Below are 144,179 nucleotides of genomic sequence, written 5' to 3' on the forward strand. Positions count from 1 at the left end.
CCGAGATCGCGCCACTGCACTCCAGCCTGGTCGACAGAGGGAGACTTGGTCTCAAAAAAAAAAAAAAAAAAAAAAAAAAAAGAAAAAGTATAAACAAGTATGAACTTGAACTAAAAGTAAAAATGTCGATTATGTCATCTAGAGATGATACAACCGTCTACCTTATCTGCATCCGTATCTGTATCTTTTGTATCTATGTGTATCTCTCTCTATTTATCTCTTCATCAATATCAATATTGAGATCTTAGTAAATATTCTGTTTATTAGCTTGAATTTTTACTTGAGAAACTGTCCCTATATTTTTAAATATTCTTCAAAAACAATATTTTAATACATACACAGTATCCTAGAATATGAATGTATTGTGAAGGTCTTTGCATTAAAATTAGTATAAATAACTTTTCTAATAATCGTTTTGAGAAAATTATAATTTTCTTTATTTTGATGAATCATATATTCACCCACTATAATTTTGATTATTATATACTATGCTAAGCAATTACTTCTGGTAATAGCTCACCAATAAACTAAGCTGCTTTTTAAGACTGCTGGTATTCAAAGACAATAATAGTACCCATTCATTCTATGTTTGTGCTAATTATGTAGAAGAAACCCAAATACTTATCATGTAAAACCAAATTACATACACACACATATAAGCCTATACATTAAATAACTCTCTGTAGAGTTCCCATTCTCTGGAGGAAAACTAATTCTCCTTTTAGTTGATTTTTAAGAAACTGATGAATAAATTCTTTGGAGAATCTAGAAAGCTTCTGATATCTGCTCATAATTTTAGATTTACAGTCATCTCTTGAAAGCATCAGTCACTGTACTACAAGGGAGAGGCAGAAGTGGACTTTCTGACAGAATGTCACTGAAGTAAGCCAGTGGCTGATGCTTCAATGGCCTATGTGATGGTATTATTTTCTTGAAAAAGAAAACACTTTAGATTCAGGGATGGTGACCATATTATGTCAAATTATAAGAAATGAAAAATTCTGAAAGATAGTTCACATTTCAAAATTAAAATGAGAAATAAAACTTTATAGCTGACCACTCCATTTATTCCTCTTAGGAAAACATCTGGGGAAATAGGTCTATTACTTGGGTAGCTTGTCATATGTCATGTCCTGATTTATAATACTTTCAATATATGATTTCATTTCTTTTATTTCTAGATTATTAGAGGACAACAATCTTAACTATCATCCTTAGATGGCACCCAGTTATTTCCCTTTACAGATGCTCACCTCCTGCTGTGCAACCTGGTTCCTAAAAGGCCATGGACTGGTCTCTGCACATTCACCCTCAGACTCCAATCACTATATTTGGGAATGAATCATTATAGAACATCGATTTTGCCTTCTTTAGCATGACTACAACGAAACAAATTTTATTCCTACTCTTTTATTCTGCGTGTACAAAATAAGAAAGCAGAACTAAATGGGAGATTTAGCCCCCCAAATAAATTATTTCACTAAGTAACTGAAAAGACTTCTAGTCTTCACATGTTCTGTATTACAGAATTACTTAGAGAGTTGTGTGACTCACAGAACATGAGTTATAAAGGTGTGTTCTCATTAAATCAGTGTAAAATTCTCATGGTAAATTAAGTTGTGATTATTAGTAGCTAAGGATTTGACGAAAAAGATATTCTTGTTTATTCCTACAAATACATTTGCTAATTGTACTAATTTCTGAGTTCAAATATTTTCCCCAAATGGTTGTATTTTGTCTGTAGAAGAAAAGTCTTTACAGTTAAAGGCTTTTATGTAAATTTCAGATAAAGCATATGTCTATATGTTAGTCACAAAACAATGTAAAACAAGATAATATTGCATTGATACTTGGTAAAATAGTGTGGTGCCTTTGAAGAACTTGCAAAAAAAAAAAAAAAAAGGTTTCTTTAGTAGGTTATCCTATATAGTACATGTTAGTATACATGAAGTTGTACTCAATTCTGGCAGAGATATGTAAAATCATCTTAACAGATCCAAAATAATCACAACCAAATGCTGCCATACATTCAAATCATTCAACTAGTGCCTCCCTGTGATTGAAGGCCACAAATACCTTTCTGGTAATTGACATTCCATGTAATTAATATATCGGGATAAAATGTGCTAGTCAAATAGAGGAAAGTATCTGGTACCCTTAACAACTTAAATTAGTCATTGTAAATTATTAAGTTCATGCTTTGGCTTTATACATCAGTGTTTATGAACTCTGGCAGTGTGTGACAATATTGGATTCTTATTAATTTTGGTAAACTGACATATTAAGGTTCCTGGCCTGTGAATATGAAGGGTTAGGACCCATCTACTATATTGGCAAGAGCCTGGGCACAAAATACATAATACAGTTTTTTAACAAAAATTATAACAGCAACAAAAACTCAGTTTACAAATATTAGTAAAAAGCATGCTTCGGTCAAGTTTACCAGAGGTTTTATGACAACTTGGCCTGGTGAAACCTTGAAGGATTTAAGACATGTCAGCCATGTACAAACAAAAAGCGTATGAGATTATTAGACTTTGTCATCCTGCAGCAGATGGCAACTGAAAATACAGTGAAGCAAAATCTCCTCTGATGTCTCTACAGTAAGCTGTCCCCCAATTTTTTGTACCAGGAATAGATATGTTCATTAATTTCACCTACACCATAGTATATGATGGTAGTTACTAAGAAATCAAAAAGTAGAAGAAACAGTGGGTGGAATCCAGGAGCTAGGAGGGATGGAGCTCATAAGGAATGGAGAAGTTTTCATAGCCACTAACTAAATAATGAGCAATAATTTTACAGACATTCCCTCTCTTGTCTCTCTCTCTCTCTCTTGCGCATGTGCACGCACACACACACACACACACACACACACACAGAAAATCTCACATATAAGCCAAAAAAACTATGTGTTCAAGAAATGGTCTCAAACTTTGAAGCATGATAGGGTCATTTAAAATCAATCACAGTGTCATTTGACTTTGAAACAAAGAAAACAAATGAAACAAACGTATAATAGTTTCAGATTTTAGTCTGGGAAAAAATTAGGAAAATAAGTTTATTAGCTTTAGAAACATAAAAGGCTAAGATAAAGTTTTCATGAAAATTGCAAGAATAAGGAACTTATTCTTAAATTTATCTCAGAAATAACAAGTCCTGCATTACACATAACAGTTGAGTATTCTTTTTTGTGGTTTCCAGATATTATGGAATATAAAAACACACAAAATGTCTATACAGTCAAGATCACTTGTTGAAAAATAATGAAGACAGTAGAGGAGAAGTCAAAATGGAAAAGAAGAGAGAGAGAAACAAAATAATCATTTTCCAGCCTACCTAAAATTGTAACTTGGACTTTCATAAAACTGGCATATCTTCTGCTTTACATGGAAAATTATTTTATCTTAAGTTTCCATTTAGATGATTAAAAACAGGGTTACAAATGTTAAATAAGTGATGATTTATTGCAAAGAAAATAAGTTTTGAAAGGTCAAAAAATGTCTGTAAGAATAAAAGGCAAACTAAATGATTTTCTCTTTTCAATCCTTTAATGAATAATTAGATTAAGTAAGACCTATATTATGCTTTCTTTTTTATTCTCATATCTAAATAATGCTTATGACAAACTGAATTCACACTTTTCAGACCCCTGCCCAACTTGACCTCTAGAAACACTTTATTCCCCTTGCCATAATCTGAATCTTTGCCTTTCAAATCCTTGGCTCATGTGTAATGGTAGGATCTGGTCCACTGTGATGACTTCATACTGTTTTTATATCATAACCTATTTGGACTCTGTCAGTGTAAGAAAGTGTTAAATAAACATAGATTCCAGCTGTATAACACATGTGAAATTCAAATATATGCCTGACATTTAAGCAGCATTATTTGCACAGGGATGCTCATCGACTTGATGAAGACAGGGCACAATGGTAATGGAATGCCAAGTCAGTATTATAGTATATTTTCAACCATCTTTCATTAGTAAAAATAATGCCTCATGCTTCCTAATTTATAAATACAACTTCATGTATTATCTCAATTTAGCATTCCATTTCCTGGATTTATATATAAACATTTTTCAGGTAACTGAAACTTTGAGAGGTCGGAGTGACTTGACCAAATTTACAAAGAGTTAGGCATAGGAATACAGCACTGAACTAAAACCTGTTGAGCTGAACTGACTAGCAAATCCTAAACCATTCTCATGTTTATTTTTCAGTTTAAGCAATAATTGTATGTTTATTCTGAAGACCATAAGAAAAGAGTGTGAAAAAACTTAAGTGAGGAAATTGAAAAGTTCAGTGGACTCACGCCCCTTATCCTGGCACCTGATCAAACCACATCTGTGGCAGAAACGACACTAAGTGTTTATCAATTTCCTTCCACCTTAAACACACAGGTTACATCTGCAAGCCTCCCAGTAAGGGAGAAGATGTGACTGAGTTCTGGCCAATGCAATATGAGAAATTCAGAAATTATACATACTGCTTGTTCTATGGTCCCTAAAATACACCCATGTGATTCTTTATTCTTACTTTCTTTTACTTCTTGCTTGCCAGATGTAATAAATTAACCTGCGATCTTCAAGACACTAGGAATAATGAAGCCTCTGGGTTAAGGAAGACCGACTCCATGAATTACTGCATGGAGCAGAGGTTTCACTGCCTCCCCATTCCACTGAGGAGTCAGCAGGAAACAAATCTTTACTATGTTAAACCACTGAAATTTGACTGTTGTTTCTTATAGCAGTTAATCTACTTTGTGTATAAGAACAGTCACGAAATCTTTTGTTTTGACTTGAATTGAGATTTTTCTCTCTTCTGTCTGCCTGTGCCTTGTGTCTTCTGTGACATTATTTCTATCTTAGCAGTCTGACAAAACTAGTAGTGTCCCAGAGCACGGGTAGCAACCCTGCTTTCTCCTTAGTCTGGCACTTCTAGAGTAAATAAAAATAATTGAGAATCAGTTTTAATTTTTAAATATATACAATTTCTACCATGGCTTCATTGTATTTGTAACTTTCAAAACATTATGTTATTTGTTTTTACAGCAGCCGTATGAACTGGATATTGTTATCCTAATTTCATAAATGAGAACTTTAAGGCACAAAGACATTAAATAATCTACCCAACTTATAGATTGGATAGACCTAGCATTTACATTCAATTCAGTAAGGACCCGACATTCATCAAAATGGATTGCAGTGGGTCCAGCTTTCTTTAAGCACCACCCTCCCTTACCTAGGAGGAGGAAGAAGTCTTAGTATCAGGTTACAATTTCATCCTACTTCTGGAGTTGTAAAGTGACCATTTTTGGAATGCATAAAAGCAGAAGTTGGCTGCATATAAGAAGAATATGATGGCTCCCATTGATACTTGCAGCATCTGACTCTATGGGAACACTTAAAAGACCAATGTATTCTTAATCTATTCAACCATTTAACAATAGCAAAATATTTTCTGATTTTTGCATGACATCTGGCCTATGTTCCAGGACAAGAAAATTAGAAAGCAGTCAGTCATAACCTCTCCTTCATCCTAGACATTCTACCACTAAACAAGATAGAGTTAATTCAGTAAATGTCAAGTTACTGAAGAAATGTTGTCTTGTTCTGTACATATACATTTTGTTGACTGACAAAATACTTTATTGAGTTTTCAGAGTACAGTTATATTTTAATATGCCATAAGAAATACATAATACATAAATCTTTATTGAAATTCAAGGAATATACACTACTAAAATTAGTGGTAAGCCAATTGTTTAGTTTTCCCTTCTTTAACTGAATCACCAAATTATATATTCCACAGAAAAATATCCAGGTGATGTAGTATTGAAAATTATGCAACTGCTAATTTATCAGATTTCAAATAAGAAAATGCTCAGTAGATGTCCAATTTACAAAATTAATAATGTTTTTTCAATAATTATTGATAATTTTAAATATTTTTCTAAGGAAAAATAAAACATTTTTAAACTTATTTTTAGATATCTTGAAAATAAGGCTTCACTGAATTGTTCATAATATATAATAAAAGTTATTTTCATATAAAAAATTAATACCCTTGAGATGTTTTAGTAAGCTGTAAGTCTAAAAATGCTACAATGGCACACTAGGTAAATGCTCCACCCTCTCTATTTCAATTTCCTGGAGTTGATAGTTAAAATATTTTAAAAATATACATGATTACACTTGAAAATGAGAAGGATATCTCTTTTTAGCATGGCAACTATGAGAAAATTTAGAAGACTCAAATCAGACTGCATTTGTTGGCAATAGAAAAGCTAATTCAAAACAAAATGACACAGAAATATTGGAGTAATAAAAAAAGAAATGAAAACAAATAAGCCAATAAATTGTTAACAAGTATAGTAATGTTAATATTAGACCATTTAGAATTTACAGTAAACAGCCTTAAATGGACAGAAATAGATATTTTATACTGACTTAAAATAACATAGGAATGTTAACAGTATATTGCAGTAATGGTTCCTTATGTACCAATCAACATAGTTACAAGATACATAAGGTGAAACTAAAAAATATAAAAAAGAAGGATAAATCCACAATCATAGTGAGAAACTTTAAAACTTACTATTAGAAACTATTGATTTTTTGAGTTTGAAATAGAAACATATAATAAATGATATACAATATTTGTGTAACACAATAAGCTTGATCTAATGGATACACATAGAATTTTTTTAGAAGTTTATATTCAATAGAGGATTTAGCACAAAGGAGAGACCAAAGGAAATGAGAAACAAATGACCATGTACTAATACACTACAAAGAGACCTCAAAAAAGCCACCAAAAAACACACCTAATAAACAGGCTACATTCACTGAAGGTATTGCAAGAAAACAAGAAATTAATCACAAAAAATAGCTCTGCTTTAGGTTCCATTCAAACCTATATACCTATCAAGTAAAGAAGATACTTCTAAATAATAATTTATTAAGAAGAAAAGATACATTAATTATAAGCTATTTTCAAAGGATATTTATCAAAATGTATACTCCATGTTCATAGTAGAACTCAGAGAAAAATTTATGCACCTAAAGGCGTTATTATAAAATAATAAAGATAAAATTAAGTTAAAACATAGAACTTAGAAACACCAGAAATTAATAAAAATGAAACATATATTAACAAAATGAAAATGAAACAACAAAAAATATTTCTAAAGTTATTTAACAGAAAACTAAGCTAACTTTTTAGAGATATTAATAATAAAAAAACTGGAAAATACACTCATGAAAAAAAGTAAAGGAGAAACACATTATGAATCCCAAAATTGGCAATGGAACTGAGTAACATTTAAAATGTAAGAGAATGAGTAATTACATGCCATCAATTTTAAAACCGACATAAAACCTACATAAAATGTATACACTTCTAGGAAAGTATGCATTTCTAAATCTGTTCATGTGAGAGTAGAATAACTGAATTTAACATTTAACCCTAGAAGAAATTGAAGCAGTACCAGGTCCAGATACTTTTTACCCAGATAATGAGTCTTTACAAAATAAACAATTTCCCATCTTGTACAAAGATTTTCATAACAACTAAAATGAGGTGAAGCTACCTAACTGATTTTATGAAGCTAGTCTATTCAACAGACACCAAAACACACACACATGCCCGCACATGCACACACACACACACACTCACCAATATGCCAATTATAAAATAGATGTAAAAACATAAAGTATTAACAAGTCAAATTTGAGTAGCATATTTTAAAATGGAATAATCAAATAGTATTTCTCTGGATAAAGTAAATTCCCATATTAGAATATGTATTAATATCTACTAACAATGAAACATTATTTGTTCATTTCAATGAGTAGTGACAACATTTACTGGAAATAAATACTCATCAGTAATAAAGACATTTAGTAAAAGAAGTCCAGAATAGAGTGTTCTTAACTTAATAAAGTACCAGAAATTTAAGTAAACATCAGATCTAATGGTAAGACATAAATTTTTCTAACTTGAGTTGATATTGAGATGAAGATACTCTCTATTGTTGCTATTCTTCAACATTATACTAGAAGTCCGACTAATGAAATAATGAAAATAAAATCTTATATACAGTTAAAGGGAATAAGTAACTCTATCTTTCATATATAATTTCAAGACAGTCTACCATTATTGCTACATGATTTCAAATTTTATGACAATCAGCAAACAAACTTTTAAACAACTAAGAAATTAAAGTAAGTTGAATGGGAAGATACAAGATGAATATGCAAGCTTTTTCACAAATGATGGACCATTAGTAACCAATTAAAAATTATAGTAGGATGTAGTAGTTGCCATTAATAAAACTACAAAACTATAATACTTAAGTAATAAACAGAAACACATGACCTGAATGTAGAAAACCGTGAAACTTTCATAAGATATAAAAAATATGTCAGTTCAAGAATAAGGACAATTGTGATTGCAAAAAAAAAAAAAAAAAAAAAAAAAAAAAAAAAAAAATTCAAAAGTTAATAGAAAAGTCTTTGCAATACCCATCCATTTCCATTAAGATTTTTTGTGGAACCTGAAAAATTGATTCAAAAATATATATGAAAGTTGAGAGTTCCATATTTGGTGATATGCTTAGGCTTAAATGTTCAGATTGACCTCTGGCATTCTGGAATTTTTCACAGTGAAAACAACTAAAAGCACTAGATATATATGAAAAAATCTGAGAGGATATTGCAAATTGCATCTTCCAAGAGAGTGACAACAGTATCTTTCATCCTACAGATCTTCTGTAACATGACCTGACATTGCTGTGAGAATTCCAAACCACTCTGAGAGGTTATACACAGGTCCTCCTGTCAACAGTTCCACCTAAATACAACTAAGCTTTCATCTTATCATAACCCAGGTAGCAGACAATTGTGAAGAAAAGCTTGAAGGTGATTCCAACTGCCAGCCATTTCAGTCATTCCCCAGCATTTAGGGTGTTCCAGTTGAGACCCCAGATATTGTGGAACAAACACTTTCTGCTGAATACTGTCCAAATTCTTGACCCACAAGATTTTTGACATGAGAAAATTATTGTTGTTTTATACCACTGGTTTATGGTGGTGTGTTATGTAATAAGTGTTCACTGGATCAGCTGTATTTCCACTAGCAGCAGGAACAATAAAATTGCTTATGTCCTGAGAGTGTATATCACAGCTGAAAACTTCAGTGATTTTCACAGCCTTCAGTGCTTTTCATAACCAGAGCTCACTCAAGTTGGAAAATATAGTAAGAATCTCTCAAACATTGAGTTGGAAACCTTAATAAAAGGAGGAAACAAAAATACAAAAATAAATATGTTCATTCCAGTCATCAAAGGACTATGGTTGCCCTGACTCTGAGGAGAGAAAGGAAAAAAAAAATCCCTGAGAAATTGTACCCATAAGCAAGTTTTTAAATGTTTGCAGTTCAAAACTTGAGGTCCTTACACTTCAATTAAGTTTAAAGTGGTCTTTATTCTTACTGCTGTCACATGCTTGTAGTGACAATACAAATCCTCTGGTTACAAATGAAACTTCCTCCTAGACTCCAGAATTTATGATAAATAATTTTCAAATACAAATCGAGCAGTTCAAAACTTCTGCTCCCAGCCATGATGAACTAACAGAAATTGGATTTAACCTTCAGCTGAAATCACTAAAAATTTGGACAACATGTATTAAACAATGGTTTTCAGGCACTGGGCATCAAGTAGCACAGGACAAAAATCCTGAAGGGAGAGTTAACAAACGCATAAGGACTATGAATGCCTGTGATTAGAGCCAAAGTTTCCAGGCCACAGCACGTGGAGAGGAGACCCAGGTAGAGCTTGGTGGTGTGCCTGAGTTAAGAAGATGTAGTTGGGAGTCTGGCAAAGTCAAAGCAGCTACAATTCACAGGGAAATGTGTCAGACAGGAGACAACTACAGAGTAAGAGCTCTGGATAGATACAGTGTATTCCTCTTGAAAATTCAACTGAGTTCTGATTGGTGAATGAATGTGAGGAAATAATCTGCATTTGAGAAATGAATCACCTGGACAAAGCAGAGAGAAAAATCCGTAAGAGTAACACATGGTCAGAAATAGTTTGTATTTATTCCAGCCAAACTGGAAATACAACATGACTAGAACAACCATAAGTATATTAGGTCAATAGTAAGCCAAAATTCAGAGACTACATGCTGCTCAGTTTCTGCCTAACAAAACTTAAATCTCAAAAGGATTAGATTGTTTCTACATGACAATTGTACTTCAAAAGAAAGATTTGTAGGAACACACAAAAATATCTAGAACCCAACAAGGTAAAATTAAAAATGTCTAGCATTCAATAAAATTTCCAGGTATGAAAACAAATAGGAAAATATGCTCCACATAATGAAAATAAAGTTCAATCAATGGTAATAGACTAAGAAGTAATACAGATAATATAGTTAGTAGAAAAGGATGATAAGCAGTTATAACTATCTTCCCAATGATCAGGAGGGTAGAGAAAAGGATAAGTTTGTTAAGGAAAGATATAGACGGTATTAAAAAGTACCAATATTAACTTCTAAACATAGGGGAAAAGGTCTGATTAAAAATGTACTAGATGGAATTAATATTGGAAAATTTGAGTGAACTTGAATATATAGCTATGAAGCAATAAAATCTTTTTGAAATTATATACGGAGAAAAAAAAAAAGAAAAATATGAACATACCAAGTAGCCTAATGCATATGCATTTAAAGTCCCTTTAAAGTAGTGAGCATCATTAAAGTATTGAAATGAAAACTGTTAACTTAGAATTCTATAACCAGCAACAATATCATTCAAAAATAAATGAAACATAAAGACTTATTTAGACATACAAAAGGTGAAAGACTTCATCACCAGAAAGCACACATCATATGAAATGCTCAAGAGAGTCTTTTAAGTAAAGAGAAAATAATACCAGATGGCAACATGGATCTACACAAAGGAATAAGGAGCACTGGAAATGGTAAATATGTGGGTAAATACACATTTCTTCATATTTTAAAAATCTCTTTAAGAGAATGTTGAATTGTTACAGCAAAAATAATCACATGTATTGTTGGGTTTATAATATATATAGAGATAAAATGCATGACAATAGCACAAAGACTGTAGAAACAGAAATATACTGCATCAAGTTTCTTTAACTGCATGTGAAATAATATAATATTTCTTAAAGATAGATGGTGGTAAGTTAAACAGTTATATTATAAGCCACAAAAAACATTAAAAAGTTACAGTTATGATGTCAGCAAACGAAATTAAATAGAATCATAAAAGCATTCTATAATTCCAAAATAGGCAGCAAAAGAAAAGAGAACAAAGAAGGGATTGAATGTGTAGAAAATAAACAGCAAGATGGTGCATTTAAACCCAATTATATCAGCAATCACATTAACATAAATGGTCTAACACCTCAATTACAAGTCAGATGTTGTCAAATTAGATTTTAAAAAACAAGACTCAACTACATGTTGTCTACAAAACAGAGAACACTTAAAAATATAAAGACACAAATTGGTTAAAAGATTGGAAAACAAAACCATGTTAACACTGACCAAAAGAAAGCTGACATGATTATATTAATATCACACAAAGTAGATTTCAGAGCAAAGAACATTACCAGGGATGAAAAATGTCATTTCATAATGATAAAGGAGTCAGTTAATCTTAGAGGACATAACATATGCACATACTAACAAAGCTTTAAAATACATGAAAACTGATAAAACTTCAAGAAGAAATGCACAAATTCAAAATTATAGGAGGAGAGTTAAATGCCTTTCTCAAGTAATTATTAAAACAAGTAGACATAATCAGTAGAGATATACAAAATATGGACAACTTTATTAACCAACTAGACATAACTGAAATTTACAGAATGCTATTGAAGTAAAGCAGAATGTGCATTCTTTTCAAGTGTTCATGGAATATTTACCAAGAAAACCTATATAATAAAATAAGTTTCTATACATCTTAAGTAATGAAAGTCATAGAAAGTATATTCTCTAACCGCAACAGAATTAAATAGTAAATTACTAACAGGAAATTATCCAGATAATCTCCAAATATTGGGAAAGCAAATAACATATTCTAAGTAACCCATTAGTGATATCAGAAATCAAAATGAAATGAGAAGTTTTTTTTAAATAAATGAAAATTTAAAAATGTTAAAATTCATGGGATGAAGCTTAAGTATGGATTAGAGAGGAATTTATATCATTTTTCTCCTATATTAGAAAAGATAGAAAATTTTCTAATAAATGGCTTCAATCTCTACCTAAAGTAATTAAAACAAGAAGAGCAAATTAAATCCAAAGTTAGCAGAAAAGGGAAATGAAGATAAAAATAGAAATCAATGAAATAAAAATCTGAAAAACAATAGAAAAAATAAAAATAAAAACTGGTTCTTTAAGAAAGGTAATAAAATTAAAGCTCTAGCCAAGGAGATCAGAAAAATAAGACAAATTGCTAGTACCAGGAATATGAGAAGTGAGGTCGCCACAGTTCTACAGAAATAAAAATGAATATAAGCAATATTATGAGCAAGTTTATCTCAATAAATTTGCCAATGTATATAATGTGTTCAAATTCTTTGCAGTATACAAACTACTAATGGTCACTAAAGAAGTAGAGAGTCTGAATAGTCCCACATCTGCTTTAAAAATTGGATTTGTATTAAAGATCCTCCCACAAAAAGTCTAGGCTTTGGTGGCTTCCTTGGATATTTTCACACAAAAATTAAGAAAGTAACACTGGCAATTCACACAACTTCTTCTAGACAACGAAGAGAAGTGAATACTTTCCATCTCGTTCTATGAGGCCAGCGTATCTCTGGGACTAAAATCAAACCCTGGCTCCTCCTGCCTGTGGAAACTGGGGAGGCCATGAGAGCAGGCCCCCTGAGGGCAATACACCTTAAGCAACCAGGTATCCTTGATTGTGGGAGTTCCTTGGAACATGAGCAGAAGGTGAGCATCCCTGAGAGCCAGGCCTGCCAGAAATAGGACAGTAGAAGCAGATTCAGAGGAGAATAGAACCCTGAAACCAAAGTTGTATTTCGGCTCTCTCCTCAACTTCTGTGGAAAAAAATAACTAATGATTTCTGTCTTCTTTCTCCTTTTGATTCAAATCCAATTCTTGGTCCCAGGCAAGGCCCTGCAGAAGACATAAGGCTAAAACTGGTAAGGTGCCCATGATTACCATGGAAACTCCACATCCATTTACAAAGCCCTCTAGGGAGACTGGGCTAGTTGCTTTCTTCAGCTTCAGTATTTGTGTGTCAAGTGTGTGAATGAGTCAGGGCCACTGACCAGCAGCAAGGCTGGGCTCAGGAAAGCCTGCATTACAGCCTGCAATTGATAAGATTGCAGGATGTGATGGAGCGCCTTCAACTTTTCCACCTCATGATTCAGTCTTTGAGATCTATATCTAGATACTATCAGTCAATTAAGAACCTCTCCTGAGAAGAACTTCAGCAACAACCAAGCTTGAGTCTCCATACACCATCTATAGAATAATGAATTTCTTTTTTCAGGACTTACAGTCAAGATACCCCTCCTGAAAAAAGGGAGTCACAAATCGTGGATCGGTGTTGGTGTGGCCCTTTTGGAATGAGATGAACTCATTGAAAAAGATTTAGACTGAAGAGCTTGGACTTCATTTTCTGTTGGATTGGTTGGAGGTGGGAGTTGTTGGATAAGGTACAAGACCCATTCCTGAAGACATCGTGCTGTCACAATTGGATGGTATACAATTCCTGGCCCTGCAGCTGGAAGCTGAGCCCATAGTTGAGGATGTCCAGCAGCTGGTACATGTAGAAGTGCTGTTTGTTACTGGGTACATCCTTGCTGTCAGGGAAGTACGCCTGTTTAAGGCTTTCCTAGCCAAAGAGCTCCACTTCTCTGATGTGGCCTCCAGCTGACTGTTGACAAGGTGACAACCATGTAGGTTGCTGCTGTTGATGGCACAGGGGTGCCAGCCTGAAATGTAACTTGACCTTCAAGCACTTGATCTGGAGCTATTGAGCAGATCAGACAGAAGAAACTGGTTGTCTGCACAGGGCAGGTTTGCAGCCAGCAGCTGGATACGGAGGAAGCATTTACACAAAGCTAGTGATGTCACAAGGTAAATCTACCAAAGTGGTGCGGTTTCAGATAAGGGATCCCAGACTCACATACAGTGGTGGTCATTTGAACTCCTCTTTGAGTAAAGAACAGAGTGCTATAGGGGACCAGAATGTACTGGATCGGAATGACTGTGCGGCTCAAAGTTGGTGGCATCCTCCTGAGCTATTCCTCCTCCTTCTCCCACTTTGCACTAAAAATGTTATCCTTACTCCCACTTTGCACCAAAAATTTTATCCTTACTAATCTTGACTGTGCAGAAGCTGGATCACCAAAGTCAGACTTGTATATCTTTTAGTAGTGAAATGATATCAGCGCAAGCTAAATAATTTGTGCAGCCCAGGACAAAATGAAAGTGTGTGACCCATTGTTTAAAAAAATTTTTTAAAAAAGTAAAACGTGCCATCAAAGGCATAAGATAGAAAATGTTGTATTGCTTTCTTCCAAAGTCTCTCTCAACTTATCATTGTGTTTTATATTTGCTATTTAACGCTGCTCTAAGTAGAGAAATTAAAATTTTTCATCATAAGTGTGATTGTTACTATTCACCTTCATTTTGTGCAATTGCAGTTCTAAATGAAAATGTAAGAACATTTACTGATATCCAGAATTACTGAAATTGCATAGTTCATATTTCATGGCTCATATATGCATATATATATTGTTGTTACCAAACCAGTAGAAACTGCAAAAAATACCAACTCAAAATTGTTCTTACTTCACTTCTTGATATGCACACATTCTACCAATACTCAATGGAAGTGAATGACTTTGATAACAGGCTTACCTTGCATTTGCTTTGAGTCTTGCTGAACTCCCACCTATGACGGGTCCATCAGAATTCTGTGCTCATGAGGCATCATGAACTCCATGTGCAAGTGACATCACAAGAAATGGTAGAGAACTTACTGTGAATATCTCTTCTGCTCATGCACATGCTTCATTATCCCATTAGACTGAATTTACGAAAAATAAGTTCAAAGATAAAATTATTAAAAATTTCAGGACAGCAATAGTAGATCATTAAACAAACAGGGGAACCTTCTGACCACAGGTGCTGTGGGCCAGTACAGTTCTCATACCATGAAGTCGGCGCTGAGTGATAGATCTTGAAACACAGTAAAACTCAGCTGGAAGGTGTGGCTTTTGTTAAGGGCTCAGCATTGCTTTGCCTTCTACTTAGTGGGATTGGCCTTATTCACTCTTCTACTTCACTTTCCTGTGTTCTTGACCCACGTGTGAAGGATAGTGTTGTTCCCCTCCTGGATGGGGCCATGCCAAATGGCATAATGCCAAAGCAAGTAGAAAGTTGGAGCTGGGGAGAAAACTGGGGGTGGTGTGAAGGCGGAGCATAGGGCATTACTCTTAGAATGTAATATTAAATGGATACAACATTGATGATTCTCAGCATAAGAATACAAATTGTTAACTCTAGAATAACCACAAATAAAATAATAAAACAAATATAGCTAAAGAACCATTAGAAGCACAAACTGGAAGTCTAAACATTTTTGACTAAAGTAAATAAAAACAGGAAAGTATAAATGGAGGAGAAAAGTAAAAATGAAAAATAAAAAATATATAGAAAAATGATGGACTTATACCCTCCATATTAATACCTATATTACATGGAAATTGAATAAATATTTTTTATAGTAAATCAAAGATTGTCAGACTGGGAAAAATGCAAATTCAACAATATTTTGTATACAAGAGATAGAAATATAAAAGCACAGATAGCTTAAATGTAAAGGTACGGAAATGGATCTAGTAGAAACAATAGAAATAATACATCTAATCTAAGATTACTAATATCAGGCAAATAGACTTCACGACGAAGTATAACCAGAGATAAAAAGATCAACATTTCATAATGATGAAAGAGTTGAGTCATCAATAAATCATAATAATTCTAGATGTGTATAAGCCTAATAACAGAACTTCAAAATATATAATGAAAGAATTAACACAACTAAAGAAAATATAGTTTGAAGTTGGATAGCCTGATGCCTCTAGCTCTGTTCTTTTTGTTTAGGATTGTCTTGACTATATGAGCTCTTTTTTGGTTGGTATAAACTTTACAAGAGTTTTTTCTAATTCTGTGAAGAATGTCAATGGTAGTTTAATGGGAATAGCATTGAATCTATAAATTACTTTGAGCAATATGGCCATTTTCAGGATACTGATTTTTACTATTCATGAACATGGAATGTTTTTCCATTTGTTTGTGTCCTCTCTGATTTCCTTGAGCAGTGGTTTGTAGTTCTCCTTGAAGAGGTCCTTCACATTCCTTGTTAGCTGTATGTCTAGGTATTTTATTCTCTTTGTAGCAATTGGCAATTGTGAATGGAACTTCATTCATGATTTAGCTTTCTGCTTGTCTATTGTTGGTATAAAAACTGTGATTTTTGCACATTGATGTTGTAGCCTGAGACTTTGCTGAAGTTGTTTATCAGCTTAAGAAGCTTTTGGGTTGAGACAATGGGGTTTTCTAGCTATAGGATCATGTCATCTGCAAACACAGACAGTTTGATTTCTCTCTTCCTATTTGAATACCCTTTATTTCTTTCTTTTGCTTGATTGTCCAGGCCATATCTTCCAATACCATGTTGAACAGGAGTGATGAGAGAGGGCATCCTTGTCTTGTTCCCTTGCGTATGTAACTTTAAACTATACTACAAGGCTACAGTAACCAAAGCAGCATGGTGCTGGTACAAAAATAGACACATAGACCAATGGAACAGATAGAGAACTCAGAAATAAGACCACACATCTACAACCATCTGACTTTTGACAAACATGAAAAAAACAAGTAATGGGGAAAGGATTCCCTATTTAATAAACAGTGCTGGAAAAACTGACTAACCATATGCAGAAAACTGAAACTGGACCCCGACCTTATACCTCATACAAAAAATAATTCAAGATGGATTAAAGACTTAAATGTAAAACCCAAAACTATAAAAACCCTAGAAGAAAATCTAGGCAGTACCATTCAGGACATAGTCATGGGCCAAGATTTCATGACAAAACATCAAAAGGAATTGCAACAAAAGCAAAAATTGAAAAATGAGACCTAATTAAACTAAAGAGCTTCTACATAGCAAAAGAAACTATCATGAGTAAAAAGACAGCCTACAGAATGGGAGATAATTTTTGCAGTCTATCCATCTGACAAAGGTCTAATATCTAGAATCTATAGGGAACTTAAACAAATTTACAAGAGAAAAACAACCCCATTGAAAAATGGGCAAAAGACATGAACAGGGACATCTCAAAAGGAGATAACTGTGTGGCCAATAAACATATGAAAAAAAGTTCAACATCACTGATCATTAGATAAATGCAAATAAAAAACATAATGAGATATAATCTCTCAGTCAGAATGGCGATTATTAAAAAGTCAAGAAACAACAGATGCTGGTGAGGCTGTGGAGAAATAGGAACATTTGTACACTGTTGGTGGAAATGTAAATTAGTTCAACCATTGTGGAAGACAGGTGGCAATTCCTTAAAGACCTAGAAGCAGAACTACCACTCTACTCAGCAATTCCATTTCTTGGTATACACCCAAAGGGATATAAATCATTCTATTGTAAAGATACGTGCATGCACATGTTCATTGCAGCACTATGCACCATAGCAAAGACATGGAATCAACACAAATGCCCATCAATGATAGACTGGATAAAGAAAATGTGGTACATATACACCATGGAATACTATGCAGGCATAAAAAGGAATGAGATCATGTCCTTTCCAGGAACGTGAATGGAGCTGGAAGCCATTACCCTAAGCAAACTAATTCAAGAACAGAAAACCAAACAGCGAATATTCTCACTTATAAGTGGGAGCTGAACAATGAGAATACATGGACACGGGGAGGGGAACAACATAAACAGGGACCAGCTAGGGGAGGATTTGGAGAGGGAGAGCATCAGGATAAATAACTAATGCATGCTGGGCTTAATATCTAAGGGATGAGTTGATAGGTCAGCAAACCACCATGGCACATGTTTACCTGTGTAACAAACCCACACATCCTGCATATGTATTCTGGAATCTAAAATTAAAAAAAATTTTTTTTTAAAAAAAGAAAATATAAAGAAATGAACAAGCATAGTTGGAGATTTAACACTTTTCTTTCAGTAAGTTATAGAATATACTTAAAAACACTGGTATGGATCACCATGGCATGTGTACACCTAAGTAACAAATATGCACATTCTGCACATGTATCCCAGAACTTAAAGTAAAATAAATAAATAAAATAAATAAATAAAATGTTTTTAAAAGCAAGAAAAAAAAAAAACACTGTCGTAAGGATATAGACTATAATAGACATTTAGAGAATACTGCCTTCCACAATTTCAGAATACACATATTTTTTTTCCAAATACACTGAGAACAGTCATAAAGATAAACCATATGCTGGGCTATAATATAAGTGTCAATAATTTTCAAAAGTTTGAAATCTTACAATGTATATTTTCTAACTACAATGGATTTAAAAGTCAATAACCATAAGATGTTAGACAGCTGTCAAATACTTGGAAACACAAAAACACAATTCTAAATATGCAACTAAAAAAGAGCCCATATAGCCAAGACAATTCTAAGCAAAAAGAACAAAGAGGGGGCATTGTGTTACCTGACTTCAATCTATACTACAGTAACCAAAAGGGCATGATACTGCTACCAAAACTGATATATAGACCAGTGGAACAGAACAGAGGCCTCACAAATAACACTACACATCTACAACCACCTGATCTTTGACAAACCTGGCAAAAACAAGCAATGGGAAAATGATTCCCTATTTAATAAATGGTGTTGGGAAAACTGGCTAGCTACATGCAGAAAACTGAAACTGGACCCCTTCCTTACACCTGATACAAATATTAACTCAAGATGAATGAAAAACTTAAACATGAGACCTAAAACCATAAAATCCCTAGAAGAAAACCTAGGTAGTATCATTTAGGACATAAACATGGGAAAAGCCTTACAACTAAAATTCCAAAAGCAGTTGCAACAAAAGTCAAAATTGACAAATGGGATCTACTTAAACTAAAGAGCTTCCATATAGCTAAAGAAATTGTCATCACAGTAAACAGGCAACATACAGAATGGGAGAAAACTTTTTCAATCTATCCATCTGACAAAGGGCTAATATCCAGAATCTACAAGGAACTTAAACAAATTTACAAGAAAAAAACAACCCCATCAAAAAGTGGGTGAAGGATATGAGCAGACACTTTTCAAAAGAAGACACTTTTCAAAAGGAACACTTTTACACGGTTGGTGGGAGTATAAATTAGTTCAGCCATTGTGGAAGACAGTGTGGTGATTCCTCAAGGATCTAGAACCAGAAATACCATTTGACCCGCAATCCCATTACTGGGTATATGCCCAAAGGATTATAAATCATGCTACTATAAAGACACATGCCCACGTATGTTTATTGCGGCACTATTCACAATAGCAAAGACTTGGAACCAACCCAAGTGCCCATCAATAATAGACTGGATAAAGAAAATGTGGCACATATACACCATGGAATACTATGCAGCCATAATAAAGGATGAGTTCATGTTCCTTACAGGGACATGGATGAAGCTGGAAACAAGCATTCTCAGCAAACTAACACAGGAACAGAAAACCAAACATCACATGTTCTCCCTCATAAGTGGGAGTTGAACAATGAGAACACATGGACACAGGCAGGGGAACATCACACATCAGGGCCTGTCGGTGGGGTGGGAGGCCAGGGGAGGGGTAGCATTAAGAGAAATACCTGATGTAGATGACGGGCTGATGGGTGCAGCAAACCATCATGGCATGTGTATACCTATGTAACAAATCTGCACTTTCTGCACATATATCCCAGAACTTAAAGTGTAATTTTTTAAAAAATGAGAGAAATGGCTGCCGGTTACACATTTGAAATTATATCAATATGTTTGCATATGTGACTCCATCTTTCTTTCACTTATGAAATAATTATCTATATAAGTTCTTATATCTGAAGAATATTTTGAGATAATATTTTTCTAGATTTCAGAAACAATTTTGAATTCAAATCTTCAAAAGGCAAACAAGCATTGAACTATGCATTTTCTAATGTAGGTCCATGCTTTCTGAGGTAGGAGGCTGCACTAAACTCTGTAGGTGCGGTACTTGGAAAGCGGACCAATCTGAGGACTAGCTAAAATAGTTTCGGGGGGAAGCACCTCCCCACAAGGCATGCACACCCGTGTGCCATGTGAGTTTACCATTGCCATGGCAACACCCAGAAGTTACTGCCCCTTTCCATGGCAATGACCCTACAACCTGGAAGTTATCATCCTCATCCTAGAAATTTCTGCATAAACCACCACTTAATTTGCATATATAAAAGTGAGTGTACATATGAGTGCAGAACTGCCTCTGAGCTGCTACTCCAAGCACACTGCCAAGCAGTACCTATACTGCTGATGTATACTCTTAGTTTAATAAGAATTGCTATCACCATCAGCTAGCCTTTGAATTCTTTCCTGTCAAAGCCAAGAACACACCCAGCCTAAGCCTCAATTTTGAACTTGCTTGTCCTGCATCCTTTCCATGGAGTTCATTCTACATAAGTGCTATGTAACTCTAAATTCAAATAATATACAAGTCAGTGAAAATATTTTTATGTTTTATTACTTTTTCTGAGTTTTCAAACGGAATTTTTTCTGTAAGAAAAGCAAACCCATTTTCCAGTTTTTATTAAGTGGTTTAAAATACAGTACTATAAGTTAAAACCAAACCTTTCAAGCATAGACTTTGGGGATCACAGGGCTTTCTTAAATGAACTTACACAAGAAATCATTGCTTTAAGTGTTTTAAACAAAATTCGCCCTAACTGCCTCCCTGATATTGTCCTAGGATGATTGAAAGGAAATAGCAATATGTGTATTTGATCTATTAAGCGATCCAAGCTACTCAGAGTCATGTCGGGTAATTATTTTGTCTTACAATTTAGGGCAAAGGACTGCTGAATGAGATTAAGTAATATGCATCATTCACTTTTGATAGAATCATAATTTTGTTAAGATATTTGAGCTTCATGTTTCTAAAACAAATTTTTGCAAATGATTCAAATAGATTTTTTTTTTCAAATTTCAAGCAAGATGTATATTCATCTAGGACAAAGGTTTTAGCACACACAATTATTAGATTCTAGTTTATATTTCAACTTGCTAGAAATGTAAGTCAATAGTATATGTCTTTATATGGTAAAGAAATAAGCATATAACATACATCTGGAGGTTTTAATTTTACATTAAGCTATTTACTTCTTGTTCAGTGTTCCTAAGATAAAATTATTTATTGTATAAATTATGTTTGTTCTTCATAAATTCTTGTAATATACATTTGGGCCTAGGGAAGGATTTCAAATTATACATGTTCCAAGGTTTATAGTAGGACATGAGGTAAAAAATAAATAATTGAGGTTTGAATGGCATGAGACTCTTCTACTCCAAAATTTACAATATATCTCTTTTATCTACATATCATTTGTAAAAGAAATAGCTGGCACTACACCCTTGAAATTATGTTCTACTTGGGAGTATTAATTAGAAATATTTAGGATTTTAATTATTTTGAAAAACACTTGAAAGACAACTTTACAATAGTTAAATTCATACAGAGTAAGTTGGCTGGTGCCCATTTTGTAGATTAGCAAACTGTTTGTAGAACAATTAGCTGGGACTAGCTCATCTCATAAAAATAGGTTCACAAAAGAAATGCAGTGGTGGAGACTCATTATTTGCTGTTCCATTCTTATTTTGAAACAATAGATACAGTTATAAAATGTATTCCTATGCATTTAGAACATATTTTCTACTGGATGTTTAACTAGACACCAAGGTGTAAAGTTCCAGAAATTTGAGTGCATGCTTCAAACATCTGGAGCTCTACATATGGGTAGTATACAGCTGTGTTTATTTCAATGATTACACATGTACATGCATATAATACATTTATTTAAATTATAATATCTTATATATGTGAGAATATTCAAACAAATGCACTTCCTGTACATCTTTAAATATGTAATGAAAATGGACTCAAGTACATTCACCACTTTTATTTAAATCTTACAGCCTTTATTTATATACTTATTAATATATAATCATAACACTTTCTTTTTAGTCTAAAACCAATTTTTTTTTTCTTTTTTTCTTTTTCTTTTTTTTGAGACGGAGTCCCACTCAGTCGCCCAGGTTGGAGTGCAATGATGCAATCTCGGCTCACTGCAACTTCTGCCTCCCAGGCTCAAGCCATTCTCCTGCCTCAGCCTCCTGAGTAGCTGGGATTACAGGTGCCCGTCATCATGCCTGACTAATTTTTGTATTTTTACTAGAGATGGGTTTTCACCATGTTGTCCAGGCTGGTCTGGAACTCCTGACCTCAGGCAATCCGTCCACCTCGGCCTCCCAAAGTGCTGGGATTATAGGCATGAGACACAGTGCCTGACCAAAAGAAATATTTTTAAAAGGTTAAAAAAAAATGGGGACTCTGAGTCATACAAATCAGGAAAGTTTTATAGAGAGTTATTCACATTTAGCAAGCTTTCAGAAGAATTTGGAAATTCAGGAGGTCAAGAGTGTAAAATTATTTGTAATTGGAATGGGTTTCTTTTATTCCAACAAATGCATCACAGTATGATGAACATTTTAATTGAATCTCAAGGCCCTTGTCCAGAGGTACTCTTTTTTTTTTTTTCTTTTTTCTTACTACAACCGTATCAGACAAGATAAACTCTTCTGGGTTTTGGTTTAATATGGAAGGAAAAAGAGTTTCACTATTTTAAAGCCACACACATAAGTAATCTGGTTAAGTGTATTAATATAATCTCATTTAACTCTACCTTTATTTCTGGGAGAGGAACTGGAGACCAGAAAATGATTTAGGAGGACAGAAAATAAAATTACATTTTGGATTCAATTCCTGGCCATAATATCCTGTGAGATTTCAGAAAGCCTTCTGGTTAGTCTATTTATACTTGTCTCAGTTTTTTTTTTTTTTTGTATGCTACTTTCTTTCTCAAGGGCTTTTGAAAAAAGATATGATGGGGCTGGCCTAGAGGAAGGTGACTTTTATGTGAGCAAGATAAAAATTAAACTAGAGGTTGCATAATTTTTTGAAGGAATTTTAGATTTAGTTTACCACAATATTAAAAATGATGACTGCAGGCACTTAGATTGAATAAATCTAGTCTTTCTTAGCCTGTGTTTCATTGTTCATAGGCTGTGGATACTTTTAGTGGGTTTTGTAAGGATTACATGAGTATAATGTATAAAGCATTCAATATTCGAATACTTTTCAAATAACTAACATCTTAATATTTCATTCCCATTTTGTAGATGTGAAGATTGAGTACCTGAACAGAGGTTCCTAAATCTTAATTGTAGGTCATGTTTTGCAGTCTTTCCTAAATTTATTAATCTCTGGTTAATGTTAATATAAAACGATTCTTTTCTTTTTTGCTGTTTGAATGTGCAACGAATTCATTGTTTACACAGACAGTGCACCCTTCCACTTAGGGATGCTTCTTACGGATGATCCTGTGAATTGGAGAGTGTGTGTGTGTGAGATGGGAGGGTTCAGTAATCAAAATAACATAGTTTTCCGTTTTATATTTACAAAACAAGCCACAGCCTTTGTTTTTAATTTCTACAGTCACCTCGTGAGATAGGTATTAGCACTCCAGCGTGGCATCAAAATGAGGGAAAGGCCTCAGGTCCAGCGCCTTTGCGTCCTGGACCGGCGTAGAGGCGGGAGAAAGGCCGACCAATCCGAGAGCAGGCTGAGGCCTGGTCCCGCCCCTGCAGGCATAGCCCCGCCTCTTTTCCGCCTCACCATTTCAGTGTAGGGGTGTGCGGCTGGCTCGTCCCGCCCCTGCCCCTGAGTGACAGGACCGTGGACAGCAACATTTCCCACCGGACACGAAGTTTGTCGGCCCTTGCCTTGGCAGAGCTGAGGTGTGTGTCCGGCGAATGCGAGGGGATTGGGGAGACCCTGCCCAGGAAGCTCGGGGTCCGGGAATGAAAACGGGCGCACCTCCTTAGCGAGCCCTAAAGCGTTTAGGAGACGATCGTTCCGTCCCTGGGAGCGGCACTTGGGCGGGCTGGGCGGAGGGAGGCTCTGCAAGAGAAACCCGGAGTCCAGGAAACCCAGTAGGTACGATGATCACTGAAGGACCCGTTCCCGAGGAGCAGGGCGCTGGCTGCGGGGTGGGGGATGGAGGGTGCTAGGTTCGGTGGGCGTGGCCGTTGCGGTTGCTAAGGAACGCGCGGTTCCCGCCCTGCCAGCTTGTCTGGCGCCAGCCGCTGGGCCCTGGACATGTTAGGCCCGCCCATCTTCCAAGGTCTTCCACGCGGCTCGGGATTGGCTCCTTTGTGATGTCCGATAACTCGCGGCCGCTTATTTCTCTGTGCAGCTCTCTGGGTTCTGCAGTTCCCTTATGGGGCCCCCTTTCCCGTGGTACTCCTCTCCACTCTTTCTCCCGCTTCCTCTTATTAATGAACGAGTATTTGCATACCAAAACATTTGCAGAGAAGAGACTCAGACAGGACTAGGTGGCTTTATTGGTAGTGGTGAGGTTGGGGGGCGGGGGTATTTTTCTTGGAGCTTGGTGAATTCCTGAATCCATCAGATGTTGGTGTCCACGTGGATGTCTAGGAAAAGGGGATTGGAGATCAGGTTTCTCCTACTTGGAGTTCTCTGCTGCTTGTTTGAGCTTAATAAGCCTCCTGAAGAAGTTGAAGCAATTTATTGCTGGAGGAGCCCCAATGTATAATCTCCCTTTCATTCTCTACTGTGGAGAGGTGTGCTAAACCTGTAGAGCTGTTTTTGCTTCACTCGGCTCATACTTAATGATCAACAAGTATGGTATGAGATGGTAACCTTAGATAACCATTTCAAATCTCCCTTTGTTTGCTCATATACTCTGTCTGCCAATGATTCAGAGACAGAGTACATTCCAGAAAGAAAACACAGAAGAGGTAAAAATCTTTTACTTCCCTCTGCCAGGTTTACCGTGTAAACCCCCAGGAAGGAAGCTTGTACTGCTTGTTAACATTGGAAAGAGCATGGGCCTACAAGTCCGGAAACTGGCAGGGTTAAGAAATGTTTGTCCTTGGGCAATAACTCTCGTAATTGTTTTATTATCTGTAAATTGGAGCCTCTAGGATATGCCCTAAAAAATGAGGAATAATTGATTGTGAAAGTATCATTTATGATCTACACAAATGTAAAGCATTATTGATTACACTCAATGTTTTTGTCTATATGATCTGAATTTATAAACACGTATAAGTATTGCCATTCAGCTTTAAGTATTTTCAAATTTCCTTTGTGATTTTTTTTTAATCTTTGGATTATTTAGAAATGGGGAAGAAATTCGCTCGTCTGTTCATTATTGATTCTGTGTTGGCTCTGGTTAGGTAGCACCTGTAATGTCTTGAACGATACTTTTTCCGCTTTAATATCACTAGGTATATATATATATATATATATACACCTGACAAGATTGGGAAACATTACCTTTTAATGCAAGGATGACTAACCTTTTTGGTGTCATTTACCACTTTGAGAAACCAAGGAAAGCTATTGACTTGCTCCTCAGAAAAACGCACAATTTTAAGCCTAAATGGACCCTGTTTTTGTTCAACTTCTTTAGGGATAAGGAAATTATTCTCTCCCACTTGCCTCATCCTACAGAGAGACTAAGTAACTTTTACCCAGGGCTACATAGCTGGGAGTAGAGTGGGGCTTTTGCCTTTCTTCCACAGTGCCTCTTACCATAGCATACCTTAGTTCAGGGCCTTCAGTCATCTGCAGTTCCCTTTTGGGACCCCCTTTCCTATGGTACTTTTTTTTTGAGCGCTAACAAACAGAAACTACCAATGTTCAGTTAATTGTTGCTATCTTACAAAGCCATGTAATCTATGTTTTATCCCAAATGCCCTTTGATCATAACCTCTTAAAGCATATTCTGGTATTTAAACAAGTGAAAAGAACATTGTCAAATATTTTGAGAAAAATGTGAAATTGTGTGTGTTTTTTTTTTTTTGAGACGGAGTTTCACTCTTGTTGCCCAGGCTGGAGTGCAGTGGGGCGATCTCAGCTCACCACAACCTCTGCCTCCCTGGTTCAAGCGAATTTCCTGCCTCAGCCTCCCGAGTAGCTGGGATTACAGGAATGCACCACCACACCCGGCTAATTTTGTATTTTTAGTAGAGACAGGGTTGTTCCATGTTGGTCAGGCTGGTCTCGAACTCCCAACCTGAGGTGATCCGCCCACCTCAGCCTCCCAAAGTGTTGGGATTACAGGCGTGAGCCACCGCGCCTGGCCAAAATTGTACTTTTGACTTACCCCAGCATCTCTTTGGTCTAATATGGGTTAATGTTAACCTCAGGAATCTCTTATTGTTTGCATTTTGTAATCCACATCTTCTCTTTTCCATCTCTATTCCATAAAGAAAACAAAATTCATGTACATATTTTACAGTTTTATTTCCAAAGATGAAATAAAATATTTCAATATTATAATAAGAAATAATGGATATCATTATATGCCAAAATTCTAGATGTTTATAGAGATAAGTATCTACAATATTTAATAAGTGAGTTACATATCAATCAGATAACCAAAGATTTGTCCAGCAGGTATAGGTGAATTGTACAGAGAAAGTATGTAATTGATTGAAATGGGGTCATGAAGGGTGCCTATGAATTCAAGTTAGACATGGCTAGGGCTGAGCAACATTGAAATAAGTATAACAAGATTTGGAAAGCTATTAAGCTGTCAATGGGTTCTTGTGGTGGAAAATCAAAAGAAGTTTAGTGATTGGGGCCTAATCTAGAGAAAAGTGGCTAGAGTTGAGGCAATATGAACCTGCTGGCAAAGGCTGAGAAGCCTCTTATATGACACGCAAAACTATTTGCATCTTGTAGGCAATGAGGATCCATTTCAGGTTTTCAAATGGAGAGCAACATGATCGAATTGGTATTTTAAAATGGTTCTGAAGCTTTTTCAAATACTGTACCACACCTTCTAAAATCCTTTAATTCTATGATTATACTTTCATGGAATAAAAGTTGTATAGAGGTATACATAGGTTTTCCTTTTAGGGGGAATATATAAACAATCCCCTAGTTACTCTAGGAACTTACGTGGTAGGTAAACTTATGTGAGTAGGCTGTTAAATAAACGTAAATCATTAACATTTTTAGAATATTAAGAAGTTACTTATAAAGTAAACACATAATCTGTTTTTGTTTCTCAGTAGATAGAACTGCTTTAAGACAAAACATAATGTATATGCTTGCATACTGCATCACTTTTACATATGGCTTATAAAAACTTTATGAAAGCTTGAGATGATAGTTTAGTTATAGACCACTTGAATATATTTAGATTTTCTTTGCTTAGATATTTAAAAACAATGTTTAAATTAATGCTTAGCATTTCTTCTAATAAAATTAATACATTTGTTTGGAATGCCTTTGTAGAATTTGACTGAATACATATCCCCTTTGAACCTTGATTTAGATATATAATGAAAATAGTTATTCAGATGATGTTGTCTCATAGTTATGTAGACCTTTATATTTGACACATTTTCATAAAAATACTTTGTTTCATTCTTACTTCACATATATATGTGTATGTATATATGTGTATATGTGTATGTACACATAAACATACATATATGTATATTTATATACCTACATACATATGTATATTTATATACCTACTTACATATATGTATATATGCTTATGTATACTTGTATGTATATGTAAAAAGGCCCTTACTCCGTTTTACAGAGGTAGAGTCTGTAGTTCTGGCGAATGGTCTGAACATATTCTAATACATAGAGGAAAGAGAAGTAAGCTCTATGATCAGATAGATTTGAGTTCAAATCTCTGCTCCTTTCCCTGTCAACTTTGCATGTTTGGGCAAGTCAGTTAATCATTAGGAAACTCAGTTTCCTCAGTTGGGAAATTGTACCTATCACACAGAAATGTTATGAAAATTTATGATATGTGATATGCTTACCAAAGTGTTTGCCACATTAGTTGCTAGTCAACAAATGGGTAGCTGCTATTATTACTAACATTAACAATCATCATTAATAAGGCTCCTAACACCCATCACTTGCATTTTCAAAATCCACAAATTGCAGAATTAAACTTTGTCAAGTTTTCTACAAACTTAATTGAGACAAAAACCAGACTTGAAATGACATGGGACTATTTACGTAATTAGTAGGCGTAAGATTTTTCTATGAAGTATTAATGTGCTTCCCCCACATCCTTTCAGGAGTGTTACGTAATTATAGTAGATGGGATTTATTACATTTTTATAATCTAAAATCATTCAAGACATATCTGGCCCAAACATTTTAGATAAGGACTGTAGACTTGTATTTTTATGGCACTTGTAATAACAGCTTTATTGAGCTATATTTCACAATCATAAGGTTTACCATTTTAAAGTGTACAATTCAGGGGTTTTTAGAATACTCCCAATATTGTGCAACTATCTAATTTCAGAATATTTTCATTATCTCAACTAGAAATTCTGTACCCATTATGTCAGTTCCCATCCCTTCTGCCTCCGCCCCCTTAAGCAACCACTGATCAATTTTCTTTCTCTATTGACCTTCCCATTCTGGACATTTCATATAAAGGGAACAATAGAAGTTATGTATTAAGTGGACTTTTGTGACTGACTTCTTTCACTTAGACACATGTTTACAAGGTTCATCCATGTTGCAGCATTATCAGTATTTCATTCTTTTTAATATTCCATCATATCGATATATACCACATTTATATACCTGTTCATCATGAGTTGTTTCTACTTTTCGGCTATTAGAATAATGCTGCTATGGCCGGAGGCAGTGGCTCATGCCTGTAATCCCAGCATTTTGGGAGGCCGGGGAGGGCAGATCACGTGGTCAGGAGATCTAGACCATCCTGGCTAACACGGTGAAACCCCGTCTCTACTGAAAATACAAAAAATTAGACAGGCGTGGTGGCGGGCCCCTGTAGTCCCAGCTACTTGGGAGGTTGAGGCAGGAGAATGGCATGAACCCGGGAGGAGGAACTTGCAGTGAGCTGAGATCCGGCCACTGCACTCCAGCCTGGGCGACGGACTGAGACTCTGTCTCAAAAAAAAAAAAAAAAAAAAAAAAGAATAACGCTGGTATGAACATTTGTATATAAGTTTTTGTGCAGAAATGTTTTCATTTTTCTTGGATATATATATCTAAGAGTAAAATTGCTGGTAACGCAGTAACTCTGTATTTGGATTTTTGAGGAGCTGCCAAATTTTTCCAAGTGTGGCTGTATCATTTTACATTTCTACCAGCAATGTATGAAGGTTCCAGTTTCTCCACATCCTCATCTCCTCTTGCATTTTTTTTAAAAATAGCCTTCCTACTAGGAGTAAAGTGGTATCTCATCATGGTTTTTATTTGGATATTCCTAACGACTACTGATGTTGAGCATCTTTTCATGTGCTTTTTGGCAATTTGTATGTCTTCTCTGGAAAATTGTTCAAATATTTTGCCCATTTAAAAATTGTACTATTTGATCTTTTATGTTGAGCTGTGAGAATTCTTTCTATATTCTGGGCATAAGACCTTTATCATATATATGGTGTGCAAGTATTTTCTTCTATTCTGTGGACTGTCTTTGCACTTTTTTGGTCATGTTCTTTAAAGCACAAAATTTTTATTTTAATGCACTTCAATTTGTTTTTTATTTTGTTGCTTGTGCTTTTGGTGCTGTGTCTAAGAGACTATTTTCTAACTCAAAGTAATAAAGTTTTATTCCCATGTTTTCCTTTAAATGTTTTATAGTTTTAGTCTTTGCATTTAGTTCTGTGATTCATCTTGAATAAAGTTTTGTGTTTGCTGTGAGGTAAGGGTCCCACTTTATTATTTTGTAGCACCTTTGTTAAAAAAGATTATTCTTTCATATTATTACTCTTGACTTGTATTGTTAACACTATTTAAAAGCAACCCCAAAATTGCTATTATTAATTATCTCATTAGAATTAGTAAAGTAAAGCTTGTGTTCCCGAATAGTTGGGGTTAAATTTTGATTTGGTATTATTATTAGACAGCAGTTTGGAAATATTTAAATTTTATATTCTTATCCACATGAGAGCAATTGCAGTGTAAAACTAGATATAAGTTCATTGCCTGGCATTTAATAGGTATTCGGTAAATATTCACTGTACAAAAATGAATAAATCATGCATTACCTGCTTGTTATTCCATGTTGCTTTTAAAATGGGCATTTAGAAAGTAACATATACTTAAACATTTAAGACTGAATAAATATAATTGTTTTTTAAGTCAGCCTTGTGCAAATTAAAATAACAAAATAATTTTATATCAGTCTCTTTACATTAATGCTTGACTTTAGAAAACAGTAGAAGCATCTTCTGCTACTTTTCAGATAATTGTTTAAGACACACTGGGTCACATAAATTTAAACAGATTTTTCTGTTACAGTACTTCTCAGAGCCTTCATAATAATATGAGAATGTGCCTTGTTAAAATGGGGCATAATATGCAACAATTTCCAATTATATTTCGCATAGAAACATATTCAGATTGAATAAATAATAGTTAGCAAACCAAGAAACACCTTTTGGAAATGTTTTCCCTGTGATTTAAATTTGTGGACAATTAGGGAACTAGAGATCATCCATTTACTATTTCTATATACTTTGTTTTGAATTTCAGTAAGAAAAATCACCAAGAATATTATTTTTGGTATTTGGAATTGAATTTGCCAGGAATGCAAGCACAGCTACCTAACTAAAGACCTTGGCTTTGGAAACATCTTACCCCTTGGCAGCTCTCCAGAGTTTAGACTTGGCAGCATCAAAGACACAACGCAAGGTGTGTTTATTTGAACATTTTGCAAAAGGTGTTTTGATTTGTGGTTTGTTTTCTTTCACTTTGTACTTATTGCTTTGGGTTGTTTTCTTCTGGCAATGAACCTGGGTTCCAAGCATAGTTTTTTCTTATGGAAGGCAGTATCACAATAAGGAAATGTTTTTACTTGTATTTATTTTGTGATATTTCAGCAAATCCAAATAAATGAAGTAACATTTATAAAGCCATACATTTATAACTGATTTATTTGTTAAATGTTTAATATTATCAATTGTCTATTAAGATTTGTTGCTACATTAAATTCTTGGTCTGTCTTGATGTTTAGTGCATCATTATACTTTGGTATATTGCAATATTTTGGTAATTATTTATTGGTTTTAATCACTGTCCTGCATATTAAGTAATGAACAGATTAATATCATCATAAAATATCATTTACTCAGCAATATTTCTTAGTAAGTTGATACATCCATTTTTCTCGTGTATTGTGGAGAGAGGAAATATGACATAAAATGGAAGAATATCGGCCTCTGTTTATCTCTGACCTAATCGCTTACTGTTCTTTCCCACTCCTCACTCTACTCAAAGCCTTTAAATAGCTCTTCATTTTACTCAACATCAAATCTAAATAAAGCTTTTAAACTGGCCTAAATGTCTCTACAATACTTGAACCATTGTTACTCCTCTAATTTCATCTTTAACTGTTCTCATCATCATCCTCTTGGCCTGGGCATACTGCCTTCCTTTTTGCTCTCTAACATGCCAGGCATTTTCTCATCTCAGAATTTTTACACTTGCTATTCTTTCTACTGAATTGTTCTTCATCCATATATAGCAATTGCTTGACCAATTTCCTTCCTTTTCTTTTGGTCTTTATTAAAAGTTCACCTTCTAAATGGAGTCTTACCTGATGACCATCCAACGCTTTATATTTTTTCTTTGCTCTATGATTTTTGTCACTATCTGTTAAACTATGTATTTACACTTATTTGTCTTGCTTATTATCATTATTCCTCATAAGAATATAAGGCATATGAAGGCAGGAATTTTCGTTTGCTCTGTTTTCACTCTATCTCTAGTAACCAGAGTGGCCCCTGGCCCTTGACGAGTGAATGCATGAATGATCAGTGAATCCAGTAAATGTGTTTTAACTACTTACTAAGAGCTAGGCATTAACAGTTCCTACCTTCAGGAGTATAGTTTAACAAAGGAAATGGATAATTCCAGCAGCCATATTACTATAGTATTGTTTTATAATAAGAGTATGAATAGAATGCTGTCATCACTTGGAGAAGCAGCATTTAAATCAGACTATGTCGTACTTATGAAAGGCTTTTGGAGAAAAGTAATCCTTTGTATCAGTCAGAGGAGCTCAGGTTATACTGTAGAAAAAGCAAGCCCAAATTTCAATATCTTAACACGACACACAAACTACATATCCAAAATGAGTTGATAGGACAGTTCTGGACCCAAGATATTGAAGGTTTTATCCAAATATACTTCCATGATCACTGCAGCAGTGGGAAGGGAGTGTGGCTCATTACGTACTGGCATTTAGAGTTTCACTGGTCAAAGCAAATTGCTAAATTTTGAATGAGGAACTATGAAGTGCAGTATTGCCTTCTATCCAGAGGGAAAGGGGAATTGTAAGATTAATGAGTTGCATTAATGACTGTCATACCTTTGTACTGATTTAAAGGAGTATAAGATATCCAGGTAAAAGGTATTTAAAAGCATTTTCAGATGATATATGTAGGTGCCATTTTTTTTGACATTTATCGTTTTTGATGTTCTCTGAGCTTCTTGGATTTATGGTTTGGTGTCTGACATTTATTCTCAGTCATTATTGTTTCAAATATTTCTTCTGTTCTTATCTTTTTCTTCATCTTCTGATATTTTCTGGTATTTTCTTCATCTTCTGCTATTCCCATTATGCATATGGGAACCTTTTAGAGTTGTACCACAATCTTTGAGTATTCTGTTCTCTCTCTCTCTGTGTGTGTGTGTGTGTGTGTGTGTGTGTGTGTGTGTTTTATCTTTGTTTTCCGGTTTTGAAGGTTTCTATTGATTTACCTCAAGCTTAGAGATCTTTCCTCAGCTAGTGTTCAATCTATGAATAAGCTCATCAAAGGCACTCTTCATTTCTGCTATTGTGTTTTTGATCACGAGCATTTTTTTTGGTTCCTTCTTAAGATTTCCATCGCTTTGCTTACATTCTCCATCTGTTATTGCATGGTGTCTACTTTATCCATTAGAGCCCTTGGCATATTAATCATATTTAAGTTTCCAGTTTGATAATTTCGACATCCCTGCCATGTCTGGTTCTGATGCTTGTGTATCTCTTCAAATTGTGGGTTTTTTTTGTTTTGTTTTTTTGTTTTTTTGTTTTGTTTTGCCTTTTATTATGCCTTGTAATTTTTTTCTTGATAGCTGGATATGATGTACTGGATAAAAGGAACTGCTGTAAATAGGCCTCTAGTAACACGGTGGTAACGTATGGGGCTAGGTGGTGTTCTCTGTAGTCCTGTTATTAGGTCTTAGTCATTTAGTGAGAATTGGCTTTTAGACTGTGAGCTTCACAAGTGTTTCTCCCTTTTCCCCCCACTTTAGTGAAGACAGGATGGCAAGAGTGGCCTGGAGTTGAGTATTTCTCTTCTTCCACATGGAAAGCTAGAGTGGGCTAGAGTTAGGGGTTTACCGTTCCTCAGGTCAGTTAGGCTCTGACAGTACCCAGCAAGTTCACCTTTGATTAACTGGTTTCTCCTGAGGAAGGATCTTGTTAAGAATAACAAAGTGTTGTAGCATATTTCAAAATGGTTCCTTTTCCCCTCCCACTGGGATATTTCTCAGATATTTACTGTGAGAAGCTAGTCGAGCTCCTGGTGGTGAAACTCACAGAGTGTGGGAGTCCTTCTTTGTCTTGGTTCCCCTAGAGTTTTTAATTCAGACTTTTTCATCCTGAGCTTCTAGCAATTTGTCAATTACAGTTCATATTTTTCTAGCAGACCACTGGTTCCTTTGACACTTTCCACTCACGGGTTTCTGGCTGGTAAGCTGTGACTTCTGCATTTGCCTATTTCTCCAATCTTGAGGGTCAGAATTGTGCTCTGTGTCCTCATTTTTCTTAAGAATCCAAAAGGCATGCTGATTTTTCAGTCTGTTTAATTTTTTACTTGGAAAAGGGATGGAGTGGTGACTTCTAAGCTCCTTACATACAGAAATGGAAACTGGAAGCCTATGATATATTTTTTAGATGACAGATTTTTTAGTAAAAAATTTTCAGTTGGCCCTCCATATCAAGGGGTTTTGCATCCATGTATTCAGGCAATTGCAGATCAAAACCACTAAGGATAAAAAAAAAAAAAAACAATAAAAATAGCCATACAACAATAAAAAATAACAAAAAAATACAGTAAACAATTGTTTATGTAGCTTTTACATTGTATTAAATGTTATACATAATCTAAAGATGATTTAAAGAATACAGGGGAATGTACAACATAGGTTAATGCAAATGCTACACCATTTTATGTAAGGGATTCCAGCACCTGTGGATTTTGGTTTCCACAGGAGTCCTGGAACCAATCCCCGATGGTTATGGAGGGAGATCTGTATAATGTTTTACTAAAGTTTAATATTCAAAAAGAAAATAGAAAAGTAGAATATTTGTGGACATTTTCTTAAAGGTTTTGGAAGATATTGGTTGGAATGTACTATAAGGGCTTTTCTAAAATTGTATTTCTTATTTGCCATTATGTATTAGACCTAGGGTTATTTTAAATATTTGAGTTGCTAAACTTATCATTGGAAATTAAAAGTTTGAGGCTTTTATGGCAGAACCAGTTTTATCTAAAGTCAGGCTATTGCTCTAGTAAGGGGAACAGTATTGACCTGCACAATGCATGTAGTGGGTATGTAAGAGGAATTGTGACTTACAAACTTAGTAGAAAAAACATCAAGAAGTTTACAACTCCTGAAGAGAATACAGAATAAAGAATTGTAGAAGTGTTTACCTGAGAAATTTTTTCTTAGACTGGAGGATAATTTGCAAATTCCCACAATGATTAGAGATTAAGTTTGCAGCTTTAAAAATGGGGACTAGTGTGTAAGCCTTTGTATGTACATACGTACGTGTATTAAGTATGTAAATACATACATATTGTGAGACTAGGTTCTCACAGTAAATATCTGACAAAAATTCCTGGGGGAGGGGAAAAGGAACCATTTTGAAATACACCACAGCACTCTGTTCTTAAAAAGGTCTGTCCTCAGGATAAACCAGTGTATATAAAAAGATTTACTTTCTAAATGTAATTGTTGCTCTACTAATCCAGAGTTTCAAACATGTATGAACAATAAGATAGCATACATAATTTGGCATTTTAAAAATCATCCAAAGATACTTTTGTGGAAGCCACTTAGCTGATGATAGAAGATATTTAAATGATCAAATACTAGCAGAAATTGTACATTGTATATGTAATTAAGTTGTTATAGGTTTAGTGTATTCTGAGACCATTCTTATATCCTAAGAACCTTAAATACATGGAGCTCAAAAATGAGTGTGAGATCATCAACTTTCCTTCCTTCCTTCCTTCCTTCCTTCCTTCCTTCCTTCCTTCCTTCCTTCCTTGACTGCATACTGCCTCAATAGTAATCAATTAAATCAGCATGATATAATGATGATTATAACATTTATTGAGCACCTACTGTGTGAGAAGCACTTAATATAAATTATTTAATTTAACCATTACAACATAGCCATATGAGATAGGTATTCTTACTGTACCTAAATACGCCTATCTTAGTTAACCACCAAAAAGGACCAAAATCAGAAGGGAAACAAGTAGGGAAGAGTTAACCTACCCTTTATCAGGCTCAGATTCTCATAAAATATAACATTAAAAGAAAACACTTAGACAAATTAAATTTAACGAGTTTAATTGAGCAAAGAATAATTCTCTAATCAGGAAGCCTCCCAAGCCAGAATAAGCTGAGAGAGAGATTAGCACAACCACGTGGTGGAAGATTTATGGACAGAAAAAGGAAAGTTATGTACAGAAAACGGAAATTAGGTACAGAAACAGTCAGATTGGTTCCAGCTTGGTGTTTACCTCATTTGAGCCTGGTTTGAACAGTTGGCCACCTTTGGCCAAAACTCAGTGATTGGCACAAAAGTCTGTTGCAGTCTGTTTACACATGGAAAGGTTACAGTTTACTGTGCACAGAGAGACCTGGTTACAGTTTACTGTGCACAGAGAAACCATTAGGTCAAATTTAGAATATATAAGGAGGCAGCACTGGGCTAAACTTAGTAATTGCTTATATTTGAAAACTCAAAGCATTTGCAATTAAGCTTACAATAATTAAACATCAAATATGTATGTTTCAAGTTAATGTAATTGTCTTTTGGATAATTTTTTACTCAAAAATGTCTGTTGAGTATATACTATGTGCAGACATTGTCCTTATTGTTTGAGATTCTTCAGTGTAAAAACAAAGATCCCTGCATTCTTGTTCACGGAAGTGAGGAAATAAACAGTGGACTAAATTTAATATGAAAAGAGCTTTTAAATATTTTAAACTAGCTGATAGGTATAAGGTAAAACAACTTTTCTGTTGCAACACTGATAATCTCATTGTTCACTTCATTTCATAATATCTACATTAATCATGAGAAGGAGGAAATATTGATTGCCATAAAATGATCATTTGTTTTAAATACTTAGAGATTAAATGTTGTTGACCATTACTGTGGCGAAATTTCTCTCTCTCCTTCCTCCTTACTCAAGATGCAGCATTCCAAGTAAGCAATTAAATGTCATTTGCCATTTGTAGAGCAACTTTGTTTTCTATAATTAAAGACCTAGGTGGTCCATAGCTAAAACAGAATAAAAGTGAATTAAAAAATAAGAAATGGTCCTATGAAGGACCATTTATCCTTCCTATGAAGGATAAATGTAAGCATAATCTTTGTGCCTTTACCACAAATGCTCCTGATTAAAAATTCAGTTTTGTTCTTTTTGTTTGCAGTATATGGGTGTGTTTTTATGTGTATGAGAAAAAGAATAAGGGAGAGAATGAATATGAAAAGGAGAATTAATTATGTCAGGGCTCCCTATGTGCGTTTGTTTCAGTAGCCTTTCAGAATCCTATCACTGTAATTCAGGGAATTGACTAAACACATATATTGTTAAAATAGAAGATGACATGTTTTTCCTGTCTTATTTTTCTTCTACTATCCCTCAAGTGATCTCAGTGTTACTACACTTAATATTCCTTTACGTTAGATGTAACCAGTAAAACCCTCTGGACTGCTCTATTTGGTAAACCATCTTGTATTAATTATTTCTCGTGAATATTTTAAAGAATTAAGTAATGGATGTAGTTTATGGGTTTCATTATTGAAATAGTAATGATATGGTACAGTGAAAAATTTAAATGTTCAATCACAAGGCCATTAACAAAGAATGAAAAATAATGAAGGGCAAAAGAAAAAAGAAGCCTTTTTTTTTTTTTTTTTTTTTTCCTGAGGCAGGGTTTCACTCTTATTGCCCAGGCTAGAATGAAGTGGTGCAATCTCGGCTCACTGCAACCTCTGCCTCACGTGTTCAAGCGATTCTCCTGCCTCAGCCTCCCAAGTAACTGGGATTACAGGCGTCCACCACCATGCCCAGCTAATTTTTTGTATTTTTAGTAGACACAGAGTTTCACTGTATTAGCCAGGTTGGTCTCAAACTCCTGACCCCAGGTGATCCACTCACCTCGGCCTCCCAAAGTGCTGGGATTACAGGCATGAGCCACCGTGCCCAGCCACGAAAGAAGGCTTTAAGATTAAGTCCAAACTTAAGTATATAAGCAAACAAACAAAAAAAAAAAACACTGTTGAGAGAGGCATAGGAAGGATTTTTGCAGAGGATAGAATCTGTATTAAAAGTCCAGTCTGTTAATAATTAAATTTTTGTACTGGAAGAGGTAACATGGAGGTCTTTAGGCTCTAAAAAACTTTTAGAAAAAGTAGAGGTGACACTTGTGGTTAAAAAAATAAATGAGCCGGGTGCGGTGGCTCACGCCTATAATCCTAGCACTTTGGGGGGCCGAGGCGGATGGATCGTGAGGTCAGGAAATCGAGACCATCCTGGCTAAAACGGTGAAACTCCGTCTCTACTACAAATACAAAAACAAAAAAATTAGCCGGGCGTGGTGGCAGGCGCCTGTGGTCCCAGCTACCCAGAGGCTGAAGCAGGAGAATGGCGTGAACCCGGGAAGCGGAGCTTGCAGTGAACCGAGATCTCGCCACCGCACTCCAGCCTGGGCAACAGAGCAAGACTCCGTCTCAAAAATAAATAAATAAAAAAACAAACAAACAAATAAATAAAATAAAAAATGAAAAGTAAAAGGTAGGGAGTATGACACATAAAGGAGAAATATGGTTCAATCAAAGATTATTATTATGGCCAGTAATGTGAAAAAATTAGAAAACAACACTTAAAAATATTAATTGCTTTAGGCAGTTTATTCATTGAATAAAAGTTGTTTGCTTTCAAAAAATCCCATTTTCTGATATGAGCTAAATAGGGCAATTTTAAAGAGAGGAGTTCAGAGTAGTTCATAGCCTTTTTACTACATTCATTTTTAAGTGCTTTATTTGAAAGGGAATGTCCTGGTTTGTGATTTTCATACTTTTTCCCTTTTAGAAAGAGGCAGATGGTATGAAAACTGGACTCCCTTATTTAAAGGGAATGTTGATATTTATAACCAAGCTTATCTCCAGAAAGATTTGTTTTTTGCAGCTGTTCCAGGTTGGAAAAAAAATATTATATTAAAGCTCTGACTTGTTTTTCTTTCCATATTTAGGGGGGGAAATCTTCAAAATGTGAAAAAGTGATGTTTGATTTTAAACATGAATGCAATGTAAACTGTGATTTTTTCTGTCTATATGTGAATTTTCTGTTTGTATGCTGTGATATTACTCTTTTTGTTTCACTGATCTATTTCCTAGATATATCACACTTGAGAAATAATTTACTCATTATTTTCTGTATATCATCAAATTATCCCAGGAAATGTAGTAGACTTTCATTAAGACTTAGCCTTTGTTATTAAGTAGACCACTTTCTAATTTTCCATTTTGATATTTTAGTCATTTTTTTTCTGCCCAGAGCATATTTTCACTGGGAAAGTAACTTTATTTTTAGTTCTTAGTTATATTATTTAAGTTAAGACATATTTTTTCTTTTTATTTTCTATTCTTTGCTTCTATTTTTAATTAGAAATGCTGCTTTTTTCTGGACATATTTTAGTACTTTTTAAAATAATTGACAACTATATTTTATATACTAAATTTAATATATATAGCTACCTCTTGGAGCACATGCTAATACTGGAATGAATATCCATGCCTGCATATGCATATAATCTTTGAACAAATATGTATCTATATACATACCTGTATGGTACATAAGGAGGAAAAAACAACTGTAAGTTGGTCACTAAGCTGTCCACAGCTGCATGAGCAAACACAGACTCTTGCTTAGTCATGTGAAGCATCTCCAGACAGGCTGTACAGGACGAGTCAGTTAGATTGAAGAAGCAAAATAATTTATCTGCCAACATCTTCCTATCTCTCGTTTCACATTGGTCAAAGCTCACCTTATGGTATGTTGCTGTCGCTATACTTTCAGATTGTGTCCCCTGACCCCAGTAGGCGATTGTTGGGGAAGTTAGATCCTACACTATATGCTTTGTGGCTTCACTGGAATCTGGAGGTGGCAGGAGGAACTGAGCTTCCATGGGTCATGGTGTAGATATTGCTGTAGCTGTGAAAGTGGTGACAGGGCTGTGCCTTCATCTTCACTATAGAGGAAGCCACATCAATCAGTGGTATTGGAAAATGAGTTGAAGATAATGGCTGGTGCTGTCCATGGGGCAAGTGACTGAGAGTGCAGTAGGTAGTGAATCAGGTGACATACATAAATTGGGCCCAACATAGGATAATGGGTAATGATTGCTGCTGGCCAACTTCTTTAAAAATTATTTATCATATGTAAATATGCCTTTGACAGTACCTACACCACAGTTAGCACTCATTAGCTATTTAATTTTTTTATTTATTAACTTTGTTTTATTAAGATATAATACATATACATATTTACAGGGTATAGTAAGATGTTTTAATACATGTATACATTGTGCAGAATCAAATCAGGGCATTTAGCCAGCATATCCATCACCTTATATATTTATCATTTCTTTGTGGTGAGAACATTCAAAATTCTCTTGTCTAGCTAGTTTTAAATATACAATATGATATTGTTAACCTTAGTTATCCTAATCTACAATGGAACACCAGAATTTATTCCTTCTAACTGTAACTTTGTACTGTTAACCAAAATTTACCTGTACCCTCCTCCTTTTCCGTTGCTAGCCTCTGTTGACCACCGTTCTGCCTTCTACTTTTATGAGATCAACTTCTTTAGATTCCACATGTAAGCGAAATCATGCTGTAGCTGTCTTCCTGTGCCTGGCTTATTTCTCATAACATAGTGTCCTCAAGATTTATCTATGTTGCCATGAGTGCCAGGATTTCATTCTTTTTTATGGCTGGATAGTATTTTGTTCCATATATATTCTTCATTTTATTTATCCACTCATTCGTTTATAGACACTTAGGTTGATTTCATCTCTTGGCTATTGTGAATAGTGCTGTTGTAAACATTGGAGTGCTGATACCTCTTTGACAAACTGATGTTATTTATTTTTGAATATATACCCACCAGTAGGATTGCTGGATCATATGGTAGTTCTATTTTTTTTTTTTTTTTTTTTTTTTTTTTTTTTTGAGACGGAGTCTCGCTCTGCCGCCCAGGCTGGAGTGCAGTGGCCGGATCTCAGCTCCCTGCAAGCTCCGCCTCCCGGGTTCACGCCATTCTCCTGCCTCAGCCTCCCGAGTAGCTGGGACTACAGGCGCCGCCACCTCGCCCGGCTAGTTTTTTGTATTTTTTTTAAAGTAGAGACGGGGTTTCACCGTGTCAGCCAGGATGGTCTCGATCTCCTGACCTCGTGATCCGCCCGTTTTTGAGGAACCTTCATACTCTTTTCCATAATGGCTGTACTAATTTACATTCCCACGACAGTGTGTAGGAGTTCTCCTTTTCTCCACATCCACACCATTTGTTACTTTTTAATTATCTTTTTGATAATAGCCATTTTAACAGGTGTAAGGTGCTGTCTTGTTGTTTTGATTTGCATTTTCCTAATGATTAATGATATTTTCATGTAACTGTTGGCCATTTGTATGTTTTCCTTTGAGAAATGTCTCTTCAGGTGTTTTGCACATTTTCAGAATGGGATTATTTGGGGTATTTTTTTGTATCGCATTGTTTGACTTCCTCCTATAGTCTGGATATTAACACTTTGTCAGATGCATAGTTTACAAATATTTTCTTCCATTCTGTAGGTTCTCTCTTTACTGTATTGATTATTTCCTCTGCTTTTTCCTCTTCTAAAAAGCTTCTAGCAGAATCCCGTTTGTCTATTTTTTGCTTTTGTTCCTGTGCTTTTGGGGTCTTACCCAAAAAATCCTTGCTCAATCCAATGTGTGTCCAGTATGATGTTTTCCCTGTTTTCTCCTAGCAGTTTTATTGTTTCAGGTCTTACATTTAAGTCTTTAATTCATTTTGATGTAATTTTTGTATGTGGCAAGAGATAGGAATCTAGCTTCATTCTTCCGCATGTGGATGTCCACTTTTCCCAGCACCATTTATTGAAGAGACCGCTTTTTTTTATTGTGTGTTCTTGGCACCTTTGTTGAGCGTCAGTTGGCTGTAAGTGTATGGATTTATTTTTGGATTCGCTATTCTGTTTCATTGTCTCTGTGTCTGTTTTTATGCCAATGCCATGCTGTTTTGGTTACTGTAGCTTCATAGTATATTTGGAAGTCAGGTAACATGATGCCTCTAGCTTTGTTCTTTTTTGCTGAAAACTGCTTTGGCTATTCAGGGTGTTTTCTGGGTCCATATGAATTTTAAAATAGTTGTTTTCCACTTTTATGAAGTATGTGATTGATATTTTGACAGGAATTGCATTGAATCTGTAGATTGAGTAATATGGACATTTTAACAATATTAATTCTTCCAATTCATGAACATGGAATACATTTCCATTTACTTATGTCTTCAATTTTTTAATCAGTTTTTTAAAATAGTTTTCACTGCAGAGAGTTTTCACCTCCTTGGTTTAATTTATTACTAAGTGTTCCTTTTTTTTTAAGCTATTGTAAATAGGATTGTTGTCCTCATTTCATTTGTAGATAGTTTGCTTTTAGTATATATAAATAATACTGATTTTTGTTGGCCAAGCGTAGAAGCTTGTGCTTGTAATCGTAGCACTTTGGGAGGCTGAGGCAGGCGGATTGCCTAACCTCAGGAGTTCAACCAGCCTGGGCACCATGGTGAAACCTGGTCTTTACTAAAATACAAAAAATTAGTCAGGTATGGTGGCACGCACCTCTAGACCCAGCTACTTGAGAGGCTGAGGCAGGAGAACTGCTCAAACCCCGGAGGCAGAGGTTGTAGTGAGCCAAGATTGTGCCACTGAACTCCAGCATGGGCAACAGAGTGAGACTCTGTCTAAAAAAAAAGAAGAAATACTATTGATTTTTGTGTGTTGAATTCAAATCCTGCAGCTTTAGTGGAGTCTTTAGTATTTTCTCCATATAAGATAATGTCATCTGCAAATGGGCACAATTTAAATTCTTCCTTTCTAACTTGGAGGCCTTTTAATTCTTTCTCTTGCCTAATTGCTCTGGCTAGGACTTCCATTACTATGTTGAATAGAAGTGGTAAAAGTGAGCATCCTTGTCTTGTTCCAGATCTTAGAGGAAAGGTTTCAACTTTTCCACATTCAGTATATTGGCTGTGGGTTTGCCACATACGGCCTTCATTGTGTTGAGGTGCGTACCTTTTATACCTAATTTGTTGAGGGTTTTTATCCTGAAGGGATGTTGAATTTTGTCCAATGCTTTTTCTGCACCTGTTGAAAAGATCATACGGATTTTGTCATTAATTCTGTTAATGTGATGTATAATATTTATTGATTGGCATATGTTGAACCATCCTTGCATCATGGGGTGAATCTCACTTGATCATAATTAATGGTATTTTTAATGTGCTCTTGCTAGTATTTTGTTGAGGATTTTTGCATCTATAATCATCAGAGTAGTTATCTTTTTTTTTGTTCCATCCTTGTCTGATTTCATTATCAGAGTAATTATCGTCTCAGAATGAGTATGGAAGTATTCCCTCCTCTTCAATTATTTGGAATAATTTTAATAAAATTAGTATTAGTTCTTTATTAAATGTTTGGTAGAATTCAACAGGGAAGGTATCATGCCCTGGGATTTTCATTGATGAGAGACTCTATTACTAATTTAAGCTGGTTAGTTATTATCGTTCTGTTCAGATTTTCTGTTTCTTCATGATTCAGTCTTGGTAGGTTGTATGTTTCCAGGAGTTTATCCATTTCTTCTATATTATCCAATTTGTTGTCATATAATTGTTCATAATTATCTCTTGTGACCTTTTGCATTTTTGTGATTTCAGTGTAATGCCTTCTTTTCCATCATTAATTTATTTAAGTCATTTATCTCTTTTTAAAATGTAGTTTGGCTAAGAGTTTGTTAATTTTGTTTATCTTTTCAAAAAACAACCAACTCTTCATTTGTTGACTTTCTGAATTTTAGTTTTTTAAAGTTTCTATTTTATTTATTTCTGCTCTGATCTTTATTTCCTTCTTTCTATTGATTATATGTTTAATTTGTTCATTTTTCTAGTTCCTTGAGGTGCAATGTTACATTGTTTGTTTGAGATCTTCTTTTTTGATGCTGGCATTTATTGCTCTATACTTACCTCTTAGAAATGCTTTTGCTGTATCCCATAGGTTTTGAGGTGTTGTGTTTTTATTTGTCTCAAGAAATCTTTAAATTTCCCTTTTGGCCGGGTGCAGTGGCTCATGCCTGTAATCCCAGAGTTTTGAGAGGCGAAGGTGGGCAGATCACCTGAGGTCAGAAGTTCAAGACCAGCCTGGCCAACATGGAGAAACCCTGTCTCCACTAAAATACAAAAATTAGCTGGTTATGGTGGCAGGCACCTGTCATCTCAGCTACTCAGGAGGCTGAGGCAGGAGAATCGCTTGAACCCAGGAGGCGGAGGTTGCAGTGAGCTGAGATCACGCCACTGGACTTTGGCCTGGGTGACAGAATGAGACTCTGTGTCAGAATAAATAAATAAGAAATAAATAAATAAATAAATAAATAAATAAATAAATAAATTTCCCTTTTGATTTCTTCATTGACCCATTCATTTTTCAGAAGGATGTTGTTCAATTTCTATGTATTTGTAAAGTTTCTAAAGTTGTTCTTGTTATTGATTTCTAGTTTTATACCATTGTGGTCAGAAAGATACTTGATATTATTGTAGTTTTCTTAAATGTATTAAGACTAGTTTTGTGGTCTAACATGTGATCTATCCTGGGAAATGTTCCATGTGCGGTTGAGTAGGATGTTTATTTTTCCGCAGTTGGTTGGAATATTCTGTAAACATCTGTTAGGTTCTTTGGGCCTAGAGTACAGCTTAAATTCAATGTTTCCTTGTTAGTTTTCTGTCTGTATGATCTGTCCGTTACTGTAAGTGTTATATTGAAGTCCTGTGCTATTATTGTGTTGGAGTCAATTTCTGTCTTTATGTCTACTAATATTTGCTTTATTTATTTTGGTGTACCAATGTTGGGTGCATATATATTTACAAACATTACATCCTTTTGCTGGAAAAACCCATTTATCATTATATGATGACCTTCTTTGTCTCTTTTATGGTTTTAAAATTTAAAGTCTGTTTTATTTGACATAAGTATAGCTACTGCACTCTCATTTGCTTTCCATCTACATGCAATATCTTTTTCTGTTACTTTACTATCAGTCTGTTTGTGTCCCTGACAGTGAAGTGACTCTCTTGCAGACAGTATACAGTCGGGTCTTTTTTTTTTTTTTTTTTAAATCTGTTGAGCAACTCTAAGTCTTTTAATTGGAAAATTTAATCCATTTACATTTAAGGTGATTCTTGATAGGTCTGTACATTTGAGAAGACAGCCCTCTCTTCTCGCATTTATAGGAGTTCTTCGACACAGATAGAATTTCATTATTTTGTCTAGCCTGTGATTCATGAAGGGCCACCTGGTGATGACCCTGAAGAGAATTTGTGTATTCTTTAGTTGGCTGGGCCACTACCTTTGCTCTGATATCAGATAATGCTACTCTCTGGGCTCTGCTGACTGGTGAGACCACTGACCAGGCTTTCTTATTAGGTGGAGCTGCTGGCTGGGTACTGCAATGGCTTCTGGTCAGCCCAGATATAAGACATATTCCTCGTCTGGGTAATTCTGCTATTTGGGATCTGCGGTTGGGTAAGGGTGCAGGCTGCAAGGTTAGGTGGAGTTACTGTTCTGGACAGGTGGGACCTGAGGCTATGCTCCTTAGGAATGCATGATGAGGGCTTGCTTCCCTCTGGGTGTGGTACCCTGGGATGGGCATTAGGCTGAACTGAGTGGCTGTTTGACCTCTCGGATCAAGCAGGACTAGTGCCTACATTTCTCCCAAATGCATAGAGGCAGGAATCTCTCTGCCTGAGTAGGGTTGTAGGGTGGATTTGTTGGCTGTGTTGAGCCACTACTTGCCTTCCCAGGTGAAGTAGGTATAGCCCCTTTGCTTCTCTGAGATCTCTGGAGGAGGGCATCTCTTCACCTGGGCAGGGTTATAGGGTGAGCTTTTTGGTTGTGTGGAGCCATTGCTTACCTACCTGGGCAAAGCCAGTGTGGCTTCTTTCCTTCTCTGATATCCCTTCATGTCTCTGACATCCATGAAGCTGGGAGTCCTCCTGCCTTATGGAGTCATTGGGTAGGCATTTTGGCTGTGTGGAGCTGCTGTTTACCCTGCTGGGTCAAGCCATTCTAGCCCCTTTGCTTCTCTCAAATTCACCAATAAAACAATTCTGTGAGCTCACACAAAGTGGGGAAATATTAAGGTTTTGACCACTCAGAATGGCATGTCTTCATAATCAACTAGGTCATTTAGTTGAGGCCCCATTGGGGATAATGTTTTGAAGTAGGCTGATCTATCCCTAGGTTAAAGGTTGCTTAGATGCAACCTAGAAAAAACTTAAGTAAAACCTGACCATACTGATTTTAACTCTCTTTCTGCTCTCAACAAAAAGCCCCAAATGTTTTAAAAGAATAAAATAACATTAGACATTAAACAATGTAACAATTACAGTTCCCTCATCTAGTAAAAATTACTAGTCATGCCACAGAGCAGGAAAGTGTGATTCATAACCAAGAGAAAAACAGTCAATAGAAATAGATCTATAAATGATAGATTTGGCAGAACTACCAGCAAAAAATGTAATCAGTTATTGTATTTTTAAATATTTAAAGAAAAACTTAACGTAAGAGGAAAATAGAAGTTATTAGAATCAAAGGAACTTCTAGTGGTAAAAAGCATACTTTTTGAATTAAAAATTTCACTTTATGGTATTAACAGCAGATTGGATACTGCGGAAGACAAGTTCAGTGTGCTTGAAAATATTGCAGTAACACTGATCCAAAATGAAAGGCAGAGTGAATAATTGCCCCCCCAACAAAAATTAACAGTGCCTCGGTTACTTATGAGACAATACATGGTGTCATATATGTGTAGATGTAGTGTCAGAATAGTGGCAAGTGCAGGGGAAGAAAGAAAAAGTTATTTCAAGAAATCATGTCAGAAATTTTTCCAAATTTGATGAAAACTACAAAACGATACATATAAGAAGCTCAGAGAAGCCTGATCATTATAAAAATAGACAAACAGACACCAAAGCACATCAAAATTAAATTGGTGAAAACAATGATGCAAAAATCATTAAAAGCAGCCAGTATGGGTGAGGAATATAAACTAAAGATAAATTTAAAATGGTTGGTAATGGATGTGTTAGTTAATTTGATTGTAATAATAATTACAAATTGTATGCATATATCCAATCATGTTGTACACCTCAAATATATACACATATCAATTAAATATTTTAAAATATAAAAAGATAAACTTAAAGATAAGTTTGAAGACTGTTCCATAAAGCTATCCCAGTCGGTAGACAAAGGAGTGTTAGCTTTCAAGTACTCTAAGAATAGTTGTGACCCTAGAACCCTAGAATTCTATTTGAAGAAAAATATTCTTCAAAAATTAAAGATGAAATAAAAGTTTCTGTCTCTAAACAAAAGCTGAGAGAATTTGTTGCCCAAAGACTTGTAGTGCAAGTAATGTTAAAGGTGTTCTTCAGAAAAAAGGAAAATGAAACATTAATCTACCACAAGGAACAAAGAATACTGGAAATGGTAAATATGTAGGCAAATAGAAAAGGCATTTTTATCATTGTTAAGGTTTTGAAAAAGATATGTTGACTCTTTACTGCAAAAATATGGTGTATGTTGATAAAAACATAGATGTGAAATATATGACAATAATATCCCAAAAGATAGAGGGTTGAGTTGGAAGTTTACTATTGCAGGGTCTTATATAATATGTAGAGTAGCATAATATTATTTGAAGATAGATTATGAAAGGTTACATAATATATATTATAAATTCTAGAGTAAGTGCTAAAAATGTAAAACAGAGGAATCACTAATACATTAAAAGTGAAGATGAATAAAATACTAAAAAATGCTCAATTAATTCCAAAGAAGCAAGTAAAAAGAACAAAGAAGATGAGATAAGAGCAGATGGGACAAATAGAAAATAAATTGTAGGATGGTGGATATAAATGCAAACATGTCGATAATTACATTAAATAAAATTACCTTAACTGTACATTCAAAACACATATTTTCAACTGGGTTAAAAAAGCAAGACCCAACAATATATTGTCAACAAATCTGAATAAATAAATAACCATGTGCAAGCTATCTTAATTGTATCTGCCTCATTCCTGCTATATAACCACAGAATTTGGCATTTATCATTTGGGTGTGCATGTGTGTGTTGGTATATGTATGTATATTTTTCCCTAAATAATATTGACTATTGATTTGTATTTTTTAAATTGTTTTGTAAGTATATGAATGCATGTGTCTTTGTTCACACATTTTAACTGCTTTATATTTGACTTACGAATAAATTATGTAGACATATAGAGTATATTTTTCTTTTTTGCTGTTATTAAAAACATTTTCAGTGAGTGTACTTACTAGTATTTTTGTGCACTATAGAATTGTTTTTCTAGTTCATATAACTAGCAGTTGAATTAATGGTTCTTGTATGTACATAATCTTTAATTTTACTGGGTATTGCCACATTGCTCCCTCAAATATTTTATTAATTATTGTTCTTACCTTATTGTAATAATCTGAGCTCCTATAACAGTTCAATAAGTGGTCATGCATATATTTTTTAAAGGTATTCATAGTATTTATAGCTACTTTATAGATTTTGTTGCTATAGTAAATTAAAATTTTATGTATAAACTTTATATATCATAACCTGGCTGAGCTCTTATGAATAATTATACACAGATTCAAATATTTGTCTGTAGTTTCTCTCCACTTTGCCACCTGGGAGTCATATTATTTGTGAATCATAATGTTTTCTTTTTCCTTTCCAATGCCCTATGCTCTTTCCCCTTTTGTCTCACTGTGCTATCTGGATCTCTCACTACAATGTCTTTGTCTTGCTTATGATTTTTAAAAGAGGACTTTTAATTCTTCTCTGTTAAGGATAATCTTTGCTTTGTCTGTTTGCCTATGTATCAACAGGGTAAAAAGTACTTCTCTATTTCTATTTAGTAAATTCCTTGCTCTTTCCCTTCCTGCCTCCCTCTGTTCATCCTCTATCTTTCTTCCTTCTCTCTCCCTGTAATAGTGAATGGGTATTGAATGTAACTTTTATTTTTCTGTATTGATTGAGGTCTGTCAGTATTTTCCCCCTTTAATCAGTTAACAAGAAGTGTATTATTAAGATAATATCTAATGTTAAATTGTCCTTGCATTTTTGTGATTAGCTCAGCTTCATCATGGAAAATTTTACCATTATGATTATACATACTGGATTTGGTTTTTCAATACTATGTTCAGGATTTTTATATCTTTGTTCATAAGTAAGATTGGCTTGTAATTTTTCATTCTTGTAATGACCTTGCCTTGTTTTCATTTCAAGATTCGATTAGCCTTATGAAATGAGTTGAGAAGTGTGCCAATTTTTAGGCTTCAGAATAGTTTATTATTTTATATACCTGATAAAGCTTGTTGTAGGGATTATGTGTTCCTTGAATGGTTAATAAAACTTCCCTGTTGGCCATTTAGTCTTAGCTGTTTTGTGTGTGTATGTGTATGTATCTTATTTTTTAAAGGTAGATTTTTTAAACATTGATTGACTTAAAAAATAATGATAGTTTCATTCAATTTTATTATATTTGATCTGTACGTTCTTCAGCTGCTATTGGTAAGTCTGTTTCTTAAGAAATGTGTTTTTATTTTACTTTTTAAATTCATTGATATGGCATTTTTAATAGAATCCTCTTGTTATATAATGTTAATCTGCTGAATATTGAGTCATATATATATTTTTACTTCTAATACTGTTTATGTATTTTTCTTATTTAATTATTTATCACTTTTAGTTTATGACTTTTTATAATTTGAAGGACTTTATTCTTTTTTTAATAGAAAAATATTTGGTTCTTTATTTTTCAATATTTTGTCTTTTCTAATTTATGCTTACCCTAAGCATTACTTTAGCTACATTACTAATTTTTCAAAACTTTGTTAATGCGTAATACTGTACATAAAGCAACATGCACAAAACAGAATATGTAGGTGGTGAATTTTCACAGAATGAACACGCTTTTAACCAAAACCCTGATTATTTTATTTTAGCAATAATTTCTAAACATTTTGCAGTCGAAGTGTTTTAATATTTGTAGTTCACAACATTGATGAAATTGGAATCTTTTATTACTCTTGAACAGTTTATTTCAAATTGTATTTTTCATATTTTATTTGCTAGCTTTTCTGTTTATTATTTTTTGTGAGACTGAATGCTCTTAAAAAGGCCAACAATTAACTATCAAGCAGAACTTTGACATCTTTTTAAATGAAATACCTTATGAAAGGCATTATAGGTTTGATAGAGTAGGAATTAGGGAATAGGAGATGAAAGATGAAAGATAAAAAGCTGGCACAAAGTAGAACTTCTGGTTTTTTGTTTGTATTTCAGTCTATACTTCGGAAATTCTTTTCTCCATCAGTCCATTGTAACAGGAAATCTATTTATGCTTTTTAGTATTGTACTGTTCCGTCTATTTTTGCTTATTTATTTGTTTCTACATAGTGGAGTTACATTAGTTAATAGCCCAGTGCTTATTTCCATTAACCTTTTTCCATGTTGTTTTCTCAATTTTTTAAGCTTAAAATTCTTTATTGTATTTCTCTAGTAGAATAATTTGGTGGTATTTTAAAAGCATAATTTGCATCATAGTTGATAAATATATGTTATAATACCACAATCTGTTTGAAAACTACCAGTCTGCAAATACTAGCAAAGTGCTAATGCTATATTCACCTGGGACTGCAATATAATGAATGCATTTAGTACAACTTCTATGAAATTGGATATATATCAGTTGTTTTTATACTTTTGACATTTAATTACTAATAAAACTTTTTAAAATAAGTCATACAGCATTTTGAAACTATTATGCTAGAAGCAAAATTTCCATAAAGGGCATTCTTATTGTTGTCTTGAGCTCTTTGTTTCCTCTTATATACTTAAGCTTATTTCAGTGTACATAATTTCCATTAGTTTTAAGATATATATGCTTAAAAATTATGTACTTATTGTTAGTTCTGTCTTAATATACAAGGATGTGTTTCTAGGCATGAAAATAATTACCCTTAGCTTGATACATATGCTTATGTATTCTATTTTTTTTAAATTGGAAGATAATTTAGCAATTGTGTAAGAAGGCAAAGTGATTGACTTTGTCAATGGCATCTAGTCTTTCATTGAAAAGACATGGCTAAGGTTTTATGCCTTCTTGTCTGGTACATTTCCCTACTACTCTTTATTTTGTCAAAGGATAAACATTGAATATCTTTCAGAAACTATTCATGTACCAAACTAGAACTTGCTTTTTCAGTTCACCATTGAAATAACCACCATTACAAAAATAATACGCAAATAATAGAGGTTTTTATTTCTTTCACACTTTCTCTCCTGTTCTCTCTTTGTGGACCTAAGTGACTTTTCCTAGTCACTTAAGGATGTTTTTGTTGAATTTGGAAACCTAATTACTTGAAATTGATAATACATATAGAAATGACTAAAAATTAGCATGAGTGATGCTTGTCACTAAAATAGATCAAGGAGGTTCAGTGAGTGATATGTTATCTGTGTATTTTATAGTCAGAAGTGTGAGAATCATTGTGTTTGAACCTTAGATTAAGTGATGAATCAATATACAGAAACATGATTTCACAATATATGTCTTGAATGTTAGCAATCTGATGTAGACAAGCTATGTTTTTAAATGTATAAATACTTATGTAAACATAAGTATGTGGCTACACATAGGAATGACGCTTTTAGTTTTCTATCTAGAATCTTTATGCCTTATCTTCAAAGAACACTGGTTTTATTCTTTTATCTACCCCTTTTGCAGACAGTCAGATGTTTAGGAGAAACAGACCCCATGGCCAGCTTCAGTAGTAGGTTTAAGCACAGTCTCATTTTCCTTGCCATAGTTTGGAGTATACATCTGTAAGGTATAAAATAAGGTGATAGATCTCTATGGGGTATTTAATATTTGATATGACTATTATCACCAAGTTGGTCTGTATGAGCACAGGTTAATTATTCTGTAGATTTAATTCAAATAGGTTATTATCCTTTGTTTCATAGGTGATTCACAAATTTTAAAAATCTTAGGTATTAATTATTTTACAAAATATTATACGAAAAATTAAATATGAAAACTTTATATTGATAATAATATCTGACAGGTTTCCTAATGTTCGAGAGGAAAGCTACAAATATAAATGTGGAAAGGGCAAAGTAGAATGAGAGCCGTGTGATGTTGGATTGGAAATTGGAAGTACTGAGCTCGTACCAATACATATATTTTCTAGCTCTCTCTACTTAGAAGGCCTGTGAACAGTGTCAGTTTTTTAGAAATGAGCATATCTTGTCCCCAGATCTTGCTTTCTAAAAACCATTCTCCACTAAAGGGGAACTGGGCCCCTTAGCGAAATGGCAGGTTCCAGAGCAGGAGCAGGGAAAACACATGCTGAACGGTGAATATCGAATGTGTCAGAAAATAAAGAGGTTCTTAAATAATGACGGTGATATGCCAAAAGGACACAAACCACCTTGAAGGAACTTCCACTGGCCAAATCCAGGACAATTTGGGAATCAAAATTTTAAAAATGATATACATTAATTCTAACTAATTAAATAAAAAACTATGAGTACATGCTGCTATAAACACATATATGAATAAATAAATGGAGAGAAATGTTTTTTAATACAGTAGGATGCTAACTAATAAATATGGAAGAAATGAGGAAATTATAAAATCATCACATGGCACCTGTCAGAATATAATTAATTCAACCAAGAAACATCAATAAATGCTAACCAAGTAGTTGCAAATTTGATGAATAGGATATTTACATAGTTTCAACGCACCTCCGCACCAAATACTTATTAATTATAAAGGGGAAGAGACTAAATTCTCTCTCAGTGGAGAAATTAGGCAGGTACCACCTTAATCAAGTGATCCAAGTTAACACCATCAGAAGAGGATAGCTTGCAATGAGAACACTGTATTGGTCAGTTTAGTTAAAACAAACAAAAAAATAAGTTAGAAAACAGGAGAAACTTGCTAGTTAAAGGAAAAAATGAGAAATTCACGTTGATTATGCTCTGTTAGAATAATGCTAGATGTATGATTGAAGAAGTTAGGGGTAGATATATAGGCTCTTGGAATATATTTGAGGGAATGAGGTATCCAAGGAGGGCATAATATATAAAGTGAATGAATTATGGGGAACATGGGAACACAAACGCCATAGTTTCATAGGCAGCTAGAGGAAGAATGCTAATGAAAGAGGTCAAGAAGAAATTGAAATGTAGAAGGAGAATCAAGAAAGTGCTGACTTGGAAGCCTACGGCTTGAAGTTTGACGACAGAGTATTCAGTAGTGCCACGTGCCACAGGATGATTTTGTAAATAAGGACAATCTATCTCAGCATAACCTACTATTGTGATATTCTCATATCTGTTTCAGGTATTGCCTAAAATACTAATCTGTTTTCTGAAATGCAGTATTTTAAAAGAAGGCTTGCCATTCTTTCCTTGTATTGCAACACCTTATGGGTGAGAAAACTAACTGAGCTATGGCGTGTGGTAAACTGTCCTTGTGTGCTTCATAGCAGGGGCAAGGGCTGTCCTGGATGGTCCTGGTTTAAGTTTATCTTGATGTAATGAATGGAGTCCTCTTTCAGTCTCAAAAGTGTTCTGGCTTGGATGGTAAATTATATGGTCATCCTATTACAGGTCTCTGATGACAGGATATTCCTTTATCACAAGCTGGGGAAATGATTGATAAGCATGTCTCTTAGCCAGTTCTTGATATCTTTTATTCATTAACCAAAATGCTTATTTCCTTCTGTTATAATCCACTTTAATTAGCTTTCCAATAATCTAGGCTTCTATTTCCCAAACTTTACATGAAACATAGGCTTCATGGGATGATAATGTGCATTGCTTGAGAAATCGGACAAACAACATTGGGCAATGTGACTTATGTAAGCCCCCTCTTAGATTGACAGAGCACATGTAGAGACTCAGGAAAGTTTTTCAGTAGACTTCCCAAACTTACTAATAGCAGTTTTATCCTGAAACTACCAAATTTTGGGAACTTGGTTCACATTTTGTTTCAATGTAAAATGCATGTAAATTAAGAAAAATAAAAATTTTAACATTGGATAAAACAAACTTGGTTATCAGTAGTGATTTTGATAAGATTTAGAGTGTATCAGAACATTTCATTTACACCGAACACAGATATATTACTCAGAAATTCTTAGTCAAATGCAATTAACATTTGGACTAAACATAAAGGCAGTGTCCTTTTTGCTAGTAAATCTTTGTTTCAGAAAAAGTTATTGAAAAATCTGAATCATAAGAATTCACTAATATTCCATTAGAGCCAAGAAAAGGCAGTTCATATAGAGGAATTATGATAAAAGAAATTACGCCCGTTTAGTCAGGAATTACAGAGATAAAAGTAGATGCCATCTTAGATGTTTACGTCTAGAGCTTATTGTTTTCCTTCATTTTTTAGCCCAGTTTTTGGTACCAGCTGGATGAAATAAAGTTTTTTATTCATGTGATAATTCAAACGATCTGAGTTTTATTTAATTTTCTTAAAATAATCCAATTTAGAGGGATTGTAAGCATTGAAAACTCAAGGTTTGTGATCTTTAGATCAATAACCCTGTTTTCAATTACTCTTTGTCTCATCAGGAAAAGCAGTCTGAAGGTTTGTTGGGTAATAGTCAAGTGGATATGAAACTGCCCTTTGTGAACCTCAAAATCCCTGAAGCTAATGGCACCCTTGCTTCTTCTCATTCCTTTTGTCTGATTAAGCTCTTAGTATGCAGTGGTACAGCTGCCTGCCTTACTGGCTTTACATCAGAATTGTAGATGTTTGTTCTTTTTACATGTTTGGATATGTGTCTCTTCTTGTATCAGAACTTTGTAATCCTGAAAACAGGGTCTTCAGTTTCATTTGTTTGGTACCATATTATTGTGACTTTTTCTTTCTTTTTTTTTTTTTTTTGGAGACCGAGTCTCGCTCTGTCACCTAGGCTGGAGCACAGTGGCTCAATCCTGTCTCACCGCAACCTCCACCTCCTGGGTTCAAGTGATTCTCCTGCCTCAGCCTCCTGGGTAGCTGGAATTACAAGCGTGCACCACCACGCCCAGTTAATATTTTGTATATTTAGTAGAGATGGCAGAGAAGGGGGTGTTTCACCATGTTAGCCAGGCTGATATCAAACTCCCGACCTCTGGTGATCCGCCCGCCTCAGCCTCCCAAAGTGGTGGGATTACAGACGGAAGCCACTGTGCCCGGCCTATTGTAACCTTTTTGTTTGTTTGTTTGTTTGTTTTTATTATACTTTAAGTTCTAGGGTACATGTGCACAACATTTAGTAATCTTTTAAAACTTTTAGAAAGAACAGTTTACATAAAAAATAATCTTTATTTAAAGGATAGTGTAATTGTGTGATTACTTTTTAGTTTGACTACTAAAAGTTACATCATAGACCAATCCTAGCTTAACTAACCTATCTTCTTTTGCAAATATAATCCAGAAGATTAACTCAAGTACATTTCCCATACTGTTGAAATCAAACCCTAGTGAATCAAAACAATCATTTTCGTACTCGAAAAAATTTCTGTTTAATAGAAGTTCTCTCCCTCCTGTGGCCTTTCAGATTTGAAGTGCCTATCGCTTTTATATTTGTGAAAAGTGTAGAATTTAAAAATATAATTCCATGGGACCCAGCTAATGCAGCACACCCCTCCCCCAATGATGAGCATTGCTGATGATGCTTACAAAGCAGCTTTTTGTCTATTCTGGGCAGTATAAATTTAATGTGTTGTTTTCAAGTGTGTCATGTGTCCAGATGCCACAACAATCTGTGCATTAAAAAAGCATTAAAATAAAAGTAAGTGAAATATTTATGGGTATTTTTTGGTGGGGGCTGGGTTACTTGTGACATAATTATGTTTAGTTTAATTAATTCTATTAGGTTTTGGGAAAAACAAGTGCTTTGTTTTCTTATTTCTTGTTTTAAACATTTTATAACGTACATTTCTAATGCTCTTCCACCCTCGTCAGCCACCCCATACCTACTTCTAGATTACCTGTTTTTGTTGATGACATTATCATCTCTCTAACCCAATATTTGCCAAGTACGGTCCACTAGCCACTTGAATTTGAAAACTGGCAGGGAATAAGTGCTTGTTCAAAATGCTGCTTCCTTGGCCACTCCCCAACATTACTGACTGGGTATTTTTGAAGGGTGAAGCCTGGACTTTGTATTTTAACCATCACTAAAATTTAAAAACATTGTCATCTTCAGTTTTTCTTCTGCCTCATTGCCCCCATCCAAGCTGTTCCTATATTCTAAAAAGTAAAACACCAAATGGAACTTCCTTTCTACTTGTTGCCTTGATTTATCACTTAGTAGATTACTTTTGGAACTTAGCTGGATTTTTTTTTTTTTCTAGCCTATTTAGTTAACTTCAAACCTCCTTGTCTTTCTAATCTTATTAAAAAGTATCTGATTTGGTTACCTCACTGCACTAAATCCTTTTATATTTTCCTGTTGAATTCAGAAAAAGTCTAAAGTTTCAGGGAATCATTAGAAACTTCCACAATTTGATCATGGCACCCTACCCAGGCCTTGCTGGTCCACCAGAGAGGCTGACAGGCTTCACAGTCCCTGCTCAGGCCTCCCATCTACTTCCAGCTGTGTTTCTCAAATGCTAATATGCAAAAGAATTGCCTGTGACCTTGTTAAAAAGATAATCAATGGTTCTCAAACTTTAATGGTGACAGTAATCACATGGGAAATTTAAAAACAAAACAAAACTAGAGATCCATATACCTTAGCCCCTAAGATTCTGATTCAGTAGGACTGTGATGGGGCCCAGGAATATGCATTTTCAAGAGTATCCCAGACAACTCTAATGGTGATTATGGACCATACTTTGACAAATGCTGATCTGGACTCTCAACTGTTCCCAATGAATAGGTGATACTAACTAGACTCAAGATCTGAGACTTTCTTCTGTGGTGCTGAACTCTAGCCAGCTGAGTTTTCCTGGAGGGATTGGGACTCCTCCATTTACCAAGGCTACAGCTGACTCCTGGAGAGGCCTGAGTACTCACTGCAGTTTTGAGATAAAGCTGGTTCAAGATACTACACATTCCTGTTAGCTTTTCTCACTGCCCTACCTGACCCATTTGGTTATAGGGTCCTCCACTAAATACTTATGCCCATATTATTCTGTATTATCTTTGGTTTTTCATGGACTAATCTCCTGCTATTTCCTTTCCTCTCTATTTTTTTATATCCCCCTTGAACCCAGTTCATCCCAAACGCTTTATTACTTTTAGCTCTTGATGTTAATTGAAACTTGATTCTTCTTATAAACACCACTTTCCTGAAGCCATCTTAAATGGAAACTATTCTTCTTTTGTTCATATACCAGTGGATCAAGAGGTTGGTTTTTATCATTTTATTTTTTATTGCCACTTCCAGAACATTTACATTTCCTGCATATAAAAGCAAACAAGACAAATCAAACAAAAAACCCAGCTCCTTTGTGATTTATTCCATTTGACGGTAGTGTCCTCTACCTCTCTCTTTTGCTGTTTATCTATGGATATCTGGGTCCCTTCTCAGTCTTCCTACCTCTGAGTCTTTCTTTGCATCCTCACCCAAATCCTGCTACCATCTTGGGTACCCATAATGCATATGTATGACATATGCATTTTCCTGGTCTTTCAGTTCCTTAACACATCTGCCATAATGTTTTCCTACCATGTCAGTCTTTCTGGACCAAAACTTACTCCATCTCAATAATAATATTAATTGCCTCACACTCACACTGACTAGTGACCTTGTTAATAACCTTTCTTCTCTAGTAAAATAACTAATTTTCTCTCCTAGTATTTGGTTTTTGGTTATTTTTTTACTCCCAAATTTTGTTATTTGGTTATTTTTTACTTTCAAATTTGGTTATTTAACTTTATCAAGTTCGAAGATTGGTCCACTTTCTGCTTAACTCTAAACCACTACTACCTTCACTTCCTTTTCTACCTTTAGATGCCATAAAATATCATGTCACCCACTTTTTATAGTATCCTAAAGTTTTCTGTCATGCCTACCTGGGAAAACTTAAATTCTGCTTACTCTAGTAGACTACCCTTCCCTATGTCAGCACTAAGTAGTTAAGTACTCAGAAAGGAAAATATTATTTGCAATCCGATAGTCCAATGCTATAATAGATTCATGGTTACCAAATTTTTTTGCTCTCTTAGTGATGCCCATGAAGCCTGTTTTTATTTTTTATTTTTCTATTTTTTAGAGATGGGGCCTCAACTCTGTTGCCCAAGCTGGAGTGCAGTGGCATGATCAGAGCTCACAGCAGTCTCAAACTCCTGGGCTCAAGAGATCTTCCCACTTCAGCTTCCAGAGTAGCTGGTATTACAGGCACAAGTGACTGCACCCAGTTAGTCCTGTTTTCTTTAGACAACTCTTTCCATTCCTCCACAGCATTAATTCCAACTCTGCACTTGCAAACCTTCAAACTTCCCACCTTTCCTTTCTCTCATAAGGAGATAATCTTGCCTGCTACTTCATAGTGAAAACAGAGCTACTACATAGATATCCCTCTACTTTTGGTTACCAGACCTCAAGTCTTATGTGTAATTTTGCCCGTTATTTTCTCTCTTTCTTGATAAAGTGATGGACATAGTGTGCTATGATTATTACTTGAAATGAATGCTGGATTCTACTCTACTTGGAAACCTCATTGTTACTTTTTTTTTTCTGTATTTTCACCCTCTCACTTTCTGGTTGTTCCTCCCAATTATTATTTAGACCAACTCAAACTTTCATCTTTAATCAGAAAAAAGCCCTAAAGAGTAAAAACAAAGCATAACAACAACAACAAATCTCTTCCTCAACCTCAGTTCCTTTCTACTTACTATGCTATCTGTCTCCTTCCTTGTATTTATTTTATAATGGATTGGTCTGCAATTTTCATCTCTGCTCTCTCACCTCTCACTTATTCTTTAGCCCATAGGAAGTATTTGACCATTTAAGTACAGAGACATCATTGCTTCTTTTTCTCAGCATAATATTGTTGAGATTTATCTCTACTGCCTATGTTCAGTATTTTATTTTTCTGGGTAGTATTATACTATATGAATAAACCACAGTTTCTCAACTTCCTGGACTCATGCCATTCTCCTGCCTCAGCCTCCCGCGTAGCTGGGACTACAGGCGCCCGCCACCATGCCCCCAATTTTTAACTATTACGAACAAAGCTGCCATGACCATTTTTGTAGAAAGTATTTTTGTAACCATATACATTTATCTCTCTTACATAAATATCTAGGAGTAGAAGTGCAGAAATTGCTGGTAGTTAACTTTGTAGGAACTGCCAATTTTATAAAGAAGTTGTACCAGAAATTTCAGTTGCTCCACATTCTCTTCATTATTTTGTATATGAATTATTTTTTATTTGAACCATTCTAGTAGATATGTAGTAGTATCTCAGTTCTAATTTTAATTTGCACTTTGCTAATTACTACTGGTATTAAGAACTTTTTCATGTGCTTGTCATTTGTATATCTTATTTGCTGAAGTTTCTGGTTCCTGTTCAAGTTTTTGACCCCTCTTTAAATTATTAGGTTGTATACCTTATACTATTAAATTTTAAATGCTTTCTGGATGCAAATTATTTTGTCAGATACATGCATTATGAATACTATCTATCTGTAATAACCTATTTTCTTACTGGTGTCTTTTGATAAGCAAATATTAATTTTGATGTAATCCAGTTCATTCTTTTTTTCTCTTTTATGATACATCCTACTATGTTTTCTTCAATAAATATTTGCCTCTACAAAGTCATGAATATAATATTTTCCCTAGTAACTTTGTTGTCTTAGCTACTTTGTTCAGTTGTATGATCTATCTTCAATTAATTTTTGTGTATAATATGAGATGGGGTTAAATATTTTTGGTTGTTTTGTTTTTCACAAGGAAATATATTTGTTCTAGCACTATTTCCTAATACTGTGTTTTAGTTCCCTAGTTTGGCTGAAAGATGAGTCCCATCAACTAAGATTTCTTTCCTGGAACATGACTTTTAAGGTTTACACAGATAAGTGTCCTGTACTTAGTTTTCGTATAAATTTTCATATCAATGTTGGCAAGTGATCAGGATTTTAGCAATCATCTTTTCACATATTTCAGTTTTTAGATACTTTACCTGCAGCTGTAAAGGAAATTAGTTTGTCAAAGTGTAGGTGAACTGGGCACTTCTATCTCTGAAAACTTTAGAATAACAACTGTTTAACTCCAGTTTTATACAGTAAGAATTTGTTCCTCATTGTAATAACTTGTCTCAATGATAATATAATACTATTAATATGAGTAATACATAAAATTAATTGAAATAATTAATATGACTGTTAATATTAAAATGATTAATATTACTTATAAAATTGCATTTTAATGTTATAATTGTGTATACCTTGTCCACTTCACACTTGATAGTCTTTCAAATGATCTTTTTTTTTTTTTCATTTCCTTAAGTGTGGAGAACTGTCTTTGAAGATCTGAATCATGAATGATGCCTCTTAGGCAAGATCTGAATGATTACTCAGAGATGACTCTTGTGTGCAATATGAAAATATATAGGTTCCACAAGTGGGGATGTATTGAAAGGACATTTAAAGCAAATTGCAGAACATAGTAAATTCCTGGAAACGTGAACGAGCTTGTCAAAGTCATGTAACTAAAAGCTGAATTTCATAGTGCACTGGAACATAAGAAAGGAACAAATGACAAATTCAGATCATTAATGGTTCTTTATACTAAGGATTTTTGCTTTAGGAAATGTGTCATCATTTCAATGACTTAAGTATGTTAAGTGAAGAAACAACTTTAAATTTGTAATACTCTGGAAACGGTTAATGTGCAATAAGATCAGGGACAAATACATTCTGTGTTTGTTATATCTTCAGCATCTAGCATGGGGTTGTATTTTCATGATTGGTTCTCAACTTTGATCCAGCCATAACCAAATACCTCTTCTGTCTCACTACAGCTTCATGTTTAACGAAGAGTTTTCTTAGGTAAATGTATTTCTTTTAGCCTTAAAAACTAAGATAATTATTTTTTCTGTGGTCATGGGTTGAACTTTTTTTTTAATAACCTGTGTTTTGATATGTATTTAAATGTCACAGTCTGGATTTAATGCTTTTTCTGGAATCAGAGACATATGTGAAGGTTTCAGATTTCTTATTTCTTTACTTGTTCTCTCTGGATTTCATAAAAAAGGTATAAATGAGCAATAAAATAACTTGGTCGGAAGGTGATTGAATATAATACTACCTTTGTTTTTAAAGGTCACGTATTAATGCTTAAAAATACTGTTGGCAAAATTGCTCTGGAAAATTCAGGTTAAGAAAGCATACTAAAAACAAAAATGCTATGTGTAATCTTAAAAGTCCTAATGAGTGTAAAGTTTAATTAGATAAAAATTAACTGAATTATTTTAATATCCAATTTAGGTATTAAATAAAATTAGCATTTTTCTTCTTTAAATATGTGTTATCAAGTCTCAAGAATGTCGGAAACTTCTGTGATGATTTCATCTGAAATAATTCCTACAGCAAAATTCATAAATAATAAATATTATCTTATTAATCCATATTTTAGTTTAGCTGGGTCTCAGAGCAAGTTAGTTCCTCAGGGAATGCAGTGTTCTTTACAAAAGAAGGTGATGAGACATAATCTCCAAGGAATTAAATTGTGAAAACAATCTTGGTATTGTACATGCTAATATAAATCTGTTATTCCCTTTCCACATCTATCACAACACATTTTAAATTGTGGCTGATCTTGTATGCAAATAGCTGTCTTATTAGAAATTGCGGCTGTATGTGTTAATGTCTCCCTGGATTTCTTGGGAGTTTGCTATCTAACCATCAAAGCAATAGAAATGAATGATGATTACCGCAAGGCTTTGAAGAACAAAGAAAAGTCAGAACATTTTAAAGGTTCTACATGTCTGAGTCATTGACAGTTTGCACCATACAGATGAATAGGTGTCTCTCTAGGTCATTTAAAATAGCCTCAGTGTGTTTATTAGTAAGGCAAAATGCTTTCTTTTTTTTGTGTATGTTTCTTGCAACTAATAAAATGTAAATAATTTGTGTAAGAATATGTTCTATGAGCATGTTTTGTTTTATCATTTGGTAAAACGTCATTTTACTTACTGAACAGAATATAATAATTTCAAAGACAATTAGAAAGTTTAAATTTTGATTAAATATTACCAAACCACTAAAAATAACTAAGAATAAAAATTTTAAATCAGTTTTTCTCTAATGTATCTTGGTTGAAATTCTTTTGAAGGCTTTTATGTTCAGTGATTATTATACATATAAAATGTCTGTTCATAGAGCATAGACCCCTCTAAAAATTTAGATTCTTTAGATTTTTCCCTGGTATAATTTTTAATGTAGCATATATTAACATATAAGTAAAATTCAGCTACTTTGGTGAAAATATATTTTTGATAAACCTCTTACTTTTTTACTTACTGTTGGTAGTGAATGAATAAAGTATTGACCTCTGAAGTGTTATCTCTGCTGGGATGTTGGTTTAAATGACCAGAAAGGAATCGGAGGAAGCACAATGAGTAACCATTTTGGTAGATAGCCTTAGTGATTTGCTTAAAAAAATAATTAAGCATAGTGTGTAAAGGCAAAGAACAAAACTCAATTGAAAAGGGAATAATATATTGAGTGTTTACTCATTTAATCCAACTTCTCTCCTAAAATGGAGTGGTATCTTCCCTACCCACACAAAATTAAGACTAAAATAACTTGATTCCTATTTATAATTAATAAATGCAAAATACTATGCAAATATGATTGCTATATGAATTAATTATAATATATCTATTGACTATTTTTATGGTGCTTGTCTTCACAGAATTATTTTTAATGGTTTGAATGATAAGAACTAAGACTATAGAATTAGGTGCCGTCTTGTTTTTATTGCTAGAATTTTAAAATGTTTTCTTAGATGTAATAACTACATGGTTTATTAGAGATGAAAATTTAACTTATTTGACTTTGTCATAATTTGAATATTCCTAGATATTGCAATAATACCATAAATATGAGGATTATTATGATTAGAAAAATAAGTTTTTAGCTGAACTTATAATTTTATTACATATGAATAAAAATTATTACATTGGAGATGCCTCTCACTGTATTGGGTGGGATCATTGTTAACTGTCTGTGTGACAATATATATAGATAAACAATACAATTTTGTCTGAACAGATTTCAAATGCATTTAGTGTTTTAGAACCTTGATAAACTCTTTAGAAAAATTACAGTTTGATAATTGCATCAGTTTATATGGAAACATCTATACTTGTTTGTTTTAGTTTCAGTGATGACAACTACTGTAACAAATAGATGCAAAAAAATGTATAGTACTGCAAATGCTGCCCATTTATTTTTTGTTATCACAGCAGTATGAAAGAGAAAAACAAGTTAGTTGGATAGCTCTCCTCCATGCAGTCATTCATGATCCAGGCTGTCATCATCGTCACATCGTGTTCAGAGTTACCCTGGAGGTCATCTCCATTTCATCCAGATAAATGAGTATGCAAGGAAAGTTTTTATAAGTCAGTTCTAGAAGCAGCAAACATTAACTTACTCACATTCTGTTGGCTGAAAATAAGTGATGTGCCCACAACTAACATCAAAGGAGGCTGGGACATTAGTCAAGTGTACCCAGAGGGAAAAAAAGAACATGTATTTTAGTGAGTAGCCAACAGTTTTTGTAATAATTTATCTTTCTGGCATAGAAATAGCTATGCACATTTATTTTTTTCTGTCTCCTCAATAGAGAGAACCTAAACATCTAGCATTTATTGCATCTAGCTCCAAGCCAAGGATCTCAAGCTAACACATAGGCCCTCTCTCTCAATTTGCCTGTGACATTTTCCTACTCCTCCCCAGCATCACAGAACCCCTAAGAAATAATGATCAAGCAGTGGATAACTGCTTTATACCTGCAATAATCATCCCCATTTATAAAGGGAAGAATGGAAAACAGCCACAGGAGTCATTGGTCCATTGGGATGATGAAACCTGCTGCTCACGAGACCACTGAGATGATCCATTGTACTGAAGTAGAAGTTTCAGCGTATGGTCTTTTTGTCCATTCTTCATGGCTCTTCCCTCTGGATGGTTCTTCCTTTCTAGTCATGTGTGAAGTAGATGTTACAAACTCTATAGAGTTTGCCTTCCTTGAGTACTGCTGTATACTGGTTTAAATGTAGAGGCCTCAAAGTTGGCTTTCATTCAAAGACATTTTTAGATTATGTTTCTGGTTTCTTTGTAAATATAGTTCCCTCACATTTTAGTAACTTTCTTACCATTTCTACTCAGTTGCATGTGCCAGTAAACACTGTGCAATTTCTTTCCTAGACCTAATTCTCATGTCCACTTTCTGTGCTTCAGAACTCCTAGGCTTCTCTTTTTCTACTCAATAGTGTCTACTTTGAAGTAGTCTGAAATAATAGGCTCAGGTGAGACAGTAAAAACCCCTAATCTGCTATTTGTCTCTCTCTCTCTTTTCTTTTTTATAAGCTGATATGTTTTAATGGGTCTTTGTTCTTCAAAGCCTATTTTCATTTTTTTTTTCCTGTTGGTTCTCAGAAGAATGTGGCTTTTCCAACATTTTTAGCCCCAAATTACTGGACTTTCTATTCTCTCTATTTTTGCTTGTGACATGACCAGTTCTTGTCTGACTTCATCTTCATCTTGTAATGCCGTACTAGAAGGAATGAGGAACAACTTCCAGGCACCAGTTTGAAGAATACTTATGACTGTAACATTCATATTCTATAAATAATGACATATTATAATTGAGGCTAGGAAGTATAGTCTGTGCTAGGAAGAAAAGGAGGATATGAGTGATCAGGTTGTACTCTCTGCTGCAATATTTAAATTCAATAAAAATCATAAAACTTACAGAGCAGAAATAAATTTTAATTCTGACAAAAATACAAAAAAAAAAACCCCAACAAAACAAAAAGTTGTTTTTTTGAAAAGATGAGTAGAATTAACAAACCTTTGCTTGCCCGAGGAAGAAAAGGAGAAAACTCAAATAAAATGGGAAACAAAAAGAAACATTACAACTGATACCACAGAAATGCAAAAGATCATTAGCGACTACTATGAACAACTATATACCAACAAATTGCAAAATCTAGAAGAAAAGAATACATTCCTTGGCATATAAAACCTACCAAAATAAAACATGACAGGACAGAATAGTTGAACAGACCAATAATGAATCATGAGTTTGAAGCAGTAATAAAACATCTTCCATCAGTGAAAAGCCCAGGACCTCATAGATTCATTGCTGACTTCTACCAAACAGTTAAAGAAGAACTAATGTTGTTTCTACTGAAACTATTCCAAAAAATTGAAGAGGAGGGAATACTTCCAAACTCATTTTACAAGACTGGCATTACTCTGATACCAAACCAGACAAGAATACAATTTGAAAAAGGGGAATACTACAAGGTAATATCCCTGATGGACATAGATGTAAAAATCTCAACAAAATACTAGAAACCAAATTCAGCAACATGTTAAAAAGATAATGCATTATGATCAAGTGAGACCACCGCAGTGATGCAGGGATGGTTCAACATTCACATATCAATAAACATGATGTATCACAACAACAGAATTAAGAATAAACACCATATGATCATTTCAGTAGATGCTGAAAAAGTATTCAATGAAATTTAACATTCCTTCATGATAAATTAATATTTTAAAAATTTCTCTACTACCCAAAGTGATCTACCGATTTAATGCAATCTCTATCAAAATACCAATGACATTCTCCACAAAAATCCTAAAGAACAATCCTAAAATTCACATGGAACCGTGGAAGATCTCCAATAGCTAAAGCATTTCTGAGCAAAAAGAACAAAGCCAGAGCATCACACTATCTGATTTCAAATTATACTACAAATTTATAGTAATGAAACAATTGGGTACTGGCCTAAAAACAGACACATAGACCAATGGAACAGAACTGAGAACCCAGAACTAAATTAACACACTTAGAGTCTACTCATTTTTTGTAAGAGTATGAAGAAGTTACAATGGGGGAAAGGAGGATTGTCTCTTTAATAAATTATCCTGGGAAAACTGGATATCTATATGCAGAAGAATGAAAGTAGATTCTCTAACTTTCATCATATACAAAAATCAACTCAGATGGATTAAAGACTTAAATGTAAGACATAAAACTATGAAACAACTAGAAAAAAGCATTGAGAAAATACTTCAGGACATTGGTCTGGCAAAAATTTGGGGGGTAAGATCTGAAAAGCCCAGACAACAAAATAAAAAGTAGACACATAGGATTACATCAAGCTAGAAAGCTTCACAGCAAAGAAAACAATCGATAAAGTGAAGAGACAGCTTTCAAAATGTGAGAAAGTTTTTGTAAAATATTCATCGGACAAAGGATTAATACCCAAAATATATAACAAGCTCAAACAACTCAATGGCAAAACACAATTCAATTAAAAATGGGCAAAAGATCTGAATAGACATTTCTCAAAAGAAGATACAAATGGCCAACAAGTGTATGAAAAACATTCTCAACATCACTAATCATTAGGGAAATCCAAATTGAAAGCACAGAGAGATATCATCTCATCCTAGTTACGTGGCTACTATCAGAAAGACAAAAAATAACAAGTGTTGGTGGGGATGTGAAGAAAAAAGGGAATGGTCATACACTGTGGGTGAAGATGTAAATTGGTACACCATTATAGAAAACAATATGGAGGTTCCTCAATAAACTAAAATAAACTACCATATGATCCAGGTATCTTACTCCTGAGTATATATCCAAAAGAAAGGAAATCAGTATGTGAAAGACATATCTGAACTCTCACGTTTATTGCAGCATTATTCACAATAACCAAGATATGGAAGCAAACTTGGCATCCATCAATAGATGAATGGATAGCAAAAATGTGGTCTCTGTACACAATGGAATATTATTCAGCCATAAAAATGAAACTCTGCCATTTGCAGCAACATGGATGGAACTGAAGGTCATTATGTTAAGAGAAATAAGCCACGCACAGAAAGACAAATATTGGGTGTTCTCACTCATTTGTGAGAGCTGAAAAAGTAGATCTCATGGAGGTAGACAGTAGAATAGTGGCTACCAGAGGCAGGGATGGGAAGTGGGTAGAAGGGTAGAGAAGTTGGTTAAGGGATACAAAAATACAGTTAGATAGAAGGAATAATTTCTAGTATTCAGTAGTACAGTAGGAAAATTATGATTAACAATAATTTATTATATATTTCTGAATACCTAGAATAGAAGATTTGTTTTGCTCCCAACACAAAGAACATGTAAATGAGGTGATGGATATCCCAATTTTTCTGAATTGGTAATTACTCATTGTATACAGGTATCAAAATATTACGTATATCCCCCCAAAATATGTACAACTATTGTATATCAATAAAAACATGTTGAAGATTAAATCGAACAGTGCATATAATGTAATAAGCATGAAAATGTTAAGAAATGATAGTAGTTTTTATTGTTTACATTAAGAGGGGCAGAACTAGAACTGAAATTCATTTACTTTGGTTGTATATGTCATGCTTTTAAAAATAAAATACAAAATACTTGAGATTCAAACTTTAGCCTTAGTTTTAATGTAACATAGTAAGTATATATATCCAAAATATATATACTTGGAAATAAACATGTTGCCAAAAGCATGCCAAAATCCCCAACCTATCTAAGTAAATGCTACATGATTTTCATATTTACAGATATGTTATCTAACAATGTGGTTTAATTGAGCACTGATAGTACTTGATAAGATGAATGTTACCAAAAACAAACGATTGAGAAATTTAATTGCCAGCAATTGTATCGTTGATGATTTATAGAAAAGAATTTTATTTTATTTATGAATATTTAAAGGAAATAAGTCAAAGGTATTTGTACCCATTGCTTTAAAAATGAATTTTATAGAATAAACTTTTAAAGAATTTTTTTATAAAATAAATTTATTTATAAAATAAATTTTATAGAATTTTATAGATACTCTTTTTCAAAAAAATTTCATTATAATTATTTTCTTTTCAGCAGGCATTTTGGAGATCAAAGATGGGTAGAAAAGATGCTTCTACTATAAAACTTCCTGTTGATCAGTACAGAAAACAAATTGGTAAGCAATGAATTATCTTTGATACACTCCTATGAATTAAGATAAAAACACAATTATGCATGTTAAGAAAATACATTTTCTCTAATACATATGATACACAGAAATATATGAGTGAAGAAGGACTTTATAGAGTTTTATGGAAGCAAAATTAAATGCAGTCCTGCTTGCCAGTAAAGATATGAACTTCATGTATTTATGATTTTTCAGTGCTCTTATAATTTTAATTTAATAAAACAAAAAATAAATATTCTTTAGGCTGAATGCTTTTATATAATTAGCATTTTTGATTTTATAGTCCATTAAATCATTCCTTTGTATATATATTATAACTTTTAATTCTGTTGACTCTTATTGGCAATAATTTGATAACTTCAAAATTCTGTAAAATGTGCTAAATAAGGTAGAACAAATGTCCTTTTATATGGAAACCTGAATTCAGAAAAAAAGAAAGAGAATTCTCCAGAGGTCATATGTGAAAGAAGGATGAAGGAAGACTGGAAATAAGGATTTGTAGATGGAACTGAGACTCCCAAATATACTTGGACCCTCAAAGAGATACTACTTTAGTAGAATGGTGGACTAGTAAAGCTCACTTAGCACAGGAAGATCACAGGAAGCTTACCTATTTTAAATTAGGCTCTAGGTGCAGGATTTTCTTTTCAAGGATACATGGAGTATTTCTAAAAAATTACCTACCTGCATACTAAGTCACAAAGAAAGTATCCAAGTTATAAAGAATCAATATCCTATAACTCATTTTTTAATCAAATGTAGTAAATTAGAAATTAGTTAGAAGCAAAAAGGTAACTTCCCCTTCTTCACCTAACCCTCTCCTTTAGTGCACTTTTTTTCCATCTCTACCATTGCTTCGGAAATACAAAATAAATAAATAAAAATAACTCTTCTAAATAACTAAAGGATAAACAAAGAAGTTACAATCGAAGTCAGAAAATAGAGATAATTGGTATCAAAATATAGTATATATCTATTTCATAAATAAGACATAAAAAGTATACTCCATAAAGAAAAATATATTTCTGAAGAACAAAAGACATGCAAACAAATAAAAAATATTTGGAATACATATAGCCAATTAAGAATTTTTATAGCACATATTTAAGGTGTACAACATGAACTTTTGCTGTATACACACACATACACATACACATACATACACATACACACACACAGTAGATGATTACTACAGTCAAACCAATTAAAATATGCATCATCTCACATAGTACCTTTTCTGTGTGTGGTGAGTCCTAAAATCTACTCTCAGCAATTATCAGTGTACAATACAATATTATTAACTGTAGTTTTCATGTGATATATCAGATCTATAGTTTATGCATCCTACATAATTGCAACTTTATACCCTTGACCTATATCTCTGCTATTCCCCTTCCCTCAAACTCTGGTAACCACTATTCCACTTTCTTTTTCTAGATATTTGACATCTGTTTTTTAAGATTGAAAAGATAAAAGAGATCATGCAGTAATTTTCTTTCTTTGTCTGGCCTACTTCACTTATGAAGTTTCTGTTTAGAGTTCTTTTTGTTTTATATTAATATTGGTAAAATACCTTTATTTTGTTAAATATTCTGGTATTTTTCTTACGCCTTAATTTTAATCTATAAATTAATTATATAATTGATTTTTAAATATAGCTGGAGAATCTTTGTTTTCAAGCAAGCAAATTTCATTCTATATAATTTAATATGAATGAAAAATATTGATATATTTTCACTTTTTTATTTATATTTTTCATTTGTAGTGATTTTTCCTTTGCTAATCTCCACTCTAACCTTTTTTCTTGAAACTTTTTGACTGTGTTTTCTTTTTCACTCTTTAAATTTTCAACATTTTCCATTCCTTTTTTTCTTTTCTTTCCCTTTTTTGGGAAAGGGAGAGGAGAGTCTAAAGTTTTCATAGTTGACTTAATAAAGTATATTAAAATCCTTATTTAACCTAGACAATAAGGATTTTTAAACTTCTAAATGTGATTACTTTCTCCTATCTTTCACATATGATTTTTTTATTACACTTACTAGAATTTAAATATTCTTGAAGACAGAAGCTCCATCTGATTTTTTTTGGCATCTCTAATGATGTTCAGAGAAGGTACTTAATAAATATTTAAATAATCAATAAAGCAACTGTCCTAATTCTTAGTTGATTACAATTTTATATGCCCTTTGTTTAACCTAAACTGTTTACATTAATTTAAGTATTTTATCATTTTTCTTGAAATAGTAAGCAGTATGTTTAACCAAATTGAATATTTACTGGAATATGTTGTTCAATTTCTCTTAATTTTGCATTTTAGATTCCTGTTATTCTTTTTGTTGTTTGTCTTTCTTTTACTTCTCTACATCCCCATGGGTACCTTGCATATAACCACTTCTTAAATGTTTGTGGACTTTTTTTGTGTACTAATTGCAAACTCAAGATTGATATTATTTGTAACATCTTCTATTTAACTATAATTCCCCTCCATGTATAACTTGTTGCTTGGTTAGCATTTTTAATATGAATTTTTTTGGAAATTAATTTATATTTTATGAGCAACTTGGTTTATCTTTAGCAGCTCTAAGCTTAGTGCTTGTTTCTTAGTACTTAATGTGGTGTTAAATGATGATATGTTTTCTGTAATGGTAATGTATGACAAGCTGTTATGTCCAAGCATTGAAAAATTATCATTGGTTTGAACTGTTTCTATAACGAAATTAAAATGAAAATTTTGCACGAGATTTTTATTTTCAATGATGAATTTACCAGCCTGCTCTCTATATTCTGGATATCTCCAAATGATTTTGAGAAAAGTTTTACTTTTTGCGTTGGTTTGCTTTTGTAGATAATACTTGCTTTTTTTCTTTAAGAAAATTGTCATCCTTTGCATGATTTATGAAATGTAAAGGTACATTATGCTGATGGTAATCTACTGGATTATTTCTGGCTTTGTAGTTATTTTCATTTTATCAATTGGATTGGTTAATGTTTTACTTAGTTATTTTCCTGTGAGCATTTGTAATTTTATTCATCTTGAAGGTATTAAAATGCAGGCCATTTGTTTACTGACATAATTACTAAAGTTTTTTAACAAGATTCCATACAAAAGACTATTGACTCCCAGTTTTGTAATGAGTCTTCTTTAGATATTTGTAGTTTGCAATACAGTAACTAAAAATTGTGTTCATATGGCAGTTGCAAATTTACTTTATATAACAAATTGTATTACTTTTATATGTAATTTAGGTAATACAAGAAAAGTAAGATTCCAAGTAGTGTATTGCTTTTTGACGAAGGGAGGAGGGATTTGAAGCACTTGATGAGATTTTTTCTAAAAATGTTGAAGGAAATATAAAAGTCTTCATTGCTGATTACCAAATATTATTTGCCAGTATTTTTGGCATGCTGTAAATAACTCATCTTCCAATAATTCATTTGAGTAATTAAATTTAGATTGCAAATTTTTCTTTTCAAATATTTTGACTCTTATCTCTCCGCTTTTCTATTGTATCTTAATTGGTGTGGTCTACATAAATGGACAATAAATTATATATCTTTGTTATAGAGATCAGACAGTGAATAGAACTTGGTATTCATCCCAGACAGAATTATGATTGAATGTATTTGCAAGATTAAAGCACTGAATTTACTTTTTTCTAATTAAAGGCAATTAAAGATTTCTAGACACAAATAAAAGACAATGAATTGAGGAATAAGTGCAGGAGCAAGTCCATTTGCAGGTGAAAAGATGTGCCTTTGAAGCAGAACCAGCTGTATTTTCATTGAAAGAATAACAGTTTAGGAAGCTTTTCTGCATGTGCTTGCTTGATAGCATAATGTACTCATAAGCAGCTTATGCAGTATTCAGAAAATAACAGTGCATTAATTTTTAAAGCAGCAAAGGCAGAGGAAGAGCAGTACTGCCACATGATGATAATGAGTGTGGCTAGTGTAAAGTCGACTGTTGAGAAAGAAACAAACAGTGAGCTTCTAGAAAATGAACATTTATAAAACAATAACCAGATATTCACGTGATAATGAGCTTGAGCAGCAATATCAACAAAGGGCAAAGATATAGTCTTGTTTCTGGGCAAGGGTAAGGAATTGAACAGCAAAAAGCCAAAAGCAGTAAAGTAATCTATTTTTTTTTTTTTAATTAAACTAAGGACGCTCCCATGAAAAACCATGTCATAGTTAAAATGATTGCTTTAAATATGAAATAATGTCTGGCATAGATAACTTTTTAGAACATATGAATGACTGTATCCATCCCTAAAATAGTATAATATGAGGAATGGTAAATGATAACTATAAGGTATTTAAACAGTTATTATTTTTATTAAATATGTTTTTACATCTATCAATATTAATATATGTTTTCGTAGATCTCTTTGTATGCACTTAAATATGTGTGTGTGTGTGTTTTTTTACAGGGACAGCACTAATGCCAGAGTTAAACATGTTTTATTCTTAGTGAATATATAAGCAAAGGAACTTTTAACACAGATGATATTTACTAATTAGAAATTATAACTTAAAATGGCTTTTAAAGTATTTTGTTTAAACTGCTGACACTACAGATTGTCTGCATAGTATATGCAAGTAAAAATTGTGAATTTCTGTGCTACCATCTTTGCTATCAAAAACTCCAGAAATAATTTGAAAATTCTTTTATATTAATGTTTATTTTTTAATGACGACTTTCCTTTTAGTTAATACTCATAATCCCTGTTTAAGACTTGAAGCAGGAAATTCTGTTGATTATGTACCTTGAGTTTTCAAGTATATATTTTTAAACCATATTTAACAGGAGGACACAGAGAAGCACTAGTTTGGTTTGTTAAATTTGCTTGAATTGGTGGCTATACACACGTTGTTAAGTGAATGTTAGTCTTATGTAATTGGAAGAAACCATTCACAAAGGTAATCTTTTAGGGCCTGAGAACGATGTTTAAAATGATCCCAGGCTGAAGTATCTATTCCACTTTCGTCTTAGTTTTATAGGATGTGAGCCACAGATGGAAATAGCCATGATTCCAGAGAAAAACAAGAAATAGAAATGATGGTAGAAAGAGAAAGTCCTTCAGTGTCAAAATTTCAACTTATGGCAATCCCTACACAAATTTTCCTTTTCCCTTGTCTTTTGGAATCAATCAATCAATCTCAATCTCTTTCTCTCCCATTTTCAAGTTATTTCTAGATGGATTTCTGTCATTTACAATGAAAATAATTCTGAAAATGATCTAAGAATGTCTCCAGCATCCTCCACAGCTACCCAAACATACATCCCAAACAAGCTTGAGCTGCTGTTCACTAAGTCTAGGATTTTTTTTGCTGCTGTTGTTCTTTTTGAGGCGGAGTCTCGCTCTGTCTCCCAAGCTGGAGTGCAGTGGCGCCATCTCGGCACCCGCCACCACGCTCGGCTAATTCTTTTTTTTTTTTTAATTTTTAGTAGAGATGGGGTTTCACCGTGTTAGTAGTCTTCCTTTTATTATGTTGTGATTTGGCCTAAAGGAAGAGGAAGAAGTGTTTTTAAAATTTTGATAATGGTGACTTTACAGGGGAATTGGTTGTATGGGGAAGATGAGTGTTACATTCTAGGAGCAAGCAAAGAAATACAGGTTCAGGCTATCATTCTCAATTCTCTAGTTGGTCATAATAGTTGTAACTCATGACTTCCCTTCAGTATTCATTTTAGATATTCTTAGTTTGAATCTCAGTTCAAGAATCTTAGTTTGCTGAGGGTCTTTGCCTTTAAAAATTTTTAAATGGTATTAAATTTTATGATTGGTTGAAGTCATACTTGAGTTGTCCCAGGAATTTCCTTACCTCTTCCCATATTCCTTTTGGCATATGCTATGTATTAACAAACCATTTCAACGGATCTTGATAATCAGCACAAATTACCTCAGCCAACACTATGATTGCGCATTTTACTAGTTTGCGCACAGGTATGTAGAATTCAGACTGCCTAGGTGGCTGGCTCAGCTTTCAATTCAGGAGAACTAGCATTGTATCTTTTCTTAGGTTACCTCTGTTTCCAGATAAACCGAACAAAATACACTACTCAAACTTTGGCCACTGGGACAATTTCCCTTTTTTGTTGTCCTTTGGGTCCATCTTCAATGATTGCTCTAATACCATAGCAGTCTATTTCTAGCTGGTGTGAGAATATGATAAAGGTCTATCTACAAACATTTTTAATGTTAAAATTGTGTACCTAATCTTGTAGTTTATTGAACTAGATAACCTCCAGTTCATGACTGGTAGCTCAGGCCAGATGATTCCTGAGTCTCATGACAAGGTAGTCAGTTCTCCATCCTTTTGGTAGCAATCCAGGAGTTGTTTCTTAGCAGCTGCTACTTGCCGAAGGGGGTATGGCACTGTTCCAAAAGCCTGGAGACTGACACTTTTCTTTTATTCAGACCTGCTGAAGGGTAGCTTCTGTGTCTCAGTTAGCTAACAGTACTTCAGATTCCACTGATTCTACTATGTCATAGACTCCAAGAGATAGAGTATCTGTCACAGCAATCAACTGGAGAGCCTTTTATTGTTCCATGCTCTACTCAACTCTAGGAGCTTTTCAGGTCCCCTACATAGATAAAATAGGTACTATAGGTTTAAAAAACAAGAACATGAACAACCATGTATCCATCATCCAAGTTAAACATTGAAAATACACCAATAGCTGAGAAGCCTTTTATGTACTCCATCGTAATTGCAATGCCCTCCATCTTTCCGAGAGATAACCACAATATTAATTTTGTATTAATTATATTTAAGTACTTGCCACTTAAATTTGTGCCAGAAATCTATCACTTAGTTTTGTCAGTTTATATAGTTGATCTTTATATAAATGAAATCATGTTGTGTATATTGTTACAAAATTTGCTTTTACTGAATATCATGTTTTAGAGTTTTATTCTTGTTGATGGCTATTGATATAGTTCATTCATTTTCTATGCTTTATGGCATTTCATTGTTTCTATATACTGGTATTTTTCTTCCAGTCTCCGAGTTTTGGACAGTTATCGATTATTCTTGGTTTTTTTTCTATGAATGCTGTTATGAACAATGCTTCTATGAATATTTTTAGACATGTCTGTTCATCGGTTTACAAGTTTCCCTGCAACATATACCTAGTAGAAGAGTGTTGTATCATAAGTATGGATGTGTGACATAATCAAGTAATGTGAGTGTTGTTTTTGTTTTTTTAAGAAGTTGAGCCTATGCACCGTGCTTGCTGGTGATGGTAATGGTAAATAGGGTGTGGCAAGTTAATCTTTAATTCTGGGAGACAATTCCAACATGCAGACCTCCATAAATTAGATTTAGGTAGCAAACCTCTTTTAAAAGAATGTTTATTATTGTCTCTCTTATGTATATATCTGAATGAGGTGTCTCAGACACCTTCCAAGGCTTCTCCAAGACTTATATCATATCATTGTCATTGTGATATACTGTGTGGTTGTGAAGCAGTTAAAATCTCTGTGAATCATGTTTTTAACACTGAGATGTGGAGTTTACCTACTCCTGCAGTAGGACTGTAAGTATACTGCTGTCCTTTCCAGTAAGGACAGACAGCCTCTTGCAGTATCTGTGATCAGGTCTGAGAAAAATGCATTGGCTTGGTTAGTTAATTAACTAGTTATTGCCATGTGCTAGGGACTTTGTCATTCTGGTACAGTAAGAAAATTCTACTATAATTTTACATTTTCAGTAGTACTCAGTTGGTTTCCATGATATAATGAATCACAGTGAGGAAATAAACAGGCAAGGGAAAATAATCAGTGTGACTGCATATATAAAGTTTTTCATCATATAGTCAACCTCTGAAATTTCCCCAGGAGTATACATTTCCTTTTCTTTTTTAGTAAAGAAAGGGAGTAATAGTTCTACCTCACACTCACTAACAAAATAGCTGTTAGATCACATATTGGGGAGCCAAGCTGGAGATCCTATTTCCATTATCATTTGAGCCCATGTATTCAAAAATTGGGAAATGAACACAGGGTCTGTTCTGGATCACTGAGTCTGCCATTAGGAATTTATTTTTTTAAGTAAACTTATCTGTTAAACTCCTTCTGGGAATTAGTGGTCTTTGGATCTTTGCACTTTGATATTTCCAATATTGAAATTGTTTCTATCATCTACCCACATGGCTTCTTTCCTAACTCCATTCGAGTATAAGCTCAAATGAAATCTTATTAAGGAGTACTTCTTTGACTGCCATATCTAAAACAATACATATCTTGCTATCATTGTCTGCCCGTTGACAAGTGTATTCCTTTTAGTGCTTTTTATCACCTGATAAATTGAACAATTTTTGTTTGTTTATTATTTGTCTTTTACGCAAAGGTTGGATTAACAGGCACTTGACCTGTTTCATTTACACATTAGTTATCAACCTGAATGTAATACTCATTTCTGTGCTTTGTTTTGGTCACACACTATTGGGAAAAAATTATTGATAGAAATAAATAGTTAAGTATGATAGGTATCTTATTATAGATCAAGCAATTTCAGGATACTCTTCAATTAAACTGATCACAACATGAGAAGAGCAATAGGAAATTTTATTCTGCAACAGAATCACAGGCACATAGAGCCTGCAGTTTTTATTATTAATATAAAATGTCAGCAACCAGGGTATAATAATCCTCCTAACTATGCATGTACCTTTCACTTTTTATAGCAAAACTATTAGGCTATAATAAGAATATGCATCAAGCAGAGACACCAATATCTTGCCTGGCATTTAATTATCAAAAACACCTATGCTACAATAGTATATTCACTTATATAATTCTTTATATGTAGACATTTAAGTGCTTGAATTATTTTAAAAAATCTACTGTCTGGATAAAACTTCCATAACAATGACAAATGTTGAAGCTGCTCTTAAATGAGCACAGCAAAGTCAAATGATATAAATAATAATTAGGAAAACCAACACTAAAAATGAATGCACTTCTTATTTCCATTACATTAAAATGTGAAATGTATTGGATTACTAAAGTTTTTAAAATGTTAAAATTTTGAACATAATTTAGAATATATTTAAAAATAGGAAATTGAATAAAAATTGATTTGAGTTAGTCTGGAAAGTTAGGTATATATTTTATAATTTCTAGGGCAACCATTAAAACATTGATCTAGAGTCAAAATCACAATACATAATTTAAATGGAATGCTAAAAAGTGTTCAAGTAATCCAGAAAGAAGGAAAATGAAAGAGCAACAAAATCAAGGGAACAAAGAAAAACAAACAATAAAATGTTAGACCTTAATGAAAACATATCAATAGTTTTATTAAATGTGAACACCTAAATACACTAATTGAAGGACAGATTTTCACACTGAAATTGTATAAAATTACTTACATATAGGCTGTATATAAGAAATTAGCCTCATGAGCAAAATGGCTGAACAGAATCCTCTAGTGATCATTCCCCCCCAGGAAGACCAAACTGAACAACTATCCATACAAAAAAGCACCTTCATAAGAAGCAAAAAACAGGTGAACCGGTACCTGGCTTTAACATCATATTAAGGAAAGAGGCACTGAAGAGAATTTGAAAGACAATCTTGAGTCACCTACACCACCCCTTTCCCATACTTCACCATTGGCCATGTGGTGTTGAGAGAGAATCTGTGCATTTGCAGGAGGGAGAGTGCAGTGATTGTGGGAATTTGCATTGGAACTCCGTGCTGCCCTGTCACAGTGGAAAGCCACACAGGGAAGAACTTAGCTAGTGCCCACAGAGGGAGCATTTAGACTAGTCCTAGCCAGAGGCAAGTCTTCTATCCTGGTGGTACGAACCTGAGTTTTAGCAAGCCCCATCACCATGGACTAAAAGTCTCTGGGATCCTAGATAAATGTGAAAGGCAGTCTAGGCCACAAGGACTGCAATTCCTTGGCAAGTCCTCGTGTTGTGCTGGACTCAGAACCAGTGGACTTGGGGCACATGTCATCAGAGATGAAAAAGGAGGCATCACAAGTGATATTTCAGAGAAAAAAAAAAGTAGAAGCTACTTTGGGTAACTGAATGCCAATAAATTAGTTAACCTAGAGGAAATGGATAAATTCCTAGACTCATACAACTCACTAAGATAGAACCATGAAGAAATCCAAAACCTGAATAGAACAATAACAAGTAATGAGATCAAAGCCATAATACATCTTTCAACAAGGAAAAGCCCAGAACCCGATGGCTTCATTGCTGGATTCTACCAAACATTTGAAGAGGAAATAATACCAATCCTACTCAAACTTCCAAACAATAGAGGAGAAAGGAATACTTTCAAACTGATTTTACAAGGCCAGTATTACTGTAATACCAAAAGCAGACAAGAACACATTTAAAAAAGAAAACTACAGGCCAGTATCCCTGATGAACATTGATGCAAAAATCCTCAACCAAATTTTGGTAAACCAAAGTCCAACAACACATTAAAATATTATTCACCATGAGCAAGTGGGATTTATCCCAGGGGTGCAAGGATGATTGAACATACACAAATCAAACAATGTGATACATCATATCAACAGAATGAAGGACAAAAACTGTATAAACATTTCATTAATGGTGAAAAAGCATTTGATAAAAATTTAACATCTCTTCATGATAAAAAACCCCTCAAAAAAACTGGGTATAGAAAGAACATACCTCAACATAATAAAAACTGTATATGATAGACCCACAGCTAGTATCATACGAATGGGGATGATAAAACTGAAAGCCCTTTCTCTAAGATCTGGAACAAGACAAGACTGCTCACTTTCCACTACTGTTATTCAACGTAGTACTGGAAGTCATAAATAGAGCAATCAGATAAAAGAAAGAAATAAAGGACATCCAAAATGGAAAGGAAGAAATCAAATTACCCTTGTTTGCATATGATATGGTCTTCTATTTGGAAAAAACAAAAGACTTTATGAGAAACTATTAAAACTAATAAGCAATTTAAGTATAGTTGCAAGAGTTAATTTTTGTACAAAATCAACATACAAAAATCAGCAGGATTTCCATATGCCAACAGCAAAGAGTCCGAAAAAAAAAATCGAGAAAGTAATCCCATTTGCAATAACTGCAAATAAAACAAAATACCTAGGAATAAACTTAAGCAAAGAAGCTAAATATTTCTATAATGAAAGCTATAAAACTATGATAAAAATTTGAAGAGAACACACACAAAAAAAGGAAAAATATTCCATGTTTTTTTATTGGAAAAATCAGTATTGCTAAATTGTTTATATTACCCAAAGCAAACTACAAATTCAATGCAATCTCTATCAAAATGCCAATGAAATTCTTTACAGAAATGGAAAAAGTAATCCTAACATTTATATTAAACCAAAAAAGCCTCAGAATTGCCTAAGTCATCCTGAGCAAAAAGAACAAATCTGGAAGAATCATACTAACTGACTCCAGATTATACTGCGGAACTGTAGCAACCAAAACAGCATACTACTCTCATAAAACCAGACACATACACCAATGAAACAGAATAGAGAACCCAGAAACAAATTATTTCATCAAAGTGAGCTCATTTTTGACAAAGGTACTAGGAACATATATTAAGGAATGAACAGTCCTTTCAAACAATGGTGCTGTGGAAACTGGATATCTATATTCAGAACACAGAAACTAGAACTCTATCTTTTACCATATACAAAAATCAAATCAAAATGGATTAAAGACTGAAACCTCAAACTATGAAACTAGTAAAGGAAAACTCTCCAGGAAATTGGACTGGGTAAAGATTTCTTGAATCGTAGTTCACAAGCACAGACAACCAAACCAAAAATGGAGAAGTGGGATTACATCACATTAAACAGCTTCTGCACAGCAAAGGAAACTGCCAGTAAAGTGAAAGGGACAACCCACAGAATGGGAGAAAGTATTTGCAAACTATCTAACAAAGGATTAATAACTGGCATACTTAAGGAGCTCAAACAACCCAATAGGACAAAGTTTAATAATCTGAGTTTTGAATGAGCAAAAGATCTGAATAGGCATTTCTCAAAAGGAGCATACAAATTGCAAACAGGTATATGAAAAGGTTCTCAAAATCGTTAATCATCAGAGAAATGCAAATCAAAAATACAATGAAATATCATCTCACCCCAGTTAAAATGGCTTTTATCCAAAAGGTGCAAGAACGAATGCTGGTGAGGATGTGGAGGAAAGGAAAACCTCATACACTGTTGGTGGGAATGTAAATTAGTGCAAGCACTATGGAAAACAGTTTGGAGGTTCCCCAAAAACCTAAAAACGGAGCTACCAGATGATTCAGCAACGCTATTGCTAGGTATATACCCAAAAGAAAGGAAATCCGGATACCAAAAAGTTCAAGACCAGCCTGGACAATATGGCAAAACGCCATCTCTACTAAAAATACAAAAATTAGCCAGGCGTGGTGGTGCATGCCTGTAATCCCAGCTACTTGGAGTCTGAGGCAGGAGAATTGCTTGAACCTGGGAGGCGGAGGTTGCAGTGAGCCAGGATCGTGCCATTGCACTCCAACCTGGGAGACAAGAGTGAAACAACATTTAAAAAAGAAAAAAGAAAAAAAAATGCAATGTTGGCACAAGCATACCACAGATATTCCCATTCCAAAAGGGAGAAATAGTCAAGAAAAAAGGAGTAACAGATTCCAAGCAAGTCCAAAACCCAACAGGGAAAACGACATTAAATCTTAAAGCTGGACAATAATATCCTTTGATTCCATGTCCCACATCCTGGTCACACTGGGGCAGGCATTGGGCCCCCAAGGCCTCAGGCAACCCTCCCCATATGGCTTTACTGGGCTCAAAGACCTAGCAGCTCTCTGAGGTTGGAGTCTTTTGCCTGGTTCTTTCCAAGGCTGCAACTGCACACTGGTAGCTCTATAATACTTGAGTCTCTGAGGTGGCTTTTCTCCTGTGGCTTCACTAGGCATTGCCCTATTCAGGGCTCTCTCCCGTGGCTTCATCCCTGTGACAAGTTTCTGCCTGGGCCCCCAGTCTGTCCAGAACATGTTTTGAAATCTAGTTGGAGGCCTCCATGGCCTCACAGCTCATGAAATCAGCAGGTCTGCAGAATCGGCACTACATGAACCCTGCTAAGACTTACCCCTTGTGCCTCCTGGAGCTGCAGCACAAGCTTCACCTGGGCCTGCTGAAGCCACAGCTGGCATGGCTGAGGGGTGCTGTGATGGAATGTGAGAAACAGAGTCCCCAGGCAACTCCAAGTAGCGAATACAGAGGTAGCCTGGAGGCCTCTCTGGAGACCTTGCCCTTAAGATCTTCTGGACTCAGAGATCTCTGAAATGCCTTTGGGGGTCTTTCATTCTCCTGATGAATAGCACCTGGTCCTCTTCTCTCCCTAGTAATCTCTTTAGCAAAGGGTTGCTTGGTCATGCCTTTAGTATTCTCTCCTCAACACACTTTTAAAAAATTCTTTACATGGCCAGGCTGAGAGTTTTATATATCTTTCCCTTCTGTTTCTCTTTTAATTGTAAATTTTACCTCTTAATCATTTCTTTTTTTTTGCACTGCTCACTATATGAGGTCAAAGGCAGTCATGCAACTCCTTCAGTATTTTGCTTAGAAATTTATTCTAGCAGATACTTTAGTCCATTGCTCATAAATTCTGTCTTCCATATAAAGTCTTTGACAGGGAAGCAATTCAGCTCTGTTCTTTGCCAATTTATAACAAGGATGGCCTTTACTCCACGTCCCAATATGATGTCCCCCATTTCCATCTGAGACCTCATCGAAATGGCCTTTACTTTTCATGTTTCTATGAATATTCTGATTATGACCACTTAAATAACCCCTAAGAAGATTCAGACTTTCCTTACAGCTCACCATTTCTTCTGAGCACCCCCAGAATCACATTTAATGCTTCCTTCATAGCAATACAGGGTTTTTCTAGCCTGCTCGTTCAAAGTCATCCAGCCCCCTCCCCGTTGCACATTTCCAAAGCCACTTCCACATTTCCAGGTGTTTGTTGTAGCAGCACCCCTACTTCTTGGTACCAGTTTTCTGTCTTAGTCCATTTGGTGCTGCTATAACAAAACCTCTGAAATTGGAAAATATATAAAGAACAGAGATTTATTTCTTACAATTGTGGAGACTGGGAAGTCTAAGCTTAAGGGGCCTGCATCTGGCAAGGGCCTTGTGAATGCACTACCCCATGGTGGAAGGCAGAAGGGCAAATGAGCATGCACAAGAGAGAATGAGGAAGTAAGCCGAATTTATCTTCCTATTATGAACTAACTTCCGTGATAATTAACCCACTCTCACAATAATGGCATTAATTTATTCATGAGAGCAGAGTCCTCCTGATCCACTCTCCTCTTAAAGATCCCACCTCTCAAAACTGTTGCACTGGAAATTAGGTTTCCAACATGAATTGTGTGGAAAACATTCAAACCACAGCAGATGACCACTAAGGTAACTGTGCAGAGACTCCAGTGACCATATACTATTGAATACAGTCTTTATAGAATTAGTTCGGAAAAGTTACTAAACAAAGGTATTCTAACAACAACAACAACAAAGAGCAAATAACAGTAACAACAAACCTCAGGAGTGATCTAATTTGCAGAGTTTCCACGTTACGTTATCAAATATGTTTGATTTTCAATTTAAAATTATGAAACGCATAAAGAACTAAAAGGGTAGTTCATACTCAGAAAAATGCAGTAGACCTGTTCCTAGGGAAGCTCAGGCACTGGACTTGATTGAGGCCCCAGATTGGCTTCAGAGGCTTGAATTATCAAGTTTTTCTCTCCACATACGATTTATCCACATACGATTTAATGAGCAGCTGTCAAATAGCTACTTTGGTTATTGCATCACTGATACAACCAAAATCAGAATCAGTTGTTCAAGAAACAGTCTACATATAAAATTTAGGTTATATAAGTGTGTGTGTGTGTGTGTTTTTCCCTGGGTGTAAGTACTCAGAAGGCAGGGACTTCTGTATTTTATATTTTTTACCATCATGTGGGCATAGGTATCTTTCTTGAAGCCATAAATAATGTTGAAAACCTCTTTGGGTACAATGGAACGATCTGGTTTTAGTTATAAAGAACTTAGCAGACACTCCTGTAAATGTTTTCACTTAGTAAACTAAAACCACATTTTACAATATACATTTTTGGATATCATAGTCGACAAGGAGAATACTAAATTTATGACAGATGCACTGCTTGGAAAAGTACCAGGTGTACAATAACTTTTAATACTGTCTTTTTATTATCAGTACAGTTTCAAATGTTAATATCAACTTGAATACAAATCTGGAAGTATTATTCTCTAAGAATATAAGAGTTGAATTGAAATAGAATATTAGAATAGAATATTTAACCAATGGTTTTATGGCAGTTGAAGTAGAGTGATAAGTTCTCATTTTAGTATTAACTCTTAGATATTTGAGTGTGTTTTATGACAGATACATTATCCAAAATATTTCATATCTGTATAAAAAGTATGAGTTAAGATAATCCTCTTGCATCTGTTTATTCCCTCCTAACCCCAACATCACATCAAGAGATTATTATAGGGCATATACGGATAAAATAAGAAATTGCTTTGTGATAAGTCCGCAATCTTCAAATATCTTTTAGAATTCTCGTTAGAAACTTGCTTTCTAACCCTGACTGGAGGCCTTTGATGTGTCACCATTTTCATCATTCTGAACTGTTTATATCTCAGCAGGAATAATGACACGAATAGTTTGACTGTGGAGATGTGAAATTAGAGTGAACACTTGTCAAGATTTTTTCATCAAAATTAAATATTGCTCATTTAAAATGGGTCAGAGTAACATTTTTCTGTATTTTGTTCATTCCATTATTTAAATTTAGATCATTTGATACATATTATGACAATTGGCTCATTTTTAGATCATCAAACCCCATCATCAAGTAATATTTATTATTCTTCTGCATGCTTATTGATTCAGAGTTATTACTATACAATAGCAGTTAAGGAAAGAGCATACAATCATTTAAAAACAAAATACCTTGCTTTCCAGCCAAACAAACACTTTTATGTGTCTAATGGACACAAATACAGTGTTTCTTCACTACGCCCATCCATTTCACTCTCATTTGACTACCATTTCTAGTTCTAAAACTCTATATGAAACTTTAAAGATACTTTTGAATCATTAGCAGACACATTAAGATGTATTGCACATTAAATTTTTTATGATATACTTGAGTTTAGACCAACTGCTTTTAAATTTGTTTCAATGTGAAGAAGGTGTGGAAATTAAAGTTAGAATTTGTATTATTTAGATGAAGGGAATGTAGCGATGAGTTTTGTAAAGGAACTGGTCGTCGAAAGGAAAGGGAAAGGATAAAAATAAAACAAAATAAGAATCTAAAATAGCCAGAGAGATTATCCAATCATGTATTAACTCCTCCTGAGAATAACGTATTATACTTATGTTTGAGGCTCATTTTGCCTCAGTTCCTAGTTAAGAGTTGGCTAACAAAAGATATATCATTTTAATGAATGCTTTCACTGCTCGGGTTCTTGTTGTTAAACCTATATTCTCCCCAGGCTGTGTAATCCACTTTATTACTCTTTGCTGGAGTCACTAGATGATACACAAAGGAAATTTTGTGGCACCAACTCAGTTTCGCATATTTTTGGCTGTGAAATGTGGAAGAGATTATTCAAACTAATATCTAAATGTAGCTATCCTATAACTTCTATCTAGCCATGTTAATTTTGTTCTCTATTAAGAGGAGGTAAAAGTTAAATACATATTGTTCTAATGAATTCAGGTGAGGCTAAAAGTTAAGTATTTATAGGTTTCTTCTTTAGTCTTTTACTCAGTATATATAATTACATAATATAATTATATAGAAAACTTGGGGATATTTCTCACTTATGTTTTGAATGCTTAATATATCCATAATAAAATGCATTTATAATGAGCTGTTACTTTTAGGAAGACAAAGTTAACTTTACCTATTGATGGGATCTTATATATACTCATTTACTTATGCATTTGTTTCCAAATGCTTCCAAAAGGTTTTTCTTTACTTTAAATTTTGTGTTCTCTAAAACAAGTTTTTATCTTTTTTGACATTCACTATACAGCAAATCGAAGATGTCCGTCAGTATCTTCTTCCTGAAAAAGTAAGAGAGAAGGAAAAGTTGACCTTTTGGTGACAAGTTTACGGTTACCACAACTGGAAACTACTTTGCAACTCTGTGTCCCTGTTTCACTGTATTTAAACATTCTTTGACATTTCAAATGATTGTTAAACTTAATTATATATAAGCATAACTCATTGTCTGAAACTATTTCTTTTTAGGTAAACAGGATTATAAAAAAACTAAACCTATTTTACGAGCAACCAAATTAAAAGCAGAAGCAAAGAAAACAGCAATAGGCATAAAGGTAAACCTCTATTTGATAACTTTAAAATTTGATATGTGCATGCTATTTCATTTTCTAAAACTGGATTGCATAAATGTTGAATTCTAAATGTTTTATGACATTTCACAATCTAAATAGAATGCCAGACTTGAAGGTTTTTGTAAAGAATTTACTTAATGGAAAACATCCTTCCTATTCTGAGATTTTGGAGGGTCTTAAAACAGTGTCACTTAAGAGAATCAGTTATACTTAAAGGTGCAATTTATTTTCTCTCTAGCTACTGTGTGTGTTATTCAGACATTTCAGTGATGTATGTGGTGGTCGTCAGAAATTTCTTCCGTTTTTCAATAAATTTCATTTTATAGTTGTTTAAATTGCAGTTATAATTATATATACTGAGATCATTAATATATGTAATTTTACTCTACTTATTTTATTGTTGTCAGTACTCTCTGATGAAATTATAATGGCATTCCTAAACTTGTTCTTTCAGAATACCAGTGTTTTATCTGCTTAAGAGGGATAAATACAACTGAGAATGATGTTAGCAGATATTAATTTAATGTGCTAACACAATGAAGCTCAACAAATTGCATTTAAATTATTGACCATGTCAATCTTTTGCCAGGTATTTAGAGTTGAATTAAACTATTAATAGAAGAGTTAATTTGGCAACTCTACTATTAAAGGTGTAAAACAAAAATGACCAGTACATATATTTTATTTAAATATTAACATGTTAAAAGGAGATTTTGGGTTTTATCTGGCAGATGAAAAATCAATTTTTCTGAGTTATAGCTTACAGCAAATGCCAAGGTATTACTACCAAGCTGTAACAGCTGTTGAACTGCCAGATGATATATTTGGTTGTCTTCCAGAATTTGCTATTATGATCACGAAACACTGCCTTCTTTTCGCTCCTGATTGCTGATTTTGATCAAGCATTGCCGTGTGATGCAGTATGTTTGCACAACACCATTTCTTCAGTGCTGTGTGTCAGTTTTTATTGAAAAGAAAAGTAAATTGCCTTTTTGTTCAAACGAGAGAAGATTCATCTTTTGAAGTATTTTTCTAATTTCATGTGAAATTTCCTTCATTAAAAAAATTCTTTATGACGTGACTTTTTTAAAAAGCAGTGTTGAGTTTTTTAAACTTTTACATTTGGTTATTTGATGACTATTTCTTGAAGCGAGAACATTGTCATTGCCCTCAAAGGCAGTATGTCACTTACTTTTATCTTTCACAGTACAGCGGGATATTTGTTTTTTTAGTTTGTTTGTTTCTTAGAAAAATATGGAGTAACAAAAACCACTTGTGGCACAATATGATGAGAATTTAGATATTAGGATTTGAGAAATAGTGCAGCTATTTATTTATTTATATACCACCTTTATACACACACCTTTGTATACATTTGCTCCTATAATTGTTGTTATTCTTTAAATTTGAAGAAATAATAATGTTCCCAGTATGAGATAAGGCCTGCCTTATAGTGCAGTTATCTAGTATCTTTTTCAAAACACTGTAGAATTTGCTAATCTTTCTAGGAGAAAACATTTTTCTTAGATTTTATTTAATATTAAAAGTGTCAACAGAAAACTTTCAAACTGACAGCAGAATATAGCTCCTTTTTAATAAGCTAGCATATCATTTTGATTTGTAAACCTGTGGAAAACAAAAACCTTAACCTTAAATATTACTTACTTGGCTTGAAAATTTATGTGAAGAGCCTATTAAGATGATATGAAACTTTTTAGAATCAGGACCTTGAAGATGTTTTACATTTCAAATCTGGCATACTAATTAGTTTGCCCTGTCAAACTTTGATTGCCTTGTCATTTTGGCATAGGATTTTAAATAACAAAGTTTCTTTCAGCAATTGCCATTTAATGCTTTTTAATTTCCCCAGTGAGTGATTTTATCCATATTGATAATGTCAGAGAAGCAACTAAGGACTAATGAACATCAAACATATTTTACTCTTATCTAGTTGATATAGAATGATCGTAATATTGTAATATCTTATCACTTTACTACATAGTATTTTGAATGAATCATAGATATACTCTTCATAGAATTCAAATCTATAGAAAATATGAACAGATGCATGGGTAGAAGAATAACAGCAATGAGAACAGCACTGAGCTCAGGATAAGGAGGCCTAGAATCCTATCTCCTTTGCCCCTTCGTTTTGCCATAATCTAGCTAAGTCTAAGTTGGCACATTTATAAAATGGAAATTTTGCCATTTACCTCATAATGTTGTCAGGAGAGTTCAATAATACACTAGAAACACTGAACATTGAATTGAACACATAGAAGTCATTTATGAATTATTAGCTGATTGAGACAACATTTGTTTGAATTAGCCATTCCCACTTTGTGTAAGTAAGTCTCTCCTTCAGTGTTTGTCATCGGCCTTAAGATACCCTCCTAGAGTGAGCGTTGTGTTGCCATATTATATATTACAAAATGTTCTCAGATTGGCTTTGAGATAGTATTATGCATATTAGTGTTGTAAAGTTTTAAAAACATTACGAATTTCAATATCCCTGTATAAAGATTATATAAATTTTACTCAATCTTTCATTATTATAAATTACAATAAATATTATAATAGTATAGCACCTGTGAAAAGAAAGATGAATAAGACATGATCATCTTGGAAGAGCTTATGCAAGAAATCACTTATAGATTTAATTACCATATCAAATCAACAGTACTGATTGAGAAATCATGGGCTAGAGATAGGAAAAATTATACAATAGGGGCTTAACCCTCAGAGGCTTTTAGTGCTGTTTGTAAATGTAGGTTTAGTAATAGAAAGTGTTCTGAGGGAACAGTTAGCAATATCCGCATAAGATATTAATACATTGTTCTGAAACCTAGACTTAATTTCTACTAAGAAGGTACTTTTTTATTTTCTGTGTTTTAGAAATATAAAGAAAATCGCATAATTTATTACCCAGTAATGCAATGAGTGCCACCTAAAAAATGTTTGCACAACTAAGTTTGCTATTTAGTTGCTGCTCAATTAAAAGATTATTTTTCAAGAATTACAGCATCACTAACTTTTATTCAGAATGCAAATACCAATTTTCTAGCATTTAGATGGAAAGGACTTACATTTGTTAATGAGTTGATTTTTATATTTAAAAGGTTTATATGAAAAGCATAATTATAATGAAAGAATAAGGATCACAATTTTAGTCTTGTTACGTAAATAAAATATTCAAGTGCCAACCAGATCCTGCCAGCAACCCCTTGGGATGAGCCAGCTTGAAATGTTATGTTTGTTCTTTTTTGTTCTTTATGATTTAAAGCTAAAAATAGCCAAAGGGGGCAAGGGAATCATAAATGCCTGTAGGTCTCTAAGTTATGGTTGGTGTCACCAGCATCCTGTAAGCATTATTTTCAAGTTTTACCATTGTTTCAACACTCCAGACACTCAGCCTCTACAATGCTTGTCTCCTCAATGAAGAGATAATTTTTGAAGAAAATTATTGGCTATACATTTCCACCTAGTACCTTTAAGCCACACCCACACTGTACATTGAACAGATGTAATGAATTAATGGGTCTTCTGAAGTGGTATTCTATGAATATTCTCTGCTTCCTACCCCTTAAATGCCTTTTCATGCCTCTGGGTGTTCTGAAAATGTATAGTGAAATGATACAGAGTTGTTTTAAGGACAAGGAATTGAAAAGCAGCAATTAGAACTGATTATCAATAAGATATGAATCATGGCCTCCAATCAAGAGTACAAACTTAATTCTTGCATTAAGATTGGGTGAATGGGGACTGCTGTCGAACAGTTTTGTTGTCCACTATACGGAACAGATGGAGTTTGCAGTTGTGTGTCACTTGTTTATTACATCCTCTTAAAATTAGTAGCTGTGTAACCAGATGGGTCTGGGAGCACAGCTGTGGATATAAGAAAATAAATGAAACCTGTCTGATGCTGCCATGCCCTTTTGAGATGCCAAAGTGTTTCAACTGCAACAAAGAAAAAATTCACTTTCCTTTGACATTATATTGGTATATTAGATTTAAAAAATGAAATCTTACAAAAATTTTTGACACTGAGTTTTTCAACCTCTTGGTTTTTATTAGTATTTATTTTCATAGTTTGGACATCTAAATAAATATAATTGTGAAACTAAAAATCTGTACAAAATATCTATTTATAAATTCAACATTCATGTAAAAATTCCATGTTGATTATAAGCCAAATTCATTTTAATGCTTTTAAAGTTTATTATTACCGACTACCTTCTTGTGAAATGTAAACTATATTCATGTAAATGCAAATAAATTGCTTCTCTGTAAAACAGTGCCAGGTAAAGGGCATAATACACAGTAGAAATTAGAATATAGTATCAGGCCCTTTAGGATACTGAACTGGCACTCTATTTGCTTTTTTTTGATTTGGCCAAATGATATGTTAATGTTAGGAAAGTTCTGGAAGGTATACACACAGAGAGATATATACATACACATACTTTTTGAGAGATAATATGATTTTTATAATATATGAATAAATTTTTTATCATTATTTCAATACAGTTGATTAATTTAGTCCACATCACATCACAAATGAAAAATCTGGACCCATCCTTCACAGTTGTGATAAACTGTACTGTAATATAATCTAGAGACCAGTTACAACTGTTTCTTTACAATGAAAAGGAATGATAATTTAAAAAAAAAAACTGTGCCCAAATGCTATCATTAATACTGAATATGTTGAAGCCACAAATAAAGTTAAACACACTCAAATAGAAAACAGATCAACTGTGTAGATACAAACTGCATTGCTTGTATCGAACATCCTGATATCCAAACTATAAAAATATATTAAAATGATACATTTTTAGTATTACTATTAGGAAAAAACAAATTAGCTAGAAATAATAATACCAATGACTCACCCACTGATGCATTTGCCATTTCATTGGGACTTGCCAAGCACAAAACAAGTTTCTTAATGGCAAAAAATTGTAAAAAGGATATGATTATTAGATTCAAATTATTAATTCTAGACAATGGAATAATATGGTTATATTATCTGGTGAAACTAATAACATTAACCAATCTTTTTTCATCAATTTCAAGTCTACTTTTTTTTTCTTCCCAGGAAGTTGGCCTTGTACTTGCAGCTATATTGGCGCTACTACTGGCTTTCTATGCTTTCTTTTATCTCAGACTCACCACAGATGTTGACCCTGATCTGGACCAAGATGAAGATTAGCTAAGCAGCAATCAGTGCATGAAAGAGAAATAACTTTATGAAAGCACCCTTTGGGACCAAAACTTTCAATACTGAACCTGTAACATCTTTAATTCTTTCTGCTAATATTTTCAGTTTGCAGACATATGATTTTAAATAGTTGCATAGGATATCAAGAAAAGAACCTTACCTAGCAATGCAGTATAATATGTGCTACTAGATACTTTTATATATCTTTCTACTTTGACAGCCACCCTATACATGATACATTTAGATGAAATGGAAACCAGATCCTAAATGTTTCAAATGTCATTGCCAATTTATGTATATAATTCCATCACTTCCAGATTACTAAGTCTGTTTTTGTTCTATATACATCATAATTTAGTATATATTCTTATTTACAGAAACATACTCAAATCACATTCAGAAAGAACAAAAAGTCATGGGAAATTTTTTATTTTCCGACAAAGCCCTGCTCTCTTTCTGGAAGTATTTTATATCATTAGAGAGACTATCTGCACATACATCTACAGTAATCTTTTTCCTTCTTTGCCAACTGTTCATTGCACATGTGCTCCATCAGAAATGGCACCTGGATGACAGAAGCTCAAAGAGTCACATATGTCTCTAAAATAGAGTTCTTTTCCTCTTGGGCTGTCTGAACTGGTGTAAATAGAAAGTTCAGTTGATCTTGGTTTTAATTAACTTATTACTCTATTAATATAACCTTGGAATTCTATTTTAATTATGTTGTTCTGGCTGCTTGTAGTATCAGTTTGCCCCTCTTGTTAAGGAGATATGTAACAATCTGTCATTTAATTGTGCCGTCTTTTTCACATAACAGTAATAGCAAAAATCCTGCCTACTCAGAATCATCTTCTTAGGTTGTCTCCTAAATCTGAACAATACAGTGGTTTTATAAAATTACATTTTGTCTCTTGAGAGTTAATCAATTAGAACTCTTTAGGGAGAAAATAAATAATAGAAGAAAATATATGCCTCATATTACTTTCATATGTAATTATCTGTTTATATAATTTTTCAATGTATTTTGCATTTGTGGGAGCATAATGACCTGTGCATTCAATATTTTTACTGGTAATTCAATTTTTAAATATGTTTTTACAACATGTGAACACATAAAGTGTAGAAAACTGGAAAATACATGTCCACAGAAAGAGTTATGAGCTACTACCTTATGTAAAGATGCAAAGAAAATGAAATTGTTGGAAACATGTGCACGAAATGTTTTATATTATATACATTGTATTTATGAAGAATAAATAAAATAATAAGATTGTTTTCCTACTAGCCAAGAGAATATATCCTTGGGAAATATCTGAGGAGTATGTAGGGCTTCATAAGCACTGCTTCTAAAAGATATTCTTTGATACTTTTGCAAAAAGTCGAATGTGACTGTGTAGCATTATGTTCTGTAGAATTTTTTTCAAGTAGCATAATTTATTTCATTGGTGTGAAAACAGCCAAAGGTTCCAATATCCTCACAAATCATTTATGCCAAACATCTGAGGGCAAAATTTAGCCAGTGTTATTTACTGGATTCTTCCCTTTGAACTCACAAACTCAAGAGACAGACCAAGAGTTCTTATATACTCACCACAGCGGACCAATCCAAGTGGCATTTTTAGGAAAGGTTGCAGCATTTAATGCCATGTGGTATGTCTGTTCGTCAAGTGGGTGGCAAGGGAATATCCAAGCTGGCATTTTGGATATGATGGGCCTTTTACTTTCCTGAGTGACATGCCACATGTCAAGAAATACTGCTCCCCCCCCACTCCCATCACATTTACGTGAACAATTTTCATTTAGTTATTTCCCCTTCCATATGGTGTTAAAAACAGTCATATTAAATAAAGATTATTTCTAGTTTTCAGTGGTAATTTAAATGAGAGGATATGTAATAATTGCTTATTAGATACTTATCCAAATGAAATATAACAGAGTTTACAGTACTTAAAATAGGTGATTATGCTCTTGGAAATGTTTGAAAATTCATCATCCTGAAAAAAACTTTACCATTCTGTTTTACCCTTGAGGTGTTTTGGGGGAAAAATGTTTTTGATAGTAATAACTATTAATCTAAATATAGTATAATTATAGGCAAATTTCACTGCCTAGTTTTATTGATATCCCAAGTCTATAGCTAGTCCATTCGTATGACTGATTGATTTATGATAGCTCCAGAGAACCATAAATTTCGAAGGCTAAACTCTCTGATTTCAGTAAATAGCAGGTAAAGTGACACAATATATGTTTACACAACACTGTTCTCATGAAATGCAAATTTTACAAAACTCACATTAACTGGGAAGCAGCCAACCCTCTGTAGAGAAATCCCAGATTGGAAGTCTGGTTTGAATCTTTGAAGACAGAAAGGTGATATCCGGCCTGCTGTTTTAAAGGGACCACACTTTTGAATACCTACTGGCGTTTGGCATAAATCTGAGACTGGCACCAGACACAATGTTAGATGTGGGTATTTTCCCTCCAGTAATTCACTGCTCAGAGTAATTTGGAAGACAAAAAACAGAAAAAAATCGCAATGATTTTTTAAATGTTAGAATCTATTTGTTAACATACTCTGCAAAATAAATTTCAACTAATGCAATAGATTTAAAATATAGCCTATGGAATACTGTGATTGAAGTTTGAAGGCTTGCCGGTTCTTATTTTGCATGCAAGTTTAGATGGGGTAAAGAATGTATAAATTTATTTGAGATGAGATACAGTATTATAAAAATATAAACTCATCTAGAATTTCTTTTAAAACAAGCAAAAGCCTATTTTAGTACAAATGTTGGGTGAGTAGTTGTTTTAAGGTGGCAAAATACTTCAAGATTTTCTAACTTTTTAATTTTTCATAAAGACAGAAGAAATACTTTCACCCTAACCAATGATTGTAAGATCTTGAGAGTATGTTCTTACTCATTTCTGTAATTGCAGTAGTGTAGTCATCTGCATATAAATTTAATAAACGCATGTTAAAATTTAAGTTGATGCCTTTTAGTCCTCTCAGAGTCTGTCACAGTTCTTTGTGGAAAGTAGATGATCAAAAAATGTTTGAATTTAATAAATAAAACTTAAAAATCACAATATCAATCATCTCAGCATTTACCATTTATGGCCCTTGGTTGTACTGATATATATATGTGTTTCACCCTGATTCTCTTTAAATCAAGACAACTAGCATTAAGGTCACTATAAAATAGAAACATTGCTCTTTTCTAGGGAATCAAATATGCTATTTTTATCTTAGAATTTATTGAAAACTATACTCAATGTTTGAATTCAACTTAGCATGCATTTTCACTCCAAATGAAAATAGAACTCAATTTTCATTATAATATTTCTGTGACTACTAAAACACAATATTTTCCAGACTTTAAAATTACATAGTCAAAGATAATTCAGTAGAGCAAATTGTGCTATACATGAGCCTCAGAAATAAACTTCTAGAAATTAAAGTTAGCTGATTTTAATGTATTTCATCCATAACATAATGTTGTTGAGCCAGAGACTACCTAAGATAATTTTGTATTCTCTCCTCACCAACAATTAGACTTCTTTACACTTACCTGGGGCTTCCCTGGGAGATTCCTAGCACTTCTCCCTTAGCAGCACTGCCTTCTTTTATTAGAATTGCTCCAATGCAGCCTGGATAGAATGCTGTTTGCTAGATTTTGTTCCACTTACACCATATTTAGAATCAGTGCAACCCACGGTTTAAAAAAAAAAAAAGTAGCAGATGAATTCAACCTATGGGAACATTCTTACCTTTTTGTTGATGTTTAAGCTATAAAGGTAAGTACAGAGGGAACTGGGAGAGTCATGTAAGAACTATATCAGTATGGAAATATCCATAGTGGGTCAGTAATTGAGTTAAAACAATTGAACTGTAGCCGCATTCAGCGTAGTGCCTCCTTATTATACAGTTTTTCTATCCCTAGCAACAGATATGTGATTCTTATTTCAAGAAAAATAAGATACGTTACATGCCAGAAGATTTTTTGATGACAGTACTCCCTCCTATTCTTCATTTTTTAAAACAACAACCAAATTGGTGGGGAGGCAGCCAAAATTTGAGGTACCAATGCCTCTCGAACAGATGTCGCACCATTATTTTTTAGCTCGTTTAGATGAATAAACATGTTAAACTGTGAAGTATTACATTTTAGATTTTTTCATTAAAAAAAGAGACAATCTGTTTACTGTCCTAATTGAGACAACAATCCTTGTGGTTGCCAGTTTTGGCAGTCATAACAATGAACTATAAATATTTGGACCAATCAAGTAAATGGTGACTATAAAGGCTATAGCATGTGTAAAGTTCTGTTTTCACGGGCACCCATCTTAGTATGGCATTTTTTCCCCCTGACTTCTTCAAATACAATTGTTTGTGTGAAACTGAAGTTTCATGGTAAGCCTAAAAGAAATTGATTTCAATATCTAATTTCTTTCTAGCTTATCATCCTTTTTAGTGTTCAACTATCCATCTGCTTGTAACAAATTGCTTCTCCAATTGCTCTATTGAATGTGACAAATCAGGTCTTCACTGGATTGCCTTCTAGGTGTGTCCTAAGATAACACAAAATTCAGAGGGATTTTCTTTTCATGTTGACGTAGTGAGACTGAAGATATCTTGAAAGTCTCTTAAATTGCAGCAATTTTATTTCTAAAATAAGATTTTATAAACAGTGTTGGAAATAATTCTTGCTGTAGTGGCCATGAGGTGGAGTTTATAATCTTAGTGCCTATTACGATGGTTTACATTAAACAACAGTGTGGAAGTTGATAAACTAAAGAGAAATAACCCATACATGAAAATCACTTATGATGCTAGCTCCCAAACATTTGTGATCCAGATAGGGAGTGCCCTTCTAGGTAGCTTAAGAGTGCTTTTGCTCCCTTCTCCAGCTCTTCAACTTCTACCCTATTTGCCTTAGTTCTAAGTTCCAGGCAGCAGGCAGTCTCTCTTCTGTTTTTTTTTTTTTTTTTTTTTTTGAGCATCACTTTTACTTTAATAGGTTAGCACTCTCTCCTGCTTAACTATGTGCTTACTGTGTTAACTACCTCTACCCTTTTATTTAGACTTGTCATTGACCCTCACCTACTTTTTCCACTCTCTTACTTCTTGCTTGCTTTTTTATCACTAACCACATGTATTACACAAAAGTAGAGAGAATAATGTAATAATCTCAATCTACCCATTACCTCATTTCAATAATTATTAATATCTCCCCACTCTTTTACATATTTTCACCATTTTTATACTGAGGTATTTTAAAGCAGACTTCAGATATGATGTCATTTTACTGTAAATCTTTCAGTATGCATCTCTGACAAGAATGTTGGGGTTTTTGTTGTTTTTTGTTTTGTTTTGTTTTTATATTATTAGAAGTCTATTAGCAGAATTAAATACTTATTTCTTAATATAATCTAATACTGTCAATATTCAGATGTCCCTAATTGTTTCCAAGATGTCTATTTACAAGAGATTTTAAAATCAAGGTCCATGCTGAATTTGGTTGCATGTCTCTTAAATTTCTTTTATTCTGTAAAAAAATCATCCAGGCCATTGAATTGCTGAAGAAAACAGCAATTTTGTTTGTTATATCTCATTATCACCCGATAATGGGACATTAGGCTAGATTAGGTCCAGTTTTTTATGATTGTGGTTTGTTAGTTCTTAAGCTGCGAGTATTTCGTAGTTACATAATATTTGGTGGTCTCATTTGTGATGTTAGACTTATCAGTGAGTTGATGTGCTAGTAATGTGATTTCCTGCAAAATAAGGTTTTTCATCAACATCATCTTTCCTGGATTCATTATCTCATTAGGCATTGCAAAATGGTGATTTTCTGTCATTCCTTCAGCATTTATTAAGTGGAATTATTATTTTCTAAAATACTCTTCTTTATCAACTATTTGATCACCTGAAAATACAGCTTATACAGGAGAGGAAGGATAAATACTTGAGTCTTTCCCTTTATTAAATTTCAGAGTAATGAATTAGTACTCTCTAATGGTGGTCAATGAAGATTTGCCATTGTTATTGTTGTTGCTGCTTTTATTATTATAATCTAGTTATATATTTTATATATATGATGTGTTTCAGCCCATTGCCATCATCATTCTTTTCAGTACTGTGATGAGAATTCAATTATTATGCTTAATATTAGAAGTATTCTCATTAAAATCATGACAGTTTAATGCTTTTACATTGTTTTACATTTTTCTGAAAGTGATAGCCAGTGTAATTCAGTTTTTAAAACAGCAGGAATTTAAAAAATGGCAAAAAATGGAAAAAACTAAAATTTTAACGTTACATGGTTGACTAGAAAACTAAGAAAATATTGTATAAGATTTACATAACATGTTTCTTTAGATAATAAGTATGCAGTAATAGTTTTATTGTTCTCTATATAAACACAATAATTAGAATAATTAGTTAAATATCATAATAGAAAAACATGTTTCACCATTGCAATTAAAATTATGGACTATGTAGAAAAAATTAGCAGAAATGTATGAGTGTTCATTGAATAAAAAGCTCTACAAGATAACATAATGAATTTTAATTAAAAAGACACCAACTGTCTCTGTGGATGGAAGATTCAATATTGCACAAGTATAAATTTTCCTTTATTTTGTAAACAGAAAAGGGAACCTTGATCTGCAATATATTAAAGTATATTATAAAGTTATAGTAACTAAAATAATACCATAGTCAATGAAAAGTAGACAGATCAACAGAAAAAAATGCAGTGTCCAGAAACAGAGCTAAATATAAATATTCAATTAATGCATTATATATGTCATGCAGATGGAAAGATAGATTATTAATTAAATGTATTGGAACAATTTAGTATCCTTCTAGAAATTAAAAGATGCCTATAGCGTGACTTAAAACAGGCTACATTCTGGTGGAATTTATGATTTCTATATAAAAAATAAGACCATAAAAAGTATTAGAAGAAACTATAGGTAGACATTTTTAGAATCTTTTTGTAGGGAAATTATTTCTAGGCGTTGATTCATGAGTTAGAAACCATAAAGGAAATACTGTTGGATTATAACACATTAAATTAAAATCTAACATGCAGCCTGGTACTCAGTGTTAATTAAAGATGTGAAGAAACAATCTCTTTCATTCACTGCTTGAGGGAATGATAATCTCACACACTTTCTGGAAGGCACTTATGTTTAAAAAGCTTTGAATTTCACATATACTTTAGAAATTCATCCATATATGACAATGACAGTAGTATGCAAAGATGTGTTAACCACATCACTGTTTGTGACCAAAAAAGTGAAAGTGATGTAAATGTCCAATTTAGGAGTAAGTGAAAAAGCAGTTATAAAATATTAAATGTGATGCAATTCTATTTTGTTTAAAGATACCTGTCTCTGTGTGTTTAACTGATGGGAGGACTAGAAGGAAAATGTTTTGTTGAGCTACAACTTGAGTCCATATACCTAGTAGATCTGCCTGCTAGTTTCCATTACATTCTTCTATATTCGTTTATTCAGTATTCACTCATTCATTCTGTATTTATTTGTCTGAGAACTCTTGCCCTTATTATATGCTAATATGTCATCTGCTACAATTCCACAGCAAAAGTACTATGGAAAAAGATGGGTCTGCTTTATGCACTGAGAAATTAAAGAACACTTCAAAAAGGAACTGATATTTGAATTTATTCATTGTTCATTCAAGAACTATACTTATTGAGCACTTGCTACATGCTAGTCACTGTCCTTTGTGCTTGCAACAAATCAGTAAACCTTAAAAGCAAAAACACAACCTACTCCTGTTCTTACGATGTCATCTTGAGAGATGGTGATTGTTTCATCAAATAGAAAAAAAAAAAGAAAAAAAGGATGAGACAGTATTCTAAGTGAGGGAAAGCCACACTTGACTTTATTTATTTCACAATAATTATCCATTTATTTGTGTGGTTATCCCACTGGACTCCAAGATCCTTAAGATCCTTAAGAAAGGAACTCTGGGTTTTACTCTGATGTCAAGCATTGTTCCAGACCCATAATAGGAACACAGTAAATATTTTTGAATAACTAAGTACTACATTTCATTCCCTAGAACAGAGTTTCTTGATGTTGGCATTATTGGCATTTGGGGCCAGATAATTATTTTTTATGGGTGTCTGTCCTGTGCACTGTAGAATGTTTAGCTGCATCACCAGATGCTAGTATGCAGGTAGGTGCCAGCAGTACCTCTACCGCCTGTTATGAAAACCAAAGATGTTCCCAGACATTTTCAAATGTCTGTGGGGTCCAGAATCACCCCTATCTGTACTGTTGAGAACCACTGCCCTAGCACTATGAAATTATGTAAAAACTACGGAACAATTCCAGTGAATATAATGTGGAAATAGGGAAGAGTAGAATGAGACTTTATTTTTAGTTACTTTGAGTCTTTTATTAGAGGCATTGTATTTTATTTTTTGTCCAAGCACTCCTGTTTCCATACTATTTGTTGATTCAATTCCTATACTAACTACCGTGCTTGTGAGAGATGGGGGACATCACATGTAACGATGAGAGGTGTCTGCATTTAACCCACCTTGCTGGTCACATTCCTAGTGGTACTGCAGCTTTGTTTTGATTTCAAAAGAAAGGAGGAAAGACTTTAAGATGTTGCTTTTATCAAATAAATAAGCTAGTAGTTTTTCAAGAAATTTTAGACACACTGTAAGACAGAACTAATGCGGTTTTTCAATACCTTAATTTTTAATGTAGAATTTTTTAATATCTAACATTTCATCTTGGATTGTAATCCCCAGTTGTTGAAGGAGAAACCTGGCGGGAAGTGATTGCGGTTTTCCCCATGCTGCTCTCATGATAGTCAGTGAATTCTCGCGAGATCTGATGGTTTTATAAATGGAAGTTTTTCCTGTGCTGATACATGCATTCTCCCCGCTGCTATGTAAGATGTGCCTCTTCTCCTTCCGCCATGATTTGTAAGTTTCCTGAGGCCTCCTCAGCCATGCAGAAGTACCTCCTTTCTTTATAAGTTACCCAGTCTCAGGATGTCTTTATAGCAGTGTGAGAATGGACTAATACTGTAGCTAAACAATGTCTTAGAAATCAATATTTAATTCTTAGAGAGTTTTTGAAACTTTACTGTGTAACTTTTTCATGGATGCACTAATTATGTCTGATCTCCATTTTCTCTTCATTTTGTAATCTGAAATGATTCACATATAAAAGATGCATATATTGTGTGTGTGTGTGTGTGTGTATATATATATATATATATATGTTTCAGTTAAATAATAAAATGAATACCCATGTATCAAGTGCCCAGCTTACCAACATTTGGTATTGATTGCTTGGCTATTTTAATTTTTGCCATTTTGAAGTGTGTATAAAGATATTTCATTTTAAAATTTTTATTTTCTTTATTACTGTTGAAATTGAACATCTTTCAATATACCTTATCCATTTATATTTTCTCTCTGTGAAAGCTCTGTTCACATTTATTGCACATTTAAAAACTTTTTGTGTCTTAAAAATGAGTAAGAATTACTTATATCTTTATATATTCTAATACTAATCTCCATCAGTTTCACGTGTGTATTTGTGTGTCACAAATATACTATTAGAGATTGTGTCTTCTATTTTCACTGCCTTTGTGGTATCTATTGATAAAGTTCCTGATTTTAATGTAATCAAACACATCAATGTTTGCCATTTTTAACAATTATTGAGATTTAAAGAAAGGCTTCTTGCCTCAGGGTCATGAAAATATGTTTGTATTTTTTTTTTTACAGTGCTTTTGCTCTTACATTTAAGTCTTTAATCTCATCTGGCATTGATTTTGGACATGCTGTGAAGTTTAGCTTTTTTCCATTGGCCTAATACTAGCTCAGTGAGGCCTACCCTAATGACCCAGCGTAAAATCCTAACTTCTTCACCCACCCTGGGACATCCCACCTACCCTGCTTTAATTGTCCCTCAAGCACTCCTTGCCACCTGTCACATTCATATGTTAGTGCTATGTTTCTTGTCCCTGTACCATTTATTGAGTTGCCCCCTCCTTTCCATACTGACCCCCATTCCCACCTCAGTCAAACATCAGGTGTAGGTGCTGCGATCTGGACTCTGTATCCTGGCTCATGGGACTGCTCTGTTTCATGATCCAAATATTTCATTGTTTATCTCTGTGTCATCACCACATTGTCTTAATAACTGCACTGTTACAATTGTCTTAATATTACAGGGCTACTGCACCACCTCATTCTGCAGAAGTGACTTAGTTATTTGTGATTGTTTAAGCGTCTGTCAAATGTTGGAAATAGTGTTTCTAGTTCCCTGACAAACTCTGCTAAAAATTTTTTACTGAAACTCCATTAAATCAACTTGGTGACAATTGTCACATTTAATATATTCAATCTTCAGCCTAGTGAACATGGTATCTTTCCCTACTTAATTAGGTGTTTTTTAAAAAATTATTTAAGCAAAGCTTTAGAAGTTTCTTCATGAAAGTCTTGTAACTTTTTGTTAGAGTTATTCATAGATTACTTTTAATATTTATATATGGTAAATATTTATTTTTAAACTATATTACCTATCTGTTGCTGGTGTATGGAAATACAAAGGACTTTTAATATTATAAAAATAATATTGTTAACTAAGTTATTAATTCTAATAATTAGCCAGAGGATTCTTTTGAGTTTTGTATGAGGACATAACATTGCATTCAAGTAATGATAATTTTATTTCTTACTTTCCATCTCTAGCATTGTTTATTTTCTTCCATCCTTAGAGTTTGATTTAGTAAGTTCAGTACCTTATTGGAGAGAAATGTTGATGGTGAGCATCTCAATCTTGTTCATGCCATATCCTGCAAGTCTTCATGCAAGTGTTGTCTTCTTAGTGAGACCTAACCTATTCCCTATTTAAAATTGCAAATCCCCAAACATTCTAGACCTTCCCAGTTCTCTAAGCTGTTTTATATTTCTCTGTAGCAGTTGTTACCATCTGACATAGTCATATTTTATGTGCTGGTTTATTATTTATCTACCACCATCAGGAGGCATGGACTGAACTTCTACTAAGTTATTTTGAGCAAATGATTGAATGGGTAAAAACATATTTATACCTTATACTGCCAAATTCTTTACTGTTACACATAGTTTTACCACTGATTCTCTATAGGTTTCCAAATGTGCTATTTGTCATCTGTAAATAAGTAATGTAAGTTGTTCCTTTCCAATTCTTATGTCATTAATTGTTACTGCTTATCTAAGAACATTGAGTAATTAGTGCCATCAACATAATGTTAAATGATTATAGAGATAGTGGCCATCATTACTCCTGACCTTACTAAGAATTACTGTGTTTTACTATTAAATAAAAATCTGGCTTTACTTTAGGACTGATTCTGGGTGTGCCTGTGTGTGTGTGGAGTGGGGTGGGGGGAATATATACATATATCTAGTCAATGGTATATAATTAGTTATTTATCAATCATATAAAATACAAAATAGATTACAAGTTATTAAATTATCAAATCACATGTATAATTTATCATATATAATTTTTAAAATTATATACAATAATATAATATACTAATAAATGAATATATAGTTGTATGAGTAATATAATTAATAAAAATTTACATATATAAATATGTAATATATAATATATAAATACATAATTTACATATAATTCATGAATATGTAAAATAAATACATGAAAATATATATCCAGTGTATATTTACATTAAAGAAGTATCCATACATTTCTATTCTCTAACTTTTACTAAAATAATTGTTGAATGTTTTCATCATATATGTCAGCATCTGGAAATAATCACACTATTTTTCTATGTGAAAGTCCCACTATAGGGATACATTTCATAATATTGAACTATCCTTGCATTACTAGTATCAATCTTACCTACCTTGCTGTGTTACTTTTTTTATGAGGTGGTGTGGTCTGCTAATTATTTTTTATTATTGCATCAAATTCATATATGATGTTGTTCCTTAATTTTTTGTGATATGTTTTTCAGAAGTAAGCACCAATGTTGCACTTGTTTTATGAAAAGAATTTAGGAGTTTTTCCTCACTATATACACTCTGAATCAATTTATGATGCATTATTGCTACCTAAGAAAAGCCATCTATGTCTTATTATTTTGTGAAGTGCTTCTTTGATGTTTTCTCTCTTACTTCCTTGGGAACTGGCATATTTAAATTTGTATTTCTAGTGAGATTAATTTTGGTAAGTTGTATTTTCCTAAGAAATTATCTATTTCACTTAGGCCTTCAAGTTATTACTAAGAAAAGTAGTCTCTTACTAGCTTAGAAAAGTATTATCTTTTTATTTAAAACATTTTATCTGTATCAATAATTATTTCCCATTGTCAATCTTATGTTGTATATTTGGATTTTCTCACCTTTTCTTGATTAATTTATCTAGTGGAGTTTGTTTATTATTTTCAAGGAATAAAGATTTTTATTTATTGATCTAATATTTTTATGGTTTTTAACCTACTGTTTGCTTTTCTTGGTTTTAGTATTTTTACTACATTTTTATTTTCTCAAGTTGAAAATGTAATTTACTTTTAAAAATTATTTTATTTTACTGATCTAGATGTTTAAGATGTTAAATATCTTTTCATATATCTGTTTTAAGTTTATTTCAACAATTCATTACTCAGAAATTCTGTAATTTCTGTTTGGGTTTTCCCTTTTATCCAAGTGTCATTTAATAAGTTACATATATATTTGTGTTTTATATATGTGTGTGTGTGTTTTATATATGTATGTGTTTTATCCAAGAGTTCTTTAATAGAAAGTTTTATATTATATAAAATCAATTTTATTTTTATGTATACAAACACACATATACATACACTTACAGGTAGAAGAGCTTTATGTTTAAAATTTAATTTTTAAGTATAAATTTTACTATAGTGTAATTAGAGTTGCTTGCAATATTTCTGTTTTATGAGGTTTGTTGATGTTTTCTATTTGACCTAATATGTGATCAGTTTATGAGAATGATTCTTTCATACTGAAGAAGGGGATAGAGTCTATTATAAGGAGTATTGTCCAGTTTTGTTATAAAAAATCAAACTTATTAATTATGCTTTATAGATCTTCTATATCCTTACTTATTTTTTCTTCATTTAACTTGTTTGTACTGAGAGTCATATTTTAAAGTCTTCTTTTATTATGTTTTTTTCTCCGTGCATCTTCTGTAGTTTGTGTTTTTTGAAGATGGTGACTCTGTTATTTGCTGTGTTGATATTCATAACGATTACATCTTTGAGTTGCAGCTTTAAGCATTATAGAGTATCCTTAACGCCTTTGGCCTGAATTCTCCTTTATCTTATATGAATATTGCAGTTCTTCCTGTCTTATTGTTTAATTTTCCTGCTATAGCCTTTCCCATCCCTGTAATTTTGACCCTTTTGAATAACTGTATATTGTCTGCCCCTCAAATAGAAAATAAAGTTGGGATTTGCTCTATGAGCCAATTTGAAAATTTTTTCTTGCAACAGATGAATTAAACCCATTCTTACTTTTTGATGTGGATGATATGTTGGTATCAATTCTGTACATAAGTTTATGTTGCTGCTACTGTGTGTATTTCGTTATATATAGTGTGTTTCTCTGTTTAGTGCTTCTTTGCTGTTTAAAAAACATTTTGGTGTTTTTGAAAGTGGGTAATTTTATTCTAATGGTTGCTTTAGTATTTATACTTTTATTGCCCTTAATATACTTTTTAAAAATAAGTTACCTTTTACTATGTGGACTGTAAATCTTACATTATACACTTTTACTCTCATCTATTACTTATAAAACAGCCAATAATCTTATTCTACTTTCTCTGCAGTTTAGTTTTTCACCCTTGTAAGTAACTTGATCTTATTGCCTGTGTACCTTCAATGGTTTTTTTTTTTTCTTTAAATTCTAGTTGTTTTTCTAGGAGACATCTCAGACTTTCTTACTTTTGAGTTTTCCACGCATACAGTGGGGCCATAGAATACGTAAAAATAAGTTTTTTTGTTCTGATTTTTAAGATTATAGTTTTATATATCAGTTATATTAGATTGTTTTATTTTTCTCCGGAAGACTTCAATTATATGTATGTTAAACTTTTTTGCATATCTTCCATTTCAAGCATCTTTTTTTTGATCCTTTTATTTATTTATCTCATTTTTATTCTCTTAGTTGTTTTTCTGCTTTTCTTCAAAGTCCCTTATTAAACTTTCGGTAGAATCTGTTATAAAGCTGGGATATATTTTAATTTATTTTTTATTTCTGAAATGGACTTGTCTTTTCCTTCAGTTTCTTTACTAAGATCAATCAACTTTTGTTACATTATTTCCTCTTTTTTCCACTTATATTCTTTGTTTTAGATTTCTAATTCTAGTTTACATTTATATCCATATTGATATCTACATATCTATATATAATTTCCAAAAGCTTGTTTGAGATTTTTTAATTAAACTTGAAATTAAGCTGAACTAAAAAAAATTGTGTTAGACTACTCTTTCGAATTTTTTTGTTTTGTGGCAGTTTTCTTCATTTTTCATAAACAACAATTTAGTGGCTGAACTATTTTGACTTAAATTTTCTGTTTTTTTCTTCCATTAGCTCTGTATGGTGTTGGCTTTCTTTTTTTTTTTTTTTTCATCATTGTAGTAGGGGAGAAGTAAAGAACTGGCATGCCTTGTTACTGTTTAATTTCTGAAAGATCCTCAGTTGTCTCCTCTTCTTTCTTGTTTCTCCTACATCATCACGACATAATTCTCTCTCTACTTTTATAATTCTTCTAAGAAGGAATGCTTTACAAAGCTACTGGCTGCTTTAATACTACTCACTTTTAAACACCTTTCCTATACCAAGTGTTGTGAACCACAAGATACCATACCCAGAGTTTTTCTACTTAGTATTGTACTTTCTTTCTTTAGGGTCTGTGCCTTGTCTATGTGCTCTACATTTTTATGATGTGTCTTAGGTTTCCTTCTTTCTTTCCTTCCTTCTTTCTTTCTTTCTTTCTTTCTTTCTTTCTTTCTTTCTTTCTTTCTTTCTTTCTTTCTTTCTTCTTTCTTTCTCTTTTTCTCTCTTTCTTTCTTTGTCTCTTCTTCTTTCTTTGTTCTTCATCCACAGGCTGACAGTTATGTCAGGAGGTTTGTTGTGATGTGACATTTATATCTGTATTTGTAGCCAAACTGATGTTCATAGGATTTTCTATTTCCTGGTAATACTACAGTCTTGAGTCATTTGTAATTTCATCTGCACTGTTTTTTGATATTATCATCTGCGGGGACGACTGGAGGAGAGATTCAGTTTCAGGAGGGCACCATTATTCCCAGTCTCAGAATTTACTTGGAAAGAGAGTTTTTGAATTGATCACTTTCCAGGTTGACTATTTGCAGTAAAATCACTTTGGAATTGTTTTCTATAGAATTTTTATGTTTTGCATTTTAAAAGTTTTTTGAGGCCTTAAGTTGTATATCCAAAGTTGAACTCAATACTTTATTTAAAGTGGGGGTGGGAGGGGTCTTATACTTTTGATTTTCACCATACCGTCTGGTATAATAACTTACACATGATAGTTTCTCAATAAATATTAATTATTTCATATTAAGACTATTATTTATGAAAACCATTTTATATAAGAAACTGGAAGCAAAGCATTTGGGTTATTCATGTATTTTAAAAGTTTCTTACACTGAAAATATTGAGAAATATCTTCTAGAAGAAATAAAATATAGTTCTTTTTTAAAGCAGCCATATTTTGGGGAAAACATGCATCCAAGAACACATTCTCATGAAAAAGCTGGAAATAATAGAGACTAATTTCTCCAATTCTTATTTTTCTCAATACCTACTCTGTACAAAAAAAAAAAACAAAAACAAATGACCCATAAATTTTATTCTTTATTTTAGCATGTATAAAAATTAAGGCAACAAACAATAAGAAAATATAACACATTATTTTAATCTCTGCTATTTATTAATTCATTTAATTTAAATGCAAATTATACGTTTTAATAATCATAAATTGCCTGGCATCAGGTTGTTCCTGGTAATGAGCAGTTCGAGAGATGGCACTTTTTTGAAATTCTAATAAAGCATTCCACAGAGCCTTCTTCCTTTGTGAACATGGCTGTCCCTTGAAACACCCTGAAATACAGAGCTGAAATGATTTAAAACCTCAGAAGAAGGTTTTTAAGGTTGGAATAGGAAGCCACTCTTGGTTTCATGGCTAGATCTGAACATTGAAGTTAAGAAGCAATTTCAAATCAATCGGTAGAAAGATTTTACTTCTGATCATGAGCAAACAGAGGCCCTTTCTCTGGTAGGTGTCAGGAATCATGTGATGGACACTAATGATGTCTGCTGCCTTTTATCATCTGTCAGGGACAAGTCACATTTATTTCCACACAGACAGTGAGAACATTTAATGAAACAAAACAGCATTATCGAGCTCCAGGTTCCCAATTCTCTTTGGTCCTAGAAATGAGGCTCCAGATTCATTAAATTGTGGCTTGTGGAGGTACACCACAATTATAGTCTACTCAACCAAAAATTATAATAAGATCCCAAAGCAAGGCTCCAATACACTGACCCACTTGTCTCTACTTTAAAAGTTCAATTCAGCAGATCACAGGTTTAGATCATATGTATATGTAGATAGATAGATAAAATTATACATATAGTTCCATTACTCTTTAACATAAAATTATATGTTCATTATTCAAAAAATACAAAAGCTAAAAAAAAAAAACCCAAATTATATTACCCAGATATATCCTCTGTTAATATTTATATATTTGTGGTTTTACTCTTTAGCCTTCCAGACTTTATGAAACCTTCATATTCATTTAAAAATATGTAAATTATTTGTTCTCTGTTCTCTGTCTGATTACAAGAACACCCAAATTTTTGCTTTCTTAAATCAAAAGATACACAAATACAGGCAGATACAAGCCTATTGTATTGCTATATTCTTTTTAATATATTCATTCACTCAACAAATATTTACTGAGTTTCTACTACATGCAAGATACTTTTTAGCAATTGGAAATACATCAGCAAACTAAAACTGATAAATTTCTCTCACAGAGCTCACATTCTGGAGAAATAGGTAAACAGAGATATAAAATTAAAAAATGAAAAAAGTGCATGCAAATATAACACACATTTTATTCCAGGTGGTGAGAAGTGCTATGTAGAAAAAGAAGACAGACAAGGGGGAGATCAGCATTTCCATTTGCGCCACTTACTCTGCCACAGCCATAATTCAGACTTCTCTTAATTTCTCCAGATATCCTTTGACCTCAGGGGCTTTACAATGACTCTTCTATACTACACACTCTTTCACCTCTTTCTAATCTTTCCTCAAATGTCACCTTCTTTATTGAGGTACCACCCTAACTACCCTATTTAAGATTTCAACCTGATGCCCCCTGTCCTGCCAGAGCACTTCTAAGCCACTTGCCACAATATTACCTCTCTGCTACTCAATGCTTATCACTTTTGAACATCCCACCTATTCTACTTAGTTATTACGCATATTATCTATATTCAGTTTCCCTCCACTGGAATGAAAGATCCATAGGAGCAGAGATTTCTGTCTGGTTACTGGTGTGTTCAAAGTGCTAAAACTAGTGCCTGGCATACAGTAAGTGCTCAAATAATACTTGTTAGGTGATTAAAGTAGAGATGTTGAATAGATGGTTGAGTATCTAAGACTCAAGTTTTGGGGAGAAGTTCAGGCTGGAAATGCAAATTTGGGAGTCATATAAGGTAATATTTTCAGTCATGAAATTAAAAGAAATCTGGGGAATGAGTAAAAATAGAGAAGCCGTACGAAAAAGTTTTAAAAATCAGCAAATTAAGTCCGGGACATCTCTTAAGTTTTATGTGACATCTCTTGTTTTATCACTCTTTTAAGTACTATATTAAAAGATAACCTCTGTAATTCTGCATTGTAAAAAGATTTTTTTATAACTCTAATATCATTAAAAGTATTATAAAGATTCTAATTTTTATAAAATTAGCCACATGCAATATTGTAGCATATAAACTGCACTGCAGAGCCGTCAATGAGCAGAGAATATCTGTGAATGCCTGAAGATGCATAATCTCTACTTTAGACACCATTGATCTAGAAAATAAAGTTCAAAAGGACCTCAGATTGAGATCATCCAAAGAGGACTCCATTACTTTCTTTCTCTGTTCTCTTCATTTTCTAACATTTTCTACTTCTATCAATGACACATCTTTCTGTAAAAACCTACACAATTCCTCTTCCTTCCCTCTCAGCCAAATGCCAATCCGTGGTGGCTTCACATCCTGTCCATTTCACATGTGTGCTCACTTTTGAATCCTTCCCTCTTCTTCCTTACTGTTAGCATCTTATTTCAGGCCTTGAATACTACCATTTCTGTCTTTTCTTCTAACTGAATGTCACATCTCTGTTAAGTTTCATCTCCATTCATGGTATCTCCTTTTCACCTTCCTTTCGTTGCTGACCTATTGTATTTATGCTTATATCCTTACATCTCCACCATATCTGCTCTAGCTGAGGTTACTATTAACTTCCTAAATGCTCAATTTAATGGACACTTTTCAGTTCTTACTTTGCCTGTCTCTGGCATTTGATACTGTTTGAAGCTGTCTTCTGCTTGACACCTGTCCTTCTTGTGGCTTCTGTCATACCATGTTTTCCTACCTTTTCACTTTCCTTTCTGATTCTTTACAGCCTCCTCTGTGGCCTCCCTTTTTTCTCTTTGGCCCTAAATTTCAGTGGTTCTTAGGGTTCAGTCTGAGGTCCTCTTCTCGCTCCTCAAAGTCTTATCTACCTGAACCCCGAGTCTTAATCTAATTAACCTCCTCTATTCCCTGATGCTCACCTATGATTCCCCTCTCTGCTCTTGGATCGTTCTGGGCCTACTTTCTAGGTCCTTCTCCATTGTCACTAGCTACTCAGTCACAGATCTCTAGTACTGGAGCTTCAAGACTCAACTAAAATTACATTTTCTCTTTCTTATCAGAGTATTTCAACTGTGCCTTTCATAGGGCACTTTCCACAGCCCATTTAAGCATTAGAATTATTTCTGTAACCTGTTATCTTTCCATGGGCTGACTCCATGTCTAATTTTTTCTTTCCTAGATTGTCATTGTATTGTAGCTGGAACTCAGTCAATGGACTGAATAAAGAATAAATAAATAGGAATGTGCCTCATGTTACCATAGCTCAGTACTAGTCACTAGGAAATGGTCATGTAGTTAGCAGCCTCCAGAACTACCTAGAACACTCCCAAATTAAGGACTGAAAAACTAATTCCTTGTCTGGTTGAGTGCACGGTGCTTGACGAGGCATCTCAGTGAGTGGTGGGTATAGCACAGATTCATGGGGAAGTACTTTTACACAGCTCCAACTGGGCACCAAAATATGCAAATTACAGTGGTCATGTTTTCTTCATTATTTTCAGTGAGCCATTTATGTGTGCATCAATACTGTTTTTTCACATGATTTTATAATGTTTTAGACATTCATTATGCATGACTTCACAGTTCTCTGACTACTTTGGCAGGGCTCACTCTGAAATAAAATTAATATTAACAATTATTAATATGATTTTAATGGAGCATTATATTAACATGTGAGAAGATTAGGGCTTATTACTAATATTCCTCATATGATAATTTCTTTAACAGTTTTTAAATTTATTATGCCATTATATTGGCCCCTTTTCCTTGAGCATTGCTTAGGTTTACAACTACCAAAACCACTATGTTTAATTAGCAAGGAATAATAAGAGCAACAAAAGCTATCATTTATTGAGCACTCTGTCACCCTAGGCCCACTGGTAAGCACTTTATGTGTATCATTTTTTTTTTTTTATCCTCACAGAACCATAGAAAATAGATACTATTGTTATGCCTAATTTACTTTGAGGAATCTAAAGCTTAGATAATGTTTTAAGATCATATTCTAGAAGTAATGGATCTAGGTTTCCAAATAAAAATGTCAGACTCTAGAGCCAGTTTTTTTTTAACTACACTTATTTAACTTCTAAATTGCTCTTTCAGTAAGAGATATATTTGAGTAGGTCATGCTATTTCCATTTAGTTTGCCAGTTTTTATATTTAACATCTAAGGTCATGCTGTACTATGCTCTAGAAAAAAAAAAAAAAATGTTCCCCAATAGAGAATTTATTAAACACAGTGTGGTATGTAGTATAGTTTACTGCTTTTCCGTAATGTTTTATTTGAGAAACATTATCTCAAAAGGAAATGAGCCAGAGATAGGTTTTTGTTAAACAAAGTTGACTTCATTTTAAGTACTCACAAAATATATTTCAAATAGGCCATTCTAGACTCTTGCCTGGAGTCAAGTTCTCTGATCTGCTTTTATATGTCAAGACTAAGTATACCTACCTCTAGTCTTCCAAAACTTGAATTCTTCATGATTTCTTAAGAATACCAAGGGTAGACGGATAAACTGATTAAGTTTCCTAAAATTCTAAATAAGTAATATATAAAAGCTAAGGGACAATTGAGGCAGACAAATTCTTACAATTTCTTATAAATGTAGGGCTTCAACTTCCTTTTACCAGCATTTGCCCTTCCTTTCCTATATGAAGATGATTCTCCTTGACAACAAAAGCAGAAAACTCATGGGACCTCATCAGATCTGTTTTCTACTTACTGTCTGTCAGTGTTATACAATTGGACCTCAACAACAGGCAAACCTGGACCTTTCCTCCCTGACCTTTCTCTTATTTGGAACATAAACAACTAAAACTTTTTAATATTTGTCTTTAGGACTTTTCACCTACCTCAACACATTTGGGGGCTTAGACTCACTGATGGTATTCTTTAGAAATCACTGCTACTTTCTTGGTATGTACTGTTCTTTAATATTCCATTTTGCATTGAAATCTACTTGAAAGCTCCCTTTGGTGGGTATATGTAACTTCTGAATTGGTGATTCTGGATACAGTTTGAATTAACCCGTTTGAAAATCTCATGAATGCTCTGGGCTTTTCTTCCTGAAATAATGCACCTATACATTAATGTTTCACATAAATCCACTGAGTTTTTAAACCAATAACTTGTATTCATGGACCCTTGTGGATCAAATCCTGATTACAGTTCCCATTATTGGAGATTTTCTGATTTTTATCTTCATTAAGATTATCAAGATTATATTAAGGTGATTTAATTGTTAAAATAAGTAGTTTAATAAATTTTTGTTTTAGGAGCTCACATCATGGATTCATATTTGTCTTCACTCTGAATATTTTGAAGACTGTCTTCATCAGATTTAGTTACTGCCTGCATCTGTATTTTCTACTACAGTTGTTTCGTATTACTGGTTTATTTAAGGCGGTGTGCATAACTTAAAAATTCAGTACTTTGAACTGTAATGTAATTCAAGGTAGTTAACATCTCTAAGCTAGTGTTCTCCTCTGCCAAATGTGCTTAGGATCTATCTCATTGTTGGTTTGTTTGTTTTATAATGAGTGTGAATTTGATGGGAATGTCAGCTCCCCTGGGGCAGGAATGTTCCTCACCACTTGGCCAGGATAATGCCTGGCACATAGTAGGTACTTAATGAATATTTATTGAGTGAATCAATAACATACACAAAATTGTAGCAGACGGTATGGCTTTAGTAATGATTCTTAATCACAGTTATGAAATTATCACTTCAGAAATGAAACCAGCACAGGTCAAGTAAAGAATTTTCTGAAACATGCCTTTTAGCTGATTGTCACTTGTAGCAGATATTTAACTTATTGAAAATTCCCATTACTACTTCATTTTTGTCATCACTTCCTCAGAGATGCCTTCCTTGACAAACCTAACTAACATTAACTGCTTCTGTCCTAAGCAAAGAACTCTGCTATATTAGTCTGTTTCTTCACAATCTACAATGACTTTACTTACATATTTAATTTGCTTTTCACCTCTTTCCCCCACTAGAGAATAAGTTTTCTGGGAGTAAGTACTTTGTCCTATTTAATGCTCTATCTGTAGTGCCAGGCACTGACAGGCACTCAACAAACCTTGGTTAAAGAATGAATGATATGTGATGCTTCTTCCTCCTAAGACCTCAGTTCTGCTCACACCTGCTGACACGTGCAGATCTTAGGATCACAGAACATGGAGCTCTACTTCCTTTCTCTCTAGAGGGACCAACTTTAGACATCTTATTTTCTGGGAACAATCCTAACAGTATTCTTCAGATTCTTCTCCTCTCTTTGTTTGCCATACCCTAAAAACTACTTAAAATTCTGTAGCAGACACTTATGATCCTCCAGCAGGCATCTTCCCCTTTATCCTGCCAAACAGAACCCAAAGTTTTTCCACGTGTCCATGCTCCTCCCTGTAGCCATTGCTTCTGGGGAGGCCAGGCCAGTTCTAGTTCCAGTCTTCGTTACTCTCAGTAAACTATATGGTCTCATTCTCCTTTCTGGTAATTGGCTTGAATGTGGGCATGTGACTACGTTGTCCAGTGAGATGGTGGGGTGGGATTTCCTGAAGTTTCAATGAATGGATAATGATGTAGCTTTACCACCATATTCTAAGCTTCAGAGAACTCTAGAGAGCACTAGAATATGAGTATAAGACAGTAAGAGTGAAAAGAAACAGTGAAAAAACATGATATTGAAAGAATATGAATGAATGAAGGGATGAGGCAGAATCTAAAAGAGGGGCTATGAGAAAGAGAATATATGACAAAGAATAAGAGAAGAGTAGTTTCTACCTTCTACTTACTGTTAAATGACTATATGATAAAGTTTTATTCAATTTTTTTAGATTATCTTAGAGACTCTAAATAGTTCATCAAACTATTTACTGACAGAATTTAACAAGCTATCTCCTAAGTATCCAGAATCCTGGAGTTTCTATAGTAATGTGTGTTGTTATTTCTGGGTGATGCCCAGCATCTAGTTGCATGACATCATTGTACACTCCCTGTGAAGAATGCCTAGGAATGGCCACAGGTGTCTGGCACATTCTGACTATGGCCAGGAGACCCATATCATTAAGATAATGACCAAGAGTCATCTTGCTTGGCTATGTGTTTGAAACTGAAACAGGCAAAACCAACATAAGTGCAGTTAATTTAAGGCACTTTCACTCTATTTATTAAAGCTAATTGCAAATCTGGCTTACAATTAACAATTGCCAAAAGGATTAAAATGTCCATGGCACTTGACCTAACAGAGTGTCCATGGCATTACCACTAGATTTAATATTTCCAGGAGTGGGTTTCATTGACTGAAATGTTATGCCTAGAAATAGCCCTGCTGTAAAATAAGTATCAACAATACCGTGGCAATGCCAATGCAATTTATGATTTTTATAACAGTCTGTACTAGTGGCTAGCATTGAAGCAATACAGCTGGAGACTAATTAATGGATGCAGGTAGTATCTTCCATCCTGTAAGAGGGAGGTTGCCTGTTCCCTTACCGGCTGCTGGCTGTAGCTCTCATACTGATAGCATGTTGTTGCCAGTGTTGCCACCTCATTAGAAAATTAGCTTTTAATTAACTTTGGAAGCTGTTGCATGGGTTTCAATAGGAGGCATACATTTGTACACATCTTGTTGCAGAATTAAACCGCCCCTTCATGTTTCTAATGGGCCTCTCCTGCCTTGCAGAAAAGCAGCAGTCTAGCCACTTGCAGGCAGCCACTCCATGGGTAGCAGTGGCCACACAGCTCCAGCCTGCTCCCAATTACAATGAGATGTCCTTTAGTGCCCTCATGAGCAGCCCCTTACTCCAAGGCCACTTGAGATATTAAGCAGCAACAGAGAGGACCACAATCCCAGATGCTCCCCTTTTATTCTCCTGACCCCCAACCTGCCTTTGATAGCACATAGTCTGGGAAGAATGTGCCTTACCTCATTTTTATATTTAAGCATCTCTGCCTTAGCACAATGGTGATAAAGCTACAGACAAGATAAATAGCTAGATTATCACTATTCTCCCCAGGGGAATGTCGTGCTGTCAATTAGGCTAATGGTGGTTCCAGGTTCAGCTTTGGCATGCCCTAACACCAGGGAAGGCTTTTTGCCCTGCATAGCTGCAAAGCCCAAAGACGGGTTTGAAAAGTGGCTATGACCCTAGGGTGGCCAGCCAGCAAAGAGAGAAGTCAAGAAGCCTGATGATTAATCACCTGCCACAACAATGGGAGGGTGAGGAAGATGAGGCCCAGGAGACCAGATCTTTTGAGCTTTGTTATAATTACACATTGCCTCTTTCAATTCTACTTGGTGATTTAAAAGGAGATATGGGTGCTCACTGTTTAAGAAGTGAGGCTCCATTCTTTACTAAAAATAAGTGTTCTTTTGTCATACTTTTGCAAAGCACTTACTCTGACATCTCATTTGATCTTATTACCAGTCTCTGAGGGACGTAGGGCAGGTGGCGTTTTTCTTGTTTTGCAGATGATGGAGTTGTATAACACAGCAAAGGTTAGTAATTTCCCTGTGATCACACAGCTGGCTGTGATGACAGCAGAAGAGAAGCCACATAATCTAACTATTGTAAATCTTTACTTAGGGTTCTCCTCTGCCTCGTACTTGCACTTCCAACTACAGAAACTAAGTTATAACCTGTTAACACAGTATTTTTGCAATTTTAATAATTACATAGGATACAAACCTAAAAAGGAACTTTTCCTGGAAAATACAGCCTGCTAAACAACGAAGTAATTTATTGAACACCAATATAGAAAGCATAGTTATAGCTCTGATTTTTCCTATAGTTGGGGGCATATACAGATGACGTTTACTTAGATGCCAGCAGAAAGTGACAGACTGTGCAACGTTGTTATTTTCCATTTGAAGACAGGTTCTCTGCAGTGTGGAGGTCAGATTATGAACCAAGTGACACCATATTCTGTTTTGCCTGGCAAATCTCAGATTTCAGCTATTTCAAGCATTCCATTGGTTTTAGCATTTATCCTGGGTATAAACGGTGCAGTTAAATAATAAATTTTATGGCACCCCAATTTTAAATCTAAGATTTATTTTCTAGCTCTCTTGTCCCACTGAGGAAACCCACCATTCCACAGTTTAACTTTTGGGAGTTTTCAATAAATACTTTATTACTCATATACTTCTAGTGCTTTCCTACAACCAAATGATAGTGGTGATAAAGATGGATGTTTGCCAGTCATTCACTCTGCGCCGGGTGTCAGGCTTTATAAAGTACCTGTATTATTATCTCTTTTAATCATTTCCAAATCCTCTGAGGTGCTTCCCATTGTTACCCATATCTTACATAGGAGGAAACTGAGGCTCACAGTGAGTGAGTAACCTGCTCAAGATTCAACGGTAAGTGACAAAGCCAATATTTTGACTCAAGTGTTTCTAGCTTCAAAGCCTTAACAGCAATTTTTCAGTTGGCAAAGTCTCAATCCGGATCCTCAGTCTATTCTCCTGTGTGTTTGACTCCTACCAATGGTGAAAGATGACGAGTCCTGTCTCAGACTTCCCAGGCAATTTTCCCTAGCTTTACACAAATAATTGCTTCTCATGAAATGCATATTCCTGAGCCCGTCCTCAAAGACTCTAATTTAGTGGAACCTAGACATTTCCCTTTCAATAAGCTCCATAAGTGATTCTGATGCTAGTGGTTTCTCAGCCATATTTTGAGAAACACTGATCTATATATTTCTAAGTATTTATGGTGTGTGAAAAATTGGGTCTGAATAGAGATTACCAGTGGCTGGAAGAGTAATGGATAGATCATCTGTATCACTGAAAACTCCTGAAATGAAGAATAGTAAGGATGCTTATTAGGCACCTACTTTGCACTAGAAGCTTTGCATATATTTTATTGCATTTAATCTTTATAGGAATCCTGTTAGAGGCGTGTGTGTGTGTGTGTATATGTGTGTGTGTATGTACATTTTACACTGCTAAGGGAACTCTGAAAGGCTGTACAGAGCACTACTCAGGGTGATCCCAACTGAGGGTTGAGAATGTCGGAGTATTAATTCTGTTTTCCTCCTCATCTATTTTCTTCCCCAGCTTTTCCATCCTTCCTTGTCCATGAGATGAGAATGTCCTTGTGATCAGATAAAGCCCTCGGGCAAAGGGCTTCTCTATTAAAGGTAGGTTCTGGTGTATATTTGTATTATAGCCTACACATAGATTTATTTTTCCATTTTAAAAATTTTAAATTTCACTGTTTTGTTGAAAACATATAGTTTTTTGTTCATTTGTTTTGCTTTTTAGGAAAGTATCAGTCTGTGTACATTGTGTTAGGTTTTTACTTTCAGTGTACAGGACAAACTTAAATTTGAAATCCTAGGTCTCTGAGGACCGTGAGATAATGAAACAGGGGAATCTGGAATATTGAATATGATGCTTCTTCTTCATGGAAAAGAGTGGGAGATCTGTGCTGCATCCACTGTCTTGGACACCCCAAAGGAAAGCTCAATCTTATTGATACAATGAACTGACAGGTGAGACCTCACAGTCTCCATCAATCATGCCTAAATCAGCTGAAAGGCTGCTATTGCTCTTTGGGGAGCAGCAGTTCAGCAGAGGAGCTGCCTCCAATAGACAATGAAGAAGTCACCTTTGCTAACTGACCCTTTCCTAGGGGAATTGCCAAGTTTGTGCTAAAAGCAGCTCTCTCCATCTCTCCAGGAAGGGACAAAATGGATGGACAAGAAGACCAATAGATATTGAATCACCATCATGTCCCTACCTGCATTTACTACCCTCACAAATCCATATGAAGGAAGAGTAAACTCGCTGGGCGCAGTGCCTCACACCTGTAATCCCAGCACTTTGCGAGGCTGAGGCTGGCAGATCACCTGAGGTCGGGAGTTTGAGACCAGCCTGACCAACATGGGGAAATCCTGTCTCTACTAAAAATACAAAATTAGCCGGGCATGGTGGCACATGCCTGTAATCCCAGCTACTCGGGAGACTGAGGCAGGAGAATCACTTGAACCTGAGAGGTGGAGGTTGTGATGAGCCGAGATCACGCCAGTCTGCACTCCAGTTTGGATGGCAAGAGCAAAACTCAGTCAAAAAAAAAAAAAAAAAGTAGAGTAAATTCTGGGCTGCATAAGGAGAAAGAGAGGCAACTCCATCTCCTCACTGTTGCCAGAAATCCAAAGATAACCAAATGTTGAAAACTAACACTTTTTGAAAGTTTCTTTAATATGGATAATTGAATGATAGTACCAAAAGAATGTGATGTAGGTGTCCTCAACAGCATATAGTAGCTTGAGCTGCACAACAGGAAGTGTTTGCTTCTCTTCCTTCGTTCTGTATTTTGGCCAAAGACATTACTGTATGAGAACAAGCCCTCTTTGTTAATATCAGACACATCTTTCCCTTGAGATCCTGAAGATCATGAATTAAAATACTTTCTTCCTGCAATACTTTCTCTTCTCCAAAATCTCTGGATTGATCTGCGAGGAGGAACAGTCACAGGCTCTAAAAACTAGACCTTCAAGAGAATATAAATATAACAAATTCTAAATATAAAGATTACATACCAATGCTTAAAGTATAGTAAACTACATGTCTGGAGGAGAAATCTGAACGCAGAAGAAGGGCGGGAGATTGGGTCTTCAAGTTCATCCTTGAAGCCCAAGCATCACAGGTATCTCAATCTGAACCACACTCCATAGCAGCATCACAATTGCTCTTGGTGGGGACCCAGTGATTTCCCAAGCAGGAGCCCCCATCTTGGCAATATGCTTAACCTTACCCATGAGGGTTTTTTCCAGTGTGAGAAGAGTTACTTCCAACTTTGTGCCCTGGAAGCCTTCTCACCCCACTCCAAATCTTCCAGCACTGTCTACCCACCCATTCCCACCCACCATTCCAACCCAGGCAATAATAATTTTCCCATGTGACAGCGGCTGTAGCTAAAACTATTCACTTTGCCATCTACCCCTGGCCATTTGCAGGATCTTTAAACAACATTCTGTCTTGATAAATCTTGGATTTTTTGTTTTGTTAAAAATAAATAAATAAATAAGGTGCTATTTTCCTATAATTTCCATTTTAATTATTACCTAACCCAAGACATTCAGAATATCACATCTGATGACTCAATAAATTCGCTGATGCACTTTCTAGTGCCTCTAGTGTGTATTTCTCTCCATTCCATCCTCACTGCTTCTTCCTTTAATAAGTGTCTCATCATCTTTCACCAGCTGCTTTCTTGTTGACTTTAAGTAGTGTACTTCTCCAGCATAGTTCCATCATTTATGCTTCATATAGATGCAGAGTTTTCTTTGTAAAGGATAGATGTGATCATTATATTGCCTTGTTCCAAAAACTTAAAAAAGAAAAATACACACACACAAAAGAATTCAAATAATGAGAACCATTTCATTCAAATATGAGAAAAGAGCATGAAGATCTCTCAAATAACTAAGTATAACTACAGGTACAAAAAGTTTGCTTAAAATATTAAGGTCAACAACTAAAATAATAGAGTTATATTATCCAAGTTAGTAGAGTGTAAAGCCATAAATAAATAAAACTTAATCCATATAGAAAAGGGCAGAAAAAGAGAAAAATAAATGCAACAAAAAGCATGATAAATATTTAAAAAGAAATAACCACAATATATGTAAGTGGCCTCAATTTGCCTTTTGAAAGACAGATCCTTATGTTTGGTAATGAAATGAATTTCTTTTAAATGCTAATTATGAGGGAGACACGTAATGCATAAGGTTCTTGGAAATCTGGAAGAAAAACAAGAGAAAAATACATGGAGAGATATTTTCTAAGCAAAATACAATTGACAGATGAAATACAGAATGACCAGTTACATTTGAATTTTAGATAAATAGTGAATATTGTTATTAAAATTATGTCCCACAGACTGGATTAAGAAAATGTGGCACATATACACCATGGAATACTATGCAGCCATAAAAAAGGAGGAGTTTGTATCCTTTGTAGGGACATGGATGAAGCTGGAAACCATCATTTTTAGCAAACTATCGCAAGAACAGAAAACCAAACACTGCATGTTCTCACTCATAGGTGGGAACTGAAAAATGAGATCACCTGGACTCGGGAAGGGGAACATCACACACGGGGGGCTATTATGGGGAGGGGGGCAGGGGGAGGGATTGCATTCTGAGTTTTACCTGATGTAAATGATGAGTTGATGGGTGCTGACGAGTTGATGGGTGCAGCACACCAACTTGGCACAAGTATACATATATAACAAACCTGCACGTTATTCACATGTACCCTAGAACTTAAAGTATAATAATAATAAAAATAAATAAATAAATAAATAAATAAATAAAATTATGTCCCAAATATTGCATGCAGCAAATTTATACAAAAAAAGGGAAAAAAAGTTTACTATTTATCTAAATGTTAAATTTAACTGGTATACTATGATTTTATTTAGTAAATCCAGCAACCCTAAACCAAAGGAATGTTGGTCTAGCTATATTATTATCAGATAAAATAGACTTTGGTTCAGCAAGAGTTTTTTTCAATAAGGGATAAACTGCACAAGCCATGAAGTAAATGACAGATCCACCGCACTACCTTCAAATTGTAAAGTCTCTGATCAAAAAAGACACCATAAACAAAGTGAAAATAAAATGCATAGACTGGGAGAAGACATTTCTGATTCACATAACAGGTAAAAGATTAAAAATTAAGAATTTATAAATTGCTTCTATAAGTTAGGTAGGGAGGAAGGAAGGAAAAAAGGAAAACAGAGGGGAAGAGAGGGAGATAAGAGAGAGACAAAAGAAAAGGAAATATCCGTAGAAACCTGTAGAAATGTGATATAAAGTATATGAACAGGCAATTCAAAGTACAAAGCCAAATAGTTAATATAAGATGATAAACTTCATAATCAGGAAAATAAAGATTAACCAAGACCTGCCATAATTGCCCAACTATCAATAATTTTAAATCTTGACAATCCCAGTGTTGAAGAAGATAAAATATATTTTAAAAAATCATTGTTAGCCGTATAAATCAGTAAAACCAATCTGGAGAGCAATTTGACATCTATAAGGATGCACATAGCAATAATATCTTTTGAACGAGATGTTCTATTCTAGGGTATATACCTGGGGCTGTGCTGTCTAATGCAGCAGCCACTAACTGTATGTGGTGATTTAAATTTAAAATTAAATTAAATTAAATTAAATTTAAAATTATGCTCCTTAGTTGTACTAGCCGCATTTCAAGTTCTCAGTAGCTGCATGTGGCTACTGGTTATCATGTTGGACAGAGCACATATACAACATTTTCATCATTGTACAAACTTTTATGAGATAGTGACTCTAAGATTGTCTTTAATAATAATTTCTATAAGAAAGTATTTTTTTTCTTTTTTTTTTTTTTTTGGCTTCCCTGCCCCCCATAACTAGCACAACTTCTTCTATCTCAAGTAGCAGTTATTGCTCTAAGATGATTCATTTCAAAGACATTTCCCATCTGGTTTAGCTGAAGCACTGTTTTAAAAATTAGAGAAATATTTTGCTCGTGTCTAAGAATATCAATAAATAAATGTAAATATAGACTTTTAAAAAAGAAGCTAAAAATGGCCCATTTGTCTGAAACAAGTTACCAAACTGGAGGTACATGAGCCTGCAGATATATTTTATTTGGTCAGTATTTTGTTTTGGTTGTTCTTAAGTTGAATTTGTTCCCAACACTTAAAAATATAGAGATTTTATTTATTTTTTTAAAAGTTGTCTGACTTATTTTTAAAAATAGAACTATCTGGAAAACTGAGCCTATATCCACTGACAAAAAACCTTTGTTAGTGCTGAGTGGTGAGAACTTATTTTGCGGGGGTACAGCCTCTCCAGGAGATCCCAGTCCTTCACCACTTCCCTCATTTATATCATCTGCCTGGCCCCTCTGTACTGACTTGGAGCTTGCAGCCTCTGTTCACAATATAGAAAAATGATTGTATTGCTTTCTGGCATACCCACTCACAGGCTCCCAACTATGTTGTAGTTGTGTGTGGTTGACCACATCAACCATCATGAAGATAAATATTTGACTATCACAGGAACCTGAAAAGGCTAAAATACCAATCGATCGAGTTATGTTAAGATATTTTAATTTGAGCATATGATTCTGTGCATATGTTTATTTCTGGGGTTTTATTTATATAGACATGTCTGTGCTGTATTTATGCATCTGACAACTGTTATTTTGAGGAAATAAAGTAGAGGTGAAGGTCCAGCCGTCCTCAGCTGTTAGAAGTTAATACTGTGTTGGCAGATGCACCAGAGAAGGCTAACATATCACTCTGTTTACACCTGAATGGAGTTGGGGGAAGCACAATGTAAATAAACATACTGTTTTCAAAGAGTAGAAATGTTGAAATCAAGTGGCTAATTGCGTTTAAGGAAGAGTTCCTGACTGTGCTTCACCTCTGGCCTGAATTCCTTCTCTTAATTAATTAGGCAACAAAAGTATTAACATAACTATCAGGCAGAGTTTAAATGGTCATTCTTCAGGGATATTGTAAAAAGGATTGCTACTGCATTGAGTTTGGTCATGATTCAGTTTAATAATTTGGTTTCTTGACATCTTGGGGTAAGACAAAGTCAATAAGTTAAATGGTTTGGGTGATTAGGGACAGGGCCAGAAAAAGGGGTTGATTTTATTGTGAAGACTCCAACCACTCACTCGGATACACTTAAGACTTCCTCTGGCATAAGAGAAACTTTATACCCCTTGAAGAACAATTTCCTACTTTTCCTTCCCCCGGCCCCTGGTGAACACCATTCTATTTTCTGCTTTTATGAGTTTGACTATTTGAGATACTTCATATAAATGGAATCCTGTAGTATTTGCCTTTTGGTTTCTGGCTTATTTCACTTAGCACAATGTCCTCTAGTTTCATTCATATTGTCGCAAATGGCTGGATTTTCTTCTTTTTTAAGGCTGAATAACATTCCACTGTATGTCCGTATCACTTTATTCATTCATCTTTCAATGACCATTTGGGTTGTTTCTATTATAAATAATGCCACAATGAATATGAGGGTGCAAGTATCTCTTTCAGATTCTGATTTCAATTCTTTGGGATATATGCCCAGAGGTGAGATTACTAATTCACATAGTCATTCTATTTTAATTTGTTGAGGAACCTCCATACTGTTTTTCCTAGTGGCTGCACCATTCTATGTTCCCTCCAAAAGTGTATAAGGGTTCCAGTTTCCCCACATCCTCTTCAACACTCATTATTTTTTGTTCCTCTGTTGTTTTTTTTTCAATAGCCATCCTAATAGATGTGAGGTTTCTCACTGTGGTTTTTGATTTGCATTTATCTGATGACTAGTGACACTGAACACCTTTTCCTATAACTGGTAGCCATTCATGTTTTCTTTAGATAAATGTCTATTCAAGAATTTTGCCCACTTTTTAATCAGGTTGTTTGTTTTTGTGGTGTTTTTTTTTTTTTTGCTACTGAGTTGTAGAAGATTCTTATATATTTTGGATACTAACCCCTTATCAGATAGATGGTTGGCAAATAATTTTCTCCCATTCTGTAGGATGTCCTTTCACTCTATTGATTGTTTCCTTGGCTCTGCAGAAGATTTTTAGTGAGATGTAGTGTCCCTTTTGCTTTTGTTGCTTGAGCATTGGCGTGATATTAAAAATAAAATCATTGCCAGGACCAATGTCAAGAATTTTTCCCCTCACATTTCATTTTAGGAGTTTTACAGTTTCAGGTTTTATATTTAGGCTTTTAATCCATTTTGAGTTGATTTTTATGTATGTATAAGATAGGGGTCCAATTTTCTTCTGCATGTGGATATTCAATTTTTTCAACATCATTTGTTTAAGAAGCTATTCTGTCCTTATCATGGGTTCTTGGTACCCTTTTCCAAGGTCAATTGACCATATATATGAGGATTTTTTTCTGGGCTGTCTTTTCAGTTTCATTGGTCTATATGTCTGGTTTTATGACAGTGGCAAACCATTTTGATTACTGTAATATTGTAATATATTTTGAAATTAGGAAATGTCTCTGGCTTTGTTCTTTTTTTTTTCAAGATCATGTTAGCTACTTGGGGTCTTTTGTGGTTCCATACAAATTTCAGGATTTTTTTCTATTTCTGTAAAATATACCATTGAAATATTGATAAGGGTTGCATTCAATCTGTAGGTAGCTTTGGGTAGTATGGATATTTTAACAATATTATTTCTTCCAACTCATGAACACAGGGTGTCTTTTCATTTATTTGTATGAATTTCCTGTTGTGCAAGATGAGTCAGTTCTAGAAATCATCTCTACAACATAGTACATATAATTAACAATATGACTTTGTGCACTGTAAAAATATGTTGAAGATAGATCTCATATCTCATGTTAAGTATCCTCACCAAAAACAAACAAACAAAAAACAAAAACAAAAAACCCTTCACAAACGAACACAAGGAAATGTTTGGAAGTGACAAGTGTTAGTACACTGGTTGTGATGGTATCACAGGTGTACACATATGTCCAAACTCACCAAGATGTATAATTTTTGTAGATCAATTATATCTAAATAAAGTTTAAGCTTTCTCTGGAAATAAATGGAGGAAGAAAAAGCAGGAGCTGGAGAAGGGAGGAATCTCCTCATTGAGGTTAGACTATATTGCTAACCAAAGATGATGGAGAATTAGAATTTCTTAGCACATGATCTCTTTAGACCAGTGTTTTAACCTTTCTGTGTGATCTGCTCTCTGATTTTTTCCCCTAGTCTGTAATTTTTTATAATATTGGCCATGACCATTTCATTCTTTTCTCTTTTTGTTACACACAGGATAAGAGATAAGGCAAAAGAAGAAGAAAGAATGCTGCAGGCAACCCTTTAACCGGCATCTTCTCCTGCCTGGGTTGCTGCATCTGTTGCATTGTTTTTTCTTTAGTCCTGTCTCTTGCCAGGTTTTCTGAGTTTAAAGAAAAGCCAAGTCCTCATTGTGATGCCTAAATCATAAAATATTAAGAAACACTGACGTATAAATAATGTGGGCTGATTCAAAACATATATTCCATTAACCAGTCAATCTATGATGCAGAATCCACTATATTCACATGGGTATCAATAAGAATTCAATGGCAAAGAACCAATGTACTCCTTTAAGCAGGAAGGAATATATTACAGGATATTAGAGAGTTACAAAATTATCTGAATTTTGTAAGGTTAAGCTTTTAAAAAATGACTTTCAAGAAAACCTTCAAGAAACACTCTTCTGAATATTGGCCTAGGCAAAAAATTTGTGATGAAGATCCCAAAAGGAAATGCAACAAAAACAGAAATAGATTAGTGGGACTTAATTAAACTAAAAAATCTTCTGCAGAGCAAATGAAATAATCTACAGAGTAAACAGAGAACCTACAGAATGAGAGAAAATCTTTGCAAATTATACTTCTGACAAAGGACTAGTATTCAGAATCTACCAGGAACTCAAACAACTCAACAAGAAAGAAACAACTCCATTAAAAACTGGGCAAAGAATATGAACAGTCATTTCTCAAGATATACAAGCATCCAACAAACACATGAAAAGATGCTTAGCATGCAAATTAAAACCACAATAAGATATCATTTTATACCAGCCAAAATAGCTATTATAAAAAGTCAAAAGACAACATGTTGGTATAGGTGCAGAGAAAAGAGAATGCTTATATACTGTTGGTAGAAAAGTAAATTAATTCATCCTTGATTTATATTGGATATTTGTCCCCACCCAAATCTAATATTGAATTCTAATCCCCAGTGTTGGAGGTGGGGCCTGGTAGGAGGTATTTGGATCATGGAGGCAGATCCCTCATGAATGGCTTGAACCATCCCCTGGGTGATAAGTGAACTCTGAGTTAACATGAAATCTGGTCATTTAAACGTGTGTGGTACCACCCACTCCACTCTCTTTCTCTTGCTCCTGCTCTGGCCATGTGATGTTTCTGCCCTCCCTTCACCCTCCACCATGATTTTAAGTTTACTGAGGCCTCCCCAGAAGCCGAGCAGATGCCAGTACCCCGTTTTCTGTAAAGACTGCTGAACTGTGCGCCAAATAAACTTCCTTTTCTTTACAAATTACTTGTTCTTAAGTATTTCTTCATAGCAGCGCAAGAATGGCCTAACACAAACCTCTATGGAAAACAGTATGGAGATTTCTCAAAGAACTGAAAATAGAACCACCATTTGACCTAGCAATCCCACTACTGAGTATCTACCCAAAGGAAAAGAAATCGTTATATAAAAAAGACACCTGTACTCATATATTACCCCCAACACTATTCACAATAGAAAAGTCATGGAACCAATGTAAGTGTCCATCAAGGTTAACTGGATAAAGAAAATGTGGTATATACACATCATGGAATACTACACAATCATAAAAAGAATGAAATCCTGTCCTTTATAGCAACATGGATGGAGCTGGAGGTCATTATCCTATGTGAACTCACTCAGGAACAGAAAATCAAATACCACATGTTCTCATTTATAAGTGTATAAGCATGTATAAGCAATTTGTACACATGGACATGATCATGGAATAATAGACACTGGGGACTCCAAAAGGGGAAAGGGTGGAAAGAGGGCAAAGGTTGAAAACTTATCTATTGGGTACAACATTTCCCATTTGGGTAATTGATACACTAAAAGTCCACTACCCACCATTAAGCAATATACCCATGTAACAAACATACACATGTGCCACCTGAATCTAAAAATAAAATAAAAATTTTAAAAAAGAAAGACTTTTAAAAGCCACACCACTGAACTGGATCATCAAAAGAACTGCTACATATAAGTAAATTAAGTGCAAGCAACATAGTCTTTTTTGGTATCTGTATGTGTAGGTCAGAGCCTGGCATTGTTATGGTTAGGGACCCTACCAGAAGTGAACCCCAGGTCTGTCTCATTACTTCTGCATCTGTGATGCCACCACCTGTTGTTCAAGAGGGCTTAACTACTAACATTCTCTTTGTTCTTTGGTGATTGACTTGTTCTCTGTGAGCTTTTGATTCCTCACATATAAAATGGAACTAATATGTACTCCATTTCCTTAAAGTTTAGGATAATATATAATGATTTTAGGATCAAGAAAGTGAATTCTTACAGAAAACCTGGGACAATGAGTGTTAATTCAAATTGTTTGTTCAAAAGCTTACATCCCCATGCAACATTTTATTTAGCAGTGTTTTATTTTGGAGCAAACAGTCAGCTTGATGGATTTGAAAAATGGAAGAATGGTTGCCTTTTCGAATCACAGAAGTATTTATAATCATAAACCCTTGCTTTTGAGTAAGCATAGTTGAATTGAAATTCATGTAGTTCCTCCCTACAGAAATATTGTTTGTGAATGGCAATGGACCAGGATTTAAATAGGTTAAATTTATTGTATGAATTAAACACAAATGATGAGTTTAGCTCTTTTCTTTTTCCTTCCTTCCTTCCTTCCTTCCTTCCTTCCTTCCTTCCTTCCTTCCTTCCTTCCTTCCTTCCTTCCTTCCTTCCTTCCTTCCTTCTTTCTTTCTTTCTTTCTTTCTTTCTTTCTTTCTTTCTTTCTTTCTTTCTTTCTTTCTTTTTCTTTCTTTCTTTCTTTCTTCTTTTTTTTTTTTTTTTGAGACAGAGTCTCTCTCTGTCACCAGGCTGGAGTGCAGTGGCGTAATCTCAGCTCACTGCAACCTCTGCCTCCTGAGTAGCTGGGATCACAGGCGTGTACCACCACACCCAGCTAAGTTTTGTATTTTTAGTAGACACAGGGTTTCACCATGTTGGCCAGGCTGGTCTCAAACTCCTCACCTCAAATGATCGGCCTGCCTCAGCTTCCCAAAGTGCTGGGATTACAGACTTGACCCACTGCACCTGGCCAGCTCTTTTCTTACATGATTACGGTATAGTGGAAAAATGCGGGTTTTGAACTGGCTTGAGTCGCTGCTCCATGATCTATGAGCTACATGATCTTGCTCAATGCACTTAACCTCCCTGAGCTTCAGTTTCCTTATATATAAAAGCACTTAGGGCAAGACACAGTGGCTCACACTTGTAATCCCAGCACTTTGGGAGGCTGAGGCAGGCGGATCACAAGGTCAGGAGATGGAGAACATCCTGGCCAACATCGTAAAAACTCATCTCTACTAAAAATACAAAAATTAGCTGGGTGTGGTGGCGCATGCCTGTAATCCCAGCTACTCGGGAAGCTGAAGCATGAGAAACACTTGAACCTAGGAGGCAGAGTTTGCGGTAAGCCGAGATGGCGCCACTGCACTCCAGCCTGGTAACAGAGCGAGACTCTGTCTAAAAAAAAAAAAAAGCACATAACTGGATCTGTAAAGGTCCTGATGTATAAAAGGTACTAAACAAACGATAGGTACAATTATCATTGTTGTTGATTGCATCTATATTTATCAACATTTTTAGTCTGGTATGGTACATAGGCAGAACAAATATTAGCATATCTGAAGGAGAAAGAGTACACTCTATAATGTAAGTTCTTCCTTTTGGAAAGCTTTGAGCCGTATATAGTCACTAACCTTCTTCCTTCCTCAGACTCTGACTTTTGGTCTGTAGATCCCTGACTGCTGCATCTTATCTGTATAATAGTCCCTTTTTACTATCCCCAACTTCCAACTAATAAACGTCACTGGTCCTTACAAACAAAAGCAAGATAAAGTGCCTGTCTTCTGCTGTTTCTTTCTCTTTTTTTTTTGCCATGAGAAACTGTTTTATTTTTTAAAACATTTTAACTTGTTATTTATAATAAAGCATACATCACTCCCAACTTATTACAGATTTTTAATTTTTAATTTTTTGTATATTTAAAAAATTTCCAACTTTTATTTTCAGTTTTGGGGTACATGTGCAGATGTACAGGTTTGTTACCTTGTGCATTGCAGCGCTGTTCACATAAGCAAAGACATGGAATCAACCTAAATGTCCATCAGTGATAGACTGGATAAAGAAAATGTGGTACATATACTCATGGAGTATTATGCAGCCATAACAAGGAACAAGATCCTGTCCTTTGTAGAAACATGCTTGGAGCTGGAGGCCATTATCCTTAGCAAACTAATGCAGAAACAGAAAACCAAATATTGTATGTTCCCACTTATACATGGGAGCTAAATGATGAGAACAAATGGACACATGGTGGAGAGCAACAGACACCGGGGCCTGTTGGAGACAGGGAGTGGGAGGAGGAGAGGATCAGAAAGAATAGCTAATGGATGCTGGGCTTAATACTTGGGTAATGGGAAGATCTGTGCAGCAAACCACCATGGCTCACATTTACCTATATCTCCTGCTACTTTTGAGAGAGAAACTGGTGTGCTGTGTAGCCCTTGATAGTAGGACTATTGCTGAGTTGACCTTCACTATTGTTATTTCAAGACCTGCACTATCAGGATTTCTCAAGGAAAGGAATGCTTAAATAGTCTATGGGCAGCATCAATTGACATGAAGTCAGATTCCATTTATTCTAAATAGGTATAGGAGAATTGGCTTCTTTCCTCTTGATTGCTTTGATAGTAAATTTAATAACTGGCTAAGAAAGCAGAAAAAAAAGAGGAAGACTCTTTAAATTGGCCATCGGTTAGAAACGAAACAGATCCGGGCAAGTAATCTTACTGTGTAAAATAGATTATGCTTTGTCACATTCACTGATGATAGATTTAGGTACTTCACATACTAAATAATAACATCTTATGGTATGTAACAATTACAAAATTAGACTTGACTTGCTTTTGAATGGTAAAAATTCCTTTTCGGAATATAAGTATTGTGACAAAATCTGTGGGTGTAGTGAGCCCTTGGGTATTAGTGAGTCTGAACTATCAAGCAAATAAAAGACACACAGCCTGTATTTTCCCATGGAGTGAACAATGCCAAACATAAATATTGTAGCATTGAACATAAAACACCCTATGCAAAAATATAGACCTTGTTTGTTTGATTCCTCTAATGCTTTAAAAAAGCTTACATCAAGGGTACTATAAGTACTATATTTAAGAAACTAATTCAATTTAAGGGGTTCTACACTGCCTATAAATTTTTCTATTCAATTACTGCCTATTTTCAATTCAAGGCAATGCATTGTTCTATGCCAACAAACCTTGTTAGGTACTTAATAATAGCAATAATATATAAAATGTGACTAAAGTGCTTGTTGAAAAATTAGTCATTACTAGTAATTACTGTCTTCTTCCCATCATAGTTCAGACAATTAGTTCAAGGACTATTATTAATTTTTAAGCTAATTTTATGGAATGCCTACTATGTGTATGATGTTTAGGAGCTTTCCATGTATACTTCATTCATTCATTTTGCCAGTCCTGCCAGGTAGGTTTTTTAGGAAGTAACACGTATCCTCTGTCTTTCCATTTCCATAGAAGGGGATTTTCATGTTCTCTCCCAGTTTTGGGAATTTTGAATGGAACATTTCTGACTTTATTCTCTCTACTTTATATTTGCTCCTCCACAAGGGAGGAAGGAGGGGAAATGTGACTGGTGGGAGCCTTGTAGCCAGCAGGTCACCTCCCACACATCCCATGCACTGTTGCCTCTTGGCAGTGGGAGAGAAGGTCCTCTTGGCTCTGCTGAGCTGTTTGTGTCTTAGATAAGTGAGAGGAATGCAGCACTTGTTCAGTACCCTCTGCCCTTGCAGTAACAGATCCAGGACAAATTCTACCACCCACGGTACACTTTTGAGTTCTCTGGTTTCTTCTCCTTTGGGCAGTGGTTGGTGAGCATCACTGCCAACCACTGTGAGACAGATTCTCTAAGCAGCAGACACAGGGGAAGTAATCTGGGGTGGTTTTGCAGTCCCTGCTCATCCCCACAGCCAGCTGCTTAGGTCTAGACTGGGGAGAGGGATGAGGCAGGAGGCAGCCATGTTGAGTGCATTCATCAGCTGTATCCTCCATTCCATCTTTACCAGGGAACGTTCGACTTTGAGAGTAACAGACATCCCTAAAGATAGGTGACACTGACTTTCACTTATCTCCCTGTTCTACTCCTGGGTCTTGAAGGAGACAAGTGATATATAATTGGGACCCCAAACTATAACAGGAATGTCTATCTTTAGTTTTACTAAAAGGTGAGGTACAGAGAGGTGAATTAGTTGCCCCAACGGGATCATATAAATCAGGTATGAGAACAGCGGTCATCAAAAGGTGTTGTGCAAATTATCCATGTGTCTACAAAGAAAATATTAGAAGTTATATTTATATGTATGTTTGTATTAAAAATAATGAAGATAATAGACCTTACAAATATTTAATATGGAACTAAAAGTGACACCTATATTAGGTTTGCATATCAGGCAGTCATTTATCACATACAATATACAGAGTTTCTCCCTACGGCTGAGTGGTTTAAAGCTTTGCCCTTACTCTCTCATTAGCTTTCAAGGTACTAAAATGTTTTGAATTGAATGGATTGAACTGCATTATCTGGCTATAAGCAAATTAATATTTTCAAAAAATAGATAAGTGTCTTATAAAGATTCCTATACAGAAATTAAAAATTGAGGATAACGTAGATAACATAAACACAAGTGTACAACAACAGCAAAATGACAGAGCTGAAACTTCAAAGTTTTTGTCAGTCAAATTCAAAGGGAAAATAATGATAATCTAATCAGATCCCAAAAGGAGTTCACCCAAATTTAGAAAATATTATTTAGTATTTGATATACAAATTTCCATTCACTATATTTAATTAATGAAGCTCATTCCGTCTTGAGATATTAATTAATGATAGCATAAAGTAATAATTACCAAGACATTTAAAATCTAGGCACCCAAACCATGAAGCAAGCCTCTTTTCTTTTCTTTGATATTTAAAGTTATTTGAAATTTATCCCAGTGTTATAGAAAATTTCATTAAAGGTGACAACATTTAGATGCTTTCTTGAGAATTGATTAATGTAACACTATAATAATATATGTAATTTATGCACACATATAATTCTTTTAATTACTTTTTATTATTATTATGAGGTGAATTTAAAAATGTTTAGAGACCCCTGGACTAGATGATTAGTGCAAGCCTAAAGGGAGATTTCAGGTAGCATAATGGGAAATGAAGAGCTGGATAGCATATTTCGCAAATGTGTAAGCAACCTAAATCTGAAAGGATGTCTATTTAAGATACTGGGCTAAACCGGATGATTGAAGCAACGGACTCAATATAACTATAGCACATTTTAACAAGATAAAGTTCCAGTACTGCCCTTAGATAATGAAAATCTCGACTCTCCAACTGTAGGATGGTTAGGCAGCAGTGTAAGAAAAGAAACATTTCAGAGGTTTATCAAGGCAGAGTGTGATGGATCTGCTGTTAAAAAGCAATGTCATCTCTGGCAGTATTAACAGAAGTACTTCTTTATCTAGAATTTGGACAAATCTACTCAGACACCTAGGCCATGGTTTGAGGTCCGTGTAGCTTTTTAAAATAGACTACAAATAAATAGAAGAACAACCAAAGGACAGGAAGACAAGGGGATTCAGTCTAAGAAATTGAGGATATTAACTTTACAAGTCTTCAGAGATATCATCAACCTACTAATATTTACAGAATGACTGTGAAAGGAGAATTCAAATCCTGCATGCCTCTAAGGCAGTGTCGTGTGGCTTCTTGGATTCACTCAACTACTCAACTTCATTTCCCCCTCGAAGATACCTTTCAGCTACATAGCACAAGCCAAGCTGTACGAGCTGGCTGGAGTCTGGATTGAAGCCTGGGGCCTGAATGGCCCTTATACCCCACAGGTTGGGCCTACACTTGAGAATTCACCCTTCCACTTTAGGATTCAAACAGGCAACTTGGAATTCAGAGACAACTACTGCAACCTGAAGATAGAGAGGGGTTAGTGGTTGCCTGGGGTAGTCCTTGACTAATAGCAAAAGAAGGTGTGAGGAAGCATGATAGATAAATTCCCCTTCCTCTGTACCTTGTGTGAACAGTCACATTTTTGGGGGAGATGCTGCGGAGCATTCTTCTGTGTTTCCTGGTTCATTGGGAAGTGGCAGTCAGCACATTGTACTTATGCTCACTCCATTTCCCCTTTCACCACCTCCATCCTGGGCTTGTATCACCTACATGGAGTATCTCCACTTTCACCCTTGCCCCAGGTTTTGCTTTCTAGAGGACCTAGGTAAAAACAACTAGTTCCCAGATGTTACTAAATTATGCAATAATGTAACAATAAAGAAATATTCAGTAGTCAAGTATTTTTGGAAAACTTTGTATTAAATATCATTTAATGGATTTACTTATGCAGTTTTTAAATGAAGTAAATACTCTGCAGTGCTTTTTATATTTCTTAGAAATCTTTTCCCAGGGAACATGTGTAATGCTAGAATAGTACAGAGTGAATTTTTGCAACGTTGTTCTAATGGACAGAATGAGGAACTACTTTTCAGCTCATCTTGAAGAACAATTGTCCCATTACCAGAATTGTTCAAAGGTAGGATAAAGGAGCTCCAAGATTTTTTTATTCCCTGTTCCTGAGTTTACATATATCCTTGGAATACCCACATGGCGTGGACATGATACAGAGGATTCAAGTCATCAGATGAGTTCTAAGTGTAGTATTAAAGTTTCCTGTTTTGCTTTACTATTTAATATTTTTGCTTTAAAGACTGAACTGTCCTTGCCATTGTGTGTAGCAGATACATGGACACTCCGTTTGAAATATTATGCTTAGGTATTTCTTTGAGAGTTGTTCCCATTCTCCACCCTGCACTTGTCCATCTCAGCATATGACACAGCAATTGTGCAAAAAAAAAAAGGTAAAATAGTTTGTGATACATAATTGCTGACAAATGGTAGTTTTTGTTATCATAATTTTTAAAAATAAGAAACTTTTATGAGATTTGATAAATTGTCCAAAATAGTCAATTTAGAGAACATCAGCTAAATTAACTTCAAGCACTAGGCTCTCGATGACCTGTGCCTTGTACTTCATACTCAGAAATATTTAGTTATGTATGAATAATGCTGTGATCATAGCCATGCTGTCTCATACTTTTCTCCTTTGTAGAAACTGTCTCTTCTATCTGTAATTGTCTCCTCCTGCCAGCATGCCTGGAAAGTAATTATTTATTTTTTAAGTATCAATGCAAAAATATACTCCTTCCCTAACTTCCCCAGATGGAGTTAACAACCTTCTCTTAAGCTCCTACAATGTTTTATATCAGGAAGGAGCTTGGAGAAAACACCCCATATGGTTCAAATAAAGAAACTACTTACAAAAGCACAAACCAAGGTTGTTGATACTTCCAGAGATTAAAAATGTTAATAAGCTATCACAAAAGCTAGGGATGAAGGAGTAAGAGGAGAAAGGAGTGTTTCTAGGGCCAGTGAGAGCCAGAGCTCTCAGGACAGAGTTTCTGTCCTGGTAGAACTCAGCCACTCCCAGAGGCAAGCACCTGAGTGAGGTAAGAGATCAGCAACTTCCTGCTCCTTTTCTAGAAAGTTCTAAATAAACTTTCTTCTTTCTAAAAAAGGAATTACAGTATCTAAATTTCAATATTCTAGATACATTAATTTGAAGTGTCAATTGTGCTTCAAGCTATTTGTTTTTTCTTGTGGGAGTAAAATGTACTTTTCTAGCTTTCTGAAAAATTGAACTGCTGATTGGATCTACATAAAATGACACTAATTCTGGAAAGCCGTTTAATTTACATATAATTAAATGTGGATATAAATACAGCTAGCCAACAGCTCATATGCTGCTACTCTGGACACACTTAGCCCTGCTCCACAAGGAGCTGTACCTCTGCAGCTGCTTCAGTGAAGTTGCTTTCTTTCACCACTGTCTCACCCTTGAATTCTTTTCTGGGTGAAGTCAAGAACCCTCCTGGGCTAAGCCCCATTTTCGGGGTTTACCTGTCCTTCATCATGAGCAGCCTCTCTTTGGCAGAAACTAATGGAAGTTCAGGTGGCAAGGGAGTCTGAGAGATGGGGTCCTCAGCAGTGCCTGCCTCTGTGGTAAAAACACAGAAAGGAGTCTAGGAAGAAGGGGAGATAAATGGAGAATAATGCTCACATTGGCATTTTTATCCAACTTATCACATGAAATTTACTTTGCTTATATGCCTATCTTCCCTCTCCTTGCTCAAAGAGATATGTGTATTTATCTCTATGTCCTTAGCACATAATAGCATGGCAAAACATATAAGTTGGAGGGAAGGGAGGAAAAAAAAGAAAGGAAGGAGGGAGTGATATGAGTTATATATTAAACATGTCTGATATAAAGTATAAGTGAGATCCCAGTGAGATATTCTAAGAGGCAGTAGGAATGGAAGGTCTAGAGCTGAAGTGAGAGGCTCTAAGGAGTGACTTAGGAATAAAGCATTGCATCATTTGCAGAATGTACTCCCAATGAATGGCATCCTTTTGGCTTTGGATTGTGCTGAATTTGAGTTTTGTATATTAGATTTAAACTTCACTTTATAATAATTTTTCCACAACATAGTTATGCTATTATTTTGGAGGGATCATAACTCTACCATACCTCCAATAAGTTACCAGTATTTTTGAAACTTTTTAAAAACTGGGGTCACTTGATACTTTATATACTAATCTTGCTATTTCCGTATTTTGATTTAGGCATTTTAAGCCGTTCACTCTCTGTTTATGATTAAATTCTCTCACTCCTCTGGCAACCAGATACTATTTTAAAAGATTTCACGTTGTTTACCAGAAACCTAATGTGAAGAAAAAGTTTCTTGTAAAGTCTGTATGGTGGTGCTAAACTGTTGAGTGTTTCTGAAAGAATTTCAGTGTTCAGAGCAAATGCTGAAAATTTCTATTAGTGTTTTTTAAAAAACAGCTTTACAGCACTTAGAAAATATCCTTAAGATATATGAGAGGGAGATGGTGCAGGGGAGGATAGTCTAAACTATTTGCTTCTTTTGTACTTTGCTTCAAGTATTTTTTAGAATATTGATATTATGATTATTATAAATTTTTAAGGTAATCAAATTTGTGCTTTTTTGGTAGGTAAAACACTCTACATTGTTTCAAGGTCTTTCTTATTCAAGAATCTTCAGTTGTTAGCTATTTCTCCTTGTTTAAGTCATCTGCTCTTACACTAACTTTCCTCAACCTTCTTATTCAGATCCTGCCCTGCTAATCCAGCTTTACTTTCCACCACCCCTTAATTAGCTATCCTTAGTTCCTATCATTATTATTTTCTTATCCCAATCCCTGAATGTATTTTATATAATATTCAGTTTAACAAATAGTTATCACCTGTATAGTAAGGTCAGATGAGAGGTACCAATATAAATATGAACAAAAGGGCCCTGTCATGTACAAGTACATAGTCTTATTGGAGGAAAGAGACATGACAATAAGTACCACACAGCTCTGTGAGTGCTAAAGGGGTGCTATTTACAAAATGCTATGAAAGTAACAGAAAGAGATAGGATTGACATCTGCCTGGAAGAGTTGTGAGAAAATAATTTTAAAAACCTTCATTTAATCTGAGTCATGAATAATTAAATAAGTGCTTGCCAAAAGGATTACCAGGGAATTGAACAAAAGTGTAAAATATTAAAACAATTAATAATCATAAAGAGTTTTATTAAGCCTAAGTTTCCACATATATTGCAACTCGCTCTACAGTTCTTTCTCAGGGAACTTCCAATAACATAAAAGTGCTTTAGTACCAAGCCATTAATTCCCAATATCAGACACCCAGTGATTTAAACAAACTTCTAAACCTTCACATCCTAGCGACACAAACAGATGCTACAAGCCCTTCCTCAAGTAAGTAGTGGCTTTCCAGAGGGACGTAGTGTCATTTTATGTAGATCCAACAAGCACTTCAATTTTTCAGAAAGCTAGAAAAGTACATTTTACCTCCACAAGAAAAAATAAATATCTTGAGGCACAAATCAAGCAACTGACACCTAAAATTAATGTATATAGATTATTATAATTTTTATAATTTAATTTATTTTTCTGGAAAGAAGAACATTTTATTTAAATATTATTATTATTTAGATAATGGATGTATTCAGATTAGTCAGATTTATGCTTCTGACCATGATGGGGTAATAACAAAAATCAGATTAACCATACTGACACAAACTATCAAAAAAACAAAATATATGAAGCAATGGTTTTAAGACATTTGCTATCAAGCAACAAAGAATAGCAGTTCATAGGTGATGCAAAACAGTGAACTGAACCCTAGACTGCATCAGCTTATTGCCTTGAGAGAATTTCTAGGCCTCAGCACAGGGAAAGGAAACCCAGATGAAGACCCACACACTCCCTGAGTTGAGGAGACAGAACTGAGATTCCAGGGAGACCAAGGCTGCTAAGGTTTTCAGGACAGGGTGTCAAAGAAAAGATGGCTTCACAGAGTGAACACCGGAGATTTTCAGAGATCCCCCCTCCTACTATTCAGCTGAGTTATGACTGCTGCATCTGTGGAAGGAAACTACCCATAACTGGCAATAGAACCACTACCACTTGGAAGTATTATTGAGAATAGTGTAGTGAAATCACACAGGTTAGGGAATAGTGCTTATTCCTAGCAGCCAGAGTAGAAAAAAATAATAACTTACAGGTAATTTAGTTGATGGTTTTGTATTAGCAGACTAAACTAAAAATTATGATAGTCCCACTTAATAAATCTTAAAAGCAAATCCCAAAATAATCATACTATTTCTGAGTAGCTTCACATGTCCCAGAAAAAAACTTAAGAATATTTGTGGCAATTACAAACTTATCTAGAACAGTATTCAATGAAAAATTACTAGGCACACAAAGAAGCAGAAAAAATAAATAAAAATTGACCCATACTTGATAGAGACATTAGAGTTAGCAGAAAAAGACATTAAAACTTACACCAGTATTCTGTGTTTTCAGAAAGCTAGAGATAAGATTGATCATGTTAAGTAGAGACATGAAAGATATAAAAAAGACTCAAAGCCTTCTTCTAGAGACTAAAATGATAATGTATGAAGTTTAAAAATACACTGGATGAGATTAACAGCAGATTAGATATTAATGAGAAAAATATTAGTGAATGTGAAGACATAGCAATAAAAACTATTGAAATTCCAACACAAAAAGAAAAAAAACCCTAAGGTACATGACCATAGCACTAGGAAACTTTGGGACAACTTCAAATGGCCTAATAATAAACATATTGTTTATTATGAAGTTCTTAAGGGGAGCATCCAAAAAAGGAGTTCAAGAAATGATGGCTAAAAATCTCCAAATGTGGTAAAAATTGTAACCCACAAATCTAAGAAGCTCCACAAACCCCATATATGAAAAACAAGGAAAATTAGACCATAGCATATCAAAGTCAAAGTGCTTAAAACTATTAATGAAGATGGTCTTAAAGAAAAGAAATCTTGAAAGGATTCAGAGAAAAAAGAAACAATGCAAGTAAGAAGACATTTGAGTAACATCTTTAATGTATTAGAAAACACAAAAACTAAAAACCTGTCAACCTAGAATTCTTTACCCAGTGAAAATGTCTTTCAAAATGAAGGTGAAATAAAGACTTTCAGACATACAAATGCCACAGGACTGCATCAACCACAACTCATACTGTGAGAAATGTTCAAGGAAGTCATTCAGGCAGAAGGAAAATGATATCCAAAGAAAATATGAATCTACACAAAGGAATGAAGGGCACAATAAATGGTTAATGCACTAGGTTAATTTATACAATAGTATTCTTATTATTTAAGTTTGTTTTTAAAAATTGACAAAACAAATATAAAAACAGTGTATTATAAGCATTACAATACATGTAGAAATAAAATATATAATGACAATAGTACAAAGGAAGGAAGAAATGGAAATATACTATTATAAGCTTCTTGGGCTATTTGTGGAGTATTAATGGCATTACTTGAAGATAGAGTCATAAGGTAAAGAACTATCCTAATAAGCCCTATGAAACCACTAAAATAATAAAACAGAGTTATAGCTAATAATCTCAAAAATAAGATATAATGGAATCATAAAAAAATACTCAATATAAAATTTAATGTAACATTAAAGACAATATTTTTATTACCTCATATGAAAGGAAAAAGATTTCACCAAGGAAAATGAATATAATGTATTCATTTCCTTTTGGTGTCCTAATCTAAGAATGGTATATGGCTCAGAGAATAAAATAGAAAATGTTTTCTTAGACCAGGACTCCTTTGACACTTTCTGCCATAGTGCACGTGAAGAACGCCTTTGATAAATGTGATGTGTCTTCGTTGAAGAAGAAATGATTATAGGGGCACACTGCTGAAATGTCCTGCCTTCCTTTGTCAGACATGAAAGAATTAAAAAATATATGTGAGAGTGACAATATTGACCTCCAATCTTTATACTGAGAATCATGTATTCATAAATTTCAGTTATTTCTTACTAGTAATGAAATAAGTCACGATACATTTCTAGATACTTATCTAGAACCCAGGTTGCCTAGAGTTCCCAAGCGCTGACTCCAACCTATTTTCCTGCCTCAAACCCAACTCTAGCAAGGAAACCTTTGCCACTTAATGATCATTTCTCCTCTTAACCCCATCTTTAGTAAATCAGTTGCTTCACTTCTTATTCCCTAAATTGTTGTGTCTATTATTTAAAAAAATTTAAATTTTGACAGTCTATAGCATAATTCAAGCTAGGAAACATTGCTATAGATACTTTTATTTTTTCAAATATGAATATCTTAACTGTTTTTTTGATGGGAACTGGATGGCAGCCAACACAAGACAGGGTTTACTAATGAGACTAAAGTGCAGGCAGTTAGTGTTCTTGACTGAGAAGAGTTCTACATTTCAGGTTTTACATACACTGGTGCCAAAGGAAAACTGGCTTTCAATGAAAGGGTGTAAATATTCAGTCATTCCATAAACGTATTGAATGACTACCTGTGCCAGGCACTGAGCTGCACACTGGAGAGACTGTGGTGAGCTAGACAAATAGTAAGTGTTGGTGGGCGTCCAATCCCGGGGGCAGCGGGAGGCAGCAGTGAGTAAACGTGTATGTGATGGAAGGCTAGGATGCAGGTAGCTCTGGAAGTGACTGGGGAAAGCAGATACTTCCAGTCCTGTAAGTTATGAAGTCTAGAGTTCAAGAAATGGTAGCCAAAATCTCCAAATTTGATAAAAATTATAAACCTACAGATCTAAGAAGCTCAACAAACCCTAAACATAAAGAATGAAGAAAACTAGACCATCACTCATCAAAGTCAAATTGCTTAAAACCACTAATGAAGATGGACTTTAAGAAATCTTAGGAGTCAGAAAAAAAAAGATAAGGGTTATAAGTATGAAATACTGTTATAAGCAAAATTGTGTATTTTTAAATTGCTACTATGGTTTCTTTTCTTGTTTTTCTGACTGTATTCCTCTAATATTTTATAATTTCACTTTTATTCCTAGTTTTAGACTAGAAATGAAAGATTTGTCTTTTTGGGGGTTGGTATTTGAAACATCTTTCCTGTGAAGTAGATTTTTTAACCCAAAATAAAAAAAGAAAAAGAAATAAGTTGTGTTTGCGTATCTGTATGCAGGCACATGTGTTCATTTGTGTGTGTGTATGTGTGTGTGTGTGTGTTTGTGTTTAGGTAAAGATGCATCAGTCCAGAACTTCATCTTAGTCCTACAAGAGATGCAACTGTATTTCTTAATGTCTGTAATCTCAGTAGATTTAAGATGCTGCTTACTCTTATGGGCGATGACGGCCCGAGTTGTGGTTCTTTAACATGATTTACTGTTTTTTGGAACATGCTCTGTTACAACTGGATGCTCGGGGAAGACCACTGATTTTCTGCAGCTCAGTACTTCATGTTTAAGCTCAGAAAGACTGGCTGGGAGCCTAGCTGACAGGTGGCGCTCCCCATGTTACCACGGCAGCCGTATCCTGAGCCTTGCCTGTCACCTGACAGGTGGAGTCTGCTGATGAATTTGGGATCTTTTTAGCAACAGATCTCACATTTTCAGCTGGACAGTCAGTCTCACAGCCTTCAGATGTGACTCTAAAGTGTTGTGTTAGAAGCCATTTCTAAAGGTACCTATGGAAAGCAAACCAGTTCTAAGAAACACTACACGTAATCTAATAAATGCACAGCCGTCACTTCATTTGTACTTCATATCTCTAGACTGTTACTCCTCTGAACGAGATATCACCTTTCCTGGAGTGGAGTAATGTAAAAAGAGTGTCTGTGACAGCTGACAGGTGAGGTGTGTCCTTTTGCTATGCAAGCAATCTTTCTGATCTTGGGCCAGTGGCTCTCACCTGTCAGTGATAACTGACAGCATGGAGCTCACTGCCAAGAGCAGGAGCCTTGTGACTCTGACATGGCAGATGGGAGTCATGTATAATAGCTGACAAGTGAGATGGGCAATCCAGGGAACATTTTCCTGCATTTTCCAAGGGCAGGGTTCATATAAAAAGTCTGTGGCTCTATTGAGCAAGCTCAGTGGCTAGACCATCTTCTGTAGCTGCCCCCACCCGGAAAAGAGAAGAGTAAAAATCTCAGATAATAATCAGAATTTGGGGTTTATTATGTAGCAGACATTTGTACACATTTTCTTTGTCCTCAGGCCAACTCTCCAAGTAATGGTTGCTATTTTGCAGATGAGGAACTGAGGGCCAGTTAGGTGAGAATCTCAGGGCTACACAAGAACTAGATGAGCTGGGGTTAGATATAGATCTGCTCAAATCCCAAAGCTGGGCTGTTTTCAAAGTTCCATTGCTGCCTTCCTAGCAATTTCTTGTTTTTATAACTCAATCATTTCAACTTCACACTTGCAGTGAAAAAGAGTAACTAATTGTATTAGTCCTTTTTCACACTGCTATAAAGAGCTACCTGAGACTGGGTAACTTATGATGAAAAGAGGTTTAATTGACTTACAGACTCACAGTTCCGCAGGCTGTACAGGAGGCATGGCTGGGGAGCCCTCAGGAAACTTACATTCGTGGCTGAGGGTGAAAAGGAAGCAGGCACAGTCTTGTGTTTTGGCAGGAGAGAGAGAGAGTGAAGGGGGAGGTGCTACACACTTTTAAACAATCAGATCTCATGACAACTTACTATCATAAGAACCGCAAGGGGGAAATCCACCCCTATGATTCAATTACCGTACACCAGGTCCTTCCCACAATTGGAATTAAAATTTGACATGAGATTTAGGTGAGAACACAGAGCCACCATATCACTAATAGTGATGGGAAGAAAATATAAATTTAAAAATATAATAATAAATTGGAAAGAATACTATATGTTCCTTTCTGTTGTGTACAATAATTGTCTTATTATAAATTTAAATAGTACATTTTTTCTAAGCTTGACATATCCTCGACAACTTGTGGAACTTTTTCAAGAACCAGATCTAAACATGAACAGGTGTAAGCTTAGGAACCGACTTAGAAGCATGATATACAATTCATATGTAATATAAATGTAACTAGACAAAAGAAAACTGGAAGACACCATTTTTTAAACATTGCAGTATTTGTCACATTTTAGGGGCTGACAGATTTTATCTTAAGAATCAGACTGCTCTTTTGTTTGGGAAAATATTTTACTGGAAATTTTGAATATACCAGGATAGGGACAAGAATTCTGTGTGGAATGGAGAAGCTAAGAAAAAGTATAGCTAAACTGTGGTAATTTTTTAGACTTCTCCAGAGTGGAGAAGGACAGGTGGAGGGAGCTAGGAGCAGGAGAAAAAGGTCTGAGGAATGGAGACTGGACCAGAGAGTAGTCAACAGAGAACCATGTCTGTTACCCTAGCTCAGGAAAGAGGAAGGATCTTCACGTGGCTCAGTTGAGTTTCTGTACTTTGGAAGCCACAATATTGACTACTGATTTTTAAGTTTACCTTCTCTGTAACATAATTTTGGGAAAATGCAAAATTGCAAGCAAAAATGGGGAAGCTGTATATATAGCTTCCTCTTAACCCAGTCCTATGATGGGTACCTGTTTCAGTCAATACTCTACACAACCTCTCTGTGTTAACAGTGCCTTAGGCTCAGAAAATGAAGAAAGGGATGTGTGCACATGCCCAGAGAAGGACAGCAAAGGGAGGGACAGCACAGCCCATACGCTGAGACTAGCAAGGTGCGGCCAGCGTCGTGCAAAAAAACCCAGTTGTTTCTATGGCCCAAGATTCCCAGAAAAAAATAAACAGCAACAACAAAAAGAATAGGGATCTTCTGTGAGTTTCAGGAAGAAACTTGTGGCCAAAGTCACAGAACTCCAGTGCGAAGCTGAGAATGTTGGGCATGAGCCCACTTCCATGGGGAAGTGAGATACTCTGTCACTGCATCTTCTCTCCTATGTGCAAATTACTCCCTTGAAAATCTCATTCTGTATCATGGCTTTAAATACTATGTGCTGATGATATTGAAAGCTAATTCCTGGCTCCAACTTCTCTCCCAACTACCTAGCAGCTCCACTTGGATATCTAATAGACATCTCAAACTTAATGTGTCTATTACTAGCTTTTTAAAAAAACTAATTTACTAATCCTTCACTAACTTGTCTCTTCCTTAAAGTTCCCCATCTGTCAATGGCATTACCATCCATCCTCAAACAGCCCCCAAATCCCCATTACCGTCCTTGACTCCTTTCTAATATGGATCCCACCTCTAAAATATATTTCAAATCTGACTGCTGCTCTAATACTTCACTGATCATGCTCTAGCCCAAGCAACCATCATAACTCTGAACTATCACAATAGCCTCCTGACAAGATTCTCTGTTCTCATTCTTGCCAGCTTCCCTGGTCTACCTCCCCTGTGCCTACCAGTCTGCTTCTACACAGCAGCTAGTAAGCCTTTTACAACATAAGGCAGAGCAGACCTTTTTGCTCATTACTCTTCAATAACCTTCTGAGGAGGTGTGCTTGTATCTCATCTCAAGCATCTTTGTATCTCAGAGAGCACAGTGCTTGGCACAGAGTGAGTGTTTAATAATATCTGTTTGTTCACCAACTAGATGCATATAATATTTTTCTATTTGTATAAAAAGGCGGTAGGAATTGGGGAGGTGTGTACTACTGAAGAAGGTGCTATGTACTCTTCAGCAGCTTTCTTTTCAAGGCTAATTTCACAGCAAACATGGGATTATGTTTTAACAGTTTCTGAGAAATGATAGCAAATGGCAGAAAATCTGTACATTAGCAACATAGACAACTTCATGGCTCA

At 34.4% G+C, this 144,179-nt stretch overlaps 1 protein-coding gene across 4 annotated transcripts; it reads left to right on the forward strand.

Moving 5' to 3' along the window:
- Positions 1-24,072: 24,072 nt before the first annotated feature.
- TRIQK (triple QxxK/R motif containing) lies at positions 24,073-94,087 on the forward strand. 4 transcript variants are annotated; one of them, XM_050800611.1, is made up of 5 exons: positions 24,073-24,165; positions 30,953-31,111; positions 68,246-68,327; positions 85,667-85,752; positions 90,869-94,087. In XM_050800611.1, exons 3-5 carry the CDS (start codon positions 68,267-68,269, stop codon positions 90,980-90,982), a joined length of 261 nt encoding a protein of 86 aa, XP_050656568.1. In that variant the 5' UTR covers positions 24,073-24,165; positions 30,953-31,111; positions 68,246-68,266; the 3' UTR covers positions 90,983-94,087. The 4 variants fall into 4 exon arrangements, with proteins under 4 accessions (XP_050656568.1, XP_050656569.1, XP_050656570.1 ...); XM_050800612.1 differs by having other exon boundaries at positions 68,249-68,327; XM_050800613.1 differs by having other exon boundaries at positions 24,079-24,364.
- The last annotated feature ends 50,092 nt before the right edge of the window (positions 94,088-144,179 follow it).

Source organism: Macaca thibetana, chromosome 8, assembly GCF_024542745.1.
Source record: "Macaca thibetana thibetana isolate TM-01 chromosome 8, ASM2454274v1, whole genome shotgun sequence".
Lineage (NCBI taxonomy): Eukaryota > Metazoa > Chordata > Mammalia > Primates > Cercopithecidae > Macaca > Macaca thibetana.

Excerpts from the sequence above, each read along its gene's own strand:
- TRIQK (XM_050800611.1), top strand. The coding sequence starts at position 68,267 with ATGGGTAGAAAAGATGCTTCTACTATAAAACTTCCTGTTGATCAGTAC. Across the intron at positions 68,328-85,666 it reads TCAGTACAGAAAACAAATTG|GTAAACAGGATTATAAAAAA; the intron begins GTAAGCAATGAA and ends ATTTCTTTTTAG. Across the intron at positions 85,753-90,868 it reads AAACAGCAATAGGCATAAAG|GAAGTTGGCCTTGTACTTGC; the intron begins GTAAACCTCTAT and ends TTTTCTTCCCAG.